Consider the following 144179-nt stretch of genomic DNA (forward strand, 5'->3'; position numbering starts at 1 on the left):
TGGCTCAGAACTTGTTCATCCTTCCTGTTAGCTAATCAATAATCTTTTTAAGTATAATTGCATTGAGTCGATATTTTTTCCTCAGGGGTCACAAACTCTATATAACACACAAAGCTGGTAATACTCTTTTCTTAACACAGTCCCAGAGGAGAGTTAGATATCACATGGTAGGAAATGGTGCTATGCGCTAGACCCCGCCCCTTGTGCCAAGCCCTGCCCCCATCATAGGCCCACCACAAACACACCTACAAAGCCACAATATTCACCTATGGGTCTGCACCCTAATTATTGAAAGAATTACTTCTAAAAATGGTGGTTGAATTAAGTGTCCTGCTGTTAGGGTGTCCACCAGAGAAGATAGCTCGGACATTAAGCCAATAGTAAGGCTTTATTGGCCATCTGGCAACTGCATCCTAGGATAGCCCCAAGCCTTTCTCAGAGGAATTTTTTAAGCATAAACAAACAAACAAAAAACCGAGATACATGTTCTGGGTTGACATATTTCAGTTAACAGGAAGAGTTAGGCAAAAGTCGAACTACAGGAGGTAAAAAGCAAAATTAGTACCTTTTGAGACCTTCCCCAGGACTGTATGGGCTTTGATGGATTAGGCCTTTGTTTTGGTTTTGCCAAGTGTCTATGGGCCAATTTTTACAGCCTGAATGGTACTTCCCACCACACAGTGAGTTATGTTAAGTGTTAGGTACCTACTATAGTCTGGGAGCCTGTTACAAGTACTTCACAACGGAAACTAAATTTGATGATGAATTTTGGAGGTAACAACCTTATGCAGGCCATAGCACCCCAATTACTTTTTTATTGTTTCGTTTCATTTGATTTGCCTTTCCAGGAACCTACATTGGAACGCTGCAGATCCGTGTTCTCTCTCATTTACAGCTAATCCTGACAGTCCCCAATGAAGGGGATCACGGCAGCCTCCCAGGTCCCTGCCCTAATCGAGGAGGGTCCCTCTCGAACACTCTTCCGTACAGGGCCATCACTAAGACAGGCAAAGGGGCTCCGCCTCGGCTCCTCAGACGTCCGTCTCTTGAGACCTGATGAAGCACAGATGAGAAAGGGTTAATGCCACTGCAAAGCTCAGTTCCTAGCAGTCTCTTCCTTTAGAAATATCCTCCAAACAGTAGGGCCGGATGGCACACAGTACACATGGTTTGATGGCAGAAGACTTGGCTTTGTGACTTTGGTCTAATTATAGAGGAATGGGGTAAAAAATGGAGCAAGCAATCTCTTTTGAGGGTAGTTAAATACTGTGCAAAAGGTATTCTTTAAAGACATGGACCACTGCACAGCTATGGCCAGCGTTATAGCAGCCTCTTGGCATTCCCACTGAGTAAGTTGACTGTGTAAGCGGTGTTTTCCACTGTACTGAGCACCTAACTCAAGGTCTAGTACCTGCTAGACAAAGTCTCTCCCATGATCTATACTCCGAACTCTTTAAAATGTATATTTACTTTTTAGATTTATTTATTGGTCTTATGCATATAAATATTTGACCAGCATGTATGTATGTCTGTTTAACACACACATGCCTGTTGCCTGTGGTGGTCAGAAGAGGATGTTGAACACGAACCCACTAGAACTGGACTTGCAGATCTGCGTGAGCCACCGTGTAGGCATTAAGAATCAAACGCGGGTTCTCGACAAAAGCAACAAGTGCTTTAAACCATTATTTCAGATTAATTTTTATTTTATGTATACGAATGTTTGCCTGCATATTTGCATCTGCATCATGTACACACCGCGTCTGAGGAACCCACAAGAGGGCATCAGAGTCCCTAGAACAGGAGATACAGGCACTGTTGCAATGTCTGTCATGTACATGCATGTATGTCCATGCTGGGACCCACACCTGGGTCCTTTGCAAGACTAGAAAGTGCTCTTGACTGCTGAACCATTTCTTAAGCATTTGTATTGTGTGTGTGTGTGTGTGTGTATTTTATTTGTTTGTTTGTTTGTTTTTTTTGAGATCAAGTCTGTGCCTAGTCCTGACTCTCCAGGAACTTGCTTTGTAGACCAGACTGGTCACAAACTCACAGAGATCCACCTACCACTGCTTTCAGTGTGCTGGGATTAAATTTGTATATTTTTATTTTAAGACTAAGTCTCACCAACTTGTCAGTTTTGACTGGCCTCAGACTCACTGTGTACCCTGTGCAGGCCTTGAGCTTCTGACCTTCTGACCTCAGTCGTCCATGTAGCTTAGATTACAGGTCGCTCTCCCAGGCCCAGAGAGCTACACTGGGTGATGGACTGTTTAACCTGAGATTCTCCATTATACAAAAGGTTATCAGTAATCCATGTTCTAATTTATAACTCCCCAAGACTTCACAGTTTTGTAGAACAAGGCACTCAAATTTGTCTATCACAGGATAAATCTGCATTTACAGCTTGTTCTATCTCAGGGCTAATGTGGCCTGTAAACTATCTACCATAGACTAGGCAATAACTGCCTCCCCCTCCTTCTCCCCCTCCTTCTCCCCCTCCACCCCCTCCTCCTCCTCCTTCTCCCTCTCTTCCTCCTCCTCCTTTCTTCCTCCTCCCCCTCTTCCTCCTCTTCCTCCTCCTCCTCCTTCTCCCTCTCTTCCTCCTCCTCCTTTCTTCCTCCTCCCCCTCTTCCTCCTCTTCCTCCTCCTCCTTTTCTTCTGTTTGTTTTTTGGGTTTTTTGGTTGGTTGGTTTGGTTTGGGGGTGGGTTTTTGTGTTATTTTTATTTGTTTAAGACAGGGTTTTCCCATGTAGAGCTGGCTGTCCTAGTACTCTCTAGACCAGGCTGGCCTTGAACTCATAGAGTTCTGTCTGCCTCTGACTCCCAAATGCGGGAATAAAGGCATAAGCTACCACCGCCCAGCCCTTTATTTCAAAGATGAGATCCTTATTACAGCTGGTCTACTTCATGTATTCAAAAGAAATGTATCCTCTTGAAGGCCTCTTACTTCATAATATCTTTCCAGGGCAAGTTGACTCCCACTTAGGACGAGCTGTGGGAAAACATATTTCGTCCCAAAGGTGCCACTGAGAGAGAATTCTTCAAACTTTGTAAAAGCTGACCCCACGGGTTCCCCACAAGTTCTCAAGTTGGTGGTTTGACACTTCAGCAATGTACATATCTAGGTAAAAGGAGGGAAAAAAGTAGTCATAATTCAGTTTCAAAGAATAGTTTTCATTTAAGCAGTCTCAACTTGTTAAATATTAAGTCAGATTTAATGGGGCAAGATTATCACACTTTTTCGGTTGTTTGCTTGTTCGTTTGTTTTTGAGACAGGGTTTCTTTGTCCTGAAACTCACTCTGTAGACCTGGTTGGCCTCGGTCTCAGAGACCTACCTGCTTTTGCCTCCCAAGAGATTAAAGGTGTGAGCCACTGACGCCTGGCAATTATTACACTTTTAATGAAGGAAAAAAATCAATAGAATTTTAAAGGTCAGTGTTCTGCATACTTCTAATTTAGATTGTTTTGTAAGGCATTTGCTTTAATTAAATTTCTTGAAATTCAGTCATGCATCCATGTGGTATACTAGGTCACAAATTAATTTAGCCCCTAGCTGAAAAGCCCTCAAAACACATCTGTAAAGTAACAAGAGGATGCGTAGAAGTTGCTGTGATTTAAACTGGAACTTGCCTGCAGAGAGCTCAACAATTTACTTCCTGCTTTTCACTTTGTAGCCAAGAAAAAGAATTTGTTCTGGCTAAAATGAAACAAGTAAAATGCCCTGGGGCTGCAAATAAACCCAGGATAGATGCAACCTTAGACCAATTAGCTGAGTTTAATTCAATATTTAAGGAAAAGCTATGATACCTGTGCAGATTATTTTATATTTTATTTGTCAACTTGATGCAGCTAGGGTCATCTGGAGGAGGAACCTCTATTGAGGAATTCCATCAGATTGTAGGCAAATTTTCTTGATTAATAATTATTTATGTGGGAGGACCCAGCCCACTGTGGGTGGTGCCACCCTTGGGCAGGTGGTCTTGAGATGTATAAAAGAAACAGACTAACCAAGCAATAGCAAACAAGATAGTAAGCAACATTCCTCCATAAGCTCTCTTAGTGCTCGCCTTGACTTCCTGCCGGGACTTACCTCAGTGATGGATGGTAAACCCTTCCCTCCCTAAGTTACTTTTACTCTTGGTCTTTCTTTACAGCAATAAAGAGCAGTGACTTAGAAGAAAACGTAGCAATAAGGTATCCAAGCATTCTACCTGTAAGTAATACCGGCCTTCCACTGTATGGAGTCCGTCAAAGGCCCCCAGGACATACACCTCATCCTTTCGACTCTCAGACATCTTGTAAGTCAGGTGACAGCACAGGTCCTTTTGGCAAACTGTATAATTGCCAGCGCTTCCTGTAAGCTTGGTGAAGCTGAATTCATCAAAATAAATCATTCCCGGGAAGCCTGCCTGCTCCGATGAGGACGGCTTCACAGTCCTGGCATAAGCGCTCCAGTCAACCTCTGCAGGGGCAGCACGCTGGCGCGGCCGAGACCTCAGCTCTGAAAGCAGCAGCTGACCGCTCTCCGTCTCCATGTCGTAGTGGTACACTCTGACGGCTTCCGGGCTGTAGATCCCGCTCCCTGGGGCCAACGCAAAGAATCGCAAATGTTGCTTCCAAACGTTTTACGGTGACAAAAGAGAACATTCTCGTGGGAAATTAAACATAATTAGGCATAATGTTATTAAAGCACAATGACTTTTTAAAAGATGTTAATTCAATGTGACTCTGCTTTCTGCATAAGGTACTGAAATGATCATTCGAGGGTTTTGATTTTTTAATTTTTTTTTAAATTTCCCCCCTTTAAGCCAATTGAACAAGAAAACCAAAAATTACCCCAAACATGAAGAATAATTTATTGGGAGGGGGGGAGGGCTGGAGAGATGGCTCAGTGGTTAAGAGCACTGACTGCTCTTCCAAAGGTCCTGGGTTCAAATCCCAGCAGCCACATGGTGGCTCACAACCATCCGTAATGAGATCTGATGCCCTCTTCTGGGGTGTCTGAAGACAACTACAATGTACTTAGATATAATAAATAAATACATCTTTTTTTAAAAAAGAATAATTTCTGCTCTACAATGGCCTAGTTAATCTATTCAGGTTTAAAATTCATTTGCCATATTGAAAACCACTCATTAGAGAAGCATTACCCTTAATGTGGATACTACCAAGAGTAAACTCTAAAACCAATTAGGCTTAGTAATTTTGTCATCACATTAAAAAATTTAATTTCAATACTACTAATAGATGATGGCTGGGACATCCTTAGTGCTGTCTTTTTTTTTTAATGGCTGAGCCACCTCTCCAGTCACCGCCGCCATCCCTTTTTTCCCCATTACCTGACCCCTGACCTCTTTATAACTTCAGTTTTCCTCATGACACATATAGATAATATCTGCTTCTTTTCCTTACCATCATAAAGCTCTTTAGGCAGAAGCCTGTGCTACTTTCCAGGCATGGCAGGAAATGTCTGTGACCCCAGTACTTGGGAGGCTGGGGCAGAAGGATCATAAATTTGAGGCCTGTCTGGGCTGTATGCCAAGATCCAGTCTCAGAAACAAAGCAATCGATTGCCTGTCCTGAGAAAATAAACACGTAAATAAATAAATTAAATCAACGCAGAAACCCATAGCATTGCTAATTTTATGGGAGTGGAGTTAGTCATCGAACCATTAAGGAAAAGTTTGAAAATCGATGGGGAGCTCTTTCCCAAGACAGCCCTTGCCAGCTGAGAGATGAGAATTTACCTGTCATGTGCATTCTGGTGTTGTGGGTGTTGGCAGCAAGCAGATTGACGCCCATGGCTCTGGCCCATGCTGAATGGAATGGAACTGCTGAGAGCAGGGGCAGGGTGTTGTACCACGCCGTGGGTAAGAGAATGCTGTCAACCTGAGAGTCCTTCACAACCATCACAGCTGGGTCATAGGAAAAAATGTCAAAACAAGTGAAGACGCCAAACTTCCCAAAGGGGGTGTCAAAGGTCACCAGCTCCGAATCTTTGGGGAAATCAAACTGAATCTCTGGTTCAAAAAGATTGTACTGCCAAAGACAAGCAGAAAAACAGGAAATTAGGATGGAACAAATTTACCAGTAGATATGGTCGGTACCCTAAATCTTTTCTTCCATGTATTTATGTTGATATGCATACGGTTCCATGAAGATTTGCAAACGTCATGCCTGTTATATAAACTATCTATGAGTTTTCCACGCTATGACATTAATCAAACATGTTATGCTTAAGGATCAATAAACAAATGAACTCAAGTGACATCTAAGATGTGATTATTTCTATCTTTAAAAGTGCAGAATGAAAAATTCTTTATATTACTTTTAATTATATCAAAGTGTCTATGTGTAAGTGTGGGTTCCAATGGACCAGAAAAGCATTTCAGATCCTCTGGATTTACAGGTACAAGCAGTTGTGGGTGTCCAATATGGTGCTTGGAATTGAACTAACATCCACTGTAAAAACAGTATATTCTCTCGAGCCATCTCTCAAGACCACAGACAGGATGAACTCTTGAGTCTTATAATTTTAAAACTGTTTCCACAGTGTTCTCCAAGTATCAACAGCACACCCTGTGTAAGGTCTAGCATGTGTTAATAAACTTTATCATGTCTACTGTGGCTTTTATATAAATTAAGTGAAGTTGACTTAAAATTAATTTCTACTATGGAATTGTTGAGTCTTGCTAATTACTAAGATATTGGTTATCTTATTTTTTTCATTCTTCATTTTTTTCATTCCAGAATGCTCCTGCAATGGGACCTACTTTCTGTGGGATGAGTAAACTTTTCAGCTACACACACGTAGATATTTCCCTTTTTTTTAAAGAACCAGTTTCTGTTGGGATTTTTGTCTCATAGCAATCAAAGCATCACATTGAGGTAAATAGTAACACAGTATTAAATAATAATATATTGTGTACCCCCAGATCCTCTGATGTTAACTCAAAGACGGAATAGTGTTTCTCCTTTCCCAAAAGATATTTTAATCTTTGTAAGGCTATTTTCACATCTTCTTTAACATCTTGCTACATTCTACTTTATGGTCAACTTACACAGAGGATCCTTAACTGGTATACAAATAAACAAAATTGCCTTTTCAACTAGAAACGGTAATAGTTATGAAATTATATGTAATGGTTATACCTTCAGTGTTTAACAAACAAATATTTATTTACATCATAAACAACAGGGAAAAAACAAGTTTAACGAAAGCACAGGTAATTCTTACCTTATGGTAGCGGCCTGTTAGCCTACCCTCAGAATCGAAGACCACATTGGTATTATATTGGTAACGGCCATCCCGGGGACACTGAGGGTCAGTAGTATTGCATGGCTTCTTGTCCCCAATATTTGCCACAATATAGATAGAGTTCTCCTTGGCCAGGCAGCTGAGTCTCTCCTGTACTGGCGTGTAGCCAAACCTAACCCAACAGATGTTGTCTCAAGTTGATGTCATAACAGCGACCTCCAAAATAGCACAGTAATGCTATATATTTCCTAATGCAACAACTCTAGTTCAAGAGTCGGCAGAAAAGACTTTAGAGCTCGCAAGCAGACTCAGGAGATGACTCAGGGATGGGCTTGCCTTGTAGGTGTGAGGACCTGAGTTCAGATCCCAGAACCCATGTAAGTGCCAGGCACAGCACCATGCACCTATAATCTCAGCAGTGAGGAGATGGGAATCAGAAACAGAACCCGGCTTGGAGTCTGCTCAGCTGCCTTATGGTACAGGGTTCCAGGACAATGAGAGACTGACTCAAATATGAGTACAACCTAGTACTTGTCTTTATGATTGTTAGTATCTTCTATTGTGCCAGAGAGTCCAGGACGAAAGCCTAGGGAAGACTGAAGAGAAAATAATACCCTCTCTTAAAATGGGGGGAGAAGCTATGCAAGGATTTGAAACTTAGCAAACTCCTCTATGAGACAGGCCTCGCCTACAATGGCAGCTAGACCACTACAGATTTGCGGCTATAAACTGTGGTCAAAAACAAAGTAGAAAGTGGCAGAAAACAGTTGGTCCTCTGCAGGTCATTGTCTATGGGTAGCACGTGCAGTGGGAATATAGAAGAATGCATATCCAAAAAAATGCGATAGGCAGCTTCCTCCTTTCTATCTTAGAGGGCCGAGCAGAGAAAGCACACATCATGAAATTGTCTTTATATTTATTGCAGACTAAGAAAGGAATGTAGTGAGGCAACGTGTGGCTTCAAATATTTGAACATCTCTCCTGTGAGAGCTTCGTGTTGTGAATAAACACGTACTCAACGAGACAGATCAAAGGCCAAGGTTATAAGGAGGAAGATATTGCAGAAAATCAGGTAACAGATGTTAGAAAGCAGACTACTCTTCATGAATAAATGTGCTTGTTACTTATAATTTTCAGTCTAGCAGGGTATAGTGACAACAAGTCTATTCAGTTACCATGCATGGCTTAATGCAAATGGCTGTGTGATGTGTACGTATGAGTATGATCATGGGTGTGATGCACTTGTCCAATGTGTGTGTAGGTGTATGTGTGTGAATTCAGATGACAACCCTGAATGTCATTTCTCAGTTCCTTCTCCCGCCCCTGCCGCCTCTCACACAGTGTCTCTCATTGGCTCTGGACTTCGCCAAGTAAAGCTAGATTGAGTGGCAGCAAGCACTCGGGATTTGGATGTCTCTGTGTCCCAACTTGCCACTGCCAGAATTTCATGTGTGCTTCTGTCCCAGTCATTTACCTGGGTTCTGGGGATCAAACTCAGGACTCCACACTTTCAAGGCAAGCCTTTTATGAACTGAGACCTCTCCCCAGCCTTCAACTGGCTTTAATTCCACTTACACTAATTACTAATTACACAGCCTTTCTCCCTTTTTCCCATAGGTAATGTGCAAATATTAACCCTTGCTGTTCTGAGTAAACAATTGGGTTATGCCCAGCACACCAGATACAGCTCCTGGAATTCAACAAAATCACAACGAATAACTAACACATCTCCAGTTTCTGTTATCATGAGAAGACAAGCAGGACAGAGGTGGCGCATCTGTGTGTGTGCATATGTGTTCACATGTGTGTAAGTGCACACACGTGAGCAGGTGCATGTGGGTATCCAGGTGGAGGCTGGAAATTGATGTGCCTTGTCTACTTATTCTCCGTTGGTTTATCAAGACAGGATCTGTCACTAAACAATTTGCCAATTCCTGCTAGTGCGACTAGCTAAGCTTCCCTGAGAATCCCCCATCTCTCCCTCCTAAGTACTAGACTACAGATGGTCTCTATGCTTGCTTGGCTTTGTGTGGGTTGTGGGGATCTGAACTCCAGATACAACATTTAATTGGCAAGCGCCTTATCCATTGAGCCACCTCCCCCAACAGTTCCATGTTGGTGTTTTGCTTTGTTTTAAGTAGAGTCTCGTTGTGTAGCCCAGGCTACCTTTGAGTTCAGGAAGCAATTCCTCCCACATTTTTCCTGAGTGATGGAATTACAGTCTTAAGCCTCCTGATATCCAGTTGATTTCCTCCTTTGTTCTGCAGAGCTGAGTATTCATCACTGAAACAATTGTGTTAGAGTTTCGTGAGCCACTTGGCTTCCCAGTCTGACAGAATTCAAGTAAGCATAGCTATCAGATTTACAGGCACCTCATCAGCTCAAGTGACCTCATCGAGTGAGGTATATGTTAATCCAAGCACTAGAATGACAGCAAGTAATGACTGCCTTCCCTGCTGGGAAAAGCTCTCAGGAAGAAGACACTGAGTCACCCTCCTACACTTCCTGTACACACAGATCAGTGACATTTGGAAACTGTTTTCCCAAAGGTAGAAGAAGTCTCAAGGTGAGGCTTGACTCAAATAGCAGCGCTCAAGTATGGGAGCATGGGTCTTGGTTTCCATCTGCCTTCAGGTGGTCGGAATTATTTCCAAACGCTCTTCCTTAGAGAAGTGGTCCTCAGCCTTCCTAACGCTATGGTCCTTCAATACAGTTCCTCATGTCCTGGTGCCCCACAACCATAAAACTATTTTCGTTGCTACTTCATAACTGTCACTTTGCTACTGTTACAAATCATAATGTAAATACATGTGTTTTCTAATGGTCTTAGTTAACCCCTGTTAAATGGTTCAACCCAAAGGGGTCAAAACCCACAGGTGGATAACCACTGCCTTGAAGGCAATAGATATGAGTCTGAGAGGGTACATGCATGTTTTATAATTTCCATACTTTAAAAAAAATCACCTGTGAACTATGTGAAAAGCTAAGTAATTATACCAAAAAATAAGCTAGCTCATCTTTTTTTAAAATTATAGATATAGAGCCGGGCGTGGTGGTGCACGCCTGTAATCCCAGCACTTGGGAGGCAGAGGCAGGCAGATTTCTGAGTTCGAGGCCACCCTGGCCTACAGAGTGAGTCCCAGAACAGCCAAAGCTACACAGAGAAACCCTGTCTCGAAAAACAAATATATATAAATATAAATAATAAATATATATAATTCATAATTAAATATATATTTTAAGAAAGTTATGCCCAAACCACAGTTATTAATAATTTCTAAAATCTCTATAAGGAAAAGAGTTCAGAGTAGTTTACACTTGCTTTCTTCTATCAAAAAGAAGTTGTTGTGCCCTGGGATGTTAAAGAGAACACTGCAGCATAGGGGGTCTCACACACCATCTCATTTGCCATTCCTGTCTATTCTATAAGGGAAATAGAGATGGGATTTCATTGCACTCATATTATAGATAGAGAAACATTTGTGCCCCAATCACTCAGCCGGGAGGCAGTAATATGTAGACTCAGAAAAAAAAAGCTTCCTGTTCCTTAATTTGTTTTAATGAGATAAAGCATTTCTTTGCACTAATTATATATGTAAACATATGCATTTCTTCACTTTTGGTATTGTCTTGGCAACATGTTGCATTTTATAGCTGTGCATGCATTTTGGCTTGGTCTTTGTTTCTTTATAAACTTAAAAATATAAATTGCTTATATGAAAAAATATACATAGTAGTTAAGCTATATAATTACAAGGACTTATATGTGGTTCTATCACCAGTAACTGGAATATTCTTGACCTATAACAGATATTCCATTCTACTTTTGGTATATATACATAAAAGCCCAGGGGAAAGTATATTTTAATGTCCTAAGTCCCTTAAATACTTGTTTATGAATAAATTATTTCCAGTTGCCACCAAAAAAAAAAAAAAAGCTTCCTGTTTCAAACCCCCTTGCAACTTCTGTGCACCTTATTGACTACTGTGGAACCATGGTGACAGCACGGAGTTAGGAACACAGGCTCTGGAAGGGTTAGCTTGGGAACCGTTTGCAGTTTTCCCCGGGCTGCCTGTGGACTCTGCCCTATGGATCCACTCACAAGCCTAACCAGTGACTTCCTGTAGACTGCTCAGGTGGCATATTTTATCTAAAAGCTGTCCTTAGATTTTCAACAGCCTCCGATAGGACTTCCTTCAGCAGTGATGCTCACTTCTCTCTCTCTCTCTCTCTCTCTCTCTCTCTCTCTCTCTCTCTCTCTCTCTCTCTCTCTCTCTCTCTCTTTCTTCCCTTTCTCCCCACTGCCTGCCTATCTTTTTCTCTGATTCTCTGTCTCTCTGTCTCTGTCTCATCTCTGTGTCTCTCTTCTGTCTGTCTGTCTGTCTGTCTGTCTTCCTGTCCTTTACAGCCAGTTGTAAGTAGTTGTTTTAGTGTGTCTCTTGACCTTAGCAACAGTAACTTAGAAAAAGAAAAAGAAACACAGGCTCATTAATCATTTCATTGCTCTTATGAAGGCTCCTGGCTGAACCGGCTGACTTGTTCTTGAGAGCACACGTTCCAGAAATAACATTCTCACTTGGTTGAAACTTAGTTAAACATACTTGTTGGAAACAGTTCACATGCTAGCTTTTAAAAAGAACTGTGGTCATAATGAATCAAGTATTCTTATCCAAAGATATGTGCCACGTGAAGGCACATTGAGTAGCAGACACTACGAAACATTAGGCCAATGCCACCGACTATCTAATCATCAGAAAAAATAACAAGTCAAGCCAGGTGATGTTACTGCCCTATCTCGTCATTAACTCTTTGTTGACAGAGTCATTCACTCGTTAGCATGATGTTACCTCTTAGGGTCTCTACAGGGAATCCAGTTCACTTCAGGGGCTGGTATATCCTCTAGGTAGGGGTAAATGGTCTCCCTGGTGAAAATCCAACCATAGATTCCGTCTTCTGGGGTCACAATGATATGCGCGCCCTGCTCAAAACAGGCATGGAAAAGACTAAGTTCCTCATCACTTTTAAATACCTACCTTCTTGTCTAGTTGCAAATCTATACCCCGTCTCAGACATGAACAAAAGGGAGTTACCTGTCCGGCTGCCAGCTTGATTGCGTTCTCCAAAATGTCTAAGTTCTTGTTCATCAGAAGCAAAGCCTCTTCAGTGGAAACAGGGCTTTCTGTTTTGTTTGGCAATATAACAGCATGTTCGTATACAGCAGCAATAAAAGTGTCCATTGTACCCACAGCCTGGGCAAAGAAGACAAAACTCGCTACCCATTGAAGAAAATAGAATGAAGCCATAATTAAAATAGAGTGATCTCTGAACACCAGAAGGTTCTGCTACTGTGTATCGGTGGAAAAATCTTCAGACGCAAGCCCCGACGACAGCCAGCTGCCTCTGTCGCCCTGTGAATGTGGAACATGGCGTTGAGCAAGACTGGCAGGCAGAAGTACAAAATTGTGTGAACGTGCTTTGCAGCAACTGTTGACCTTGCCGCAACTCATCTCCAAAAGGGAAATTACTGAACCAACCAGTTGAGTCCATGCAAAACACACTGGTCAAGTTCTTATCTGGCATGTTTTTAAATGAAAGGTATTTTACCAGCACACCGATATTCCCATTGGTAGGGTCAATACTGGAGTGTTCTAGAAGACAGACATCACATCAACCATTTGTTGAGGTTTTTTATTCATGGCTGTAACAGGAACAAGACAGTCTAAGAAAAGCCCAAGGGTTTTTGATTTCCTTAGATTGGTTTTATTTTATTTCTATGGGTGTTTGCCTCTATGTGTGCATCTGTAGCAAGTTTGTGCCTCATCAGATCAATCCAGGAAGGCCATAAGAAGGTGTAGGATCTGTCCTGGAATTGGAGTTGCAGGGGTTATGAGCCACCACACAGATATTGAGAAAAAACCCAAGTCCTCTGAAAGAACAAGTGTTCCTAACTACTAAGACATTTCTCCAGCCCCGCCCCCTTTTATAATTTGAGAATTTCATACAGGTCTATACTGAGTTTTAGTCAAACTCACAAATCCAACCCCATTCTTACACCTCTTCTCTCTCTCTCTCTCTCTCTCTCTCTCTCTCTCTCTCTCTCTCTCTCTCTCTCTCATATGCAACAATAAATTTTTAAAATTATAAACAAAAATGAAAGAAACTTCAATCTTGTTTCCACATGACATTATTAGATAATTCAAAGGGTCTTACTCTTTTGTTTGGAACAGGCTCTCAGACAGTTTGGTTATTTGTAGTTATACACACACACACACACACACACACACACACACACACACGGGTTTTGATGATGCTGGGAATGAATCCAAATGTAGACTCTCTGCATATTAAGCAGGTTCTCCGCCACTGAGCTACGTTTTCAGCTTTACACCATCTTTCTCCATCTTTGTCTATCTTCTATGTCATCTTTGCCTACCACCTTCGTAAGTTTCCCAAGGGCAGAGGCCAGATTTCAGTTCAGCAGCTCATATGGAATCACACACGACACAAAGCCCTGATTCCTTCTTTGCTAACTGCGTACTTTGGCCTGGTTTCAAACTGAATCTCTTTGTTTGCATATAAGTTGATTTCGGGTAGAAAGACTCTCTTTTAAATCTTTTAATTTTAATTTAAACCCGATCACAAAATTATTGGTACTCACTTACTTAAAGGTTCTTTGAGATGTTCATTCGGATTAGGGAAATGTGCGGATTTTGGAAATGTGTGTCTCATTTGCCTCTCGCTTGATTCTATTTTTCAAATCTCCTTGAATTTGATAAACCACTGGGTCTGTCTTCTCTCAGGGCCTCCATACCTTTATGCCTGAAATGGCATAAAGGCGTTCGAATTCCCTCCAGGAAGAATACTTAAGGATTGCTTATTGAACAAGAGAACTAAACTTACTAGCTTGCCTTGGCTTACCTAACGTTCCGAACAAAAGCAGAGGAAAGGATATGGGAATTCCCCAGCCTCTTCCCCAGTTCTAAGTCCAGGAAATGTTTTGCTTTCTTGCATGTTGAAATCAATAGCAACTCAACATAAATATATTCTCACCTAAAGAATTTAATCAGCCCTTTACTTCCTGTGTTAGGTGCCAGGGTTGTACACAGACAGAGGTCACTTAAAATGATATTTTACACATAATCCCAGCAACGGTTTGGAGTATTATAATGTTGGGAAATTTAAAGTTTGGAGTTTGGACTCTTATACCAAAATAAATGTAGCTTCTTTTAAATATGCAAATGAAGAGTTGAAGATGTAGTTCAGTGGCAGAGAACCTGCTTAATATGCAGGGGCCTCCAGCAGCATCAAAACGTGTGTGTGTGTGTGTGTGTGTGTGTGTGTGTGTGTAAGATGACTATCCTTCTGTGTATGTGTGTGAGTGTAAGATAACTGTCTCTCTGTGTGAGCGTGTGCATGTATAAGATGAATGTCTCTACGTGAGTGTGTGTATGTGTGAGTGTAAGGTGACTGACTGTCTCTGTGTGTGAGTGTGTGAATGTGTGAGTGAGGAAAAGAAACCTTGGAATACAATCGTAGCTGGCCCTCTGCCAGCCTTCCCTTCTCAGTCCTGAGATCTCTCTCCATTCCCATCATTCCATTTGCTTTTACCTTTTGTATAATTTTGGCTTTTATTGGCGCACATGAATTACACAAAGTGACTTTCATTGTGACATGTCGCACACACTTTCATGTACGTGATCATTTACAATTAGTGAGCTTCATTGTACATGTCACACATGTGTGTGTGATCATTTACACATAGTGAGCCTGCTTGTGATATGTCTCACTCACACACACACACACACACACACACACACGAGTGTATGTGATCATTGAGCTTCGTTGTACATGTCACACACATGTGTGTGATTATTTACACATAGTGAGCCTGATTGTGATATGTCACACACACACACACACACACACACACACACACACACGAGTGTATGTGATCATTGAGCTTCGTTGTACATGTCACACATGTGTGTGTGATCATTTACACATAGTGATCCTGATTGTGATATGTCTCTCTCTCTCTCTCTCTCTCTCTCTCTCTCTCTCTCACACACACACACACACACACACACACACACACACACACGAGTGTATGTGATCATTGAGCTTCGTTGTACATGTCACACATGTGTGTGTGATCATTTACACATAGTGATCCTGATTGTGATATGATATGTCTGTCTCTCTCTCTCTCTCTCTCTCTCTCTCTCTCTCTCTCACACACACACACACACACACACATGCGCACGCGTGTGATCATCTGATCTCCCCCACCTCCCTCTCTCCCCCACACCTTTACTCCCCCCTTCATTTTCTCACTAACTTACTTCCCTCTCACATTTACTGTCACGTCTTCCACTTTAATTACTTCTGGATTACTTTCCTAAGTGTGCAGGAGCATGGCACAGTGAAGGCCAGTGGACAACTTTGGGGAGTCTGTTCTGTCCTTCCACCATGGCTGTCTGGGAATCAAACTCAGGGTGCTGAGTTTAGTACAAGCTCTTCTGCCCGCTGAGCCATCTTACCGGCCTCTGTTTTTATACCACCTGGTGAATTTCATTGGTTTTTTGTTCTTTGTTTGTTTTTTCTTTTGCAGGAGCACGCACACATTACCAGTGGCTACACCGCTGAGAAAATAAATGTCTCTTCCTCCTCACTAACATTAGCTGGTTATGGACGCTGGAGAGGAAGGGATCTCATGAGTCTCAGATTCTCCCATGACAGGCTTGAGGGGTCTGATCTCATGCAGGTTTTGTGCAGGTAATCACATCCTCTGTTCACACATCTTATCCCAGCCCTCAGGAGGGAGAAGCAGGCCTGTGAGGTTGAGGCCACTTGCTCTGCAGAGTGAGTCCCAGAACAGCCAGGGCTACCTAGAGAGACATTGCCTCGAAACAAAGAGTGCACAGTCCTTTACATCCTCTTCACGTTCTCTGAGCTGTGGACCGTGAAATGGAGATGCCCTGCTTCCGGCTAAAACTTCGACAGTCACTTGTTCTCAGCATTCTGATCAATTATGAGTCGCTGCTATTACTGATGCCCACTGTAGAGAGACGATTCTCTGACCAAAGTGGACAGTGGCACCATTGCGTGGGGATAAACAGTTATTTCAAGACAATTTGGTCAGCTGGTCACTTCCAGTTAGCAAAGCAACAGCTGTAAGGGTCTCACTAGCACCTAGTAAGTACTTCTCCAGTAGTGGGCTTTTGACAGGATTTACAGTACCAGGCAGGAATTCTCCCCCTGTGCAGCAGGCCTCAATTCAGAGAGAAAACACTGATAGACCCCCGATAAGAGCCTTGCCCCTACCTCACCAGTGCACTCCCATTATTCTTACAGAGTCCACACTATAGCCCAGGCTGGCCTTGAACTCCTGATTCACTTGCCTTCCAAATGTGTACGTCATTGGTATACTACTGGCATGATCAAGAAAGTTAAAGCCAGAAGTTTTGGAAGTGAAAAAGGTAGGAATTATGTAAACTAGTTTAGATACAAAATTGAATATCAAAGGCTAGGGTTGGCTTCAGCTCAGAGGACAGTCCACAGCATAGAACCATGCAAGGCAAGGGTGTTGTCTAGGGATTTTCATTTGGACTGCTGAAGTCTTAAGGAGCGTTCCAGAAAAATGCTGTCAGCAAAACTTGCTCACATTTATGAGGGGTACAAGGACAGTATGAGAGGGAACTCCTCTGGGCCTGGAGAACTGACTTAACTCAGACACATGCGAGGTCTCCTCGGCCCTCTCATAACCTCCCCATTCCAATTTTGTGTGGGTGTTATGGGTCCGGGCTATTCAGATATTCACCAGCCTGGCCATGTGGATATTTAAAAAAGAAGAGGCTTTTATTCAGGTACTGGCATCTGTACCCAGGGCCAGAGCGGTGTCCTAAGATCTGAGATATTCAAGATGTAGTATTTAGCCATATTATCCCAAGGCTTATAAAGACAAATACCACAGAATTGCATGTATCCCGCCTCCATGCAAGCAGGTGCTTATTTATACACAAATATCTTGAAGAGTTGTCCTTTTTGAGTAAGCAAGCTAGATTACAGAAGCAGAAATACCAGCTAGCCGTATGAGCTGTTACGTTTCAATAATAGCAGCTAAATTTCATAAGATTAATCAATTTCAAAAGTAGTCTTCAGTGTCTTGGAGGAATGAGCTGATAGGGTACAGTGTGCACAAGCTAGGAGCTTACATGCTAGAGACGTTTTTTTTTAGTTTTGATCTCTTGCTTGAGTATGTTTAAACTTTAAACATAATGTTAGCCATCGTGTGGGTAGAGCAGTAACAGTTTCATACCGTATCACCAGGTTTACAAATCCACAACAATCATTCTTTTTCTCTTGATTTACTTTCAAGTGGCCTAGAAATGTTGTTCTTAATTTTTTATTAGATATTTGCTTTATTTACATTTCAAATGTTATCCTCTTTCCTCATTACCCCTCCGAAAACCCTCTATCCCATTCCCCCTCTCCCTGCTTACCAACCCCCACACCCAGTTATCCTGACCTAACATTCCCTTACACTGGGGCATCGAGCCTTCATAGGACCAATGGCCTCTCCTCTCACTGATGTCTGAAAAGGCCATCCTCTGCTACCTATGTAGCTGGAGCCGTGGGTCCCTCCATGTGTACTTTTTGGTTGGTGGTTTAGTCCCTGGGAGCTCTGGGGGTACTGGCTGGTACATATTATTGTTCCTCCTGCAGGGCTGCAAACCTCTTCAGCTCCTTGGGTCCTTTCTGTAGCTCTTCCATTGGGCACCCTGTGCTCAGTCCATTGGTTGACTGGGAGCCATGGGTATTTTGATCCCCCTTCTAAGAAGGACCAAAGTATCCACACTTTGGTCTTCCTTCTTCTTGAGCTTCATGTGGTCTGTGAAGTGTATCTTAGGTACTCCATTCTAGGACCACATTGAAAAGACTTTTTTTCTCAATTCTGAGTACTTCCTGCCTCAGGAAATTCTCTTTACCATCATTACAGTGTCTAAAACCGAATAATGTTTCCATTACCTTTATTAGAAGTAGCTGTGGGAGGCAGAAGATGTAGCTTGGTGGCTGAATGCTTGCCTAACATACAAGACCATTGGTTTGATCTTCAACATACATGCATATACACAAGAAGAAGAAATAAGAGGAAGGAGGAGGAGGGAGAAAAGAAGGAAGAGGAGGAGGGAGAGGAGGAGGGAGAGGAGGAGGAGGAGGAACAGGAGGAGGAGGAGGAAATCTGAGACAGGTCCCATTTTGTGAAGAGGCATTATTTAGATGACCATGTACTTTGGACTACACTCACCGACACACATACTCCCTGCAGCTTTACCATTGCCACAGTTGATGTCTCAGTGTTTCCCTTTATTTATTTTTGCATTTATTTTGTTTGCATGCATGTGTATCTGGTAGGGTGGGGCGCACACATTCCAGTTCACGTTTGTGGAGTTTAGTGGACAATTACTGTGACTCGGTTCTTTCCTTCCTCTGTGTAGGACTTGGGGATTCGACTCGGGCTGTCGGGGCTTCACAGTAGGGGTTTAACCTGCTGAGCCATCTCACCGTGTCCTGATGTCCTGATGATGAACACAAAGATTGCATGAACTTGTCACTAATTTAAAACTAAACAGAAAATAGGATTCAACCTTAATATCTTTTCTCTTATTAGTGAGCACCAGATTATAAAGTAGTCAATTTTCCAGTGTATTTTAGCAGCATTTTTAAATTGGATCAATGTAAGTCCAGACAGAACAAGACATAAATGCTTTAAAAGTAACTGAGGAGGGTGGACTTGGAGGATGGAGATATGCTGCTTTTCCCAGGACTATAATTCAGTCCCTAGCACCAACATAGTGCCTCACAGCCACCTGCAACTCCAGTCCCAGGAGATCTGATGCCCTCTTCCATAAACACTAGGGATGTGCATGGTGTACAAAATTAATGCAGGTAAAATATTCATATATATGTATGAATCTTTTTTTAAAAAGTCATTTAGAAGCTATAAAATCAAGCTCACAAAAATTTAGTCATGTTTTTAACTTTGGGAATATTTTAATTGGTTGATCAATTAGCAAATAAATTAGGGTATCTCACACAGCATTGAACACGTGACTTGAAAAAAGTCATGCACCCTTGAAACTCTGTTAACCACTGTTATATAGAATCATTGTTTTATAGAATCTGTGCCTAAGAATAGGCCTTAGTCTTTGGATGGGACAATTTGGTGCTATAGTTGCCCTAGGTCAGATTGTCTTTGATATGAACTTAGAATAGCTAGAATTCTTTCTGGCACATTTCAAACAGCATTCACTGCCAAGGTAAGTGTAAGCCCAATATGGTACCAATCACCTGTAACTCGAGCACTCAGACATGCGGTGTAGGGAACTTACCAGTTTGAGCCTAGCTTAAGCATGTAAAGTGTGATCCTATCGTGGGAAGGAGATGCAGGGGGATGAGAGACAGGGGTAAATGTAATCATTATCATTCTTGATCCTAGCCAAATCTGTAAGGAAAGGCCTTGCTTCAGAGGCCGAGAGACCTTCCAAAAGTCACATCACGAGTTTCTGGATGTCATCTGCTAATGATTTTGTTGAGTGAGATTGTTTAACATCTGTGACCACATTTGGTGACACACTGTCCTCTCATCCTAAATCCAGTGAGCAAGAGAGATGATACACACAGTGCACAGTAAATGTTCTGGAATTTCTGTCCCCATATACCTCTAAGGTGACTGGTAAATACTTGCAGGCGGAGTGGTTGTCATTTGCTGGAACTGGGGACATTCTTAAGTCATTGGAAGCAGGACTGAAATAAAATATGTCACATAAAATATTATAATCTGCCACTTCAGAAATGATATGCTCCCAAAAGGACTGGGGGTCTATAGGCCGCTGGAGAAAGAACTAAATTAATACGTGAATGTATAAATAGATAAATACAACTATAAAGGATTGCTGTTTGGTTCTCAGAGAAAGTGAAGTCTGACCCTACATGGTGTACATCACCAGGCCTAAGAGAAGCACACTGCCTCAGGCTGCCTTGTCCCTTTCCACACAAATGCCTAAATCCTTCTGTTTTCATGATCTGGGTTCATAGTTTATCCAGGGATAGCTCTATTAAAGATGACAATTCTTTATTCTCTAGATAACTAATCTATGTTCAAAAGTTTCCCAAAACCTTGATGATTCTCTCTCTCTCTCTCTCTCTCTCTCTCTCTCTCTCTCTCTCTCTCTCTCTCTCTCTCTCTGTCTCTGTCTCTCTGGGGGAAGGGGTTGTTTGTGTTGGGTGTGTTTGTATCTCTCTGTCTTTCTCTATCTCTTCGTATGTGTATGTCTCTGTCTCTCTGTGTGTCTGTACCTCTAGGTCTTTGTGTGTCTCTCTCTACCGATAATTTTCTCTTTCTGAAAATGAACTAGTGTAGGCAAGGCAAGATCCCAACGCCAACCATGCAGAAGTGCTATTCGTTCTCTCCCCACTGCCAGTCAAGGACAGGGAGCCAGAGATGGGAGATTCACTGACCTGCGGTGACCCACTGGGTCCCCGTCCAGATCTATATGGACTTTGAGTTAAGCCTTACTCGGTTAACCATTCTCTAACTGTTCCCCAGCTAAGATTAGATGTTAAAAAACAAAAACAAAAACCAGTGGGCAACTGTGTGGACTGCTTTCTACTCTTCGCAGTTTCCTCCCCAGCAATCTCCACCCAGGTTCTTCAAACGCTACTGTGATAAGACAGTGAAATAGCCTTTGGCTCTGAACCTTTAATTTGATCTGGAAAACTCCATGTTTTAGTCCTTCTCCCTTGGGTCAAGTGGTTTCATGAAGTTAATATTTAGCCCTGCTCCAAGAAAATGCCTCAGAGATTTCTGCGAATGCACGGCTTCAACACAGCACTGTTGGCTTGGGGCTGAGAGGATGCAGTTCTCTGAGCTTGCCTGTGAGACGTTGTTCCGCTCACTTCCTTGAAGAGACCTCGGAGATTTTCGGTTCATTTATTTTTCTGCTACCCTGGCTACCTCTGAACTACTTAGTGAAATTTAACTCTAGATTCCTGACTTGAAATCTAACCATAACCATCTGGACCCAGCAGTTAAGTTTCCCTTCTAGCCTTGATGTCCTCAAGAGCTCCTACCTAAGGCATGCTCCGTGGATACCAAGGACTCCAGCCCTTCCTTCACAGGTTCAAGGCTGCATTATAGGTTAAACCTTTGACTTTGTGGGACTGGAGAGTTAGAAGTGGTTAAGTTCTTCTAGAGGTTCTCCTAGTGGTTCTGTTTTTCTAGAGGACTTGGGTTCAATTTTCGGTACCTACATAGTAGCCTCCAACTATCTGTAACTCCAATTCCAGGAGATCCAACACCCTCTTTGGCCTCTGTATGTATGTGATACACAGATACATGTAGATATCATACATGTAGATAAAAAGCCCATACACATAAAATAAAGATAAACAAAGCTAACAAATAAATAAAAACAACAACAAAAAGCTTTGGGCTTTGCAGAATGTTTCCCCCCAAAATCATTTTGTTTATTTATTTCTCATTTTTCTGTTATGAGCATTTCGCCCACATATATGTAGATATGGTATATCTACAGAAATCAGAAAGAGGGTATCAGGTAGCTTAGAAGTGGAGTTATACGTAGTTATGAGCTGACTTGTGGGTGCTAGAAGACCAGAGTCCTCTGCAAGGGCAGTAAGCACTATTACTTGCTGAACCAGTCCTTCAGCCCTAAAATAATTTTAATATTGTGGTGGTTTCATTATAATTGACCCAGGGAGTGGTACTATTAGAAGGTGAGACCTTGTTGGAGGAAGTGTGTCACTGTGGGGGTGGGCTTTAAGACCCTCCTTCTAGCTCCCTGGAAGACAGCAATCTTCTGTTTGCCTTCAGAACAAGATGTAGAACTCTCAGCTCCTCCAGTCCCATGGCTGCCTGGATGCTGCCATGCTTCTTGCCTTGATGATAATGGACTGAGCCTCAGAATCAGTAAGTCAATCCCATTTAAATGTCCTTTAGAAGAGTTGCCTTGGTCATGGTGTCTCTTCCCAGCAACAGGGAACCCTAAGACAAATATTATAGTTGTCTGATGATACACATACATAGACACAGTAATCTCAAGTTTAAAACATTCTCTTGTTGGATCACATGTGTGAATTGATTTAGATTCTAATTCCCTTTTCTGGAACATGCATTAGTATCTTTCTGGTAAGAGCAATCCTGCTGTTTTCTCTTTTTTCTTTTCTTTATTTTCCATATGGTCTGAATGACCCGGAGACCGTGAATGCCCTAGGGTAGCCATGCTCAGGGTTTTGAATGGATTCATTTAAGTATAGCAAGCAAAGATAAAAGAATAAGTATCAGGTGAATAGAGAGAAACCAGTCGGTGAAACATCATCAAATCATGTGCTTACAAATATTCAGCAGAAGCTGACTGCATCAGCCAGCTGGAGTTCTGGATTGAGAGAGAGAGAGACAGACAGACAGACAGACAGACAGACAGAGACAGAGATAGACAGAGACAGACAGAGACAGAGACAGACAGAGACAGAGAGAGAGAGACAGAGAGACCCAGGCATAGTAGGGTGTCCCCATGGGTGAGGCTCCCAAGTAAAAGAACAGATAGAAGTAACATCATCAACTCAACTGCTCACGACTTGGAACTCTGAAGCAGTCAGGGGAGCTCCCAAGCAACCATCATTCTCTCCAAGGATGAGTACCCCACAGCTAAACTTCTGGCTTCTCCTTCCCACCACAGATATTCTGATGTCGGGGAATGAACCAAAGTAATCTCCGTCAGAGTCTAACTTTCTAACTGTTCCTATGGACTTTAGGGATAATTTTGCTATTCATTTCCTTTCCTACCATAAGGTTAGTGGGGCCCAGCCCCTTCTTAAACAGAGATTTAGAGGATACTTTGAGTCAAACATATTTGGGTCTGTAATTGGGGTGGGGTCATTCTACTTTTACAGCCAGCTTCTGAGTAAGATTAAACAATCCATATAATTTACCAATAAAATGAGCATTACACTCGGCCCCTACATTGTTCCTTTGTTGTTATAGCTCACTAAGAAGTTGGTTCTGGAAACCCATCCACACTAGAATTTCTGAAATAATTATCTGACTCTCAGTTTTTCCTCCATGAGTGACAAGAAAAAAAAAGTTTGTAAGCAAATGTGTTCAAAGGGTTTGACTCACAGCTTCTGGGCTTGTTGTTATAAAATACCACTGACAGACCATCACTTCAGAGTTAGCTGCTATAAATTACTGTCTTAATTAGGGTTTTCTGCTGTGAACAGACACCATGACCAAGGCAACTCTTATAGAGAACATTTACTTGGCGCTGGCTTACAGGTTAGGAGTGGGAACATGGCAGCATCCAGGCAGGTATAGGCAGGAGGAGCTGAGGGCTCTACATCTTCATCTGAAAGCTGCTAGAATACTCATTCCCAGACAGCTAGGACTAGAGCATTAAAGTCCACACCCACAGTGACACACCTACTCCAGCAAGGCCACACCTTCTAATGGTGCCATTCTGTGGGCCTACCATACATGAACCATAACAATTACCAAGACAGCCACAAAGTGCCACCCTCTGTTGTCCATTGTTCTGTGTAGAAAGTCTTTTCCTGTGCCAACAGGTTCAAGACTCTTTCACAGTTTCTGTTCTACCAGGTTCAGTGTGTCTCGCCTTATGTTAAGGTCCTTGATCCACTTGGACTTGAGTTTTGTGCTGGGTGAAAGTGTGCATCTATTTGCCTTCTTCTACATCCGCATGCAGAACACAGCACAGGAGCTAAGATTAATGATTAATAAATGGGACCTCCTGAAGCTGAGATGACACTGCACAGCAAAGGACACCATCAATGGGACAAAGCGGCAGCCTACAAAATGTTCTTACAGTGTGGCCCATTAAGCCCCACTTAAAGCATTCAACTGCTTTCCTAATCCAACGTTCTAAAGTCCACACTCACCCGAACAAAAGCATAGTCAGGTCTATCACAATGATACCCGAGTCCTTGGTACCAATTCCTGTCTTAGGGTTTTATTGCTGTGAGGAGATGCCATGACCAGAGCAACTCTTCTGAAGGAAAGCACTTCACTGGGGATGTCTCACAGTTCAGAGATTTGGTACTTTATCGTCATGACAGGAAGCATGGCAGTAAGCCCAGGGCTTGCATGGGTCTGCACCAGATCCTCAGGATATAATATGGCTTCCAGTTTAGGGTTTCTATGGGACTCCTGAGTATACAAATGAGTGGTTCTCTCATTCTCCTGCCTTCTCCTGGGCTCTTTTCCTTCTGTTGGTTTGTCTCGTCCAATTTCATTTTTTTTTTTTGTTTTTCTTTTGGGGGGAGGGGTCAGATTTGGTTTTTTGAGATAGGGTTTCTCTGTATAGCCCTGGTTGCCCTGGAACTCACTCTGTAGACCCGGCTGGCCTCAAACTCAGAAATCTGCCTGCCTCTGCCTCCCAAGTACTGGGGTTAAAGGCATGTGCCAGGGCAGTGGTGGCGCACGCCTTTAATCCCAGCACTTGGGAGGCAGAGGCAGGTGGGTTTCTGAGTTCAAGGCCAGCCTGGTCTACACAGAAAGTTCTAGGACAGCCAGGATGACATAGACAAGACCCTGCTTCAAAAAAAAAAAAAGGCATGTGCCACCACTGCCCAGCTCACTTTCGATTCAATGAAACTGTTGACAGGTTCACTCTCAGGAAAGATGAGGAACTACGGGAAGAGACCTCTCCAATGTTCATCTCTCCCAGGTAAGTCCAACACAGTGCACTTAATCACAACCAAACCAGAGCTACCAAATGCAGGAAGCCAGGCCAACATCAGCTAAGCTCACCACAACTAGACAAACAGCCTTCACATGGCCAGTCCAAACCTCTGAAGCACACTAATCTAGGCTAAAAATGGGAAAAATGTAAAGTGTCTAAGTTATGAAGAAGTTTGCAGCACTTAATGGGCATGCTTGTCAAGGCAACTCCCAGAGCCTGTTTCATCTGGTTCCTGATAACAAAGATAAAAATCTCTCACCTCGAATGTCTTCTGGACAGATGAATTGAGAAAGCCCCACTTATGGGAAAACAAACGTACAGAAAGCTGAAGGAAAGCATTTCAAGACACATAGACATGCTCTCCATGGGTTGCCCACAAGTTGTCTGGCTAGCAAGTTTGCATCCACCATGACACCTCCTCTTGCACACTCATTCCTGCCAGAGTGCTTATTCCAGAAAGGTTCTCACATTTCTGGTGACCCCAGCAAAATCACCTTTACCACCACCTCAGTTGGGCCATCAAGACTTGTCTGTTCAGAGCCTCTCAGACCAATGAAGATCTCTGGAATTTGGAAACATTTGACCCCATGGGAATCTGGGATCCCCTTCTAGTGGCCATGTGAAACCAGGACCAGAGTCTCCAAGGGGAAGAAGAGGAGCTGAAACTGGATTGTCCAGACATGGTAAGGACCGCTCGTAGATACACAGGGAGAGCCCCAGGTAGCTCCCATCACCCCTCAGGATCTCAAAATTGTAAACTATTTTGTCATTTATCTGAAGACTGGAATTTTAAATGAGGAAGAGGTAAAATGATTTGATCTGAGGCACGTGCTAAAAGCAGCATATCGGGAATGAGAGTGAACAAAGCTTGCATGGAAAGCGTGAGCCCTGTGCACTGATGCTGGCCTCTCAGCACTCAGTGGCTGATAACAGGCTGGCTGACAGAGCCATGGCAGTTACCAGTGTCTCAGGAAGATTGTGCCTCGGTAGCATTCCTTGTCGGAGGCAGTAATAAAAAAAAGAAATGCAGGGCCTCAGTGGAGTCTTCGGTCACCTGCCAAAAAGGAGATGGTGGTACCCTCCACCCACCCTTCTCAATAAAAAAGAAGAGAGAAAAACTCTGAGAGAGACCCGGGCCATCAAGGCCTGGCCCTGCTCTGCTCTCTACACTGGCTCAAAGGTCCTGGTCACTCTCTGCAGTCTGGGAAAGGGGATCATTGTATGCAGAAGAATGTACCCTCCTCTTCTTAGTCAATGGCATCTAATAAAAATTGGTGGGTCATGTCAGCACATGCTGGCCCAGGTCATTTCTCCCTCTAAAGCAAAGAGGGGGTGGGGACAAAGAAATGGGCTCATGAGACATAAGGACCACAGCCCCGACAGTGACGTCTGAGCTGGCTGCTTTCTTTCTTTCTTTTCTTTCTTTCTTTCTCTCTCTCTCTTTCTTTCTTTCTTTCTTTCTTCCTTTTTTTCTTTTTTGGATTTGGTTTTTTTTTCGAGACAGGATTTCTCTATATAGCCCTGGCTGTCCTGGAACTCACTCTGTCGTCGAACTCAGAAATCTGCCTGCCTCTGCCTCCCAGAGTGCTGAGATTACAGGCGTGCGCCACCACGGCCCGGTTCAGAGTCCCTTTCACAGAAGGACTCCTCCGTCCTTTGCGCTGCCCTTTGCTGGTGTGAGATAAAAGTGTCTATCACAGTTGTTATTATCATTACTTGTGTTGTTATTGTTTTTGTTTGTTGTTGTTTGAGACAGAGTCTCTCTATTATGTAGCTCTGGCTGGTCCTGGAGGAATTCCGCTTTGTAGACCATGCCGGCCTCGAATTCACAGAGCTCCATCTGCCTCTCCCTCAGGAGAGCTGGATTGAAGGCATGCACCACCACACTTCACTCATCGTGGTTTTAATCTGGCCCCTCAGTAAGCTCTGCTCCGTCCCTTCACCATCTCCCTAGGAGATGTAGCCATCCATCACACCACACGGCCAAACCTAGGAGTCATTCTTGAGTCTGCTCCTCCATGCCCCCCAGAACAGCAAACCTGGCATTTCCATTTCTGGGTAACATCTTTTGTCTTGAGCTCTAAGGCCACCTCCGTGGTCCCCAGACATGATGTCCTCTCAAAGTTTTCCTTCCATCTCCATTCTTGCTTGCCGGCATCCTCACCCAATGTTCACACAGACTCAAAGAACTTGACAAAAGGGACATCCTTTGTTCTAGTGGCCTTCATCGCCAGGCTGGCTGCCTATCTCATCCCGCCTAACTGCTGCACACCAGACTCCAGCCAGTGGGCCACACAGCCATCTTCCAGCTTGCCAATGGACTGCTGCCATGATTGTCTCATACTACAGGTCTCTGAAGCCTCACTTCCATGGCATGGGCTTATGCAAACTAGTCCCCATGCAGGCATAACTGGTACCAGGCAGCCGCTCTATTATACTGTTGGCCACAAGCAAGAGAAACTTATTCTAAGTTTAATCAGAGGGAAAAACTAAATTCAAGGTCCCAGGCCCTAGGGGAGCTGGGGACGTCCCTTTAGCTGAACGACTTTTGTTGTAAACAGTTGTCTAGTTGACCTATCTCAAGGACAATTTCTCCATCTTGTTGGTAGAGTTAAACAAGTTCATGTTTCTATACCTAGGAATGAGCAATTTTCCCATTTCTCCAAATGTTTTCTTAATTGTCTGTAAACAGGTAAAGAATACAGACATTGCTGTTACCTAAACCAAGGTGCATAAGTTATAAAAATATATAACCAATTTAATCGCCTGTTATGCCCTGATTAACTACAAGCAGCTGACCTGCTCCTTTGTCCGCTTATCACTCTGAGCTCTGGAACTAATGTCTAGGAGAATCAATTAAGGACCTTGAAGCCAGCTGCCCTGGTTTTGGCCCAGTTTCCAACAGGTACTCCCTGGCTTAACCCATAATGTAGAAATACAATAGGATAACACTGCAGCTAGCCCCAGCTAGTCCCTCATTTTGTATTTCCATCCTTTAAAAATGTTTAAAAACTGGTTTATGTTCTCTTTCCACTGGTATATGTTGCATAAGAGCATCCATTATGTCCCTGATACCTGTTAGCACTCTAAGCTCCGCCCCACAGTTACCTAGCAGCAGCCAGGTATGCCTGACCCACTATGAGGGGCTGCTTCCTCCATACCTGACTACACCTCCATAGAATATATCCGCCCCTCTTTATCTTTTTATAAACATAATAGTACCTATCTATGCAAGGTTGATCCTGAGAAAGGATTCAGAAGGTATGTCAGGGATTGTGTATATAACCCAGTTGGTAGTGTGCTTATGTAGCACTCACAAGATCCAGGGTTCAATACCCAGCACGTAGGAGGTGACAGGCGTCCATCCTCAGCTACACAGTATCAGGCTTCCCTGAGAAACTTGGGACCCTGTTTCAAAAGAGTTCTGAATGAATACAACAAATAGCTAGACAAAAAAAAAATCACTTATTATTCTATTAGAAAGGAAACGTAGCTACTACAATACGAAGATGAATCAGGAGGTACAAAGTTGACATTCTAACGTCAAGTAGCAGCAAAGGATTTTCTGTGAAGTTGGAGGATTTCTCCAACGCGGAGCTCACGGCTCTCGCTTGGCGGGGCGGAGGCCGGTGTTGCCCTGCCTCGTGAAGGAATACATTTCCCAGGAGTGGTGTGAAGAGTAGTAAACACAATAAGCAAACAAATTATGGGTCTAAAACAAAGACACACTAAGATCAGAAACATACAATGTTATGCAAATAGTGTGTATAAGCCCAGATCATGACGGGAAATGTCTCAGGACCCAAGTGCATGCATCGTTTTCCTAGGACCTGCTGTGAAAACATCTTTAGAAAAACTGAAAGCCAAGAAATGCTCTGGAGTTTTTATATGGCAGGCAGGAATGTTGCCTTTTCAATGAGTGCAAACTTCGGTGCAGAGAAAGGCCATCTTTCAAAACTGACTTCATGAAATTATTCGTTCTATTTTATACGTTCAATGTGAATTAAATAGCTTTTTTTTTTCACTTATCGATTTTAAGAGGTACATCCACAGGACCGTGAACTTGGAGTGAAAAGCGAACACAAAAGACGGTCAATAAGAACACGTGATGGGGCAAGGTCGGTCTTTTAGAAACACCCGCTTCCGGCAAGGTCGGTCTTTTAGAAATGCCCGCTTTGGTTGGTTCGCCCTTTCTCGTAGATGTTCCGAAGGGTTGCCTCAGCCAGCCAGCTTTCCGGATCTACAGGAAGTGCAGCCTCGCTCCGGGCCACGTAAAAGCTGCTTGGCACTTCCAGGAAGCGAGTGCAGGAATCGCTGATCTGATCTCTGCATGACACACAGGCAGTTCCTCCGGGCACTGTGATCACAGTCACCGCACCTGTCTCTGGATCTGGATCAGTCTCGAGCTTGAACAAGGCTAGGTGTCATTGGGCAAGAGAGCAGCTCGCTCCTCCTCTGTGCCAAGGATGTTCTGAGCTTTAGATCTATAGTGCAGAAAAAAAAAAAAAAAAAAAAAAAAAAAAAAAAAAATAAAAAACAGTACTGGTTTTCTTAAGAAAATTAAACCCAGCAGGTGGCGGCGGCTGTGTACCCATCTATAATACGCACTCTCAGAGGCAGAGCCTGGCAGATTCTGCGTTCAAGGCCAGAGTTCAGGGCCAGCTTGGTTTACATAGTGCGTTCCAGGACAGCCAAGGCTACACAGAGAAACCCTGTCTTAACTCCCAGTTCCATCCCAAAAGAAAACTAAACACAAAGTACCTACGTCTCAACTCAGGAGCCTCCTTGGACCTGCCTGTCAAATAATGAGGCTTAGGATGCCCTGAAATCTAATAGTGAGCAGGATGGAAATTAATATTTCTTTTCTACTCTCTTGAGCTGATTTTTTTTTTGAGAAGAAAAAAGTCCAGCAGTTGACCATACCTTCTTCTTGCCGTTGAGTCCTCCCAGAGATAAAATAAGGCCATCGCGACACCCTTTAACACAATGAAACAGTGTCAAAAGGAAGTCCTCCAAGGCAGGTGTCTCCAAAATGTAAGAAAACCCCGCACGACCTGGTTACTCACACTTAGCAGAGTCCACACGCCTTGTAAAGCAGCTGCCCACTCAAAACCGATTTTCTCACACAGAAATCCGCCCAGGATAGGCCCCATGAAAGCACTAACGGGGGAGAAGAACGTGTGAATAGCTAACAGTGCAAAAATGACAAGAACACTTGGGCTAGAGATGCGGCTCAGCGGTTGGGAGCGCTGACTGCTCTTCCAGAGGTTCTGAGTTCAATCACAGCAACCACAGGGTGGCTCACAATCATCTGTAATGAGATCTGCTGTCCTCTTCTGGGGTGTCTGAAGACAGCTACAGTGTACTCATATACATACATAAATACATAGTTCTTTAAAAAAAAAAACCAAGATGCAGGACACCCTAGTCACTGGTCTTCCTTAAACAAACAACAAAGTCTAAACAGACAGGGTGGTTGCTAGGCAAAAAAGAATACTAGACCTGGGTGTGGCTCAGTATTAGAGCACTTGCCCACAGTATATAAGGTCCTCACTTTGATTCTTAGATCCAGTGCTGAGAAGGGAGAGAGAGAGAGAGAGAGAGAGAGAGAGAGAGAGAGAGAGAGGAAGAGGAGGAGGAGGAGGGAGGAGGAAGAGGAGGATGGAGGAGGAGGAAGAGAAGGAGGAGGGAGGAGAAGGAGACAGGAGGAGGAAGAGGAGGAGGAAGAGGAAGAAGAAAAAGAAGAAGAACAAGAAGAAGAGAAGAGAAGAAGAAGAAGAAGAAGAAGAAGAAGACGATAACGACATTTGTAAAAGTGGGATTGCTGCTGTGAAGTTGGTGAGCTATAGACAATAACAACAGCATATGTTTAAAAGAGGCCCCTGCACTGTGGGGGGCGGGGGGGGTGCACTACACGGCACAGCATCCAGCATCCATACACAGGTCAGAGGACAACCTGGTGGAATTGGTTTCCTTCTGCTTTCTGTCTTTATGTGGGTTCTTGGAACTGAGCTCAGGGTATCTCCAGGCGTGTGCTGCAATCGCTTTACCTGCTCAGCCATGTCACCACCCCCCTACTCTTTCTACTCTCAATATCTGAGTTCAGTACATAGGTGTTGACTCTGTATGTGTCCCGTTGCTACCATACAGTGCAGTGTCAGCTCTAGTGGAAACTAAATGAATAAGCAACGAAGCAAGCGCGTGGATCACTAGAGGGATGCATTTCAAAAGTCTGAAATGCGCATCTGCTAAAGGAACTTTTAAGAATCGCCCAAAGCGTGGGTCGTGAGGGTATCTAGGTTTGGTGTGAAGTCTACTGACACATTAGACTCCAAGTCCCACGGTGTGAATTAGAATTCTTGCTCTGCCTGGGTGAGCTTTTCCCTTAGAGAACAGCATACGCTTTCGTGGTGTTTCAGTTTCCCATCTGTCCCCTAAAGTCAGCACTTTCTCAGGTACAAATGGATTCTCTTACCCGACTGACCACATGGCACCAAAAAGACCAGATACGAGTCCCAGGGTGCTTATTCCGTCTTCGAATCCATTTGCACTGTAGAGAGACACATAGACATCATCCATTATGGAAAGGAAAATTGGAGAACTTGTAAGGAAAGACTGTTCAACAAATACATTAAGATAAACCAAGTAGCCGGGAGGTGGTGGCGCACGCCTGTAATCCCAGCACTCTGGGAGGCAGAGGCAGGCAGATTTCTGAGTTCAAGGCCAGCCTGGTCTACATAGTGGGTTCCAGGACAGTCAGGGCTACACAGAGAAACCCTGTCTCAAAAAAACCAAATCCAAATCCGAAAAAACCAAAGAAAAGAAAAGAAAAAAGAAAAAAAAAGATAAACCAAGTAGCATATGAAGAAACTAAAAATAAGAACATTCCATTTCTAAAAGTGAAGCGTCTGGGAGCCGGAGCGGTGGCTCGGTGGTCGTGCAGGAGCCTCCTAGCGCAGTTACCAGCACGAAGAAGCAGACATCAAAGTCACACAAAGACCGCAGGAAGCTGAGGAAAGCAGGTGAGGTGGCTCTCCCCAGGGAAGAACGCACCAATTGTTTGTCCAGTGACAACTGGTCATCTCTGAAAACACACATCCAAGAAACACCATAGATAATGCCTAGGTCTAGGAATATATGTGTATACAAATCCATCCATGCATGCAGTAACAATGAAAGGGGGAACTGGATTGGAGGAGAGTGGGCGGATATGGGAGGACTTAGAGAAAATAAAGGGAAGGGTGAAATATAATGACGTTATAATCACAAAAGTTAGCAAACAAAACATGTGAGTCAAACTTGAAGGTGTCTTCATAAAATAACTTAGTTAGACCTGTCTAATAGTAAGAATCATGACCTGTCTGCATTGAATGCCAATTAGGACCATAATTGAGAAATTCTTGAAATAGGATGAAGAGAATAAAGGCTGCTCTAAGAAAATGCAGAGCCTCCGGGCGGTGGTGGTACATGCCTGTAATCCCAGCACTCTGGGAGGCAGAGGCAGGATTTCTGAGTTCGAGGCCAGCCTGGTCTACAGAGTGAGTTCCAGGATAGCCAGGGCTACACAGAGAAACCCTGTCTCGAAAAAAAACAAATCCAAAAAAACCAAAAAAAAAAAAAAAAAAAAAGAAAGAAAAAAAAAAGAAAAGAAAAGAAAAAAGAAAAAAAGAAAGAAAGAAACTGCAGAGCCAGCACGTTGTCCCCTGAGCGTCAGTGAGCAGTGCCAGCACCACTGCAGACCTCGGTGTTCACGAACATGCACCTTCAGAAGGAACGATGGCCAAAGACAGACGGCTGGCCGCCCAGTGCTCTTGTGGTTCTCCTCCAGGCAACGGGGCAACACTGAAACCTTTGCAGTTGGCTCTAGATTTTTAAAATTATTTACACACATGCACATACACACACATGCACACATACACATACATACAGGTACATGCACGTGTGCACACACACCACCTGAAACATACAGCAAGCCAATCATCTCCCTTTAACCTGCTCTACCTCATAGCACACTGTCACTATGCCATTCCCAGGGTGATCTCATTATTACTTATCTGATTTATATCACGGCATCTACATGCTATGAAACCATGAGGATTTACTATTGGGCAAACATCCTGTAGAACTGAATAGCTGAGGTGAGACGGATGATTCCCGCCTTCTACGCCCATCACCGCGCAGACAACCGAGAGACTTACTACGCGCAACTGAGCATCTCTGGGAAGGTCGGGATGATGCTCATTCCAGCAGAGACCCCATTTACAACCAACACCAGCACGAGAAGCCAGAGCTGACTGCGGAGAAACACAGGGGAAATGAGGCATTAGTGTTTTAAGAGACACAAACTTAAATCCAAGGAGAGCAGGATCCCAGAGAGTCAGCTGCACAGGTAGCTGGGTTTCTTGACCTTGTCCCACAGCATTCGGGGAGAACTCATGCTGGTGCCTCAGACCTCTGCTGCAGATGCAGCTCATGCATCATCTGAGGTCACTTTTGGTCACATATTCCACATACATGTGGTCAGTCATACACACTACACATCTGCAACCACCCGGCTGGCTGACTGTAACAAAATCCTCTCAACGCCAATGCTATTGTTCATCTTACTAAACACAGGAAAGAAAGGAGAGGCAAAGGAAGAGACGAGAAGTGGACTGTTATTCTGTCTGGGCTTTATCTAGGTGCTGGAAAGACATTATGCATTTAATTCTTGTCGTGTCTCTACTAATCAGCTTTAGTTCCTTTAACAATTCTTAATCATATTTCTTTGTTTTGGAAGGGAGGTGTGTCACAGTGTGTGTAGAGGTCAGAGGTCAGCAAGTATGAGTCAGGTCCTCTCCTTCCATCTTGTAACTCCTGGAGATAAATCCTGGAGAATTTACTCAAGTTTCCAGGCTTTGCAGCATAGCAAGTATCCTCATAGGTTGGCCATGTTGCTGGCCCTGCTTTCTTCTGTAGACGAGAAAGCGTAGGCTCTCGGGAATGAAATGATTTGTTCAAGTTCTGCTACCAGCTGACAAGGCTAAAATTCAAATCAAGGTCCAAAGGACTCCAAAATTGCCCTCTTCCTGTGACACTGTGCTCCATCCTAGAAGGATATGAAAAAGCCTAAGAGTCTCATTTTGCTTTGATAAATTTTAATAAATAAATGATAGCAAATAAGGTTTAATCAGCAACTACTACATGCTTAGAATGACCTGGAGACAAGAAAGCTTCAGTCCCCCTCTCAGTGAGTAAGAAAGAATTTTACAAAAAGTATTCTCTTAAGTATCAAGCAGAGGAGGTTAGCAATAAATGCTATTTTTTAAATTATTCCAGACAACTGTGCAATTGAAACCCAGGAAAAGGGAGAGGAGATGGTACAAGCTTATGATCCCAGCATTTGAGAGGGGTCCTGAGGATCCTAAGTTCAAAATCAGGGTCAGCTAACAAAAAGCAAGCAAACAAGCACTTTACAGATAAGAATCAGCATTTTTCTCACTTGATAAAGATTTCTGTGTTAGGATTTGCTTTGAGCATTGCCAACTCCCAGTAAATAAGGCTCTGTCAGTCAAGCAAACTGTCCAGTCCAGTCCTAAGTCGAGGTCATTGCTTAAATAGCAATGCCCCCAGTACCAAGCCATTAAAAAGTTAAATAATTACTATTTCTCCAAAAACATGGGGGACAAGAAATGTTACCTTTTAATGTGCAGTAGGGGTACGGGTCCTAAGAGCATGTAGCACCCAAATGTGATTAAATTTCCAAACACCAGAAACCATTTCCTTAGATTCTGGTAAAGAGAAAGAATTTAAAGTTTAAATCAAAAGACCATCTGTAATCAATTTTTTAAATTACACTAATAATATTCAAAAATCCAAATCCATTAAAACAAACAGTTATACATTTAAGAGAAAGTCGGAAGATGATAAACTTCAGGGCAAGGAGAATATTTTGCAAGATGAACATAGAAGTCTTGTAGGGAGGGAACACGCTCAGATCTGCACATCATGAACTATTACAAACAGGCAAGAACCTGCCTATGTCTTTCTTTTTAAAGCAAGCTCTTGCAATATGGCCCTGGCTGGCATTGAACTAATAATCTCTCAGTCCTCCTGCCTCCCAGGAGCTGGGGTAACTGACCTTTGCCACCGTGATGCCTGGCTTAAGGTTATGACCTCACATTTAGCTCCAAAGATTGTTTGAGATGTGGTTAGAAGTTCTTGCAATACAGTTCCAAATCAAAGTCACTGGTTTTTGTTTTGAAGTTGGGGGGGGGGGTAGGGTGTGATTTTTTTTTTCTTTTTTCTTTCTTTTTTTTTTTTTTTTTTTTTTTGAAGCAGGGTTTTCTTCTTTTTGAAGCAGGGTCTCCCTCTATAGCCCTGGTCATCCTGGAACTCCTCTGTAGACCAGACTGGCCTTTGAACTCACAGAGATCCACCCACCTCTGCCTCCTGAGTGCTGGGATTAAAGGCATACACCACCACCACCCAGCCAAAGTCATCATTGAAATACTAATACATATACTGCTAAAGCTGTGTTAGTCCTCTTCCAGGGGACCCAAGTTTGTTCCCAGCACCTATGTCAGGTGGCTCACAACTGCTAGGAGACCAGATTCGGGAGAGCCAATGCCCGGCTCTGGTCTCTGAGGTCACCCATGTACATGTGGTATACACATGCACAGACACAAACAAAACTGAAGATAAATCTTTTTAAAAAAAAAGAAGATCTGATCCTTTTGAGACTTGGGTTACTAAGTCACTCCCCATAGTATATATGTCCTGATGAATATGTGAAAAGCTAAAGAGATAAAAATCTAAGAGAATCTAAGCAGTCAAGCCTCAGAAGCAGCCATGGAAATGTGAGGTCTGGTTAACGGTGCTGCTTCTGCATCTCAGTCGTGAAGATCGGATGGGCGAGGCCAAACTGAGGGAGAAGACGGCGATTCCTTCCGAGATGGGTACAGAATGGTGATGCACTTTTCCAGGGCTTTCAGTCTTTCAGGCTCACTAAGTCGGGATTCCCCGTAACAGAATCTCAATCTGATCAAGTCCAATAACTTTTAAGACTCTGCCTTTGTTATTAGGATCATTTTTTTGTTTGGTTTGGTTTGGTTTGGTTTGGTTTGGTTTTGCTTGGGTCATTAAGAAAGCTTTAGTGAGCTGGGCAGTGGTGGCACATGCCTTTAATCCCAGCACTTGGGAGGCAGAGGTAGGCGGATTTCTGAGTTTGAGGCCAGCCTGGTCTATAGAGTGAGTTCCAGGACAGCCAGGGCTATACAGAGAAACCCTGTCTCAAAACCTACCTTCCCCACCCCACCCCCCAAAAAAGAAAGAAAGCTTTAGTGCTAGAGAGATAGCTCAGTGGTTAAGAGCACTGGTTGCTCTTCCAGAGGTCCTGAGTTCAATTCCCAGCAACCACACGGTAGCTCACAACCATCTGTAATGGGATCTGATGCCCTCTCCTGATGTGTCTGAAGACAGCTACAATATACTCATATAAATAAAATAAATCTTTAGGGAAAAAAAAGAAAGCTTTATAAAGTATTATATAAGCCAGGCTTGTCTTAACAATGACAGACTGTGATCCCAGCTGTGAAGATTAAAGCAAGAGGACCAAGTTCCAGAACAGTCTGGTCGGTAAGGACCTCTCATAAAAAAACAAGTACTCTCATAGCCCAATTGTCATTCGCAGGAGTTTTAGCATCAGACTCATCTTTACTGAAATACTGAGCTGGTGTCCGCTCAGAGCAGCAACTGTGGCTGGGGGAGCCTGGGTTCTCTCTCTCCGGCCAGCCGAAGTTGTCAGCTGTAAGCAATGGAGCTTTAAAATTCTGGGGAAGTAGCTACAGCTCGAAACATGCAAAGCAACTCAAGCACAATTCAGTATACATACGGGCATCTTATCACTGAGTAGACCAAACAGCGGCGAAGAAATGGTGTAGGACAGAGACAGGCCCAGGAAGACCAGTCCCACGTATCCAGTTGATAAACTGAACTGGAAAAGAAATGCCGTGTTAAAGTTGAACGCTACATCTCTCTTCAAAATAAGCATCCCCCCTTTCCCTCCCCTGCCTGAGTTCTGTTAACTGAAGTCTATCAGCTACAGGAAGGATTCGTAGGGTGGCTGGCTGCCCACGGGCATGCCTACAGAACAGTGTAAAGGGGGAGATTGCAGCTCATTTCAGCTCACGGTTTCAGAGCATCCTGGAGGGGAGGATGCAGGAGAGCACAGAACTTGCATCCTGGCAGCCAGGAGGCAGAGGGTGTGCCTGTGCTTGCTGGATTTCTCCATTCTTCCTGCGTTTCATCCCAGCCCCATCTCTGGGATGATTCTCCAACATTCAGGGCAGCCCAGCTAGGTAGTGCTGTCTGGAAGCAGCCTTGAGACTTACTCAAAGATACACCTTACTAATTTCTTAGGTACTTTTCTATCTAATCAAGTTATCAGTCAAGACAACTGGAGTGGGGTCTATCCCAAAAGCTGTTGTCTGTACACGGAATATGTTCTTCTTGCTGGGCTGCCTTGTCTGGCCTCAGTGGGAGAGGATGGGCCTAGCCTCAAAGAGACTTGAAATGCCAGGATGGGCGGTGAAGGAGGTGGATAGCCAGAGAAGCCACCACTGGCTCAGAGGAGAAGGGGAGGGAGAAAGGATTGTGGGAGTGGTGACAGGGAGGGGGCAGTGAATGGGATGTAAAATGAATAAGTAAAAAAAATAAATAAATAAAAATAAAAAAGGAAGAGGTGGGCGAAAGAACAAGGAGAAAGGGTAAGGTGCTTTACATGGAGGATTATATTACTTTTAGACTATATATTAGTACAATATTCTTATATAAGAAACAAAAATGTTTTTATAATAAACAAAAATGCTTGAGACTTAAAAAAAAAAGAGATTAGCTTTCATCCCTTTAAGTTGTCCTTACTTTGTACATGGGTAAATACTTTTTTCTAAGGAGAAAAAAAAATTCAACCACCTATCAGAAATCCTAGAAAGTTTATTTTTGTAGCATTTGACATTAAACATATTATTTGATTTCCACAAACTTATATTTTCATATATACTGTTTCAAAAATTTTATGTATACAAAAAAAAAGTCACACATAGAACTTATTAAAGAATGTTCTTGAATTCTAGCCCTAGGTCTGGTTTCAGGGGGCAGGGTCCGAGCAGGAAAGGGCGTGTCACTGTGAGAAGCAAACAGCTAATAGGAATTCAGCATTTATGTTTCAGCAATGGAGACTCTTGGTTCTTTCTCCTAGTCTGTAGTACAGACCATAGTCATCTGACAACTAGCTAAGAAGAAAGTGAACCAGGGGACATCTGGGAGAGAAGGAAAACTCATATCAGAAGACCTACTGACCTACTCACCTACTCACCTACTCACCTACTGACCTAGTGACCACTCCTAATGCCTCATTACAACTCAAACAATCAGAGAAAAACTGTCCTCATTGGGTAGCTGAAGGGAAGAAGCCGGCACAGGCCACTGCACAGACCTGGGACAATGTGGGCAAGGTCTTAGGTCGAAGGAGACAGCACACGCTAGACTAGGAGAAGAGTCCTTTCTCTTATCGCATCAGAATCCAGATCACAGAGTCACATGCCACAAAGAACAGCTCTGAGGGAAGCCAGTCTTCCCTGGAGTGCAGCTCCCTGTCTACCTCCTCCTCACAGCTAAAGGGCTGCCCCTAAAGAGCCTGAGGGCGCCTTAATCACAGTCACTGGTACAGAACGGAGTGCTTACCTTCTTCATGACGAAGAGAGACAGGGTTGGGTCGAGGAAGCCAAAGCAGGAGCTGAGAGAGATGATCACGAAGGCTAAGAGGCCGATCTTGGGTAAGGTGACAAGTTTCCAGAACGACTGTTTCCCTGGATCGGACTCTTGGGGTTGAAAAGAAAACCAGAGATACATTGTAGCAATTAACATCTCTTAGCGTTTGTTATCTTTTAACTTACTTTGAGCTGCAAAGCTGGTAAGACTATATATCTAGTAATGAAATACAGCCGGGCAGTGGTGGCTCATGCCTGTAATCCCAGCACTTGGGAGGCAGAGGCAGGCGGATTTGTGAGTTCGAGGCCAGCCTGGTCTACAGAGTGAGTTCCAGGACAGCCAGGACTACACAGAGAAACCCTGTCTTGGAAAAAACAAACAAACAAAACAAACAAACAAAAAATACAATTGTACAGTTGAGTTGCCTGAAATTAAATAGGACCACCTCCATCAGCTTCTAAATTCTTCCTCTTTAGATTCCAGGATGGGTTTTATTTGGAAGCCTGACTCTTATCCAGGCATGGTGGTACACACCCACCTTCTCAGCACTTGGAAGGTAGAAGCAACAGGTTCAGGAATTCATTTCATTCTTGGCTACATAGTGAGTGAAGTCAGCCTGGCTCTGTAAGACTCAAATCAAAAGGCAAACAAAACAAAACTCCAAAATAAATAAAAAGAAAAAGCAATCCTCGGGTTTTCAAATACAAATAGTGTGCAGTGGAGTCAGTGTGTGCAGGGAGGTTTTTAAGTGACAATCTAGAAATAAGGCCTTTTGGATGGGACAGTGGCATGAAGGGCTGCAGAGAAAGTGGCTTCCGAGGTTTCAGCTCCATCAGGGGCATGTGTGTGTGTGTGTGTGTGTGTGTGTGTGTGTGTGTGTGGTTAAGGATAGCTTTTCATTTGATTTGTAAAACAAGACCTGTTTTTTTTTTTTGAGTGCAGAATAAACACTACATTAAAAGACTGGAAGGCAGTGTGTTACTGTGTAAACTGCTTTTATCGTTTAAGATCACTTCTCCCAGTCTCCTAACCCAAGTTCATGCCTATCTGAGTATGAGGCATGGCTATCTGCAATATCTAAATACTCAAAGAGTGTACAAACTTTTGCTATTTTAGGTAATATTCTCAGAGAAATTCTCATAATACAGAGAATGTCGTTATTCAAAAGCTCAACCCTCAAACTAGGTATGTATTTTAATTTTGAGAGTGAATAGTGCCATCTTGTGGCAAAGTCAGGTATTGCCAGCTGGTAATTGCTCTTGGTGGATTTTGGACTTCAATGAATTTGAGTTGAAAATTAACAAAAGATGGCTGGGTCAGCAATTAAGAGCGCTCACTTCTCTTTAAGAGGAGCAGAGTTCTGTTTACAGCACCCACATCAGGTGGCCCTCAATCACCTGTAGCTCCAGTTCCAGAGGATCCAAGGCCTCTGGGCTCTACCGACATCTGCACTCATACACGTAATTTAAAATCGTAGAAAATAACCAGGCATGGGGTACATGCCTTTAATCCCAGCAATTGGGAGAGAGAGGCTGTTGGAATCTAAGTTCAAGGCCATCCTGGTTTATAAGAGAGAATTGCAGGACAGCCAGAGCTCACACACACACACACACACACACACACACACACACACACACGGGGGGGGGGGGGCAGGGGGAGAAAAGCAACAAATAATATAATATTAAAATAAAAATAATTTTAATTATGAAAAAACTTTTGTTTTATTCTGTTAGATTTCTGTGTATACAGAAAGTGTTATCGGTTATAATATAGGGCTCAGTAGTTAAGATCACTAGCTGTTCCTGCAAAAGACACAGGCTCAGTTCCCCTCACCCACACGGCAGCTCACGCCCATCTCTAACTCCAGTTCCAGGGGATCTAATGCCTTCTTTCTGACCCTGTGGGCACCAGACATGCATGTGGTCACAGACATGCACACAGTCAAAAACTCATACGCATAAAATGAAATGAGTAAGGTTTACCAAGAGTTTTAAGTTTAAAATAAAAGAATGTATCAAAACACTTATAAAAAGCAACACTTTACCGGTGTAAGTGAAACCTCTTGGGTAGAACAAAGCAAACTCTATGGAATGTGTCGAGGGTACTTGGGTGTCCTCATGTTTCCTTCAAACCCTGGTTTAAGAGACCATAACTCCCTGGTTACCAACACCCACCCTGAAATGTATCAGAGATGGGGGTTCGGGGAGTCTGTGAAAATAGCCACACACATGGTGCCACTTGACACTGTTACCCTACAAGAGAGAGATCTGAGGAAACTACTTAGAAAAGGAGACAGAGATAGACCGCGCTGGGTCAGTAGAAGCTAGGGAAGAGTTTGGATATTCAACTTCAAGTTCATGTGACAACTCTTTTTATTGACAATCAACGACTGCTCCAATGGCTTTCAGGATAGGGTGTGTGTGTTTCATAAAGATTATATTTTGGGTTTGCCTGCAATCCTATCACGCTGCAGACAGAGAGAGGAGGGCCAGCCTCAGAAAACAAATTAATTTCCAAGTAAAAGTGAGGCTTATCAGGATTGCGTGACAGTGATGTTTGTATACGTGTGTGCACCTGTGTGCAGTAGAATAGGTAAACCCAAGGAGTTGACAGAGGCCACACCTTGCCTCCCATGCTTGCTCTCTCTGAGAACTTTTAAAATCTACTCTCCTGGTAATTCCCAAGGACAATAGCTCTGTGTTCTGAGACCTCATCAAATTGTTTATAACACCAGGTAAAGTAAGAAATAGGACCAGGCTATGGTGGTGCACACCTTTAATCCCAGCACTCCAGAGGCAGAGGCAGAGGCAGGTGAATCACTGAATTCAAGTCCATCCTGGTCGAGGATGGCCAGGGCTACACAGAAAAACCCTGTCTTAAAAAAATGATATGGTGATAATAATAATAATAACTAAAAAAATCCAGAAACAATGAGTTTCTAAATTTTAAATAACTTTAATTATAGTAATTCTATTTGTTTTATACTTTCGTTATTATTTCTAACCTCCTTTGATAAATTATTTATTTATTCTAGGTGTATGTGGTGTTTTGCCTGTATGGATGTCTGTGCCGTGTACCTGCCATGTGTTTCTGGTGCTTTAGAGGTCAGAAGACGCTGCTCTGTCCTGAGACTTGAGTTAGAGATGGTTGTGAACCACCACGTGGGTGCTGACACTTGAACTCTGGTCCTCGCAAGAGCAGCCAGAGCTCTTCACCACTGAGCCACCACACCAGCCACCGATTGTTAATCTCTTAACGGTGCCTCATTTTAGATTAAACGTTATCATAGGTGTGTGTGCATGCATAAAAACATAGTCTAAGAGGGCTTGGTGTGTGCGCTTGTTCGGAGCACAGGCGCCTGTGTGGTAGCATGTGGCCCACAAAGGAGGTGGGACTATTGTGTGACCTTATAGATACTTCTGTCACCATGGTGTAAAGCAGATCTCCTCAGGTTCTCAGGTGGAGGGTTTTAATGAGAGCAGTGACGTGTCATGACTGTCAGAGCATGACATCAGAGAACAAGTGGACAGCAGATATGGGAAGGAGGGTCAAGGGCGCCTAACACACAATGCTAAGATCGCTGGCCGTGGGGATGGAAGGAATGAGCACAGGGAGAAGAACACCTGATTCTGCTGATGTAGCAAGACAAAAGACAAGTTTGTTACTTTCCTGATTCTGCTGATGATCAAGATGAAAGACAAGTTTGTTACTTTCCTGATTCTGCTGATGTATCAAGACGAAAGACAAGTTTGTTACTTTCCTGATTCTGCTGATGTATCAAGACAAAAGACAAGTTTGTTACTTTCCTGATTCTGCTGATGTATCAAGAGGAAAGACAAGTTTGTTACTTTCCTAGTTGCCTGCATTAAAACTTTCCGTAGCTGTAAGAGTACAGTAAATAGGAACACTCTACACTGAATTATAACCTTAATGTAATCGGCCTTAGCGATTTTTTTAAATTCGTTTTAATTTGTCTTATCTATCTTTTCTCATTTCCTAATGTAATAGTTACTGTTTTCTTCTGCTACATGAGAATCTGAGCCCTTTCTTTTTTTTTTTCTTCTTTTCTAAGATTTATATATATGAGTACACTGTCGCTGTCTTCAGCCACACCAGAAGAGGGCATCAGATCCCATTACAGATGGTCGTGAGCCACCATATGGTTGCTGGGAATCGAACTCAGAAGCTCCGGAAAAGCACTCAGTGCTCTTAACCGCTGAGCCATCTCTCCTGCCCTAATTTTGTTTTTAATTAGACTTATTTATTTATATGTGTGAGTGTTTCGCCTGCCTGTTTGTATACAGGCCACATGCATGTCTGATGTTCAAGGAGGTCAGAGGAGGGTATAGACCCCCTGGAACTGCAGTTACAGACGGCTGCGAGCCACTCTGGGGTTGCTGGGAATCAAACCCAAGTCCTCTACAAGAGCATCCAACGCTCGTCACCACTGACCCATCTCTCCAGGTCTGCTGACTGTTTTTCAATTATCAGTCAAATATCCATCATACCTGGACACAGCCCAGGATGCTAAATTAAGAAAAAACAAAGTAAAACAAAACAAAAACTGATTCATTACACTTGCAGAGAAGGTGAGCGCCACCTTGTGGTTAGCTGTGGTATTGCCTCTCTGGCTCTCTTTTCCCCGGTTCCCCAGCTCTAGTGCTGAACTCTCCGGCTCTGTTACTTAGTAGCCTGACAAGTATACTAAGAATCAACGCTTACAATTTACAACCTGGCTAGTAAATTTCATTTGGACCGAAGGGAACTACAAGTGAGCCACAGTAAAGTACCTGATGTTTTGTGCCCCTTGCCCTGGTTAACTCTGTTAAATCTGTTAACCAGTGACCACGGGTCCCTGACAGCATACATGCGCTTGTCACAGAGACCAGTGATTTCTGCGGGGATGGAAGCCTTGAACCCGGAATGATTCCATTACTGCGCCAGGGACCTGTGTCCTTGTAGCTATTACTGCTACAATCAGGCAGAAGGCCCACTGGGAAGGAAGAATTGGCCTTGCCCTGCGACATTGAATATTTTTGTTTGTTTGAGATATATTGCAAAGAAACTAACAAAGTGAAAAACAAACATGTTACTTTGTGTCCAGGATGGCACGGAACCTCACTCGCTGAGTTTACAAAGTTGACCTAGAGATGGGAATGGTAGAAACTGGAAGACCTCTCTGAGTAGAAGAGCAGTCTTTGAGTCCCAGAACAGGCTGGGCTACATAGCCCTTACTAAAAATCAAACCAACAAAAGAACCTAAAAAACATGCTGGCCTAGAACTTCTAGGGATCTCACCTTGCTTTGACTGCTTTGTAGACAAAATGTGTTGCCCATAGCAATTTCTGGTAAAAAAAAAATTTAGTTCAGCCCAATGATAATAGCTTGTGAGCAGAAATTAAGTATTTGATTCTCATAAAACCTAGAAAATTTTGTGATATGCTTTTTTTCTATTTTTAGTTATTTTAAAGATAGGGCCTCATGAAACCTAGGTAGGCTGGCCTTGAACTCACTCTGTAGCTGAGGTGCTGTAAAGGTGAGTGTCACCACGTTCTGCTTGTGCAAGACCTAGGGCTTGATGCACGGTAGGCCAGGACACTGCTAACTGAGCTAGATCCCTAGTCCTTTGTAATCAAAAATTCTCACAAATTCATTAGCCATGTTTTAGGAAAGAGTACCAGTTTTTGAGGGTGTAGCCAAAGAGGTATCATTGATTATATTAACTAAAAGCTAACATACCGTAATGTATCCTTTACAAAGACATAAAAAATAAAATAAAAAGTCTAAAGTGAGTGTTAAGTTTGAACTTACCATAACTAGGCAAGATGCATACGTTGAGTGGTATCATCAGCAGAACTATGCACCCCAGAAAAATAAAGGGCACTTCGTAGCCAAAGGATTGATACAAAAGACCACCCAAAGGGGGGCCTGCCACCAGCCCCAGTCCAGAAAAAACCTCGAGACTTCCCTAAAAATGGAGAGAAGGAGAGAGAGAGAGAGAGAGAGAGAGAGAGAGAGAGAGAGAGAGAGAGAGAATTTAGTTCATGTATTTTAGTTGAAGTATTACTAGTGTCAGGCATGATAACACAGGCCTTTAATTTCAGCACTTGGGAAGCAGAGGCAGGTAGATCTCTATGAGTCCCCGGCTAGAAAAGGTGACAGAGTAAGACACCATCTCAATATGCCTGGTACTGTAAACCTAGCTAGCCTCCCTGTGGCTGGTAAGGTCATGGGCATGGAAATAGACCCTGGTACCTGCCACTTTCCTAAATCAGTATAGATTGTAGCCACCCTTGAAATATTTATCCTTATATCCACAGGGAAGCACAGTTCCCACCTTCACCAAAGAAGCTTCTTTTCCCAGCTGCTGGAACCCATTACAGAAATGTACAACTGGGCACAGGGTGCGCAACGCTAGTTGATGCGTATGCACCACAACCCGTATACCTAAGTCTCGGGAGCACCAAGGAAAAGAGGCAGAAAGATGCTAAGAGCCGGAGGCCCAGGGCATCTGCTGTGACAGAGTGTCCTCTCAGAGACAAGGAAATTGAATCCATGAAATCCCAACAATACAGTTACCTAAGGCAGACCAGCACAATGACTACACTGACTGACACGCCACGTGGATGGGAGAAATCTCACAAAGCGCTATCCAAAGATGAAGCACTACAGGCAACCAATGGCTGCTAAGAACGGGAGAGTCAGTTTTCTCCAGGGTGAGGCCCCTGATTGGTTAACCCAAGTGATTAGTGCTGAGCATATATACATATAAGCAACACTAGATGAACTTGGTGGAAGTTGTATTTACACACACACACACACACACACACACACACGAATAGTAATTAAAGAGAAGGGGTGGAAATCATCTAAGTATTGTAGTCATGTAGGAATTTAAAATCTGTCATTTCACAATTTATACACACATACACACACACAGAGACATGTTTGTTCACACGTTGATTTTGTAGCACTGTTTGCAATGTCATGCAAGGTGCAGTGGCAGACACTCGTGATATCAGCACCCAAGAGAAGAGATTCAGGCAGCAACCCAGGAGTTCAAGGTCAACTTTTGAGACTTCTGGGCAGCCGATCTACATGAGACCCCGTTCTAAACAAAGGAACAAAAAGATGCAAATGATGTGAATACTCACTAGCATTTTAATTAACCAGGAGCTATCTATGCAGCGTAAGTGTACACAGCCAGGAAAGAGAGACTAAAGATGGGTTTATAACTAGATACAGACCTTCAATGTGAATGTGTCACTAAAGTCAGTATTGTCACCTAAATGGTGAGGAGTATGCCATCACGTGGGTAAAGAAGGAAGAGAATCATGCTGCTATTCCATATGCACATGTACACGTGTGCCTATGTATGTATATGCGTATGTGTGTGCAAATGTACATGTGTGGACATGTACTTGTGTGTATGTGCATGCATGTGCATATGTACATGTGTACATGTGCATGCATGTGTATATGTGTGCATATGTGTATATGTGTGTATATATACATAGGTATGTAAATGTACACATGTGCACATGTACTTGTGTGTATGTGCATATGTGTGCATATGTAAATATGTGCATTGTATGTGTGTATGTGCATGTGTGTGCATATGCATGTGTGTGTGCAAATGTATGCATGTGCACGTGTACTTGTGTCTATGTGCATGTGTGTGCACATATGTCCATATGTGCATATGTACATGGAATCCTGGGAGGAAGCCCTCTTGGAGCAGCTAGGGCACTGGGTGCCTGGATGGCAGATGTGTGTTTGAAGTCAGAACAGCAAGGCCGTGTGTCAAACGTGTACTATATTCTATAGTCCATTTCATAAGTTTCTAATTTTATGCTGCATAAAATTAGCTAAAGGTAAAATAAACAAGGCAGGCCTGTGGAAAGGAAGCTTACTGTTGAGGAAATTGGAGCATTTTAAATCAATCTAGTTTTCCAGGGCTTTAAACACACCCATAGCTTGTAAAAGGGAATTACACAGTCTATCTAGCCTATAACGAAGACACGCAATCCAGGCATTTTATTTACAAGCGGAAAGCCCAGATTGGGCAGATTCGAAGCTACTCTAACATATGTGCCAGTCGTATGTCCCACATTACTGCTGTTTTTCCTGGCCATGTGCTCATGGTCCTCTCATGGCGGCCACCTCCAGCCTATGTCCTGTCTTCCCTCTTCTTTCCTCTATGTGCAACCCCCTCACTCGATTCTCAAGTCCTGCCTTCCTCCCTCTCCTGCCCAATCATGGGCTTTAGCTTTTGTTTTTTGGGGGGGTTTTTTGTTTTTTGTTTTTTGGATTTGGGGTTTTTTTGTTTTTTGTTTTTTGTTTTTTGTTTGTTTGTTTGTTTTGTTTTTTTAAGATTTATTCATTTATTGTTATATCTAAGTACATTGTAGCTGTTTTCAGACATACCAGTAGAGGGCATCAGACTCCATTACAGATGGTTGTGAGCCACCATGTGGTTGCTGGGATTTGAACTCAGGATCTTTGGAAGAGCAATCAGTTCTCTTAACCGCTGAGCCATCTCTCCAGCCCCTGGGGTTTTTTTTGTTTGTTTGTTTTGTTTTGTTTTTTGTTGCTGCTGTTGTTGTTTTTTGAGACAGAGTTTCTCTGTGTAGCCCTGGCTGTCCTGGAACTCACTCTGTAGACCAGGCTGGTCTTGAACTCAGAAATCTGCCTGCCTCTGCCTCCCAAGTGCTGGGATTACAGGTGTGCGCCACCACTGCCCAGTTTTTTTTTTTTTTAATGAATTTTTTTTTCTTTTTTTTTAAGATTTATTATTTATTATATGTAAGTACACTGTAGCTGTCTTCAGACACCAGAAGAGGCCACCAGATCTCTTTATGGATGGTTGTGAGCCACCATGTGGGTGCTGGGATTTGAACTCATGATCTTCAGAAGAGCACTCAGTGCTCTTACCCACTGAGCCATCTCTCCAGTCTGTTTTCATCAGTCAGTTAAGTTGGGGAGCAAGGTTTACATAGCCTCCCTTGGTGTAGCCATGAGGATCTGCTTGTCAGGCAGGGGTAACCAGATCTTAAGGGCCAGTGTTTAGCATTAGGATACAAGTGGCATCAGAGCAACCCACAACAATGGCTTACAATTTTACAGTCAAGATCCGCAGGATCTACACATGATTTAAGTAATGCGTGAAATGTGGTGGCCCTGATTGCAACTTTCTATGGAAGATTGGGGTTGGGGGGCAAGTCTACTTTCCCCTGCCGATCTCAAATGACAGTAGATGGCTGCTGCCGTCAGGAACTCCTTGGCAGCACATTCCACAGAGTTCTGCAGGACACCAGCTCTTCAAGAGTCTGATGTGGAAGAAGATGACCCAGGGATAAGCTGACAGGTGCAGGAGTCAGGAAAGTCAAAATCACACGGGTGCTCCTCAGACCAGACAGAAGGGCTCTGAGAATTTCGAGACGACCTGAGACCTCTGACACACATCTGGGGAAAGTAGCGTAAGGACTCTTATGAGCCATGAGAGATAGCTTCTAGAGCAGAGGAAAGCTGTGTGCGCCTCTGCCAGGGCCTGCTCTTAGAATCACAAGGAGACAGCAAAATGATACTCAGATCTGAAAGGGCTGGGCGATGGCAGGGGCCAGGGATTAGAGAGGTGGCTCAGTGGTTAGGATCACGTACTCGTGCAAGGGACCTGGGCTCCATTCCAAACCCACATGGTGTACAACAACCATGATAACTCCAGTTCCAGGGTGTCTGATACCCTCTTTTGACCTCTGTGGTTCCCCCAGCACACATATGGCATATATATATATATATATATATATATATATATACATACATGTAGGCAAAATACTCACACAGACATAAAAGAAAACAAATAAATAGTTAATAATTATTTTTAAGAGTGGTTTAAAAAGAACAATGTTGGTTCCGTGTTTACCCAAGTGCAGAGACCAGGCAGAGCATCTAGGGGACACCAGGGATTGCTGCCTTTGGGGTTTTTTCTTAGGATATCGGGTCTCACTGTGTAGCACTGGCAGGCCTGGCTGTGTGGGCTGGTGGTCTAACCTAAAACTCATGGAGATCCTCCTGCCTCCACCTCCTGAGTGCTGGGATTAAAGGCTCTTCTTTAAGCCCTGGCTTCCTGGGTAGAGCTGTCACAGACAATCTGCATTTCTTTGCTTGTTTTGTGACTCACGGGGTCACCCGTGCTGGCCTCAAACTTTGGGTATTCCAGCCACCCAAGTAGCGGGTTACAGGCATGTGTCACCACAGCAAGCAATGCTGTGCTTTTGAATTGTTTCACTTGTTGTTGGAAACACGTGGAAGAAGAAATCAAACAAATCTCTTGGCCATGTAAGAAGGGAAATTAAGAATGAGTTCAGATTACATACCATGACTGTAGCCACATTATTTGGGAAAGCCTTGGCAAGGATGGAAGATGACGCCGTTATGGCTGCACCAAAGCCTATAGCATCAACTATTCTCACCAGAAAACACATGGCGATAAAGATCGGTCCTTCGGGAAGCTGATCCAAGACACTGGAAAACAATACAGCAATTATCGAAGGTCAACCTGCCTTCAGTTTGTAATCCACCATACACCCTGAAGAGAGCGCACTTTCCAAAGGTGTTAGAGAAAATAATCTTGAGGGATCTTCTGAAGAGCTTCTTTGTCAGCTGGGTGGCGGTGGCACACGCCTTAAATCCCAGACCTCAGGAGGCAGAGGCAGGTGGGTCTGTGTGAGTTCAAGATTAACCCGGTCTACAGAGGGGTTCCACAGGGAAGTTCGCAGGGACTTTACAGAGAAACCCTGGGGTGGGGAGGGGGGTTGGTTGTCACACTTTCGATAGGGAATTGCTGTTTTTAATTTTTGTTATAATTCAAGCCATGACAGCTTAGCTGACCCCCCACACTTTTTTTTTTTTTTTTTGTGGTTGTTGTTGTTGTTATAACTGGTTTCCAAGACAGTAATTCTAAATAGGCTCCTTTGGAATACTGTGGTCCCAAGGATCCATAGAGGACTGTGACGGCAAGACATACCTTAGGTATCAAAGTCAGAGGATGCTGAAGTCTTCAACATCAGCCACATTGTCTGCTATAACTGACGCTCATCTTACCAAATGCATCTCTACTTTTAATTTATTTACTTATTTATCATGCTGCTGTGTTGAGCCCAAGGCCTCACCTACCACTGGCTGATAGTCTATGCTAAAGTTGCTCACAGTAGTTAAGCTACTTCCTGGATACCTTTGACACCTTGCACAGTACAAATGGTTGGTATACTTGTTATAAGCAGATAGTGATGGGAAAGAGTAAACTTGTGCCTTTCGTCTCAGCTTTCCGAGGCAGAGGCAGACAGAGCTCTGTGAGTTCCAAGCCAGACAGGTCTACACAGTTCCAGGCCACTCAGGGCTATTCGGTGATACTCTCAAAAACAACCACAAGTCGGGCAGTGGTGGCACACGCCTTTAATCCCAGCACCTGGGAGGCAGAAGCAGGCAGATTTCTGAGTTTGAGGTCAGCCTGGTCTACAGAGTGAGTTCCAGGACAGCCAGGGCTACACAGAGAAACCCTGTCTTGAAAAACAAAACAAAACAAAACAAAACCACAACCACAAAACAAAATGAGTTGGGGAACTTGTCTAGAACATTACACAAGAGAAGGAAAAAGCAGGAAGCTAAGAAAGGTTTTCAATATCCATAGCCAGGGTTCTTCGAGCTGATTCTGTAAGAAACAGATTCTCTTTTCTGTCTAAGCAAACCGTTTCTCTGACTCAGAAGACTATTAAGTTCCCATCACGAGTGGTTTCAGGAGTTCCGGTGGATGAGTTCAGGAGCCACAGTTCTGTTTTCTCTGTTGTTTTAAGACAGGGTCTTCCTGTACAGCGCAGGCTGGCCTCAAACTTGAGGTCCTTCTCCGTAGAGAGCTGGAATTACAGGTCTTCAGCACCGTGTCTGATTCAGCGGGCGGTTCAGCAGAAGATCTTGGAGGACTCTCCTTCAGGTCAACAATGTTTCTATTCGCTTCCCGCCCACCTCCCTCCCCCATTAATCACACGGTAAGCGTCTGACGAAATAGTACTGATGGGTACTGAAGGCTTTAAAGAGCCCTTAATGGGCCAGTGATAAGGCTTAGGAGGTAGGGTGATTGCAGCAGAAGCCTGGCAAACTGAGTTCAATACCCGGAATCTAGGTAAAGGTGGCGAGAAGGAACCGATGCCACCCTATTGTCCTCTGCCCTCCACATGCACCGCACCCTTCCCCATACACGTATAATAACAATGAAACTTTAAGGAAACTTTTAAGGCCGTTAACATTTTTAGCAGACGGACTGTGAAATCCGTCCTGGTTCCCAAACATTAGAGAGCTACTTACCCAAAGAGAATTGTAACTCCTCCTGAGACAAACATTCCTGCTATAAACATAAATTTGGCTCCGATGTGTACAAGCTACAATAAAAGTCAAAGAAAAGTGATAAATGGATTTGCTTCAATAAGTCTACATTTACATAAACAAGCCTCGTAGAACACATGAAACTGAAATATATTGAATAAAAAGATAAAATAAAATATATAAAAAAAGAATACATGAAACTGCAGGAGAGCATGTGCTTTAATATATCAACATAATTGTTTAAAAGAATTATAATATATAATAATAAGCTGTCCATAGGCTTGGAAGGGAGTAACATCAACCACAAAGATAGAACTGTGGCGTAATTTATAAAGAAATAATGGCATTATTTCCATATCTATAGAAATTCTAGATTAATAAGTTACAATAGCTCGCCCCATGATTTTTTGAAGATCGAGATCTGTATACAGGATTGCCAGCACTTACATATTTTCCAAACACCAAAGACGCCAGCAATTCAAATAACGCATAGCATCCGAAGATCATCCCAATTGTCGTGTTGCTGGCCCCCTTCTTTTCTGCCTTAGAAGGAACAGAAACAGGAATACAACTTAAAAGACGGAGCAGCATTGGTGGAAGGCATGGGGAGGATGAGGCCAGAACATCGCCTTTGTGACTTGCATACATGTGTAGTAATTTCCAAGAGTAGGAGGTGGAGGAGTTAATGCTCACATAATGGGCATTCTTTCCATAAAAAATTAACGTACCAAGTAGCAGGTTCCTTGGAACCTTTTCATGTGTGCTTAGTGTGGTTGGCCCTGCCCTATCTCCTGTTCAAACCTTTCTGTTTCTGATATTTTAAAAAAATATAGCCAAGTGGTGGTGGTGCACTCCTTTGATCCCAGCATTTAGGAGGCAGAGGCAGGTGGGTTTCTGAGTTCGAGATTAGACTGGTCTACAGAGTGAGTTCTAGGATAGCCAGGGCTACACAGAGAAATCCTATCTCAAAACACTATATATATATATATATATATATATATATATATATATATAAAGGGAAGATATGAAAGTAGATGGTAAAAATCTAGACTCTGATTTGAAAGTAATTCATTTAGTTTGCCCATAAAGAATTCCCAGTCAGGCATGGTGGCACACACCTTTAATCCCAGGCCTAGGGAAGCAAAGGCAGGGCTTTGCTTCCCTAGTGCTGTTAGTTCGAAGCCAGCCTGGTCCATAGAGTGAGTTCCAGGACAGCCAGGGATACACAGAGAAAATAAACAAACAAACAAATAAATAAATAATCTCCTTATGGGAGTAAAAGTCAGGATTTCAGAATTAAAAAAAATACTTGGGACAAGGAAATGGAGCCTCTGGGAGCTCCTCAGTCCCAGAGCTGAGGAAACAGCTGATGCAGACAGACTTCCTTTTTGGTATCACTTCTCCTTACAGATTTGCACTCCACCCAAAATAAACACAGAGCGAGCACATGCCAGCTGCCAGTTTTAGAAGAAAATAACCAAAGCCAAAATAACATCAAGGAGAGAAAATGTCATGAACTGGCAAATGGGTCATAGGAAGGGCCAGCCAGTAGGCTCCATGCCTTCTGCCCATGCTTAATTTGGGGAGAATTTTGTCCTGTGAGGAATGCAGATGAAGGATGCTTCCCACAGACCACATGATCAAAGATGCTCTCCACAGTTTACTCTCCATAGTTAGTTGGGATTATTAATCCTTAGAGCCTGCTCCGCCAGGGACATCTAACCTTGCTGTAGATGATGCAGCACCTTGAATCAACTTGTGGGCACTTGCGTATGTGCATGCACCCCACAGGTGTGCAGGAGTGCTTGGAAGCACGGACTCCCTGGGACTAGAGCTACAAGCAGTTGTGAGCCACTGTGGCGCGTGCTGGGAACTGAACTCACATCCTTTGGGAAAACAGTAGGTGTTCTTAACCACTGAGCCACCTCTTAAGTCCCTAAAACCCCTTTTCAAATTGTGCAGGTATGGTTGATTTGTGAGCCAGGGAGGCAGAGGCCAGGGAAACGCCTCATACCACCACTTCTAGGAGAGTTCTTTTCAGAGACCTCTACTCAGCTCAAGCTGAGATTCTTCTTTTATTTTACTATTATTATTATTATTATTATTATTATTATTTTGGTTTTCGAGACAGGATTTCTCTGTGTAGTCCTGGCTGTCCTGGAACTCACTCTGTAGACCAAGCTGGCCTTGAACTCAGAAATTCGCCTGCCTCTGCCTCCCAGAGTGCTGGGATTACAGGCGTGTGCCACCACCGCCCGGCTTACTGATTTTTTTTTGTTTTTTTGTTTTTATTTTTTTTTTATTATTATTTTTAATGGCTTTTTGAGATAGTATGCCATGTAGTCCAGGCTAGCCTAAGACTTACTGTGTAGCTAAGGCTGGCTTTGAACTCCTCCTGATCTTCCTGCCTCTGCCTCCTGAGTGGTGTACAGGCATGTACCACTACACCTAGTCACGTGATGCTACACATCAAACACTGGGCTTTGTGCTAGGCAAACACCACCAACTGAGCTCAACTCCAGCCTCAAGTCAATGGTCTTCATCTCACCACACAGAAAGAAATTCAGGACCAATCAATGTCAGGCAAAACAGAAGCTTAGTATGAGGTACAGATGGGGGTTATTACATTTTAAATAGATTTAAACAGACATCTGTGACTGAGAGGCGGGGCTTAGGAATCGAGAGGGGCACAATACCCATCCCAACGTGGGTGTGTGCTTCTCACAACAGGAGCACGAGCACACCAGTGTCTTTACAATAGTCATGCCAATGATTTTCCCTGTCTGTCTTGCCTCAGATCCTCACATTGGGTGTATATCCGTTTAAGGGTTAAAATATACAGCCCTTGGGGCCAGAGAGATGGCTCAGTGGTTAAGACCACTGACTTCTCTTCAGAAGGTCCTGAGTTCAAATCGCCCAGCAACCACATGGTGGCTCACAACCATCTGTAATGAGATCTGATGCCCTCTTCTGGTGTAACTGAAGACACCTACAGTGTATTCACATATAATAAATAAATAAATCTTTAAAAAAAAATAGAGAGAGAGCCAGGCAGTGGTGGTACATGTCTTTAATCCCAGCTCTTAGGAGGCAGAGGCAGGAGGATCTCTGAGTTCGAGGCCAGCCTGGTCTACAGAGTGACTTCCAGGACAGCCAGGGATACACAGAGAAACCCTGTCTTGAAAAAGAAGACAGACAGACAGACAGACAGACAGACAGACAGATCTTTAATGCCAGCACTTGGGATGCTGAGGGAGCAGGATCTCTATGAGTTTGAGGCCAGCATGGTCTACAAAGCAAGAACTAGACCATCCAGAGCTACACAGTGAGACCCTGTATTTAAAAAAAAAAAAAAAAAAAGGAAAGGAAAAAATAAAACGGAATGACGTTTAAGGATAAACTATGAAACTCCAAGTCGATGTGAAATGGAGTGTGGAGTCTCACACGGCTGTTCTCTGAGAGTCAGCAATTCCCTTTCACGCATCGTTTCTGCGCCTGGCTGTGTGTCCTCCTGAGTATTTACAATCAGCAGAGTGGTTTCAACTCATCCTCTCACCAGAGCATCAAACAGCTTCACCCAGAGATGCGCACACCTGAGAGCCCTTCAGAATGCATCCTCAGACTCCGGGCAGATGGATCAGCAGTTAAGAGCAGGTGCTGCTCCTGCATAGCTCACAACATCAGCAACGTCTGTTCCAGGGGACCTACCTTCTGACCTCCGAGGGCACTGCGTGTATGAGGTACACATACATACATGCCCAAAATGAATAAATCTTTAAAAAATAAAAAACTGGATAGATAGATACATAGATAGATAGATACATACATACATACATACATATTTTAAAACTGTTTTCTCTACAGTAGCCACAATCACATTTCTTTTCCTGTTTTTCTCATGCTACAGTTTGTGTGCATGAGTGTGCACATGTGTGTGTGCACAAGCGTGTGAACGTACAGGTGCATTCAGATAGGTAGGGAGGGCAGAGCAGGACAATGGTGTCTTCTGCTATTTCCGTCAGGGTCTCTCTCACTGATACACATATTTTGGATTTTTTGAAAAAAAAATACTGTTACTACATTTGTGAAGATATGCATGTACCACAGCACACAAGCAGAAGACAGACAGCTTGCAGAGTCAATTCTCTCCTTCTACCATGTGGGTCCAGGGCAGCAAACTTAGTACCTTTACCTACTGAGCCATCTTACCAGCACACACACACACACACACACACACACACACACACACACCTTTCTTTCTTTCTTGTACTCTATACATGTTTTATATATATATATGTTACTATATTATATATTATACACAGCGTGTGCACGTGTGTGTGTGTGTGTGTGTGTGTGTGTCTGTCTGTCTGTCTGTCTGAGTGCCTGCATGTGTGTTATATGTGTATATGTGTCTGTGTATCTGTCTGTATCTATATGTGTATCTATCTGTATCTGTGTGTCTGTCTGTGTGCTTGCAGATGTGTGTGTGCCTGTATGTGTGTTTGTCTGTCTATCTGTGTGCCTGGATGTGTATCTGTCTGGCTGTCTGTGTGTATCTGTCTGTGTGTCTTGTCTGTCTGTGTCTATGTGTGTATCTGTCTGTCTGTCTGTGTGCCTGCATGTGTGTCTGTGTATATGTGTGATTGACAGTTCCTGGCTTGTAACTCTCATCTAGCTTGTCAGATAGGTTATAAGACCCTTCTCCTTCTGGAGGGGCCCTGCCTAATACCTTGGGGGTAGAAATATTACATAGAGAGTAAAGAGAACCTGGGCTGTCAGGCCTAGCTGTGTTTCTATGCCCAGTCTGTAAATTATTGTGCTATACAGTGAGATGTCCACAAACTCCAAAGGCACAAGGTTCATAGGTTTCTACACAGTTGAAACTGTGGGTGTCCTTGATCAGTCACATGTCACTCAATACATTGGCCTATTCATGCTCTATATAATAAATTCATGCCCTTAAGTGGTTCCCTGAGTTCTGTGGCCAATTAATCAAGTTAATCAATCCCAAGGTCGGGTATGTATGAACCCCAACTTGTAGCCAGTTAGTCACAAGCTTCAGGCTAGAGCTTGTGATTCGAGGGACCTGAAACTGGCATTGGAAGGCAGGGGACATCCCTGTAACTGAGATATCTCCAGATGACAGAGGCACAATTGTCCTAGATTAGAGGACCCCACAGTGTCTGTTGCTGAAGAGTTACTTGCTCGCTAGAAAGGAGCAGCCCTGTGCCTTTCCAGGCCATAGAAGTGGCCTGTGCTGTGACTGCATAGGACAGACTGCACTTCGGTTGGCTTTTCCCTTTGTGCTGGCTAACTTTATGTCAACTTGGTACAAACTAGAGTCACCGGAGAAGAGGGAGCCTCAGTTGAGAAGAGGCCTCGGTAGGCTCAGGTTGTACGCAAGCCTTCGGGGCATTTTCTTAATTGATAATTGATGAGGAAGGCCCAGCCCATGGTGGGTAGGGCTCCTTCTGAGCAGGTGCCTCTGAGTTCTATAAGACAGCGGATGAGCGAGCCAGGATGCAGCACCTCTGCACCAGCTCCTGCCTCCAGGTTCCCGCCCTGTTTGAGTTCCTGTCCCGACTTCCTTCAATGATGAGCAGCGATATGGAAGTCGAAGCCAAATCAACCCTTTCCTCCCTAACTTGATTTTTGGTCATGGTGTTTCATTGCACCAACAGAAACCCTAATTAAGACACTTTCTAGACCCTTGGAGCAGGCAGTTCTCAACCTGTGGGTCTCTACACCTCCGTGAAGGTCAAATCACCCTTTCACGTGGATCGCATACAATATTTGCATTATGATTCATAGCAGTAGCAAAATTACAGTTACGAAGTAAGAGAAAGAATTCTATGGTTGGGGGGGGGGTGTGTCACCACAGCATGAGGAACCATATTAAGGGTCTAGAAGCTCTAGGAAGGCTGAGTTAGAGCCTCCTGTAGCTATTTTTTTTTTCACAAAACCCAAATCTGACCAACCACTGATGTTCTCCCGGCCGCCAAGTCCTGGGCGTGCATTCGAGTGTTCTTGTCTTCCAGCTGCAGCGTGCCCGGCCGAGGCCCAGTCGAGTCAAGGATTTGCCCTGCCCTGAGTTTAAGCCACAGTGAGCTGTCTCCTGTTCCCTAAGAATATGATGTCACTCTGCTCTCCCTGACCACATCTGCAAGGACGCTCTCTGTTATTTACCAGAGGAACTACCATTTCTCAAGCCACACCTCACTAAGACTCAACCGAAGAAGTCTCAGGCAGTGGCGCACCGCTCTCCTTAGCGGGAATCTACCAAGCATTAGCCATTCCCGAGGCTAATCTCGCCATCTTTTTCTTAAAGATCTCTTCCTTCCTTCCTTCCTTCCTTCCTTCCTTCCTTCCTTCCTTCCTTCCTTCCTTCCTTCCTCCCTTCCCTCCCTCCCTCCCTCCTTCCTTCCTTCCTTCCTTCCTTCTTTCCTTCCTTCCTTCCTTTTCTCATCTTTTTTATTCCTAGTCACTTCCTGGCTTCTCCGTACCTGAGCATATGTATCTGCGGCTCAGCACAGAACAGACATTTAACCTTCCAGTGAAATTGGGCTGAACTGGGAAAGCCCTTCTCTTCGGAGACTGCTATTTTAAAGTAAAAACAATGGGACCCTTGCCTTTCTCTCTCCTTCTGGGATGGTTGGGGTGTGGTGAAAACCAGAGTGCTCTATGCATACAAAGCTCCGTTGTTCCTTCAGCGGAGAAGCCCTCTCTCGCAGCCCCCTGAGTGAAGGGGTACAGGCTATTGAGGTGGTTTAAGAACTGAGAAGCTGTCAGTGCACCATGGACCTAAAACTTTGGCAAGATGCACAAAATAAACACTTGAACGTATTGTCTAAACTGGCCAGAACGAGTTCCCTTCAATCCATATTGTATCCCTGGACTCCATACTAAACTTTGTGTCACAGCTTCGGTTCCAAACACCACGGAGAGGGCAAAGGTCAGAGGGAGGCCGGCAACGATAATCAGAATCCTACCTTTGTACAAACATTGCTTCTGGAGTTCATAACAAATTCAGTCAGTCTGAATCTCTGGGCCACAAAATCTCTCCCACCCCACCCCACCCCCAACCCCCTTTGAAGACAAAGTCCCGGTTTATGGTCCTGGCTGCCTGGAATTCACTTACAGGATCAGGCTGGCCTCAAAAGTCCTAGAAGCTGCCTGCTTGCCTCGGCCTCCTGAGTGCCCCGAGTGAAGGCAGGAGCCATTATACTCAGCCAAAAACCACCTACGTCATATATGTCCAACACCAGAAGGCAGCACTGGCCTTTTGGTCATTTGTGAGTGATTCGCCCCTTTTTGTAGCTATAGACTTAAAATAAAGATTGATCAAGTTACCTGGTAAAAGAAATGATAGAAAAGAAAAGGAAAGAAAAGAAAGAAAAGAAAGTCTCAAATATATTGTAGGAGCGTTACCCAGCCAAAGGATGCTCTTACTTTATATACATATATATACATACATATATATATGTATATATATGTATATACACATATATACATATATATATACATATATACATATATATATACACATATATACATATATATATACATATATACATATATATATACATATATACATATATATATACATATATACATATATACATATATACATATATACATATATACATATATACATATATACATATATATATAAAACACCAAGAAATAGTCTCTTGCTGTGTGTGGAGTGACTCAGTAGGTATTGTGTAACCAGGACAACCTGAGCTGGCTCCCCAGCACCCACATAAAAAACCAAGCTTATTGAGATCCACATCTGTGATACTAGCACTAGGAGGAAGGCAGGAGGATTCAGTGGCCTGCTGGTTAACTGAACAGGTAAGCTCCAGGTACAGTGAGAGACCATGTCTTGATGAAGAAGCCCGACATTGACCTCTGACCTCTGCGCACACATGGCCTAACAGTCCCTCCCCACCACACAAACACACACACACACATACATACACACACACACACACACACACACACTACAACTATCATACAACACAAACACACACACTATAACTATCATAAACCACACACACACACTCTATACTATAGGTACATTTTTATATCTTATTTATTTTGAAGATTTTTAAGTTTTTAATTATATGTGTGTGCACGTATGCGTGTAGAGATACTTCCACGTGAGCAGTGGGGGTCTGTGGAGGCCAAAAGTACCAAATCCCTCTCAGACTAGAGATAAAGATGGTTTGAGTTGCCTGATATGGGTGCTGGGAACTGAATTCAGGTTATCTGGAAGAGCAGGGCACACTCTTAACTGCTGAGCCACACCTTCCCCCCATAAAAGTCTTATATTTTATAATCTCCAAAATTATATAACTGAAAGGCTTTTTTAAAAAAAATAGAGTGTTTTTTAAATAGAGTTTTATATTGTATTTATATACGGTATAAAAATGTTTTACCTCCTTAGGGAAAAACGGTCCAAGGATGGAATAGGTCATCATGCAGCCCAAGTTCATGGACGCTGCTGACACCAGTACAAAAATCTGTTCTCTTGACAGTCGCCTGGATGTCTGTCTTGTACCTCCTCCAGAGCCGTCACCTTGAATACAAACAGGTTGCTATTACAGGAGTGTAACTGGGATTCTGGGTAAAACACACAAGTGGTCTTTTATATGGAGTTAGTAGACTCTGAGAACACCTGTTGAGATGAAAGCCTATTCTAAATACATTAGTTATGACCAAACAGAAATCAGACCTGAAATATCACTGCAAACTCGAGACAGTTTCATGCAGAGCCCCTTCAGTTAGAATTTCAACGTGGAAAATCTTAAGCCATCTGATCTATCTTTTGACTGCTCTTTTCAAAAATCCCTTCAGTGATGAGCAGCAGGGTGATTTGCCAAAAGAAATGATCAGGCTCTAAAGAAATATCATTTTCTCAAACTACTAGTGTCATTTACCACACAGACTCGGTCAGAGCCTAAGTGTTTAAACAGGTAATGCTAGCTCTTTACCAGAGCAAGCTGGTTGTGCCAACTCTTTATTGGCCATTCAGTTGGTGAGCTTAACAGTCTGGAAAGACAATTCTCACAAATATGTAAATCTGGTCATTTTCTACACTAATTAGTGGTCTTTTAAATCAACTCATTTCACACTCCCTGCCACCCCACCCCCCATCCCCCAACCCCACCCCATTTAAACTGTCAGAGACCCAATCACTGAGTTTCAAATGTCCAAGCAGATTCCTTAGCCGTTTCTAAATTAAATGATTTTTAGGGGGAATGAAGTAGGAGGAGGGGAGGGAGGAAGAGGAGGAGGAGAATAATTTTTATTTAATCTGCTTTTCCAGAGGTAGCCATTAAAGGCCAGGTGGAAAAAATCTATGCAAAATAGGGAAGTCTTAAGAATCCTTTAAAAAAAATGCCAGAGTTTGCATTCGAGGGTTGCCTTAATCTGAGGGGAGGTGCCCAGTCTCCCTGCAATTTGTTATGCTAAATGTTTGGTTGATATCCATGGGACACCTGCCCTTTTCTGTATAGAAACAGAGGAGGAGTGGAAGGGCTGATGGCAGAGAAGATGGGAGGAGAGGCGAGAGAGGAAACTGCTGTTGGGGTACTAAAGTAATTAATTTTATACATACACACACATATATACACATATACACATACATACACCCCACACACATATATACATATGTACATATGTACGTATGTATGTATGTATATGCCCGAGTTGAAGAAGGAAACGAGAGAAAGTTACAAGTGAGAGGAACACCAGCGAATACCAAAGAACATTTTAGGCCTGATGATGTGCTGCTAAAAATTTGAAAGCATTCTGAAACCCCCTACTTAAAAAGCAGAGGTTTGGGAAGTACCCATAAGCAATCTCCAGACCTGAAAAAAAGAAATGCAGTCCAAGACGACACGATCAGGCCAGACACCACCCTGACTGAAGGTCTCAGAAACAACAACAGCAACAACAACTAAACAAGCTAAGCCTTTAAATCCTAAAGACGCAGGCCGAAGCCCACAGCTCGCGGCCCGCGGACCACAGTCACCTCCTGTCCCCGCAGGAGCCGGGGAGCCCGCCTCGTCCATGAGCCGCTCTCCAGGTCTTCCGGCGCTCTGGTCTCAGCGGGCGGGATGCGGTGACAGCGACAGCGGGCGAGCTGCGGGGATCCGACTCCGCATTCCGGTCCAGAGGTGGAGACCGGAGCCGGGCCAAGAAACCTCGTTGATCCCTGGAACCAAGGACCCACGGGAGCTCGGGCGGGCAGGGGCGGAGCTGGGGTCCCCGCCCAGGCCGATCCTGGGCTCCAAATAAAAAGGAGAAAGTCAGCTCTTGTGCCCTTTAAAGACAGTAGGTCCAAAGGGCTAGGCTGGTGCCTAAGGGTGGAAAAGACGTGTGTGTGTGTGTGTGTGTGTGTGTGTGTGTGTGTGTGTGTGTGTGTGTGCTCAAGAGGGATAAGGAACGCTGAGAAGCCCGGCTGTGGAAACCTTCTGTGGATGCAGGTGTCTGCTGCTTTGCAAATTGGCTCACTTGCTCTGTCTTTGAATGATAAGGTCCGTTTCGTTTGTTGTTGTTGTTGTTGTTGTTTTGTTGTCTTATTTTTTCATATCCACCGCTGGGGTTGTAAGGCTTGTATGACCTAGTTAGAGTGATTATGTATGCCTCGGTGATAAGAGGTGGAAGCAAGCGCCCCTTCCTCTCCCCTGGGAGTGCCCCTGCCCCAGCCCACAGCTCACTTTGTCTTCTCCATGTTTATTATTTGGGAAAAGTTTAAGTTCGGAAATGTAGGCCAAGGCGAAGGATTGAGTCACACTCCTGCAGTCGATGTGATTTTAATATGAATGAAACTCTTGTATGGCTGTTAGTAGCATGGTGACCTACCCGTAGATTCGACAGAGACGATTAATATTTTACTATAAAGCGTTGGGCTCTACAGTAGAATGGTTGGGAAAGAACCGTATTCAGCAAACTGAATCTTGCACAGTCCCTGTTACTGCAGAGCCTGAAGATTATATAGAAATTCCAGGCGGGCTAGAAGCAGTTCTGAGACAAAGAACTTGGGAGCCGCTCCAAACACCAGGCTTAGCTAAAGCACGGATTCTTCCAAGCTATTTGCGGACTCTCTGTAGGCTCTAACCGCTTCAGCTTCAATCTCATTAAAAACCTTTACGAATAAATTGAAAACGTATGTGTACGCCAGTGTAGATTCCAAAGGAAGCCTTTGGATCCCTGGAGGTGGAGTTGAAGGTAGTCATGAGCCAACTCCCATGAATGTCAGGAACTGAACCTGGGTCCTCTGGAAGAGCAGTCAGCGCTAACCACTGGCCTACCTCTCCAGTCCCACCACCGCCATTTGCTAATACACCGTGTTCTCATTCTGACCCAACCTCAACCCATGGAAGACTTTCCTCCAGCTCTTTCTTTTACAGTTTTCTTTATTCCTTTCTGTCTTTTTAAAAACTCACTTTCTGGACTGCAGTATTAACTGCAGATGTTGTGTCACCCAAACTCGACCTGCCCTTCTCCCTACACACACACACCACACACACACACACACACACACACACACACACGCGCGCGCGCGCGCACGCGCGTGCCTTTCTTTCTTTCTTGCACGCTATCAGAACTTTTCTTAACTTTGTATTAGCAACCTTTTAACTAATTTTTTTCATTTATATTGACATCTATTTCCCTCTGCAATCAGCAGCTATTCTTACACGTTTAGTATATATATATATATATATATACACTATAATATATATGTTATATATGGTATTATATATTATACACATAAACACATACATATGTGTTATTATATATTATATACATACACACATACATATACACACACATATATATATATGATATATATGTATATATTAAATGTATTCTTGGGCATGCAAGATGGCTGAAAAGCTAAGGGTACTTACTGCCTAGCACTGTGACCCAAGTTAGATTCCTGGGATGTACACGGTGGACGGGGAGAACCCACTCTCCCACACTGTCCTTCAACTTACACATGAGCACTGGGGTGTTCGTGCCCTCCCCCAAAACAAATAAATAAATGTAATTAAACAGTTAAAAATTATATTCCTGTGTTATGTCTATGTATCACTGATTCTTGGGGTCTGGACCGGATGATTCCAAGCTTTTGCTCACTTAATTAAGAATTTAATAAACACATTCATATCTCAGCAACCTGAGGCGTAACTTGGCTTGGGCTTGGCACATGCCTCTCTTTGATTAATACACCTGGCATTGTTTTGTGACCCTGGGACCTCCACGTTCATGAAGCTGCATACACGCTCCTCTCCCGACAACAGCACAAGCTTCTTCTTGCCTTCCTAATCATCAAACTTAGACGGATTCGATTCTGCTCTACTCAGTTTATGGAAAAGCCTGGGCCGGAATGAACTAGTTTAGAATACATGCACAATAAGGCAAACTTGTGCTCTCAAAAGAACTTTAGGGGGAAAATATCCTATTTACCACTTGGTGTCTCTGCTTTTATAGGATGTACCTGACTGAAATACATACACTGCACTGGAGAGATGGTTTAGGGGTTAAGAGCACTGGCTGTTCTTCTAGAGGACCCACAACCAGCTGTGACTCCAGTTCCAGGAGGATCTGACCCCCCTCTTCTAGTCTCTGCATGCACTTGGTACACAGACGCACATAACTGGCAAACAACTCATACATATAAAATAAATGAAATCAGATAAATTATGGGAAGGAACATATGAAGTAGAAAAATTATCTTACAGCTTAACCTAACAATCAAAACAGAGAATCCATCCTCAACTGTAAGTTTGTTTTGCTGCATGTGTGTCTGTGTAAGGGTGTCAGATGGCCTAGAACTCGAGTTACAGACAGCTGTGAGCTGCCATGTGGGTGCTGGGAATTGAACCTGGGTTCTCTCGAAGAGAAGCCACTGTATTTAATCAATGAGCCCTCTCTAGTCCCGTGCATCTCCTTAACTAAGAGGAAAACCAGCTGGGCGGTGGTGGTACTCGCCTGTAATCCCGGTACTTGGGAGGCAGAGGCAGGCAGATTTCTGAGTTCGAGGCCAGCCCGGTCTACAGAGTGAGTTCCAGGACAGCCAGGGCTACACAGAGAAACCCTGTCTCAAAAAAAAAAAAAAAAAAAGAGGAACACTGACTTTTTTTTTTACACATATTCTCATATTTATCATTAGTGAGGCTCTTCACCCTGGAACATCTGAGCTTTCCCTCCCACGCCATTTCTCTTCCACATGAGTTTTTCCCTGGAATATGACATATGAATCATTATAAAGTATCAGCCATCTGGTGGTGAATGCTATTTGTTTTGTTTCTTTCTGGGTGATTTTTAAGGTTATTTTTATTAAGTATAGACATACGTGTAGGAAGTAGTCTCTTGGCCCTTGCAAAATGTGGGCCTAGTGTCGTTTGGCTCCTCATTTCTTCAAAGAAATTAATGGAATTTTGCGTTTGCCTGATTGATCTCTTGTTGTCGCCCTCCCACTGGGTCTGCCTGTCCTTACTTTTTTTTTTTTCTCTTTATCTGTGGTTTTACTTGTGTGCCCAGGGGAACATTTTTCACATTTTCTACAGTGATCACACTTTCTTTTCCTTGGTTTGAAAAGTAGAAAAGCCTGCCATTTGCAAATGCAGAGACCTTCTGCCACCTGGGCACCAGTGACAGCTAATCGAAACCTCTGATAGCAGATAGCAAAGTACAGAGCTGCAACAGAAGGCAACACTAGCCGACCCAAGAGCGCCTGTAAGGGCCGCTCATTTAACTCCTTACTCTTTCACTGTTGAAACATCCGAGGGCCAGGATTTTGTTGTTTGTTTGAGAAAGAGCAGAGCCTACGCTGTTTGTAAACTCGCATTGTGGCCTAGATCCAGCTGATTCTCTTACCTTGGCTTCCCACGCCCTGAATTCCACACCTGGCTCCCGACTGAGTTCAGTCCCAGTCTTAAGAATGGTTAGTGAGGGTAAGACCTACTTTCCCAGGCAGTGGTGGCGCACGCCTTTAATCCTAGCACTTGAGAGACAGAGGCAGGCGGATTTCAGAGTTCGAGGCCAGCCGGGTCTACAGAGTGAGTTCCAGGCCAGCCAGGGAAACACAGAGAAACCCTGTCTGAAAAAACCTAAAGAAGATCTACTTTCCATTGATTTGATAATTCAAATTATCATCACATTTTAGACCATTAAAATCCTTTTGTTGTCTTGGATACACGGTGACCTTCAACTTCTGACGACCAGGCCTGCTCTGCCTTCTCAATGCTGAGAGAACTATGGCTTCCGGTTTCCTGGTTTCCTGTGGTGCTAAGCAATGGAGAGCAGGACCTCCTGCACTCTCCCTGTGCAAACATTCTCCATTGGAGCGGTTTCCCAGCCCTCTCCACACATCTTTGGTCAAGGTAAATAATTCTCTACCAGGTCAAGAAACATTTTAAGGCGCCACTCATTTCATCCTCACAATATTACAGCCCGAGTAGCACCTTCACTGAATGACCGAGAAACCTGCTAAGACTAGCCACAGAGTGGGCGGGGATTCTAACTCCTCTGAGATGGGCTAAAGAGAGAGCTCTGTGCACCTCAGCCGGACTTCGGTATCCAGCTCTGGTTTCTCTTTCAATTTTTTGAAAATAGTTTTTTACCTTTTAGTTTCTGGTGTTTTTGAGACAGGGTTTCTCTCTGTGGCCCTGGAACTCACTGTGTAGACCAGGCTAGCCTCGAACTCGTAGAGATGCTTCCTGACTGTGCTGGTATTAAAGGTGTGCACCATTACTTTATTTATATTTTGTATTATATTTATTATTTACTATTATATTTTATTATATTGTTTATTATATTTTTTACTTTTTTTAACATCAAAAGTTATTTAGTTCTCTCTCTCTCTCCCATCCCCCCTTCTTCCTTCTCCCCCCCCCCCCCCCCGTATGCATGTGTGAATTCAGATATCCACGTACTACAGTAGGAATGTGTAAGCCAGAGAACCACCTCAGGAGGCGGTGCTCATCTTCCATCTTGTGTTAGAGGCATGGTCACTTCCTTGTTTTCCCGCTGCTTTTTGCTGGACCATCTGGCCCTTCAGCTGCTGGGGATTTGCCAACTTTATCACTCATTTCCTACCTGCGCACAAGAAACTGACACATATCTATGCTAAGTGTATAGCTTTTACAAGAGTTCTGAGGATTCAAACTCAGTCTCTCAAGCACAGAGACGTATGTGTATGTGTGTGTGCGCGTGTCAGTGTGTGTGTGTGTGTTTGTGTGTGTGTGTGTTCAGTCCAAATCAAAGATCCTCCTGCTTAATCTATTTTACAGCCCTTCCATTTTTGACACTGACAAAATTTGAACTGTGTATCTTACTCAGAATTTCTATTGCTTTGACAAAAACACCAAGGCCAGAAAGCAAGCTGGGGAGGAAGGGGTTCATTCTGCTTACACTTCCAGATCAAAGTCAGTCATTGGAGGGAGTCAACTGAGGAACTCAGGCAGGGCAAAATGCTGCAGAGACCGACCTTGGAGGGGTGCTGCTTACTGGCTTGCTCCCCATGGCTTGCTCAGTCTGCTTTCTCATAGAGTCCAGGACCACCTGGGACCACCCACAATGTACTGGGCCCACCCCCATTGATCACTAATTGAGAAAATGCCTTTCAGCTGGATCTCATGGAGGCATTTCAACTCAGGCTCCTTTCTCTTAGATAACGCTTGGGTCACGCTGCCGCAAAACCAGTACAGTGGTTCTCTCAAAATTTACCTTGAAAGCCCTAATCCTCCGTACTTCAGACAATCCATTATTTGGAACAGCATTTTTTTTTAAAGATTTATTTATTTTATGTATGTGAGTACACTGTAGCTGCCTTCAACCAGACACATCAGAAGAGGACATCAGATCTCATTATGGATGGTTGTGAGTCACCATGTGGTTTTTGGGATTTGAACTCAGGACCTCTGGAAGAGCAGTCAGTGCTCTTAACCACTGAGCCATCTCTCCAGCCCTTGGAACAGCATTTTATGCTTAGTTAAGATGAGGTCACCTAGCCGGGCGTGGTGGTGCACGCCTGTAATCCCAGCACTTGGGAGGCAGAGGCAGGCAGATTTCTGAGTTCAAGGCCAGCCTGGTCTACAGAGTGAGTTCCAGGGCAGCCAGGGCTACACAGAGAAACCCTGTCTCAAAAAACCAAAAAAAAAAAAAAAAAAAAAAAAAAAAATGAGGTCACCTGAAGCAAGGTGACTCTCCTAATCTGACAGATACTTTCACAAAAAGAAAAACTTTAGACCCCGAGATTCAAGGAAGAATGTCATGTGGGGAGGATTGGGTCTGTGCTAAGTTAATCAAGAAACCAGACTCACAAAGTCCAGGAGCTAGGGACCGGGCGCGAAGCTAACTCGCACAGCTTTAGAAGCTAACTAGAGTATGAGGTAATACGTTTCTGTGTCTTCAGACATTAAATGTATGTTTATTGTTACACCTGCCCTAGCAAACCACACCTATATTTAGATGATTCAGAAATCTTGATTTCTTCTCTCTTTCTCTGCCTAATTGCAATATTTTTCCATCTATGCAAATTTTTAGCACAGTAAGATAGGAGTGGTTATCTTATTGTCAAACTGTAATCAGAAGAGTGATCCTTGAATTCTCAGTGACACCCTTTCCCCCTAGGTGTCAAATGATTGCATTCAAAGCAAAAGCGTTGGAGTCCACTGTCAGGAAAGGCTAGATTCCATCTATTTGGCCCTGATTTTAGGAACAGAGAAACTTTCTGTCTTGATTTCATTAAAATAAAAATTCACCAGGTGGTGGCGCATGCCTTTAATCCCAGCACTTGGGAGGCAGAGACAGGCAGATTTCTGAGTTCAAGGCCAGCCTGGCCTACAGAGTGAGTTCCAGGACAGCCAGGGCTACACAGAGAAACCCTGTCTCGAAAAACCAAAAAAAAAAAAAAAAAAAAAAAAAAAAAAAACAACAACAAAAAAAAATTGATGTCATCATCATCTCATTGTTTTTAGTTTGTGAGACAGGGTCTCATCTGTTAGCCCAGGCTGGCCTCAAATTTCATGTGGCTAAAACTGGCCTTCAACTCATGATTCTCCTGCCTCAACATATGGTATACTAGAATTATACACTCTACTGTGACACATTCACATTACTTAATAAGGGCTAACAGTAGCATTATCACGTAGGGTCCTGCTCAAGTTTCATTTCTGTTGCTGTGACACTCAACCTGACTAAAAGCAACTTAGGGAGAGAGGGCTTTATGTGGTTTATAATTCCAGGTTTCAGTCCATCACGGCAGGGAGCCAACTTGTGCTACCCACAGCGGGCTGGGTCTTCCCACGTCAATTAACAACCAAGAAAATCTCCCAGAAGCCAACCTAATCCAGGCAAGTTTTCAATCCAGGCTTTCTTCTTGGGTGATTCTAAGCTGTGGTACCTTAACATTTAAAACTAAACAGCACAGGTGGTATTGAGGAGACACCACCAATATTCTTATCGTCCTTCATTCCTTTTATAGTATGAGTGTACACACATATGGTGCTAGGGCCTGAACCGGGCCAGGCACACAATCTACCACTGTTAGACTCCAGTCCCAGCCTGATTTTAGAAATTACTTTTAATTTTTTTATTCATTTATTTATCTTTTTTTTTTTTTTTTTTTGAGACAGGGTTTCTCTGTGTAACCTGGTGAATGTCCTGGAACTTGTAGACCAGACTGGCCTTGAACTCACAGATATCTGCTTGCCTCTGCCTCCCAAGTGCTGGGTTAAAAGACGTGAGCTACCATATCTAGCTTTTTTTTTTTTTTTTTTTTTTTTAGAAAACATTTATCCATTGGTACTTTGCGAGAATTTGGCATAGTGTTACTGTATTACAATCGTGTTCCTTCCATCAGTAGTAATGGGCCTACTTTCATGGCTCTATGGTGATATACAGTGTCCTTTTGTACATTCACAACAGCTCTGCTCACCCTGTCCTCTTTCCTATGATTTACACTGATTATCTTTCCAAGATCAGTGCTAACTGGCTTGGTTTTGATTTCTGCCAGATGTGGCTGGCTATGTGAAGCCTATTCCTGGAGTCAGGTGCAGCCTTCTGCATGCACAGGGTCACGCCCCACTGTTTTGCATATATGCTTTCTAGCCCATATTTGTATATATTATGTGACTGCTAGAATGTGCTGGGTATGGGCTACTAACCTCTATATGAAATTTCCTCCACTTTTGCCAATACCTAAAACTGAGAGGCTGTTGCTAAAGAGTGAGTGAAATAAGAGAATCTATATCTAAAACAAAAATCTTCATCACGTGAAAAATAACTTCCCTTTGGGTATTAAAATGATTACACAATCAAGATTTAAGTGTGTGTGTGGGAGGGTGCTCCAGTTGTTAAAAGGGGATGTTTACTGCTGACAGAAAGGTATTTATTGGGGTGGACTATTAGGACAAGGAACTGACTTCAAAGGTGTGGAGAGAAATCAAGTCTGAATTGGTTTAAAACTAAACAGCACAGGTGGTATTGAGGAGACACCACCAACATTCTTTTTTTTTTTTTTTGGTTTTCGAGACAGGGTTTCTCTGTGTAGCCCTGGCTGTCCTGGAACTCACTCTGTAGACCAGGCTGGCCTCGAACTCAGAAATCCACCTGCCTCTCAAGTACTGGGATTAAAGGCGTGTGCCACCACTGCCTGGCTAACACATTAACTTTTAATAGCACTGTACTAAGGAAACTAGTTAAATTCTACTTAACCATGTTCATTTCCAACTGTGTAATGTTTCAAAATCACTTCCAAAACCAGCCAAAAGGCACGGGCTGCGCCCTCTCCTTTGCGCTCTCTTCCTGTCTTAATACTCTTCCTGTATTTACCTGTCTGGAACTCAAGTTCAAACCTCTTTTAAATGCTGCCATAAACTCCAAATCCTCTGTTTCCTCATCATCTCCACTCCCCAACATCGTGGCATTCTGACATTTTAATCTTTGGCTAAAATACTAGCTTTTTCTCTTAAAATGCAGATATTTTAAGTGTCTGCAGTCTTTCATCTTTAAGAAAGCACAATAGACTCTGGCTGAAAATACGCCGGGAGAAACTAACCACCTATCAAATACGTTTTTTGAATTGCAGGGGTAAGGAAGCAAGCGTGAGGCTTTAAAGGCGAAACCCAAACCTTTATTAGAAAACTAAAAAAGGAACTTCATCAACTTTCTGAAACCCTCAGGAAATTCATGAGTCCGACAATGATCAGTGTATCCACCGTGTTGGCTATTAGAAGCTCTGACTGGCTTCGGGGATAGCTTCTGAGAGAGGCGTTGTCTTGTGTATTTGCTTTGGAAGTAGAAGAGTGAGTGGTTCCTTCAAATTTAAAATGCATTTGTCGGCGGAGGCGGGAACCGGCTTTAAGGTTCTGGAATCCCACTCCTGGTGGCCAAGTCCTGGGTGGAATGTGGGAGTTTCAAATGCCAGGATTTCCCCACAGTGAGAGTTTAACGTGTATCTCAGGGATCCCAGTTTCTGAGGAACTGCGACTCGGGAAATAAACTAGGGTCATACCTAAATGTTCATTCAGAACCAATTGCACTCAGAACCAGGATCTGACCTGGCTGGAAGGTCTTAAACACTTTGCAAAGCATTGGGGTTTGCGATCATAGACAAAACACAGCCACTCAGAGCGGTTCAAAACAAAGAGACCAAAATGTATCCTCCGGTCACGCTCAGCATAATGGACCAGTGTTGTCAACAGGAAGCTTCACGAGAAGACATGAAAAAACTACTTAAGACAAGTTAATTTTGTAATGCAGCAAGGAAAACGACAGTAGTTTGGTTCCTCTCGCGTTCCGTAGAAGCAAATAGTGGGACCTCCATGGGCCATGCCCCTGGGTAGAAAGCTGCCCGCTGCAATGCCTGCTGGAAATCCCGCCGCCGTGATCTTAACAAAAACGCTCCTAAAGGCGGAAGTGGAAACTCTTATGGCCCGGCACCACGTAAGCCACCTCTTTGGTGGGAGGAGTTGCACATGCGCACAGGAGTCCAGCGGAGCGCTTAAATACTGTCATGCGGCCACCAGCGGCCTTTTCCCCTGCCGCCGCCAACTTGCGCGGAGGCGGAAGCTCGGGGTGAGTCTGAATTAATCGTGTACGCAGTGGATAGCTTGTTCCGTGCACTTTTATTTTCAAATGTGGAGAAGTGCTTTGGCCCTTACAGGCGTCTTACAGGTGTTTTGTTTTTCAGTGCGTTCAAGATTCGGCGTCACCCGTAATCCACCGCCATGGCCGAGGAAGGGTGAGCGAATGGGCCCTAGTTGGGGCGTGGGCCTCCCGCGGACGGCGCGGGTCTGGGCTTTCTCCATATTAGTTGGCCTGCCGTGAGTTCTAACGATTGTATCTGCATTTCAGCATAGCTGCTGGAGGTGTAATGGACGTCAACACTGCTCTACAAGAGGTGCTGAAGACTGCCCTCATCCACGATGGCCTAGCACGTGGCATACGCGAAGCTGCCAAAGCCTTAGACAAGTACGTGTCTCAGTCTCAATACTGTGGGGTGTTACAGCCGGAACAAAACCGCAGCCGAGGGAAGAAAGCGTGAAGTTCATGCTGTTAGCCCAAAGGTTCTGAGTGTCATCCGTCCAGCAGGAAACATAGGAAAAGGTATCAACTCTAGCCCACTTGAGATGTGTGGGTTGCTGTGTGGATCGGGGATGAGAAACAGTAGCAGCCTTTATAAAGCTACAGTGTTTGCGTGATGACTTGGATTGTCGGATACCCCTTCACCCCGTACCTCGTTCATGGGTGAGAAACCGCTAGTCTGACAAACCTGTAGCTCGTGGGGGATCATCCGTGACTTTTGCTAAAAGGTAGAGAGGGGGAGGAACGCTATAGTTTTCGAATACAATTTTTATGGCAGTATTGCAGTGTCTGTCTATATCCCAGAAACTGGAGAACATTGCCCGATTATTAGCCTTGTATATGTTAGAATACTTGGTAAAGTCAGATGGCTTTGATAATTGTAATTCTTGTAAGCTGACTGGAATCCAGGTGGGCTGCGATCCTGTTGTGAATATTTACAATGCTTGCTGCACAATACTGCTTTGAGTAAGCTTTTAGGTTTGCAACGTCTTGAAGGAAAGTGGTCGTGGTTTCCTGTGGCCATATAGGTTTCTATTTTCCTTTATGAATGTGAGTCCACTGTAGATGTCTTCAGACACATCAGTAGAGGGCAGCAAATCCCACTACAGGTGGTTGTGAGCCACCATGTGGTTGCTGGGAATTGAACTCAGGACCTTTAGACTAGCAGCCAGTGCTCTTAGCCACTGAGCCATCTCTCTAGCCCGCATATATAGGTTTCATCAAGATTTAATGGTATGTGGTAATCCAAAGGGTAAGGTTATACAGGAAAATTGGAAGGCTAATCTCCAGTAGTTGGGTAGGCACTTGTCTTGTATAGTGAGCTTTGGAAACACTTGAAGCTGCAGTTTAGTTTCACCTTTGAGTTTTGCATTTCAGGCGCCAAGCCCATCTCTGTGTGCTCGCATCCAACTGTGATGAGCCCATGTATGTCAAGCTGGTGGAGGCACTGTGTGCCGAGCACCAGATCAACCTGATAAAGGTAAGCTGAGGTGCTTCCTGCCTGAGTGGAATGGGGTTGAGCCGCGGGCACCAGAACTAGGCTGGCTGGCTTTTTTGATTGGCAGTGGTGGGCTGTACATGATGACAACTGGCTCCCTCTACTGAACCCTTGAGGAAAATGCCATGTCACCCTTCTGACACAGCCGCCTTGGAGTTTTTGAGTTTTCATGCTAGTTTGAATTCTTGTTGGTAATTGCTTTTGTCTTTGGTAGGTTGATGACAACAAGAAACTAGGGGAATGGGTAGGCCTCTGTAAGATTGATCGAGAGGGGAAACCACGGAAGGTGGTTGGTTGCAGCTGCGTAGTGGTTAAGGTAAGTGTGGCTTTTACTTTTTAAATGTTGATGGCCCTTTATTTAGTAAAAGAAGTCATAAGATAAGCCATACTTTGAAAGCCAGCCAATCTATCTGCATCTAAAATGTTTTTGCAGAAATTTAGAGAAGGCTGGCAATATTGATGCCATGTTACGAGCCTTGAGGACAGCTAAAGTCTTTAAGGTCCCTGAAAATGGCTACAGAAGTAATGCTGAGAACTTTAGGACTGAATCAAATAGTTAAGACTGAATCAAATAGTTAATAAGTAATTTTGCATTTTTTTAAGGACTATGGCAAAGAATCTCAGGCCAAGGATGTCATCGAGGAATACTTCAAATGCAAGAAATAAATAAAATTTTGGCTCATTTTTCCCCTCTTGTATGTTTTTGTTCACTGTTATAAAATGGGATGTCCTTATTTGGGTGGTTGGTAGCAGATTGGAAGTATTTACTCCTAAGACTTTAGTTGAGTAAATGACTAACCAGGCTGCATAGGAGATAATAAAATTGGGCTAGTTAGTATTTTTGAGGGACAAAGGAACTGCACCAAAACTTTAAAGTGGAGAGAACACAGGCCTTAGAATTTGTCAAACTCTGGGCAGCCAGAACTTAGAGAATTGCTAAAGGCTCTGGCTACATGCCACGACAGGTTGAGAGGTAGATTTCAATGAGTAGACATCCGCGTTGGTATTAATGGAACAAGGTTAAAGTTGGGGTGGGAAGATGGAGGAGGTGATTTGGTATATTTTGGAGCCAGGGTTTCTCTGTATGGCCCTGGCTGGCCCCTGCATCGCAGAGTGCTGGGATTACAAGCATGTGCCACCACAGCCCGGCTTATAGACATTTTTTTAAGCTTAGATTTCTGAACCCTGTTTTCTAGTGTTATACTTAGTGTTATAGTTGCTTGGGAAGTCTTAGAATCAGTAATGAGGGATTCTTTAATCTTAGAAGAAAGAAACTTCAGACCTTCAGAAACCATTTAAAGAGCTAGACCCAGCTTCAGTGTGGGCTGAAGACAGTTTAGCTTTTGGAGTCAACTTGGGAGGGAGGTTCTGGCAGTATTCCAGCATCAGACTTCCAGTCACGACTTGGCAGTAAGCACAGTCACCTAAGCCTGCCCCCTGCCCTTGACCTAGGAATGTTTGACTTGGTGTGAGCAGTCAGCCAGCAGAGGGCATGCATGCTAAGGCTGGCACCAAATGTGAGATGCCAGGGTGTGGGAATGGGATGGACCTGTACTGTATTAACTAGGAAAAAGCCCTGAGCCTCTGTGGAAGGAGAGGACAAGGAAGAACAAGCATTTTAGAAAAATGTCTTGAGAAGCCGGGCGGTGGTGGAGCATGCCTGTAAACCCAGCACTCCCAGGAGGCAGAGGCAGGTGGGTTTCTGAGTTTTGAGGTCAGCCAACTACAGAGTGAGTTCCAGGACAGCCAGGGCTATACAGAGAAACCCTGTCTGGGGGGAAAAAAAGTCTTGAGATACAATAGGGTGTGGGTGGGTGCTAGAGTGCTTGGCAGCTTGGCTCAGAAGTTCTGCAGCATTCTAGTTCCCGCGACGTCTACTTCAGTCAGTTGGGATTTTATAGGTCATTGGCAACTACCAATTAGAACAATTTTTCAGCGTTTACTAGTGTTTAATTGCATTGAGACACAGGTATTGTGAACAGAGGTTTTTAATTTTGGGACTGTCTCATGGTAGAACTGGCCTGGAATTTATGTGCCTGAAACAATTTCTCTAGAGGTGGAAAGCAATTTGGCTTTCCTCTACAAATATTTAATCTCATTTCCCCCTATCCTAATAAAAAAGAATGGCTCTAATCAGGTCCCTCTGACCAGTTATTAAATTCCTTGGTAGTTTTTTTATCCTCTGAAGACCAGTGTTCATACTGGAGACATTGGCAAATATTAGTGGGTACTGTTTTGAATTTTCTTTTAAACTGAAGATGGACTCAAGGGTTAAGAGCACTTTTTGTTGGGTTTGATTGCCAGCACCCCATGGCTTACAACTAGTCATGCCTCTGATTCTAGGGCATCTGATAGCTTCTGACATCAGGCAACAGCATACAGACTTGACATGAAGGGAAAACATACGAGAGTCTAAAGATAATTGTAACAAAGTTTTAAAATGAAAGGTAAATTTATAGGTAGGTAGTACCTGTAACCTTGGTGGGGGTTTTAGTTTTGTCATGTGTAGTCTGTATTTTTTTCTCCTGTTGTGTATGTGGTGTATGTATATGGTGTTGTGCACTAGGAGGCCAAAAGGATGCTCATTCCTTTGAGGCAGGGTTTCTTGCTGAATCTGGAACTAGGCTGCCTCCAGTAATCTCCAGTCCTCCTACTGTGTGACTCACAGGTATGCAGGCATTCCCACTTTTAAGTGGGTACTGAGGATTCAGACTCAAGTTCTGCTTGCATATGGAGTAATCAACCAGACACATCTTTGTCCAAAAGAATCAGGAGTGTTGAGACAGGCTTACTGTCTGGAGCCTTTGTTGCAGAATCCATACTCCAGAGATAACAGGTTCTGTGTAGTAGTGGAAGGTGTTTGGATAGGATCTCACCTGCCCTCTGTATTGTGTCCCTGTTTTGTATTTTACGTAAGTGGTAGATTCCAGAGAGGCCCTGTTAGGGGAATGGGCATGGGATGGGTGTGCTGGGAGACTAGCATCATATTAGCTCTGATCCAGCATCAGCTATTATACAGTCTGCTGTGATGCTTAAGATGAGAGGCATTTCTATTTATAATTGCCAGATGCTGGAAAGAACCCAGGTATCCCTCAACAGAAGAGTGGATGCAAAAAATGTATATCTACACAATGGAGTACTATTCAGCCATTAGAAACAATGAATTCATGAAATTCTTAGGCAAATGGATGGAGCTAGAGAACATCATACTAAGTGAGGTAACCCAGACTCAAAAGGTGAATCATGGTATGCACTCACTAATAAGTGGTTATTAACCTAGAAAACTGGAATACCCAAAACATAATCCATACATCAAATGAGATACAAGAAGAAAGGAGCAGTGGCCCCTGGTTCTGGAAAGACTCAGTGAAACAGTATTCGGCAAAACCAGAACGGGGAAGTGGGAAGGGGTGGGTGGGAGGACAGGGGAAGAGAAGGGGGCTTACTGGACTTTCGGGGAGTGGGGGGCTAGATAAGGGGAAATCATTTGAAATGTAAATAAATTATATTGAATAAAAAAAATTTAAAAAAAAAGATGAGAGGCATTTAATTGGATGAATGGCTTAATTTGTTTATGGCCTTTATTGTAAGGCTGAATTTCTCAGCCTTTTTGGGCCCGTCAGTCTCAGCTTGGGCCTCTTTCAGGCCAGTATGGTGCCAAGCTGTTTCAATTTCTCTTTTTCCAACTCCACTCTAGGGAGCAGGACAAAGAAACAGCCTATTACAGTATGGGGTACGTGGCTCTAGGAGTCTGAAAAAATAATTTTAAAAGCTATTTTAAGACCCAGGAATAGTAAAAAATGTGAATTCAGGTTAACTTACACTGTAACAGTTCTTGAACTGAGTTTATAGAGACACAAGACAACAGCACAGGATTAGGTGAGTGATGTGAAAGCCATGACAAACGTCCTATGTGTCTCTTATTCAGACACCCAGCCACCCCTCCCTAACATTTACAAATGCACAGAAAAGTCCTGCTTGTACCTGGTTGGTCTGTTAGAGGAATAGTTGCATTGCTGTCACCAGGTTAGAGCAAAAGGTGTGTAAAAATAAGTGACTGAGATCCATAGGGGGAAATAAGTGGTTAACATACAAAATGACACAAGTTTTTAAAAATTCTCCTTTTCTGGACTTGATGCTGGGTAAATGTAGGAATTCTGAGACATAGTTTCCTAAATGGCCATAGGCTGCACCTTGCCAGGGTCCTTACCACAGGTTGGGGGGGTAAAGTCTCACAGGAACACACAGCTAATGCCTAGAAGAAACTGAATATTTTAACACCTTTCAAATGGACATAGTTTGAAATAAAACCATTGGTCAAAAATACTCTAAATTTTGTCATGTGGGGACTTAACACTGAGTGTTAAGGTCTGGTGTTTATGTCTGCTTAGATTGGGTGTGGATTAATTTTTTTGCAACATTTTATAGGTGATTGTCAGGTTTATCTTTACTTTTGGGTATTTTGCCTGCATGTTTGTACCATGTGCTTGCCTGGAGTCCATGTGGGCCAGAAGAGGGCGGTGGAGTCCCTGCTACTGGAGTTACATATGGTTGGGCTGCCATGTGGGTAGTAAAAGATCAAACCTGGATCCTCTGGAAAAGCAACACGTGCTGAACTGCTGACCCACCTCCACAGCTCTGCAGGTTTTTTTTATAATAAAATTAAATTTAAAAATTAATACTAAAATAAGAATTAGAAAAAAGGCAAGAAGGGTAAAAATATGTTTGGGCCCTGATAATTAGTTAACATTTCCTCTGTTCCTATGGCTGATTATTCCCCCCCCCCCCCCTTGCTACTGGAACACAGTTGAAAGCAAGTACAAGGAAACCGTATTAGAAGGCAGCTCTGCCTGTAGGCATCACTTTTTCCATTGTAGTGAAGGAGCTCAATAATTTCTAGCCTATATATATGTATTTGTAGTTACTGTGCTAAGAAATGTTTTCAGGGCAGCAAAATATAATTCCCCATCTGTATGGTTGAACTAACTCTCCCCATAAGGTTTGGAGATGTGGAGTCAGGAGCAGAAACGGGAAGGTGGCGCATGCTGATTCAGTTCGCTGAACATTGGCCACACATAACAACCTCTCATTCAGTCTCAGTCGTCCATTATTAATCTTTGTCAATTAAAAATAAAAGTCTAAAAAACCAGCTTGTATGAGAAATGCTAGCACTTATTTAAGGAATAATTATACGTTGATACTTGGAGTACTGTGGTACATTGAATATGCTTAGCCCAGGGAGGGGCACTATTAGGTGTGGCATTGTTGGAGGACTTGTGTCACTGTGCCTGTGGGCTTCGAGGGTCCTGTGCTCAAGCTCCACCCCGCGGGAGGAGGGCCTTCTAGCTACCTGCAAAAGATAGTCTCTTCCTGGCTGCCTCCTCAGCACCATGTCTACCCGGACACTGCCGTGTTTCCCACCAAGAAAATGGACTGAACCTCTGAAACTGTAAGTCAGCCCCAATTTAATGTCCTTTCACTTGGGAGGCAGAGGCAGGCGGATTTCTGAGTTCAAGACCAGCCTGGTCTACAGAGAGTTCCAGGACAGCCAGGGCTATACGGAGAAACCCTGTCTCAAAAAACCAAAAAAAAAAAAAGATGTCCTTTATAAGAGTTACCTTGGTCATGGTATTTCTTCCCAGCAATGAAACACTAATACAAAAGCTTTATTTAAATTGGGGGGGGGGCTGAGAGAGATGGAGATCCTCACTTTATATTAGCATTGGAGACAGTTTATTTTACAACTGCATGCTCAGGCACCAGCCCAGAGAACAGTGTCTGAACACTAAGCACAGAACTCTTCCTCTTTTTCCTCATCACTAAGGGACAATCTTAAATGTAACCGGGAGATCCCCTTCTTCCCCGTGTAAATTTACATTTGTTCCTTTTTCACAGTAGAAACCTTGACTACATTATTTCTTGTTTTACATCCTGTTCATTTATCCTGTTTATTAGACTTAGCAGCTAATGACCTGCAGGTAAGCTTAACTCGTAGTAATTTTTGGCTTTAACCTTCTGGTTTGGGTGGGAGCGGTGTCTTGGCTGAGCTTGGATGTGTCGGCACACATTGGCTGGGGTTCCTTAGAAAATGAGCCACCAGATGGTATTTCAACACCCGCATGGTATGGGCATAAAGTGCTAACAGCTGAGCAGGGGGGCCATTTTCACTTTGCTCTACGATGCTGAAATGAGTTTGTATCTATTGATAACAGCCCCTAGATAGTCAGGTCGGGAAGGAGTTACATCTTTTATCAAACATTTTGCTAAGGAATTGCCACATTGCTCTATGCTTGATTTTAGTTTTTTGAAGAGAGTACAGTAGAAAGGGACTCATGTGGTCCTAGGATTTACCTGAGACCAGCCACGTTTTTTCTGTTGCCTTGCCTCTCCAGGTTAGCCTTATGCAAAATGACACCAGTGTTAAGCAGTCAGAGCTAGCTATTATGGTAATTCTTACAATTACATCGAGGACCTTTAATGCTGTCACCTAAAGTAAGCCTGAAGTAAAGCCAGACAGGAACTGTAAGCAGTTACGTTCTCAAGGATGCCGCCCTGCCTCTTGTTGTTGTGGGCTGGGTTATCTTCTGCCGGTAGGTAACTGTGTGGCCAGACCACACCCTGACATTCCCAGTGTCCCTTGGGAAAGAGCATTCAGCATCTGAACCATCAGCCCACCTTGTCTTCAGTTTTGACAGAGCTCATCTAAGTGTTTGATTGTTTAATTTATGCCAGGAACATCTGAGTAATACAGCTTCTTTGCAATGTCACTGTTAAACACTGCCATAGCCTCTCTTGTAGATGTGCACGGCTCACTATGTCAATTTATTTGATTAGCACAGAAGGCATGTACAAATTTGGAAGAACATCTTGCAGAGATAAACTAGACACAAACCTGCATCTCACTTGTTTGAAATACTGGGTAGTGGGCTGGAGAGATGGCTCAGCAGTTAAGAGCGCTGACTGCTCTTCCGAAGATCCTTAGTTCAAATCCCAGCAACTACGTGGTGGCTCTACCATCTGTAATGAGATTTGACCCCTCTTCTGGAGTGTCTAAAAACAGCTACAATGTACTCACATATAAATAAATCTAAAACAAAATGCTGGGTAGTTGTCCCCTGAGTTTGTACTTAATACATACTGTCCCAGCCAGTAATAGTGGGCCAGAATGGCAAATTTTCAAAATTGAGAACCGTCACAGACAGAACCACAATACAAGACTCAGGACAAAGCCTGATAGCTTCAGGTGGGAGTCACGGGAATCAGAAGTTCAAGGTCAGTCTTGACTGTAACAAGTTTGTGGAAGCGTGGGCTGTGGGAGACCTAGTTTCAAAACAAACTTTAAAGCCCATTCTTAGATTCAAGACAATTTTCGTCTTGTTTTAAGATAGTATGTTACTATCCTGGCCTGCTTGGTACTCCCTGTGTAGACCAGGCTGGCTTCCAGCTCAGAGCTCTGCCTGCCTCTTCCTTCTGAGGGCTGGGATTTAAAGTTGACAGGAGCCCGATACAGCTGTTTCCTGAGAGGCTCTGCTAGAGCCTGACCAATACATACATGGATGCTTGCAGCCAACCATCTTACCGAGCCTGACCAATACATACGTGGATGCTTGCAGCCAACCATCTTACCGAGCATGGGGTCCCCAGTGGAGGAGTTAGGGGAAGGACTAAGGAGCTGAAGAGGTTTGCAGCCCCAGAGGAAGAACTGCAGCATCAGCCAACCCCACAGAGCTCCAAGGACTAACCACCAATCAGAGTACACACGGACGCACCCGTGGCTTCAGCTGCATATGTAGCAGAGGATGGTCTTATCTGGCATCAATGGGAGGGGAGGCCCTTGGTCCTGTGAAGGCTCGATGCCCCAGTGTAGGGGAATGCTAGGGATTGGTGGCAGGAATGGGTGGTTGGGTGTGGGAGCACCCTCATAGAAGCAGGTGGGAGGGGGGTAGGATGGAGGTTTGCTGAGAAGAAACCGGGAAGGGGGATAACAGTTGAAATGTAAATAAATAAAATAACCAATGAAAAGTTTTAAAAGTTGTGTCAGTATGTTCCACTCAAGACAATCTGTAACTGTGAGCCCCAGTAAAATCAAGAGTTACCAGTAGCACATAGAAAACATTCCCATTATAAAACTAAGAAGCAGGAGGATGCCCAGGATAGACCAGGACTACCACTTAGCAAGCAGTCCTCAAATTGTAGCTCCCTGCTGAGCATCCAGGGGCTGTGGTAGCCCATTCCTCCTAACTCCCTGCCCCCATTCCTCCTAACTCCCTGCCCCCCATTCCTCCTAACTCCCTGCCCCCCATTCCTCCTAACTCCCTGCCTCCATTCCTCCTGAAAACATCTCAAACATGTACAAATCTGCCAACATCCCTCACAGCCATGTCCCTACTTTTTGGTATTCCCCCACCATTTTTTTTTTTAAATTCCTTCATTGTGATGAAATAGCTGACAGAAGTAACAAGTAACTTTGACTGAGAGTTTTCAAGGACAGGGTCCATCACAGTGATCAAAGCTTGGTAGCCCAGGTCGGCCTGTGGTGGTGAGGCTGTGGCACTGCTGTTACATCGCAGCATGTTAAGAAGCAGAAATGGTTGAAATATCAATCAGAACATTACTCAGAAGAAAAGACCACAGTGTTGTTTTGGCAGGCATTCAGAAGTTACGGGATCAGTGAGACTTGTATCAAGAAGGTCCCAGAAAAAACAACAAAACAACAACAACAACAACAAACAACCAATGAGACCAGGCAATGTGTCATATTCTTTGTGTGGAGCTCTTGCATGGGCTATAGGCTACGCATGACATTATTAAAGTAGGACCAGAGTTTGATGGATGCCTCAGGACTTATAAAATTCCAGAAATGTGGGATGTCTGCAGAAATGGAATAAAACTGGCTCAGACAAGAAGCCATGCGTGCTGCAGGGAACGGGTGTTTGGGTGGCCTGTTCGGTATCTGAGATGGTACCACCTCAAGCCTGTCTGACCTGCTTGGTTTAGATAAAGATTCTAAAACATCTCTAGAATAACTACATCTTAAAAATATAAAATTTAAAACATTTATGATGGCATTGTCATATTTAATAATCGTTTAAAAAAGTTTCTCATAATCCTTTTGGGAATAACTTTATTACGTTCTACAGAGTGAACAGAAGGTGGCAGCGTTGCTTCAGCAGTTAAAAAAGTTTCCATCCCCTTTGAAAAGGCGTGGGGCAGGGGCAGGGTCCGGGTAGGGGTATGGGGGTGACTGATAGAGTCCCCGCAGCAGGTGTGGAGCAGAGGGCTGCCCCGTCTAGGGTATGTGGAAAGAAAACACAAAAACTCAACGCCTCTAAATGCTGCACATCTCTTTCTGTGTATTTTCTAGGGTAACAGGACCTTCTCTGTAAAAATGAAATAGGTCAGGTGAGATTTAGAAAGGAGTGCATGGATTTATAGTGGTGGGAGTTTTAATCTTTTTATGGACTTGTAATTTTCTAATAATGAAGATGTTTTTCCTTCCTTCTCAGCAGTTTAAGGAGATGTTATGATTAGTAAGGACTTGGATCTCAGGTAGGTACACTTGCAGATACAGTGGGAAGGAGGGATCAGTGCGCATTTGTGTTCATGGTTAGTGACAGGAAACAGCTGTAGGCTAGGAAGTCACTGGCCTTGTTTTAGCAGGCTGTTTGTACCTCTTTGTGTGCAGTTAACGTGTGTATATACATCCATACTCAACATCCCTCTGTATCCGCAGTTCTCAACTTGTGGACTGTAACCCCAATTGCAGACATCCTGCAGTCAGATATTTAATTTACAATTCATAACACTAGCATAATTGCAGGTGTGCAGTGGTAACTAAGTACCTTGAAGCCTGAGGATCACCACAGGAGAAAGGTGATAGACTGAGAAGGGTGCCATTCCGAGTATCCACCGAAACTCTTAAAAGTGCACTTGTAAGTAAGCACATGTGTATTATGTGCAGAGATCGCATAACCTTTCTTAGTTTATGCTATTACATTTGACCAATTGCTGGATGAGTTTCTGGAAAATAAAATTTATTGGCTAAGGAAGAGGAGAAAATGAAGGCCAACACAGATACTTTCTTGATGTCTGTATTAAAAAGGAGGCAGGTATTGGATTGAGTTGGTACCTTTATCTTAAAGCCACCTTTATCTTCATTTTAAAATTTTAATGTTCTTATGTTTGTAAGAGACTCTCATGACCATATCTAAGTCAGAGTTTCTATTCCTGCACAATCATCATGACCAAGAAGCAAGTTGCGGAGAAAAAGGATTTATTGAGCCTACACTTTCCTCTGTTGATCACCAAAGGAAGTCAGGACTGGAACTCAAGCAGGTCAGGAAGCAGGAGCTGATGCAGAGGCCATGGAGGGATGTTTCTTACTGGCTTGCTTCCCCTGGCTTGCTCAGCTTGCTGTCTTATAGAACCAAAATGTACATCATTATAAAGGGCTGCTTTCTCAAAATATTTTAAAAAGCTATGGTGGGTGCCAGCCCAGGGATGGCACCACTCACAATGGGTCCTCCCCTCCTTGATCACTAATTGAGAAAATGCCCCACAGGTGCATCTCATGGAGGCACTTCCTCAAGGGAGGCTCCTTTCTCTGTGATAACTCCAGCCTGTGTCAAGTTGACACTCAAAACCAGCCAGTATAGTTACCATGTTTAAAGACCTAAGTTTGATCCCTGGGGCCCACATAGTGGAAGGAGAAACTCACCTTTGCAAATGCTGTTTCCCCTTAACTATTTAACTAACTAACTAACTAACTAACTAACTAACTAACTAACTAACTACCTAAACAAAGTCTGTTATTAGAAGACCACCTCGGGCTGAAGAGATGGCTCAGCCATTAAGAGGCTGACTGCTCTTTCGAAGGTCCTGAGTTCAAATCCCAGCGACCACATGGTGGCTCACAACCATCAGTAATGAATCTGACGCCCTCTTCTGGAGTGTCTGAAGACAGCTACAGTGTACTTACATATAATAATAAATCTTAAGAAGAAAAAAATAAAGAATACCACCTTGCACATTGTGGTGGTTTGAAAATGCTTGGCTCAGAGAGTGATACTATTAGGAGGTGTAGCCTTGTTAGAGGTGTAGTTTTGTTGGAAGAAGTGTGTCGCTGTGCGGGTAGACTTTGAGACCCTCTTCTACCCACATGGGAGACAGTCTTCTGCTTGCCTTCTGAACAAGATGTAGAACTCTCAGCTCCTCCTGCACCATGCCTGCCTGGATGCTGCCATGCTTCCGACCATGATGATAATAGACTGAACCTCAGAACCTGTAAGCCAGTCCCAATTAAATGTCCTTCACAAAAGTTGTCTTGGTCATGGTATCTCTACATAGCAGTAAGACCCTAAGACATGCGTTCGGCAAGTCCTCTACCATCAAGTTATATCCCAGCTACAAGTCCTGATTCAATGGTATGTTTCCAAATGTTACCTTTAAAAGATAGATTTATTATACTCATTTAAATTAACATTTGAACTTTAATTCTCTCATGTCTACTTGTAATTTGATCTGGGCAATGTTTGCTTTTTAAAATATTTTGAGAAAGTAGCCCTTTATAATGATGGACATTTGACTGTGTACTAGACAGAACATTTTATTAATATTCTACTTCATTTTCCATCAAAAGCAGAAGCTGTCACATACATAAATACAGCATTCATGGGTTGACTACAGTCCTGAGAGTGGGCTTGGAATGTATTACTTGCTGGCTTATATCACTGGCAGGGTTAATATACAAGAAATAATGAGTTGAATGTAAGCTTGAATAAATGAAAACCATGGATGTTTAATAATGTTTATTCTGGGTTCTATAAATAGTATGGGGGCACATATGATCTTAAAACCTATTACTTCACTGTTCCTTTTACATATGCCAGGTCTCCTCAGCAATTAACTGTGACAAAAGCACTGGTAACAGTTTTCGTGGACTTTTAAGTTGGCCTATTGCATAAAAGATTCTTGGTGCATTTGTAGGGTTCATCCCAGGACTTCAGATGAGTTCTCAGGAAGTTCTTACATTGTTTGCATTGATTCATTTGAAACGTGTTACCTTGGAGAGGGGAATAAAATTGTATTAAAAATATCTATGTGTTGTATGTCTCTCTCTCCTTGTGGCTGTCTGTCTAGCTGTTTGTCTAGCTGCTTGTGGCACACATTGGCTTTGCAACCAAAGCTACGAGTCCTGATTTCACCATTTCATCACTGTGAGACAACAGAGTTCAGTTTCTAGGAACCCAATGTTTTTATTTAAGACGGTGATGATAATAGTCGTCTTACAATGTTTTGTGAGACTTATCTGGGATATTAGTATGGAGTACTTGGTTCAGTATCTGGAGCATAAATGGTAGTGGTTATCCTGATGATACAGAATTATTGTAGCGGATGTGTATGTAGGAATATATGATATCTTAAAATAATATCATTGGGTTATATTTTACTTGACAAAACAACCAATATAAAGATAGTTTTCAGATCTGTTAAAACTCAGATAGCCCCAGAGGAGTAAGTTACAACTATTATTTACACAGTGCTTGAGACGATATATTTGTGTAACCTCAGAAAAAGTTTATAAATAGCTTTCATAGGCATGGACTTTATTAGGGTCCCAGTCCTGAGGGGTCCATAGAATCTGCTCTAAAGATTGTTTAGGAAGATTATGGGAAACTGTTCTGCCTCGTGAGAGTTTGCGCCTGTTCAGATCCCCACTCTTGGCCTCAGCTCTGGACTATGGCTTTGTGCCCCTGGAGCTAACATGCTTGTTAAGAGCTGACTGTGACCTCCAAGAGCTCCGGGACTCTGCACAGCGTCGGCACACAGAACACCACACACACCCTGCATAGCATGGTGCTTTACTTACGATTTCTGGAGGATTTTTTTTTTCTTTACAGCTATTTAAAAAACAAAACAAAGGCTGGCAGGATGCCTCGGTGCCACCACTGAGACTGATGGCCTGAGTCCCATGCCTGGGAGAGCACTGCCCCCTACGAGTTGTCCTCTGCCCTCCACATGCTCCTTGGCATGTATACATCCCTGCCCTTGCACAGGTGAATAATTAACAAAAGGACAAAGATGGCACTCACTTCATTAAGACGTTTGTAAGGTATAGGCCCTCTCTAATTCTTTAATGTTCCGTTGATGTTTCTTTCCATCAGGACATTTTTTTGAGCAATGAGGCCTGTCCGGTTCCTCAGTCTCACACGTCCTCTGCCCGTCCGTCCCTCTTCTGACTCATTGGCTCATCCCGTATCCACACAGGTGCATAGCTAATGTGAAACACTCATATCGCTCTTGCCTCGGCCGTGCCCTCCATCTTTGTTCCGGCCCCAGCTGATACAGAAGTTACTTCAGCACAGTGACCCTCTCAGAAGTTCTTTACACCTCCTCCTACGGCCCCTGTGATTTACGTGGTGCAGAACCACATGGTCGATCATTGCTTCTCAACTTTCTTGACTCTTGAGAAACTGCACTGGACAGGCAGTCGACTGCTCCTACTTCGGTAGAGGACTTTCTCATTTGTCTTGTAGGACACTGTAGTCTTCTCGCTGGTTGGTTGGTTTGTTGCTTTGTTTCTTTGATTTTTTTTCTGCTTTGTTGACTTCTTCGATCGCATTACTGATTCCTCCTCTTGCTCTTTTCTCAGTACTGTAGTTCGTGGGCCTTCTTCCCCGAATGTCCTCTCTGCATACTCCCTTCACGATTTCATGCACACACACGTCTATGTATATAGAAATTTGGAAGCCCTTACATGTAAATGATATAGATATAACTGATATCTCTATTCTAGAACTCTGCCTCATTTCCAAGTGTATATATCCATAGATCATTTGACAGTTCTGCTTGAATGCCAACAGTTTCTTTAACCAAATCTCTGGTCTTTATTAGTTTACTCCATTCTTTGCCTTTTTTTAAAAAAAATTAAAAACTATTATTACTATATGTAGATGATTTTTGTATGTGCTTGCTGTGGTTCTTGGGTGGAAGTCAGAGGGCCTGGAATTGAACTCTGATCATGAGCTAGTAAGTGCTTCACCCACTAAGGCATTTTGCCACCCTTCACTCTTTTCTGAATTAAGTTCTAGGCGAACATGCAAAGTAAAGGGCTGCAAGGTGGCATTGTTTGCACTTGAGTTCCTGTAGCCTCACCCTTCCACTCCACTCTCCTTGGTTCATCTTTCTTTCTTTTTTTTCTTTTTCTTTTTTTTTTTTTTTTTTTGGTTTTTCAAGACAGGGTTTCTCTGTGTAGCCCTGGCTGTCCTGGAACTCACTCTGTAGACCAGGCTGGCCTGGAACTCAGAAACCTGCCTGTCTCTGCCTCCCAAGTGCTGGGATTATAGGAGTGCGCCACCACCGCCCGGCTTTTTAAAGATTTATTATTATATATAAGTACACTGTAGCTGTCTTCAGACAGCTCTTCGGACAGAGGGTGTCAGATCTCTTTATGAATGGTTGTGAGCCACCATCCGGTTGCTGGAATTTGAACTCGGGACCTTCGGAAGAGCTGTCAGTGCTCTTAACCACTGAGCCATCTCTCCAGCAATCTCCTTGTTTCTGTTTGTCATCCTCACGGCCTTCACACTTGCTCTACATTTGACTCTGGACACAAACTGTTGTCTTTGTCTTTAAGCCGTAGTAAAAACACAGTGGTTTGTTTTTCTCACTCGTGTGTTTCCATCCTAGTCTGAATTACTATAATTTTTCACTTGGAAACCGTGGTAGGTAGCTCTCTAATCACTGTCTACTTTTCTTAAAAGGATGTATTTATTTGTTATATGTAAGTATACTGTAGCTATCTTCAGACACCAGAAGAGGGCATCAGAGCTCATCACAGATGGTTGTGAGCCACTATGTGGTTGCTGGGATTTGAACTCAGGACTGTCAGAAGAATAGTCAGTGCTCTTAACCGCTGAGCCATCTCTCCAGCCCTCACTGTCTCACTGTCTACTGTTGATCCTGAATATTTACTCTCAGCAGCCACAGCTTGGCGCTGGTCATCTCTGGTATTTTACACCTCTGCTAAAATACCTTGGTGGTCTGCTTTTGCTCCTGTGATGACCTTCCGGGCCTCACACTCTCTGCTCCCTCTTCTTCTCTCCAGCCTCCTTCTTCCACCTACTTTGCTTCAGAGCCCCCCCTCCCCCCATTCCTTAACAGCATTGAACAGCTGTTGTCCTCACTGCATAAACCTCCTCCCCAAGGAGTAGCACTCCATGAGGTAGCACTGTCCTGCTGGGCTATCACCCAGCCCTCCTGCAGGTGAGGCCAGCACTCTCTCACTGGGCTATCACCCAGTTCTTCTCTTATTTATTAATTTGTCCCTGTATTATCTGCATTCTACTCCCTGTACTTAAAGTACTTGATAAGTATGTGCATCTCTTTGCAAAAATGTATTTTTCATTGTAACAACTGAAGATAAGGAAGGTTTTCCTATAGAAATTAAATATTTTTTTTTTAATTTTTTTCTTGATTCTTTGTGGGTTTCACATCATGCACCCAGTCCCAAGAAAGAGAGAAGATTCCTTCACACCAGGAGAAATATGCCTATGCCAACTTCCCCCAGTGAGAGGTGAGATTGTTGTTGAGAACAACAGACTAACAAAGGTCTCCTGTTTTCACACTAGACTGCCCTGTGATATCTTACATCAGGGCTACGGGTGGGGGTGGGGAGGATCCCATGCTACGCTCACCACACTCAAGGCCACACAGTGCTCAATGTTGGTCTTCCCTGTTGCCAGCTCAAACAAACAAAGTGTTGGGTCAAGGACCTACTTGGAGGAGGATAGTAGTGTGCCTGTTTCAGCTTAAGTTAATCCTTAATTAACTTAATTAAGGAGGTAGGGCATATGGCAAGACACCACCTGCCAGCCGGGCGGTGATGGTGCACGCCTTTAATCCCAGCACTTGGGAGGCAGAGGCAGGAGGATTTCTGAGTGCGAGGCCAGCCTGGTCTACAGAGTGAGTTCCAGGACAGCCAGAGCTACACAGAGAAACCCTGTCTCAAAAACAAAAACAAAACAAAACAAAAAAAAACAAAAACAAAAAAAAAAAACAAAACCAAACAAAACCAAAACAAAGCAAATAAACAAACAAAAAAGACACCAGTTGCCACTCAAACGCCATTCCAGAACGGCAGGCCATCTCTGTGGGCAAAGATGAAGACGCTCCTCTCTATCCTGTGAAGAAGAGATATTTTGCAGTCCAGGAATCAATAACTTAGAAAGATAGTTTTCAGGGAAACATGTGATACTATGCTGGAGTTTTTCTTTGGAGTATAGTTATTACCCTGTACAATTTCATGCTAAGTCTGTTGCATAAAAAAGTTATGAGCCTGATACAGCTGTCTCCTGAGAGGCTCTGCCAGTACCTGACAAATTCAGAAGTGGATGCTCTCAGCCAACCATTGGACTGAGCACTGGGTCCCCAATGGAGGAGCTAGAGAAAGGACCCAAGGAGCTGAAGGAGCTTGCAGTCCCCTAGGAGGAACAACAATATGAACCACCCAGAGCTCCCAGAGACTAAACCACTAACCAAAGAGTACACATGGAGGGACCCATGGCTCCAGCAACCTGTGCAGCGGAAGATGGCCTTGTAGGAAGGACATCAAAGTGAGGAGAGGCCCTTGGTCCTGAGAAGGCTTGATGCCCCAGTATAGGGGACAGGGAAGCGGGAGTGGGAGGGTTGGTGAGCAAAGCGAGGGGGGGTGGGGTAGGAGGTAACATTTGTAATGTAAATAAAGAAAACATCTAATAAAACAAAAAGCTATGCTAGGTCTAGAGAGTTGGCTCAGTGGTTAAGACCACTTGCTGCTTTCTCAGAGGACCAGGGTTTATTTCCTAATACCTGCATGGTGCCTTACAACTGTCCTTATGTCTAGTTCCAGGGGATCTGATGCCTCTTCTGGTCTTAATGGACACCATGCATACATGCGGTAAACATCTGTATACATAAAATAAAAACAAACAAATCTTTATTAAAAACTATGTTAATGGATCCTGACACTGTCGATAAGACATATCTTACTGGAGAAGATGCCCTTTGATAGGAAGAAACCACTGCTGGAATTTTTCAGGAATGGTATGGGAAGAAGGAAGGTAAAGGGATAGACTACAGCAAGCACCAGTAAGAGGGCGTGACCATCATTACCTCCAAATGCTCAGAAGCCTAGGCTTGAGTGAGCTTGCAGTTTCGTATTTCCTCCACCAAATCAGCTCTCACTGGCTACCCAAACTTCTCAGGGAACCTGGCATGAAACAAGTGTGTCTGTGATCGTTTCTCATGTGAGACCCATGAGAAGTCCCAGCAGGGTTAGAAGAGGGTGGAGCTAGGGTGCTTAGACCCAGGGTCTCTAGTCCTGTAGTAACATCTTCATGAGCTGCTTGTCCTTGGAATTCAGTAGTTTCTTTTGCTGTTTCTCTTAACCCTGATTATTCTTTTTTCATAGACAATTTTCAGTACAGAGGCACTCCTGTCAGAGCTCAGACTGGTATTAGGACTCATATCATTCTTTTTTTTGTTGTTGTTTTTTGTTTTTGTTTTTGTTTTTATTTTTTCTGAGACAGGGTTTCTCTGTGTAGCTCTGGCTGTCCTGGAACTCACTCTGTAGACCAGGCTGGCCTCAAACTCAGAAATCTGCCTGCTTCTGCCTCCCAGAATGTTGGGATTACATGCACGCATGCGCGCGCGCGCACCACCACCGCCCAGCTGACTCACATCATTCTAACAGTATTGTTTGAGGGAGTCAAAGATAGGAGAGACTGTTGATTGTTTATAGGATTTCCACAGAAGCACAAGGAGAAATCTGAGGAGACCTATGTTTTTTTTTTTTTAAAGATTTATTTATTTATTATATGTAAGTACACCATAGCTGTCTTCAGACACACCAGAAGAGGGGTCAGATCTCATTACGGATGGTTGTGAGCCACCATGTGGTTGCTGGGATTTGAACTCAGGACCTTCGGGAGAGCAGTCAGTGTTCTTAACCGCTGAGCCATCTCACCAGCCCCGAGACCTATGTTTTAATGCAAAATACTTAGCAGACAACATGTGAGCTCATTGAAACTGGACATCTGCAAGCAGTCAGAGAATAAAGCAGACTGGATGTCAAATCATCTACACTCATGGCTAATCCACAGTGATCTTGAAAACAACGATGTGAGTTAGAATACATTTGGGGGAAGCTTACAGACAGACAGATGATGCCCTTTCTGCCATCTTAACCTGAACAGCGGTTCTCAAAGATGGAGAGGCAATGACAGTAATTCACTGTTTCTGTCCCACTGACATCACACCTTCCGCTCTAAGAGCTACCTCAGCATTACATTCACTTCTCAGGTCCTGTGGTTCTTGTCTGGTATTTGTTTGTAAGATAACATCAACAAACCAGCAACTACCAGCTCACCTGTGTTAAAGAATTAACTCTGCAGAGAAAAATGTCTGTAGAGAATAAATGAGAGGATATTTATGCAGCCAGAGGAACCCAAAATAAACAGAAAGAAGAGAAAATAAACCCGAGATGCAACCGGATTGGAGGAATGATTTGTATAACAATCCTACAATGTCTGAAGGGCTGGGAGAAAAGCTGGACTCACCCTGACCACAATGTAGACCAGAGGGCAAACCAGGGTCTCTGTCACCAGAGCAGGAACAACCGTGAGGACACGCCATCATCTCACCAGAGCAGGAACAACCGTGGGGACACACCATCATCACCATCTGCTAAGGAATTAAAGATTTATAAACATTTGTGTTATCTTAAAATTATGTGTTCATATGTGGACCTGTATGGGGGTTTGGTTTGTGCATGTGTAATTGTAGGTATATGTGCAGTCCAGCACAAGGAATTGGACCCTTAGAGCTGGAGTTACTGGTAGTTGTTAAGTCCATCAGTGTGGGTGCTGGGAAACGCCCTCGGGTCCTCTGCAAGCACAGCACATGCTTTTGACTGCTCAGACATCTCTTCAGCCCAAGGGGTTAATTTTTAAATAGAGCAATTAGAATTTTATCAGTGTCTCTGTAATTGCACCATCTGCGGCCATCAGGTTGGAGAGAAGAAGAGAACATTTAGGAAATATGATAGATTTATATGAAAACTCAGGTACAGCCGGGCGGTGGTGGCGCACGCCTGTAATCCCGGCACCCTGGGAGGCAGAGGCAGGTGGATTTCTGAGTTCGAGGCCAGCCTTGTCTACAGAGTGAGTTCCAGAAACCCTGTCTCAGAAAAAAAAAAAAGAAAAAAAAAAGAAAAAAAAAAGAGAAAACTCAGGTACAATTTAGATTTGAGATGAAAAAAGCTAGGCTCTTATAGAATCTACACTCTGTGGGAGACAGGCTTGGTGTCTGACACTTCAAACATCCCCATCAACCTCTGACTTTCTATGCTGTCTGTTTTCTCACTGATGGGTTTGGTGAGGCATTAAGGACCTTTCATTCACAAAGGTTTCATTTGGTTTATAGCGATTGGGACAGTGACATTCCTGCCTAGAGTACTCAACTGTTGATGTAGGGGGGAAAAAAAAGGCATTGGTGGAATTTCCAAAGGAAGATGTGTGTGAGTTCTTTGTAAGCTATCAGATTTATTTCAGTCTTCAAAATGTAACATAAATAATTATATATAATATATAATATAATTATATATAATATAATAGTGTAATGAATGCAGAAGGGCTATAGCCAGAATGAAACATTTGGAAAGACACTTCTGTCACTTGGGATTTTGAAAGGTGAGCATGAACACTCTGGGGTTTTTTAAGTTAATCAGGAAAAACATGACAGACCGCTTCTTACCGTTGTCTAGCAAAACTTTGCAAGCATCATCTCTGTTTTCCTACAAGTCATTCTCACTGGTTTTCCTTTGAATATTTGCTTATACTTAAACTACTACTATGTAAACTTTGGACCTGAGTGCCAATATCTACCCTGGATGTTCCATGTTCTTCCAATATTCTTTATGACCTTCATAAAGATCTTCTTTTAAGCACTTAGTAACAGTGAAGATTAAAAGAAATTCCATAATCAGATACCTGACATCACCAAGACGTCTGACATCACCAAGACATCTGACATCACCCACCAAGACACCTGACATCACCAAGACACCTGACATCACCAAGATATCTGACATCACCAAGACACCTGACATCACCAAGACATTTGATATCACCAAGACACCTGACATTACCAAGACATTTGATATCACCAAGACACCTAACATCACCAAGACATCTGACATCACCAAGACATCTGACAACACCCACCAAGACACATGACATCACCAAGACACCTGACATCATCTACCAAGACACATTACATCACCAAGATACCTGACATCACCAAGACACATGACATCACCAAAACACCTGACATCATCCACCAAGACACCTGACATCACCTTGACACATGACATCTCCAAGACACAGGACATCACCAAGACACATGACAAAACCCAGACAACCAACTCTTTCTGTTCTTATTTTATTTTCACAGTATGATGCATGATTACTGAGTATTTGAAACTTGGCAAACACAAAATAGGAAGTACTGCAAATACACAAAGAACGAAACATGGGGAACACTACATTGATAATGTTTATTTTGACTATTTGTTAAATGATAGTATTTTGAACTTGATTAGAAATGAAGTCCAGTGCCAAGGAATCAGGGCTGGAGAGATGGCTTAGCAGTTTAGAGCACTGGCTACTCTTGCAGGGAGAGAGAGGACCTGGATTCTACTCCCAGTACCCACATGGTAGATCCCAGCCCTCTGTAACTCCAGTTCCAGGGAACCTGACATTTATTTCTGACCTCCATGGGCACCAAACATGCACATTGTGCACACACATAATATGCAGCCAAATGCTTGCATATAAAATAAAAAAAAATAAAATAAAATGAGTGAATCTATATTTAAAAAGATCCATACCAAACTTAAAAAAAAAAAACAAGGCAAAGTTCCTGATTAAGTCACAGTCTCTTTGGGGAATAAACTTGCCTCCTTCCCTCCAAAAAGAAAGAAAAAAGAAAATTAAAATACTATTAAGAAATTTATTCTGCCTGTAGTCCCAGCACTCTGGGAGACAGAGGAAGGCGAATTTCTGAGTTTGAGGCCAGCTTGGTCTACAGAGTGAGCTCCAGGACAGCCAGGGCTATACAGACAACCCTGTCTTGAAAAAAAAAAAAGAAAGAAAAGAAAAAAAAAAGAAAGTTATCCTTTGGGATTTGGTAGGACCTGGGAGATGGGGGAGGGGAAACAAATCAGAATATGTTGTATGGAAACACATTTATTTTCAATAAAAAGTAGAAAAAACAGATTTATTTATTTGTTTGTTTGTTTTTAAAGAATGAGGCTACTTCCAGGCATGGTGGTACTTAGGAGGCAGAGGCAGGCAGATTCTGAGTTTGAGGCCAACCTGGTCTACAGATCAAGTTCCAGGACAGGCAGGGCAAAAAAAAAAAAAAAAAAAAAAAAAAAAAAAAAAAAAAGAAAGAAAAGCAAAGAAAAAGCCAAAACAAACAAAACCAGAAAGGACTGCTGAAAATGTGGCTCACGCTTGGACCTCACGCTGCCTTTGGTCAGGCAGTCCTTCTCAATACCCACCCACTCTCCCAACCTAGTTATCGTTCAGATATATTCAACAACATTTTTTTATCTGCTTCCTAGGTCCTACCCCAGACCTACCAAATCACACTGCTCGATGTGAGTCCAAAATCTAAGCTTTTGTGAAGCTCTGGGAGGACAGTGACGCCACCTATTGCTATCCCACAGCGACCTTTTGCTCCGAGATCCTGATTGATTCTTCTTGTGGCTAAAGATGGTAGTAGGCAAAGCACAGAAAGCAAGGGTTCTCTGGCAGATAAAGCAAGATCTTGCTTTTCTCTAGTTACATGAATTTTTATATGCCTGCTTCCTGCCCTTTCTGCTATTGAGATATTCTACCCACTGGCCTAGTGATATTTGTCAAAATAAAAAACAAAAAAACAAAGAAAAAAAAACCACTTTCACACTCCTAGTTTTTTTTTTTATTGCTTATTTTAGCAAATTTTAGATTACATATGCCTTAATATAAGTATACATTACAGAATGGCTAGGAAAAGCTAATTCATATATGTAGTCTCTCATATACTTATTTTTTTTTCTGTGCAAGAACACATAGTAAAAGCAAATTGGTATATTGCTTCATATGCCTTTTTTGTTGGAGTTGTTGTGAGAACACCTAAAATGAACTCTCAGAAATTTTGTAGTGTAGAGTATATTATTTGCTTTCATTGTCGTGTACAATAGAACTCTTGAGTTTATTTTCCCTAACTAAAAATGTATCCCTTGACCAACATTCTCTTCTTTAAGTATAGAATCATTCCAAGGATGGGGTATAATGGCTTATGGGGACTGCTGTTATCAACAAGACTGTTGTCTGACTCAGATGGTCCACTTGAAGGCCGGAGTGGAAATACACGAGCATCTGTGAAGTATCTTTCAACTTCCAAATGAGTACAGAGAGCCCATGATTGAGCTGTGGATATGAGGCCAGGGTTTCTGCTGGTGAAGTCTATAGCATCTTGTTTTCATAAACAATGTCTAAGACACACCCTTCACGTTTTCTACTCAAAATGTCTTTGAAACAGAACAAGATTAAAGTGCCTGAGAGGCAATCTAAGCATAGTAATTCTTAGAGAGGTGTGATTTCCCCCTACCTTGTCAGAAACTACCTTTGTGATGTCTTCTTCTTCTTTTTCTTCTTCTTCTCCTTCTCCTTCTCCTTCTCCTTCTCCTCCTCCTCCTCCTCCTCCTCCTCCTCCTCCTCCTCCTCCTCCTCCTCCTCCTCCTCCTCCTCCTCCTTCTTCTTTTTGAGACAGGGTTTCTCTGTGTAGCCCTGGCTGTCCTGGAACTCACTCTGTAGACTAGGCTGGCCTCGAACTCAGAAATCTGCCTGCCTCTGCCTCCCAAGTGCTGGGATTACAGGCGTGTGCCACCACGCCCGGCTTTGTGATCTCTTCTTAAAGCATTTAATTCAGGCTTCACAGAGGTTATTTTGACCTCTGCCATCATTTTTTAAAAGTGTATATTATTTATTAAATTATTATTAAATTTCAACTTAAATCACTAAAGTTTGATGGTAATTACAGTGACCACAAATAAGTTAGTGAATAAAGTTATTAGTTAAGCATAAAACTCAAGAGACGACTTTAATCTCCGCATTCAGACACCAGAGACAGGCAGATCTCTATGTGTTCAAAGCCAGTCTGATCTACATGTGAGACTGCTTCAAAGGCAAAACAACATCTCCCACACCAAAAAAGCCTCAACAAGTCTTCTAAAATTCAGTCTTTTGAGATCATTTAGAACAGTGATTTCTCAACCTTTCTAACGCCGTTACCCTTTAATACAGTTCCTCATGTTATGGTGACCTCCAACCATAAAATTATTTTGTTGGCACTTCATAACTCTAATTTTCTTACTGTTATGAATCTTGATGTAAATATCTGATATGCAGGATATCTGATATGTGATCCCCATAGGGGTTGAGATTCATAGATTGAGAACCCCAAATTTAGAAGACTCTAGATGTCAGTCCGAATATTTAACACAACGAATGGGTAGAAATCAGTCAAATTAATTTGACAAGTCTCTTTGGAATGGTTGATTACAAAAAAAAAAAGATGAAAGACAGTAATCATAACTCTCTTCTCTGGAACAGTTACTATATGGCATGTGCGGCTACGTAATATAGTGTCTCACGTTCACCTCACAAATATCCTTTGAGGAATAGTTTATAATTCGCTTCATTTTACATGTGAGGAAAGTGAGGTTTCCAGAAGTGAAGTCACTGAAGGTCACATGACTTTATCTTTGGAGATGAAATTCAAAGGCAAATCAGTCTGATTCTAGAATCCAGGACCAGCCATTAGCTTCTACACCTGACCTCAAGCAATAAAGAGTTAACCTCACCCCTTCCTGGTGATCTCCCGGTCTGACATGATCAATGGGACTGGGTCAAGGGCGTAAGCTCTGCGAGGCAAGAGTCCTCATAGCGGATAACGTGTGTATCCTGGGTTCATGCACAACTCTATCAGTCTTCTTAGACTAGGATGCGGCACCGTGTAATTAATAGAGTTAATGTCGTAAACAATGGATCGATGGGGTGTTTGGGGGAAAGGCTTGCTAAGCTATATCCCAGGCTTCTGAGAGATAAAGTCTTACTGTTGTTTCTGAACACTCTACCCCAGGTTCTGAAGAAGATATTTGTCATGCTGTCTCCTTTGTGGTCTTTTCCTTGGTGTGATGAATGTGATTTCCTGGCACGGCTGGTTTACGCCAGCCTCAAGGCAGAATACTTCTACCTCAAAGAAAAATAAATTGGCTTCAAGTGAAGAAAAAAAAGTGTTGTCAGCCTTTTAATCTTTCCTTTCCATCTTCTGCATGCCTCCTCCGACCCAACTATGACTATTTTGGTCTTCAAGAATCCACTGCTCATTTCCAGAAGGGCATCGGGTAACTCAGATGTGCACTCTGGGGCCTTCCATATGCCTTGTCACACCCACATGTGCTATGTTATAAATAATCACCATGGACTAATTGCCTAGAATATCGCTGCAGGCTATCTGTAGCTACACGGTTTTCCTCCCACAGGAAAAACTGGTGGGTAGCTTTGCCTGGGTGTCATTTGGCAATAAAATATTTTTCTTACAAGTTCCCCCACTGAACTACAAAGCACTCCCAGCATTTTGCACCCATTTTCTTGTCTTTTGCCTGTGAATAATAGCATTTAACTTTCTTTGAAGTGTAATTATTCATCAAGAAGTCATTTTGTTTATTTGATGGTTATAGGTTTTCAGAGAATGTACTTTTAAAATACATCAGATTTGAAACATTTTTTTCTAATAATAATTTTGATCTGAGCATTAGAAGCAAGCTGAATCTACCTAGCACTGGCAAGAGCCCTCAAAATTACCCCGTGAACTTTTTGTTGTATAAAGATTTGCTTTCAGGGGAGTGAACAACTTTGTTGGAACCTTAAGTTCTCTTAGACTTAGGCTGGCTGTACCCAATCATGCGCAGTTGAGGCTCTCTGCCTGCTGGTGATGTGAGGCCGAAGGAAACAGGAAGACTGGCGTTCTCATCTCTGATGCTCTTTCCTCAGTGCAAGCAAACATTAAGCATTTCATTGGAAAGAAGATTAGCCTTACGGTTGTGCGCATCGTGTCAGCACAACTGTGAGCGTCACATTAGGAAATGCTTCTTTTGTCTCTCAGCAGGTTGATTTGAAGTTCAGGGAATGCCAAGGTGGATGGGAGCATCAACGTGGTCTTTACAGATGGGGAAATTCAAAGGATGCACAGAGGGGCATTAAAATTTGAGTAATGGCTCACACTTACTGTGTGAAATGAGCATTGTTTGTGGAGGAGACCTGGTCATCCCAAAGGGTAGTCTCAAGAGCAGAAACCACACTGCCCAGATACTTGATTAAACATCATTCTGGCTGTATCCATGAGGGCACTACTGGATGAAATTAACATTGAAACGGACTGGCTGCAGCAGATTACCTCTCAATGCAGGTCTCTTCCAACATACTAGAAGACTAGACGATGAGCTGAAGCTCTTCTTGCTGCGTGATGGATTTGATTTGGGTCATTGGTCTTTTCAAGCCTTTAGTCTTGTATAAGAACTTGTACTGTCTGTGGAAGTTTGAATGACAAGTGTCCTCATAGCCTCGGCTACTGGAACACTTGGTCCCCAGTAGGTGGCGCTGTTTGGGGAGGTTTAGGAGGTGTGACCTTGCTGGAAGAAGTATGTCACTGGGGGAGGATGTGAGATCTTGTCATGTCACCCTGCTTCCAGTTTGCTCTCTCTGGGCCTCATGTGTCCTTTGAAAATTCAGTCTCTCAGCTCCTGTTGCATCATAGCCTGCTGTTTGCTGTTATGCCTCCACGTTGTGATGTTGTGATGGACTCCTTCCTCTGGAACCATAAGCCAAAGGAGCCTTTTCCCTAAGTTGCTTTTGTTCCGGTGTTTATCAAAGAACAGAAGAGTCATTAACATAGGTCATCTCTCCTCTTAGGCCCTTAGTCTTTCTTATTTTTTAGTGTTTGTTAATTTGCCTGCATGTATGTTTGTGTCCATGTGCATGCCTATTGTCTGCACAGGTCAGAAGAGAATGTTGGATTCTAGGGCTGCAGTTATTGATCAGTGTGAGGTATGATGTGAGTGTTGGGGATTGTTGGTCCTCTGCGAGAAGATACAGTGCTCCTAATTGCTGAGATGTCTATAGCATTTCATGTGTGGTGTGTGTGTGTTAGTTTGTTTTGGGTTTTGGTTTTTGGTTTTTGGTTTTTGGAGACAGGGTTTCTCTGTGTAGCCCTGGCTGTCCTGGAACTCACTCTGTAGGTCAGACTGGCCTTGAACTCAGAGATCCATCTGTTCTGCCCGCCAAGTGCTGGGATTAAAGGTGTGCCCACCACTGCCTGTCTGAAACCTCATACTCATGATGGCTGACCCAGATTGTCCGCCATTAAACACTGTGTTATTTTACTCTTATATCAAAAAATATGTCAGCCAGATCATTGTAATAATCTAGCAGTATTCTTGCCAACATAGAATAATAAGGTTTTGGAAGTTCGGAGTCTTGCTGTCATTTTGCAATCATGTGATGTATGTGATATTTTTATTCTTCTGTAAAGCTGATTTTTTTCTTTACAAGTTCTGGGCATCTATTTGAGCTTTTCTGGACTTTAATGTTTCACATTTTGTTTTTACATCTTATACAAGTAAAATGTGTGAGCCAGTCTGTTTACTAGCCACTGGCAGGATGATGCAAAGGCCGTGTTAAGAATAATGTGAGATACCTGGTCTAACTCTCACATGAATTCAAAATATAACAGTAGAAATTCCATGGTTTTAAATTCTGAAGTGTGCAGTGTCACCTCCCTTGATATCAATATTGCTATTCTTTGCTTCCCGCATTAATCAGGTTAAAAACATATCAATGGAGATTTATGTTTAAGAGTTAACAAATGGGGCTGGAGACATGGCTCAGCAGTTAAGAGCACTGACTGCTCTTTCAGAGGTCCTGAGTTCAGATCCCAGTACCTACATGATGGCTCACAACCATCTGTAACGAGATCTGATGCTCTTTTCTGGAGAGTCTGAAGACAGCTACAGTGTACTTACATACAATAAATAAATAAATAAATCTTTAAAAATATGTTAACAAATAATGTCTTCAAGTTTTTCAAGGAAGGAGAAGGCCATCTTGGACTTCCGTTGTAGGGCTGACCATAAAGATGCTGCACTGGTTTATTTCTTCTCCTGAAATGGCTGTTGTTGGGACGGGCTACAGGGTTGATTACAGATCTTCATTGCAGACCTTCCTCTTACTTGGTCAGGAGGGTGATTTATAACGTTGACCAGAGGTCAGACTGTCTGTGACTAGGCTGTGCTTTCAGCACCCCAGGATTAAAGGGAAAGAATCCACAGGAAAATCATTATATCATAAGCAACGCTTCCTCCAGCTGGCATCCTCTCTCCTTCCCCAACATCCTGGTAAGTAAACCAGCACGAAGCACGGCTGGGGACTGGATTGGCTGTCTCTGCTTATGTCAGCTTTCTTCTCTACAACAACCTGGATATTTTACTTTCCTGGTCTTAGTGCGGCATTGCTACATTGTTTTATTTAAGTGCCCATTGCTACATTGCTTTAAGCACCCCATTGCTACATTGTTTTATTTAGCTCTACATTGCTACACTGTTTTATGAAGTTGGTCAGTCAGTAGGTTTGTCTCTTGACCTCATTCCTGGGTAGACAAACTCTTATGAAATATCAACGTAGGCAAGAATCCAAGACAGTTATGCTAAAATTCCCAGAGGGAGTTAATGGTTTTATGCTAGTAAGCAAACTTTTAAGTGTGTTACATGTTCACTTTTTTTTTCATTTTTTTATTCGATATATTTTTTATTTACATTTCAAATGGTTTCCCCTTTCCTAGCCCCCCCCCACTCCCCGAAAGTCCCGTAAGCCCCCCTCTCTCCCCCTGTCCTCCCACCCACCCCTTCCCACTTCCCAGTTCTGGTTTTGCTGAATACTGCTTCACTGAGTCTTTCCAGAACAAGGGGCCACTCTTCCTTTCTTCTTGTACCTCATTTGATGTGTAGATTATGTTTTGGGTATTCCAGGTTTCTAGGTTAGTATCCACTTATTAGTGAGTGTATACATGTTCACTTTTAAATGTTGCACTTGCCATCTGACTATAAAGAGTAAAGTAGCCAAAAACATAAGTGCAGAGAATAATGTTTCAGAGGATTTGCTGCCTATGAATCATCACTAGCTGTGACAATAAGTTATACTGAATTGTCCATAACCAACATTTATTTTATATTTCATAAGCTCTGACTTTTATTTCAGCCTCACCTCTCCATCTTGTATTTTGATATTGACAACATTGTTTAACTACATCTATCTTTAATATGGATAAGTCAGAAATTGCAATTCATCTGAGATTTTGATAATAGAGCCAAATTACCAACAGAAATGTATGATACTATTTTCTGTAAAGATTAATCTCTCAGGAAAACCCATTGACAATGATAAACTGCCCAGATTTCACACTTACAGTAAGAAATATAATTGAAAAGATGTTGGGAAATCAAGATTTTTTAATAAATATGAACTTTTTGTTTGAAAGAATCTAATTATTTACAGATTACAAGAGTCTTGGAGTGTGTCCCCGCACATGCAGACTGCAGTGCCCTGACCTTGCCTAATGACCTTGTAAATGAAAAGAGCGAGGGCTGAGTGCTTTGTCAATGTCAGCACCCCTCCCCCCAGCTCAGTGAAATTTGAGTTGCAGATGCTTTAAGTGTATATATGCTTTTCATTATAATAATTTGCTTTTTAAAAAGTCATTTATGTAATGAATGTATCTATGAAATAGAATTGTCTTCTGGTACGAGGTAACCAAATGGCAAAGGTTAGGAGTACATTTAGATGCCTACTCTGGAAGCCACAAGTAGGAGAGGGTAATCCTGAGAGAGCAGAAGTGGCCTTTGTGAGCCTCCCTCCCTTTAGGGAGCAGGAGGTTAAAACAGGGTCTCACTCTGTCCCCCTGCCTCTGCCTCTCAGGTGCTGAGATTATAGTGGTGAACCATCATGCCTGGCTTGTATGTGATTCTGTTGACTGTCCTAATTTAAAAATTTGGTTACCGTCTAACTGAATGAATTTTAAAAAATTCAGATCAGGAGTAGAAATTTTTGTGGGAATTCAAATGGTTCAATTTTAGTTAAATTTTATTTTATTTATGAAAAAATTATTGATTAAAATAGTGAAGGGGGGGGCTGGTGAGATGGCTCAGCGGTTAAGAGCACTAGTCTTCCAAAGGTCCTGAGTTCAAATCCCAGCAACCACATGGTGGCTCACAACCATCCATATCAAGATCTGACACCCTTTTCTGGAGTGTCTGAAGACAGCGACAGTGTCCTTACATATTATAATAAAATAAATAAATCTTTAAAAAAATAGTGAATTAGAGAGTGATGAAAATGCATTTAGAATCAGACTGAAAAACTTGTAGCCATTACAGTGAACCTTTCCTTATTGCTATTATATATTTACGTGGCTTTTTCTGTTTTTTTTCATCTGATTAGATGATGATGATGATGATGATGCTTGGCATGTGTATTGTGTATTTTGTGTGATGTACATATTTGTTAGTGTAGTTGTGTGTGCGCGTGTGCATGGGGAGCCTGAGACTGACATTTGTAGATTTTCTCTATTGTTCCTATCTCTAATTTTTGAGGCTCTTTCAATGAGCCAGAAGCTTGTTAAATTGAGTTAGGCTCCACAGGCGTGTGTCACCAGCAGGCTTCCTATATGGGCTGTGAGGATCCAAACTTAGGTTCTTGCCCTTCCCAGTAGGCGCATTGCTGACTGAGCCACCCCCGTCCTCATCCTATTGAGACATTGTGTTGTTTATTTGAGGTTTGTCTCCAAGGCAATCCATCTTTATATTTGCTTATCTGATGACAAATATAATAAACGAATGAAATGTACTCGTTTCATTTATTCATACTTTCAGGTTTCCACTAAAATCACTGGGTCCCGTTTCTAGTACAGATGCACCAAAGTGTGGTCAGAGCAGACGGTGAGGCCTGGAAGTGGGTCAGCCAGGAGTCAGGAGGCCCCGAGTCACACAGATTGCGAAAGTGAATCCTAACTTTTATTTCCCCGAGTCCCCTGCCCCTCTGTGCTTCTTCACTCTGGAAGACAGGCAATTACAGAGGAGATACAATAAATGTAGGATCAAGATGACGTAGACCCGGAGGGCAATAGAAATGAATAGAACAGCAGCTGTCTAGGTGTAGGTTTGTCGGGCATAGCCAGGCTCAGGATTAAAGTGGGATCCTTCAAATATTTTCTTTAGGAAATCAGCAAAACTTATGATGGGGTGTGGCCACAGTGCTTTACAACTCAGAAGCATCCGTTGTTGGACCTTGGATGGGATGGGGAAGAATGTGGCTTCCTGGGGTGGGCGGAAGAAAGCACATCAAAAGCAGTTGATTCTGGTCTGCAGGGAGCATGTCGCAGCCCCAGAACCTCAGAGACTGACCATCGCATCAGTCTGTGTGCTAGGGTGAAAGGCCTATGCCCCGATGATGCTAGGCTGTGACCTAAGTATTCATTTAGCTAAAACACTTCAAAAGCTTTAGATTCCAGAAGCGAACTCTGACTTGCCTTAAAAGGCTCTTTAGGAGCTCAGTATGGGGCCTGCCCCTCCTGTCCATTCCTCCCTGCACTTGGGAAGAAGCTGCAGGTGGATCTATGTGAACTCGAGGCCAGCCTGCTCTATATAGTGAGTTCCAGGACAGCCAGGGTTATGTAGAGAGGCCCTGTATCCCAAAGCACAGCAAGCCATCTGCTTTTCCATGAATCATCTCAGGTATTGTGGTTACTTTGTTTTCATCACTTCTCTTAGTCTTGTCTAATCAGACAGGATTCTGCTCTTCACTGGGTCCCTTTTCTCGAGGGCTCCCACATCCACAGAAGACTACTTAAGCTTTCCTTGGGTTAACTCCATGTTGATCTACCTTCTACTAGCTTGACTCTGAGACATCAAGAGACTGAGACTGTTTATATGCAAGAGATTTACATTAGCCCAGACTAGCAAAACTAGCGAAGATGTGTGTGTGTGTGTGTGTGTGTGTGTGTGTGTGGTGACCAAGAAGAGAGGACAGATAAGCAGGGAAGTGCTGTTTCAGCTGGCATGAAAGGTTGAAGCCTACAATTACGGATGGCCATGGCTACTGTAAGAGACAATCCCAGTGCTCTATCCTGAGAGTAGAAACAACTCCATATCGTGGTGAAAGAGGTTGAGTGTCTTCTTTTTTTTTTTTTTAATAAATTTTTATTCAATATATTCTTTTTGTTTGTTTGTTTTTTTGTTTTTGTTTTTGCTTTTGTTTTTGTTTTTGTTTTGAGACAGGGTTTCTCTGTGTAGTCTTGGCTGTCCTGGAGCTCACTCTGTAGACCAGGCTGGCTTCGAACTCAGAAATCCGCCTGCCTCTGCCTCCCAGAGAGTTGGGATTACAGGCGTGCACCACCACTGCCCAGCTTCAATATATTCTTTATTTACATTTCAAATGATATCCCCTTTCTTGGATCCCCACCCGAAAGTTCCATAAGCTCTCTCTGTTGCTATATTTTTCCAACCCAATTACCTGGTAAAACAAATCTCAACTCAATCAGTAACAATACAAGCTATAAGCCTAGATTGGGCAAAGCTCCCACTACACTATTCTATTCTCATCTATGTTATTTTATAGAACTTGCAGTTTCTCCAGGTCAGGAGCAGACTCGCTCTGTAGCCTCTCAGTCAAACATCTGTAGCTCCTCCCCTTCCCTGGGGATCCTCTTCTCCTCCCCCAAACTCTCAGATCCTCCCCCTTCCTCCTGCCCAATCATTGACTCAAGCCTTTATTTGTAAAGTTAAGGTGGGGAGAAGGTTCACCAGGCAACTCCTCATCTGCCATCCCTCTGAGGAAGAGAGGAATTAGCATCAAAATACAAGCCCAGAGCTCTCCACAACAGTGGTCTGTGCTGCACAATTCATTTCCCTACTGAGGCTCTGGACTATAACCCACTTCACTAACTGGCATTCTGGAAATATTTTTCTAAGAAATTAATTCCATGGGATATGGAGCCCGTTACCACTGTTGCTTCTAACCTTTCTGGCCTGATTTTACTGGCCAAGAGCACACATGCCAGCTTCATTTTCATCACCGTGGATAAAAATACTTGGAACAGAAAGGCAAATTCTATAATGGGTGCTCTTTAGGTGTATACAGTACAGTGACCTACACCTCAGTCCTTATAACATCACAAGCTCTGTGAAGTTAAAGTTCCTTAGAAGATAGCTTCACATCCCTAGGACAGTGAAAGTGATCAGTCTCCAACTCATCTTCTTGGTCCTAAACCGAGTTAGTGTGACTTCTTTCATTCTCCAAGTGTTGATTAACACCACAGGGATCACAGTGAAGAGGGAAAACCTGACAGCTAGGCTGTTATCTGGCACCTCAGGCATACTATGCTAGATAACTTGGGCTCTAAACTCTGTGTACACACTGTTATTTGATCTGAACAAATGATTTAATAGCTGTGTTACTTTTGTTTGTTCATTTGATTGTTTTTTTGTTTTTGTTTTTATTTTTTTTTGGTTTTTTGAGACAGGGTTTCTCTTTCTCTGTGTAGTCCTGGCTGTCCTGGAACTCACTCTGTAGAACAGGCTGGCCTCGAACTCAGAAATCTGCCTGCCTCTGCCTCCCAAGTGCTGGGATTAAAGGCATGCACCACCACTGCCTGGCTGTTTTTGTTTTTTGATAAAGGGGTTCTCTGTGTAGCCCTGGCTATCCTGGAACTTACTCTGCAGACCAGGCTGGCTTTGAAGTCAGAGATAAGCCTGCCTCTGTCTCCGGGGGAATGCTAGGTTTAAAGGTGTGTGCTACCACCATCCATACTTTTTCTTTCTATCTATAAAATGAGAATAATGCTACCAAATAGGATTATCTTGTGAGCTAATTGGGTGATGTAAGAAAAGTATTTAGAGCACTACTTACCACAAAAAAAGTACTCAATAAACTTAGATACAGGATCATAGCCCAGAGGAAGTACAGGGCAGAGGTGCAGCACAGCGCAGGGCAGCTGACTGTTGCTACAGCACACCTGAGTCTGACAGCCAGGATTCATTGGGCATGGCCTCTGGTCTAATCAGATTGATTGATCACTGTGTCCACTTTGATGGGTTAATGATTGTGTTATATGGTCTATCAAATATTGTTTATATTATCACAGAGTCTGAATCAGCCCTAAAATATTTGTTTGCCCCAGAATATATGGAATGCCTGCTAAAAATGTGGTTTCTTGGGCACCTAGTTCCGGAGACTATGGTTCAATTAATATAGAGCGGCCCAAGAATGATTTCAAAGAACACCTTGTCTACCTTCAGACAAGTTGATTTAGGGGGTCCTGGAGATATTCTTGAAGAAGTAACTTTTAAGCCAAGAGATCAAATTCTAGCACCTTTAAGCAGGAAGCAGAATGGAACAAGAGAATATCTATATGTATCCATATCTACATCTATATCTACATCTATATGTCTGTCTATTTATCTGTCTGTCTATCCATCTACCTACCTACCTACCTATCTCTTTATACAACATCCTGGATAAAGCCATGGAAGTGTTAGGGGAAAAAAATCAGAGTGACGAGCTAGTGTGCCAGGTAACCTGAGGTCGGGAATGGCCCCAGTTCTAAAGGAACTGTAAGCTGTGCCTTTTCAATCTACCATTGAGATAATGAGGGAATGGCCACTTTAAGCACTGTAGGAACAGCACAATAGGATTGTATTCATACAGTAGAAGATCTCTGGTTCTTTAAGGGACTAGGACAACTAAGCCTGAGGCAGGAGGCTGCCGCTGAACCCTCTTGAGAAAACAGTTCTTCAGTTCGTTGACTACTGTTGGTCTTGCCTTTGGTTCCTGACTCTTCCCCACTGTTCACCCTTCCTTGACATGCACATGGCTAAGCCACCCAATCAGGCTCCAGCTCCGCCTTCTTCCATGGCTGGAGTGGCTTCCCTGATGCAGCCTAGGACCTCGCAGGTGTGCTCACAGCCAGGTTTCCAAGAAATAGGAAGACGCAAGCGGTGTGGCTAAACGGCGTGATGGACAAAGGTTGTCTTTACCTGTCTTGTTTATTTCTCCATGGCTACAGGATTGGCTGGAGTGTGGCCATAGCATTGTCTGCAAGAGCAGTAAGGACCTTGCTCAGAACATACTTGCCTGGGAATGAGTGATTTCTTTCCAGCAAGAAACCTGTCGGTGTTGTTGTTTGATGGCTTCTTCCAAGGCTGTGGAAGAGGCTGTGATGCCCTACCCAGTATTGTTGGTCAGGGGACATTTTTATTGATCCAAAGGATCTTACCATCCCTTTTTGTTTCCGTTTTCCTTTTGGCATAATTTCAAACAAGGAAAGGACATGGGGCACAGTTATTTTTCCACCAGTTGTTCATCCTCAGATATATAGTAGCCAGACAAGCTATCTTACTGACTTTGGTTTATTTGGTATGGAACACATACTTCTTGTTACAAAACTCACACCATAAAGCCATCCATAGCCACATTCCTCAGTGAGACTGGGGGGTGGGGCGGGAGGAAGGAGGCACAAGCGTGGCTAGGGCGGGCCTGCTTCGCTCTCCTGCCCTCGCCTGTGGCTTCTGAGAGGGCACGAAACAGAGAAAGAACACAAAGTCTCTAAAATTGCCATCATTTTTCAAGGTCACATTTTAAAATCAGAGGATTAGTTCCCAGAACATTGTTTCGTCAGTTATTAAAAGAAAACTCTGAAGAAGGCTCTTTCTCTCACCAGCTGACTATCTGTAGAGACTCAGCTGTACCCACTGATAATCAGGATTAGGAAGTGTTGGCTACTAAGTGGGAATTATATATTTAATTGTTACTGCAAGAAAAAAATACAAATTACTGGTAAATGCTGAAGAGATTGAAACAAAGTACCCCTTTTTTTCTTATAAGAATGTGGATGCTAACCAAACGTGTTCACATGGTTTCAATTAAGCGGAGGAATGTTAAATGTAAAGCTAAATTGATGAAAATAACCAAACTTTCTGACAAACCAATAAATTGGAGTCTAGAACTCGCTGCCCGCACTGTATGGCAGCCAGAGAAACACTGCTATATCATCAATTTCTAGTTTAAATTTTTTCAGTGAGTTTATACTTAAAAAGAAGAAGGAATGCCAAGGAAGTAATTTCAGTTCTTCCAGGCTATAAACAGAGCGCACACTGCACGTTGTGCGTAGGCCTTGCTCTTCACTGTATGCAGCTGAACCTATTGTTTATTCTTTTTGTCATTTCCTCATGGAAATCTTTGGAAACGTAAGACAGTTTTCAGGGAACGCTCATGTCAACATTTTGGCAAATGGACTGGTAAAGTGCTGTCAGGGAACTGTTTTTCTAAGCTTCCTGGCATCATTCCGCGTCGGGCGATCCTTACTCCTTTATAATGATGTTTTAATTTCCTCCCTCCGAAATTTTTTATTCCTTCAAGTGACTGTCACGTCCAGACAACCAGATACCACAAAAATTACGAGTTTGGAGAAGAAAATTCTTATTTTCTTGCCGAAATCAGGGTAAAATTACAGACTCAAGAAACTTAACTGCAGATTTCTGCTTATGTCAGAAATTTCCATCTCTAATACAAAAACTTATGTCTGAGTAAGTCTTTTTACTTTGTGGGAATTGTCAGAATTTGAAGGTTTTAATCCAAGAGAGGGAAGCAAAAGCCATCTGCCCCGCGTAGACCTTCCCGTGACATGAAAGGAGCATCTTCTGCTGAAAGGTCGATAAGGAACGGTTTCTTCCCATCCTGGCCGCATTGTCGTGTAGATTTAGAGGTTTCCTCTGGCTAGGAATGTAGGACTGCAGCCACATATCCAGTGAAGTTTCCCAGAATGTACCAAGGGCCCTATGTACCAAGCTGTGTCAATGGCTTCAGCCAAAACTCATTTCAAAACTGATCGATACTGTATATGGTTCCTTAAAGATACTGGAGAATAATCACATTTAAAAATCAACTCTCTTCCAATAGCTATGGCTGTTTTCAAAAGTGGCTTTGGGGTACTGATATGAAATTGTCTCCCCCTCTTTCTTCCCCTCCTCACCCATGTCCTCCCCTTCCTCCTCCCCCCTCTTCCTTGTCGTCTTCCTCCCCCACCTCCCTTCCTCCTTGTCCTTCTCCTCCTCCTCCCCTTCCTCCCCTTCCTTCTCTTCCTCCTTCTCCCCCTCCTCCCTTCCTCCTTGTCCTCCTCCTCCTCCTCCTCCCCTCCTCCTTGTCTTCCTCCTCCCCCTCCTCCCTTCCTCCTTGTCCTCCTCCTCCTCCCCTCCTCCTCTTCCTCCTCCCCACCTCCCTTCCTCCTTGTCCTCCTCCTCATCCCCTTCCTTCTCTTCCTCCTCCTCCCCCTCCTCCCTTCTTCTTCCTCCTCCTCTTTACCTTCTTCTTGAGTCTGGATCTCTCTATGTAGCCCTAACTACCGTAGAACTCACCATGTAGACCACGTTTTTCCAAGCCCTGGAATTAAGGGCATGTGCTTCTACCCCCATCCCCTTTGTGCTTCTTAATATAAGTTTTAACCTGTTTCTCAGTGGCATTTGAACTCAACCAAAATTCCAAATAAAAGTTGATTAATTCACTTAGACAACATTCCACTAATTAAGAAAATTCCCTACAGATTTGCCTATAGCTCAGGCTTATGGAGACTTTTTCTCAACTGAAGTTTGCTCCTCTTCAATAACTCTAACTTGCACCAACTTGACATAAAACTAACCAGGACTTGCTTGCTCTCAATTTATTTATTGCCAACTGTATGATAGATACTGGATAGGGTTTAGAGAAGTATTTTGTTCTGTGGTCATTATTTCCATCTAAAAATTCATTCCAAAAGACTTTATCAGGAGCTTTGAGGTAATCAAGGCTGACTATGATTGTTAATTTGGTATTTTTGGCTTTATATAAACAGGAATAGATTGTAGAGAGCCAATCTAACTATTGAGATCAGGTTGACAACTGATGATTTTTGACACATACCATAGTCAGACATCCCACTAACTTTACCTCCCTTTCTTCTGGTTTGTTTCAGTTTTCTGATTTCTACTTTGTATTTGCATTTCTCACCCATACCTTGGCGGCTCGTCAATTCCTGTCCTTCATTTCTCTGTAGTACTGTTTTCTTTTCAACTAAACGTTCAGGATTTAGTTAGCTCTTTGTCTACTCCAACACTAACATTTTTGGAAGTGCTAGGTATAGCTGATCATTATGGTGGACATGAAACTTAGAAGTCATTATACATTACCACTCTCATTACATTCCCTTTCTCTGGACATTTCTAAGATGGCTTTTGACTGTATCAAAAAGAAACTGCCACATGTACAGTAAAGTAAGCGAATCACTCCTTACACTTTATGGTGGTCACCCGAGTTGGGTGAATACCCGTGCCTTGCGTATTCAGAGCTTCTGGGCTAGTCAATATCCACTTATCAGTGACTGCGTTCCATGTATATTCTTTTGTGATTGGGTTACCTCACTTAGGATGATATTTTCCAGTTCCAACCATTTGCCTACAAATTTCATGAATTAATTGTTTTTAATTGCTGAGTAGTATTCCATTTCATTACAATTCTGGGTGGCTGTTTTGGCAAAAGACTAATAACCTTCAGATTTAGCAATTATTTGTTATAAAGAGCCAATTATGTATAGACATAGACTCTTTAATAAAAAAATTTATCAAAAATGCCTTGAAGAATGCACAGTATTAATAAAATACATAGAAGATGACATTTTGTGTAATATGTTAGCATAGTCCATTGAATGGAAAATGTTTCAGAAAATTCTTTGTTTTATTTTACCAAAATATGTTGCAGGATATTTGCATACTGTGAACACTGAGCTTGTGTTGTTTCCTGGAAAAGTCTGTTTTATTTGTGGTGTGGCTCAGTCCCAGCACACACCTTTAATCCCTCGGACACATTCTTAGTACACACCTTTAATCCCAAACAATAAAGGTAAAGTTACTTTCACTGAAGAAAAGTACCTGTGTTTGAAAGTGATGTGTAATTGAGAGCTAGATAAAGTGATCAGTCAGAGAGAAGTTTGACATGCCGATCTCTCAGGAGACCAGAGAGGCGACTTAAGAGAGAGCAGTGCAAAGGGGGAGGGGGCAGATTTACTGGGACGGTTGTACAGAGACAAGCTGAAGAGAGAACAAGCTAGACGCAGGTGAAGACAGAACCGGCCAGAAGATGAGGGAGAGCCAGAGGACTGGAAGATATTGTCAGAGTTAGTGTGAGGCCAAGCAGAGCAAGCAGTCAGAGGCTGAGAGAGAAGCCAGATCGAGTCAGTCAGCTCGGAGAGGAGTTTGACCAGAACAGCCCAGTTGACCAGGAAGCCAGAGTTCAAAAAGAAATAGGAAGGGGTGAGCTCATTCTACAGTAAGGCTCAGAGGCTGAAAACACTCTAGGCCTAGGTAAAATTGTACAGAGGGCTAGAAGCCTCTAGACCTAGGCCTAAGTTAGCAGACTGAGGCAGTAAGCCCCTGAGAAGACGATTACATCAGTCAAATAAAAGTCACTTTTTTTTTTTTTTTTTTTTTGGTTTTTTGGATTTGGTTTTTTCGAGACAGGATTTCTCTGTATAGCCCTGACTGTCCTGGAACTTACTCTGTAGACCAGGCTGGCCTCGAACTCAGAAATCCACCTGCCTCTGCCTCCCAGAATGCTGGGATTACAGGTGTGCGCCACCACTGTCCGGCTAAAAGTCACTTTTACAAAAATAATTGTAGGAAAAATTTCCACAACACAGAATCTATAGTTAATTAACAATAAAACCCAGTGAGAAATTTTATGATAAGAATGTTGTTGGTGGGTTAGTGAGCAGGGGGAGGGGGATGGAATAGGGGGTTTTCTGAGAGGAAACCAGGAAAGGGCATTACATTTGAAATGTAAATAAAGAAAATATCCAATAAAAAAAGGAAAAAAAAAAGAATGTTGTTGATACTCCCATTTGATTTTCTATACATTGTAGAACAAATCAAAAATTGGTTATGAGGAAAAACATACATTTTATTTTTTTGTCTTTGTCTTTTTCCTGCTTATGAGTCATAACAGTATACAACAAATGCAATTTCCTAACCTGCATAATAATAACCATAATAATATAGGTTAGGAAATTATATTTGGGTGGCTGCTCTCTTTCCAGTTTTGACTACTTTCTAGGAAGAGACCAGAAAGCAACTAAAGGCCAAACAAATAAAACTTCTTAGCTCTAATTCATGCTAGGCCCTCACCTAGACGCCATCTTCACACTTAACATTTGAAATGTAAATAAATGTAAATGTTTCAAATTTAGCCGTAATTATAGCGGTGCGCTTTTAGCACGACCACCCCGTATATTCGCGTGTGTGAACACTTAGTCCTATCTGGTGGTGCTGTTTGGGAGATTGTGGAGCCTTTAGGAAGTGGGGTCTCGCTGGAGAAGTCAGTTGCTAGAGGTGGGCTTTGAGGCTGTGTAGACTGGTCCCAATTGCCATCCTCTCTGCTTTCTGAGTGAGGCCACAGTGTGTCCAACCACTCCCTGCTCCAGCCGCCATGCCTGCTGCTCCAGCCGCAGTGCCTTCTGCTCCACAATGAGACTGGAACCTGTTTTACATGGGGAGCCCACACATCCCTTCCTTCCTTGTCAGGTATTTGATCCCAGCGAGGAGGAAGGTAACTACTACCACTGATAACAGAGACAGCACAGCAGCTCCAGCACACAGCTATTGTCATCAAGAAACAAGTGTTTTAATACACGTGTCTGTGCTTTATGTTCTACTAGCATTGTGTATCTTTGTTTTATAGCCCAAGAAATTGAAGTTTCAAGAGACGCAGCATCTGTTATAGATCTAACATGGTTTTAATAATTCTTTTTTCATTTTATTTTTTTAATATTTTTATTTTCTATATTCTTTGTTTACATTCTAAATGATTTCCCTTTTTCCAGATTCCCCCCTCCCCATATGTCCCATAAACCTTCTTCTCTCCACCCATTCTCCAATCACCTCTGTCCTTTTTCTCTGTCCTGATACTTCCCTTCAACGCTAGATCGATCCTTTCCAGGATCAGGGCCCTCTCCATACTTCTTCATGGGAGTCATTTATTATGCTATTTGTGCCTTGGGTATTCAGAGCTTCTGGGCTAATTAATATCCACTTATCAGAGATTGCATTCCATGTGTATCCTTTTGTGATTGGGTTACCTCACTTAGGATGATATTTTCCAGATCAAACCATTTGCCTAAAAATTTTGTGAATTCATTGTTTCTAATTGCTGAGTAGTATTCCATTGTGTAAATATGCCACATTTTCTGTATTCATTCCTCTGTTGAGGGACATCTGGGTTCTTTCCAGCTTCTGGCTATTATAAATTTGTATGAAGGACATAATGATATGTGGAATGGACATAAATCTAAAGCCAGTGACACCGTTACTGTTTGAGCTCCAGAAAACCAAGGCTTTTGCTTCTAGGTAATACTTCTCCCATCTTTTTAAAGTCCAAAGTATTTTTTTATGTGTGTGGGATTCAATAACTACATGAATATTGAATACACGCTAGGGATATTTAGAACTTCAGTGTCACAGCTGTGGAGGTACATGTCACTGAGCAGAGCTCGAGGCTTTCATTTCCTGCTACGGGGAATAGAATCTGGCTGAGATGGGGAACGCTCTTTAGAGAGGGATGTTTGGGGGTCACATCAAAGTTGTTTGCGTTTACCCAGGGCTCCTTGAGGAACGTTGGTGAGCACCAACGTTCTGGTTTCCTTTCTAGTTCAGAAATGTGAATTTCTCTTCTTCGCTGACCCCACCTTCCTGTTTTTCTGGTACCATTGCTGATTCAAAATGTCTCCCTCAGGATGTGTTACACAGGCCAGAGATGTGATGCCAAACAGCCAGCACAACTGAGAGTAATTAAGGCCCCTGGGTGTATTTCTGTACTTTACCAGCAGTTTGATAACTGAGGACTATAAACCTGGAAAAGTGAGTATAACTCCCTGTAGACTTTTTGGTTCACAACTCAACTTCTACACAATTTTATAGAAAACAACACTGGCTTTGCATCGTATGCAAAATGAGTTTCAGTTCTTTAGATATTATCCTAATACTGTATTTTCAAATGAAGAGAAGCCCAAGGTGATAGTGTTCCTATTTCTACATTTACTTTTAGACTTGCCTTTCTCCATATATTGCTTATGGTAGCACAAAACAAGCACAAACTAATGCTTTGGACATAGATATCCACCCTACAAAGCCAAGCTGGATCCAAAACCTGTTGATTTTATCCACCCATGTGATATGAGTTCTATAAGTACAGAGTAAAACGGCACACATGTATCAAATCGCGTGTGGGTAGCAAATGCTGTAGTAGAATCCAACAATTTGTATGTTAGCCTAAAAACAAAAGGGTCAGCAAACCTTTTGTTCATTTGTGTGAGCAGACTAGGTATCTTGCCTTGTGCTGTGTAAAGCACACAGGTTCTGTAGTGAAGGAGCTCTAAGGCAGAGAAGTGTTCTTGCACACGTACATGCTAAACCACTCTCTGCTGTGTTTGTTAAGATTATATTAGATATTGTATAAAAAGATTATGATTTTCAAAATATAATCTTAGATCTACTATGGAACGTGTAGCAGATCAATAAGCAGCAATGCAAGATAGCGCACCCTGCAGTCAAGTAAGTTTATTCAGCAAAGGTAAGCAGGATTTCCTCTGTGACTCTGCAGGAGAAGGGTATATTCAATATCTGTCAACCTCACATGACCTCAGAACTCTCCTCTTAAATATCTCCAGACTCAGACTACCATGGAATACAATTTTATTTTAAAGATATACTAACCATTTAAAAACGTTATTTAATTTAATTTATTTATTATTAATACATATATATGGTACATATATATGTATATATATGGAGTGTGTGCATGTGTGTGTATACATATGTGTGTGTGCATGTGTGGGCTGCAGTGAGCATGTGGAGGACAGAAGGTAACTTCTTGGGCTTCTCTTCTACCTTTAGTCTTATGGTCCTGTGGGTACAACTTGGGTCTTCAGGTTTATATATAACTCTGAACCTACAAAGTTATCTTGATGGCTTTTAAACATTTTTTAAGTTTTATTTTATTGTAATCGCATGTGTATGTACAAACAGCATTTGAAAAGTGATATACATCTTGAGAAGTTTGAAGATGCTTCATTTAAAGGAGGCCTGCTGGGTTAGGAAGTGCCCAGGCGGCCATTCTCACTAAGCCTAGAGATCTGCTATAGGACACTGCTGTTGGGAAGTAGTTAGCCTATAACCCTTTCTCCTGGCAATTAAACCCGAAGACACCAAAAAACCGTCCCATCCTTCTGTGTATTCATGCCCCATTGTGTCAACAACAAGAGAACCACAGAGTGCGGACAGGCACAGGTGCATCACGGAGTGCGGACAGGCGCAGGAGCACCACCGAGTGTGAGCAGGCACAGGAGGGCCACGGAGTGCAGACAGGTGCAGGTGCATCACGGAGTGCGGACAGGCGCAGGAGGACCACGGAGTGCGGACAGACACAGTGCATCACGGAGTGCGGACAGGCGCAGGAGCACCACCGAATGTGAGCAGGCACAGGAGGGCCACGGAGTGCAGACAGGTGCAGGTGCATCACGGAGTGCGGACAGGCGCAGGAGCACCACCGAGTGAGGACAGGCGCAGGAGCACCACCGAGTGAGGACAGGCAATTCGCACCACAACTTTAATGGATGCTAGCCTTCCAATCTCCTAGGACAACCCACATCCGTATCACTTTAATAAACTCAGTCATTCGTGTCATCAAAGGAGATGTTTCTCTAAGCTGTCCTCACAGAGGCAACAGTGAGGGCAGTGGCTCGTCGCTCTGCTGGCGCAGGCTTGTGCTCCTGAATCTTCGCTGGATGCAGACACCCATTTTAGGGGCCATGCCTAGTAATGGTTTCAGGAGACTTCCACAGAAATCGTTTTATTTGATCTCACTATTGAATATATAAATGATTCAAAGTAGTTTCTCTGGGCATTAGAGCAATTTAGGCTTAGTGATTAAAACATTTGCCTGAAGTTACATGATTAAAGAACTAACCAAATAATCATGAACATAGGCATAACCTTTATCAAATATCACCTGGGACTATTCTGTAAATACATGGTAAAACCAGAAATTTGGTATTTATTATGCTCTACCAGCTAATGTGGATACTATTTTTCTTGGTAGACCATGCTGTGAGATGAAGGATTATAGACCACATTTTCTTCTGTAAATAAATTTAATTGAAAATGTGTGGACAAATTACCCTTCAAAAGGAATATAGCAAGTGTTTTTTTTTCTTTATAACTTCATTTTTGTTTTTATTAAACTCATACAATTTATTTTAAAATATATGGCTCAGCATTGACATTTTTTAAAAAAGATTTATGTATTATATGTAAGTACACTGTAGCTGTCTTCAGACACTTTTTCTTCTCTCTGGCCCCACTCGCTCCCACTCAAAGATTTATTTATTTATTATATTTAAGTGCACTGTAGCTGACTTCAGACACCCCAGAAGGATGGTTGTGAGCCACCATGTGGTTTCTAGGATTTGAACTCAGGACCTTCAGAAGAACAGTCAGTGCTCTTAACCACTGAGCCATCTCTCCAGCCCAGTATTGACATGTTTTAAGTCATCAAAATAATTTATAATAGTTAAACACCTCTTAAATATACATGATATCTTCTGAAGCTAAAAGTAATATGCACTCTATCAGTTTTTAAAAATCTATTTGGAATATTAAATATGATAGAAGTAGAAGAAAATCTCATATGAAGTCCTCTATGAAAGGAAATAGTGACAAGTTCCTGATTAGACAGAAACCATTCCATCTCCAAGGGAGAATATTCAAGGTAACTGTAGCTTCATAGAATGAATTGGGTAGTGTTCCTTCTGTTTCTATTTTGTGGGATAGTTTGAAGACTATTGGTATTGGGTCTTCTTTGAAGGTGTGATAGAATTCTGCACTAAACCTATCTGGTCCCGGGCTTTTTTGGGGGAGACTTTTAATAACAGCTTCTATTTCTTTAGGGGTTATGGTATTGTTTAGATGGCTTATCTGATCCTGATTTAATTTTGGTACCTGGTATCTGTCTAGAAAATTGTCCATTTCACCCAGATTTTCAAGTTTTGTTGAATACAGACTTTTGTAATAGGACCTGATGATTTTTTTGAATTTCCTTGGTTTCTGATGTTATGTTTCCCTTTTCATTTCTGATTTTGTTAATTTGAACACTGTCTCTGTGTCCTCTGGTTAGTCTGGTTAAGGGTCTCTCTCTTGTTGACTTTCTCAAAGAACTAATTCCTGGTTTTGTTGATACTTTGTTTAGTTCTTTTTGGAATATCAGCCTCTTCCTCATAGCTGGTGTCTTCTTACTGAGTCCTCATGAGGCAGAAGGGACAAATAAGATCTGTTATAAGAGCACGTATCATGTGAATGAAGGTAGGACCTTCATATCTTTTTTTTTTGGATTTGGTTTTTTTCAAGACAGTGTTTCTCTGTATAGTCCTGGCTGTCCTGGAACTCACTCTGTAGACCAGGCTGGCCTCGAACTCAGAAATCTGCCTGCCTCTGCCTCCCAGAGTGCTGGGATTACAGGCGTGTGTCACCACTGCTTGGCTGGACCTCATATCTTGATCAACTCTCTTGTCATATTGGGGATTTAGTTCCCACATAAGAGTCTCGAGTGAATGATGGGCGCCTTTCTTGAGCTGTCGACCTGACCCTTCCTATCCTCTGTCTTCAGCTCCTTTTTATTATTTGTTTGCTATCATATGACTAGACCTTTTATGAATGCCTTTAAAGTGTAGTTTTTCCTTCTTACTGTATCTCAGTGCCTAGAGCTGTTTTTGGTTTATAATTTTCTATATACGAAGAGTTGTGATGTAAAATAAAATTGTAGCATCATCCTGGTTAGAACATCTGGGAAGTTGTTTATATTGACCACAGAGTATCCTAGATTCAACTCCAGTGATAAGTCAATGGCAATTTCAAGTGTTGTTTACGTGTTTTAGGAAACATTGGTTTCAATGGAAACATTACTTGTGGGAAGTAGCCTACCTACATGTGCAGTAAATGAATCAAGGAGCTAATACACGGAAGGAGGTCCTGACATGGATTACCAGTGATTATCAACTTCTCAACAATGTTCTTCTGGCTGTAAATATGTTCCATTCCTCATAGTCAACCATTTAATGACAGGCAGAATAGTCAAATGGAAAGATCCAGAAATATTAATCCAGAGAGCTCATAGGTCATTAATTAGCCTTAGGCAACTTATTCTCAAGAGTATTTTCCTCCTTTGAGAAATTGCTGTTACAGTGAGTTGATTGTGACAATGAGAGGAAATCTATGAAACTTAGTTCTCTGCTACAGTCTTAGTAAGTATCAAGTGTGAATACTGAGTGTCACATCATATGCTAAGTAAAACAAATGTTTAATGAAAGAAAAAAATGAATTGTGTGTATGAAGCATGCAGACCAGTGTAGACACTCAACATGTGCTAGATGTTGTGTTAGTTATTAATAAATTACCTGCGTTGCTTTAGTTATACAGAGCACACAGAGAGCCGAGAACACCCTGTGGATTGCAGCCGACGCGGGTTTATTCGTCTGTGGATAAAATTGCAGGTGTGTGTTTTAACACTAGAATTAGAAAGTGCTTTCATTGGCTTTGCATTTGATGAAAAGAGCCATTCAACTCCCGAAACTATAGCTGTAGCTAAAATAGAATTTGCAATAAATTTCAGTTCATAGTTAATGTCAAAACAAGGTTTCTTGGGCTTTTCTGCAAATCTGTGGTAGAATTACACATAAGTGCTCTTAATGCTTTCAGCTGGACTGCTTACCTTGCACACTGGATTAGGTGAGACCCAGTGGTGGCAGTCACACAGACCTCTGTGGATGGGGGCCTTGTCTACAATAACAGTGTTGCCCATATTTGCCCCTGAGCACAGAAGATTCAACAGGAGAGAATCTGGAATTCTAGAACCAGTGATTCAGGAGAGTTATTTGACTAAGTTCCTGATCTAGTATTAGGGAGTTTTAAAATATATGCCTTGGACTGGCAAGGTAACTTAGCAGGCAAAGATACTTGCTGCCAGGCCTTTGGTCTAGTTTGATCCCCAGGACCCACATGGTATGAGGAGAAAACCAATGCCTACAAATTTTCTTCGGACCACATGCATATTGCAGCACCATAGACATGCATGTGCCCTTAGGGGCATGCACACATACACGCACACACACATACATGCATGCATATATACACACATAATACAATGGCACACAGAGACAAATATACAAATGTAAAAGAACCTTTAAAGTGCAGTTTCCTACTTACAAATGTAATCTAGGAAGGAAACATATTCATGCTGTCCAGAGATATTTGTAAATTTTGAATATTTGTTTCTCAAATTTATATTTTGAAATGCCTATTTCTAACAGGGTGGCATTAGGAGATGAAAAATTTAGATTATTACACCTTTAAGTCAGAGTTGTTTTAAATAGAATCATTACCTTTATTAAAGGAGGGTGGAGTACTTCTCCATTGTCCTCTTCTACAACATAAACATTCAGACACAAGATCCTTGTCTCTGAAACAGGAAATAAGTTCTCGTCAAATTTCGAGTCTACCTTCATCTTGTACTTTCTAGCCTCTATAACTGTAGGGAATAAATATTTATTTATTTACAAGTACTCAGCTATAGTAGTCCAAAGAGATGGAAACAGATACTTTGGTTGTAAGCAAAGGGGGTTTAAGAAGACAGCGGGTATATGCATACAAACAACGGTTGTGTGTGTGTGTGTGTGTGTGTGTGTTGGTCTGAGTGTGCTGCTGGAACAGAACTAGAAAGCCCTCAGAACCGTAGGGGCCACTCCTGCCCTGTGTGTCCTCCCCAAGATAGTGATATGCTTTCCCTTACTTTTGTTGGCTTTCTCCTGTAGCAGTTTTGTGGGTTCATTGGCCTACCAGGTCTTCAGTTAGTAGTCTTAGCCAACGGTCTAGTAACATCACGGGGGAAGGGTTCTTGGAAATGAAGGGAGATGAGGTTTCTTTTTTTTTTTTATTCGATATATTTTTTATTTACATTTCAAATGATTTCCCCTTTCCTAGCCCCCCCCACTCCCAGAAAGTCTCGTAAGCCCCCTTCTCTCCCCCTGTCCTCCCACCCACCCCTTCCCACTTCCCCGTTCTGGTTTTGCTGAATACTGCTTCATTGAGTCTTTCCAGAACAAGGGGCCACTCTTCCTTTCTTCTTGTACCTCATTTGATGTGTAGATTATGTTTTAGGTATTCCAGGTTTCTAGGTTAATATCCACTTATTAGTGAGTGCATACCATGATTCACCTTTTGAGTCAGGGTTACCTCACTTAGTATGATGGAAGCTGAAAATTCCTAAGAGTTTTCAGTCTAGTTTCCTTCCATGTGGTCAGCCGTGGTTCAGATGTGAGTTCCCAGCTTTGTGGTTCATTCAGTCGGTCCTTTGAGAAGTTTATCTCTGAGAGAGCGGGAGGGCCTGAGTCTTTAAGGGGAAGTGATAGAGCAGTGAAAGAACTAACTTATGGTTCAGGTCCTTAGTTTTACAATTTTATTGTTTGAGAATTCTTACATGAATATAATGTGTTTTGATTAAATCCATCCCCGACTCCCTCTCCTATAATAAGGGGACTTCTACAAGCCCCGCTACTTACCTCTCTCTATTCCATATCCATATTCTCCTTTAAGACACTGTACTGTACTGACTGCTTTTGTGTGTCAACTTGACACAAGGTGGAGTTATCACAGAGAAAGGAGCTTCAGTTGGGGAAGTGCCTCCATGAGATCCAGCTGTGGGGCATTTTCTTAATTAGTGACCAAGGTGGGAGGGCCCCTTGTGGGTGGTGCCATCTCTGGTCTGGTAGTCCTGGGTTCTATAAGAAGCAAGCTGAGCAAGCCAGGGGAAGCAAGCCAGCAAGGAACATCCCTTCATGGCCTCTGCATCAGCTCCTGCTTCCTGACCTGCTTGAGTTCTGGTTCTGACTTCCTTTGGTGATGAACAGCAGTGTGGAAGTGTAAGCTGAATAAACCCTTTCCTCCCCAACTTGCTTCTTGGTCACAATGTTTGTGCAGGAATAGAACCCCTGACCGAGACACCCACAGAGTGTTCTTATGCTGCCAGCATGTGCATGGGTTCAGGACCATGCACTGGAGCGTGGATGGTCAGCCTATCAGGGATTGCATCTGCAGAGATCTGACTCCCACTGCTAGCAGCCAGAACACCTTCACAGAGTCTAGCTCAGACCCTTCCATCATAGGAAATTAAGAATTATCCTGTGAGGATGGAATCCAAACATCTGTGTGCTTCCTTTTGATTTTATGTGAATAGATGACAATGTGTATAATTATCCATGACTTTTTAAGGATAATTGGACCCACTATGGTATGTAATTTAAAGTATGGCTTTGTTCAGCACTCCAAGAGTTTCACTTGTTTACAGGCCCATGGCACCTACTATATCCCATTTCCTTAACTCTCAACTCTTTTATCTGAAACTAACAAGGCACAACACTTAGTTCCCCTTCCCAACCACCTCCCCAAACCAAGGAACTATCTAGACCTCAGAAAAACAGAAAAGGGGAGCTTGTTCATAAAATTTCAAAATGTTCATTTGGTTACTGAGCTCTATGTTCTATCTCAAAATGTTTTCTATTAAAATTCTGTGTGTATATTTTGTGTATCAGTATCAAAAAGAAAGACATTTGTGCTGGACAGAGAGCTAAGTGATTAAGAGTGCATACTGTTCTCCCAGTGGACCTGAGTTTGGTTTCTAGCACCATGTCAGGTGGCCCATGACCACTTGAAACTCTAGGTTCAGAGAAATCCAGCATTTCTGGCCCCTGTGGATCCTCTTCCCAGATAGGTATATACCTCCCACACATATATACCCCCACATATGCATATAATCCCACATATGCAAACACTCCTAGATGTATATACTCCACATATGCATATATCCCCACAATACACATACCCCCATATATATGTATATCCCTATATACGCATATACCCTCATTCATATACCCCCATATATGCATATACCCCCGCATATGCATATACCTTCCAGTACACATATATGCTCATATATTCATATTTCCCATGTATGTATATTGCCCCCACATAGGCATATATCCCACATATGCATATATCTTCCACATATGCATATATACCCATATATCCACACTCCCCATGTATGTGTATAGCCCCCACATATGCATATACCCCACATATGCATATACCCCCACCTCTTACACATAACTAAAAATAAGAAAAATAATTTCCACTCATCATTATACATTTTTTTAATAAAAAAATTTCCTCTATTTTTATTTTATTGAAAGTAGATATTTTTCATACAATATATTCTGATTATGATTCTCCCAAGTCCTCCAACATCCTTCCCATCTACCCCCATTTGAATCTATACTCTGTCTCTCCTCAGAAAACAAACAGGAATTTAAATAAGATAAATTTAAAAAAATCATTATTTTGATCTGGTCAGCTTTGGATGAATTCCAGTGTGTGTTGATTACCTGAGTCCTTTAAAGTCCCCCTTGTCTTTTATTAATGTTATTCAAGGTACCCCCTTCTTTCTTACCCTTCCCTCCCTCCTTCCCTCCCTCCTTGCTTCCCTCCTTTCCTCCTTCCTTCCATCTCTCCATTCCTCCCTCTATCCTCCCTCTCTTCCTCCCTTTTTCTTCCTTCCTTTCTTCCTTCCTTCTTTCCTTCCCCTTTTTCACTTTCTGATTTTTCATTTATGAATTAACTATATCCTGATGGTCTTTCCCTCTCTCCTCTCCTCCCAGTCCTCCTTCATCCCCCTCCTCCCTCTCACTCCTCCTCTCCTTCTTTTTAGAAAAGGGAAAGCCTTCCATGGTATCAACCAGCCTTGGCATATCAAGCAGTAAGACTATGTGCGTCTTCTTCTATTGAGATTAGACAAGGCAGCCCAGTTAGGGGAAAGAAAACCAAAGGCCACGTAGCCAGAGACAGCCCCTGCTCCTGCTTTAGGAGTATCACATGCACAACTGTCACACATGTGCAGAAGGCGTAGATGCCTCCCATGAATGCTCTCTGGTTGGCAGTTCAGTCTCTGTGGGCCCCTATGAGCCCAGGTTAGTTGATTCTGTAGGTTTTCTTGTTATATTCTTGATACTTCTGGCTCCTCCAATCCTTTTCCCTCTTCCACAGGATTTCCCAGTCTCTGCCTAATGTTTGTCTGTGGGTCTCTGCATCTGTTTCCCTCAGTTGCTGGGTGAAGCCTCTCTGAAGACAGTTATGCTAGGCTCCTGTCTGTAAGTATAGCAGAATATTATGAATAGTGTCAGGCATGGGTCGTAAGCTGGACCAGACGTTGATTCCTTCAAAGTCTGCTCCTTACCCTTGACATCTTGTAGGCAGGGCACATTGTGGCTCTAAGCTTTTGAGTCTGGGTTGTTGTTCCTCCATTGGAAGTTTTGACTGGTTACAGGTTCCATAGTCGCTACTTCTAGGAGTCTTAGTAGCTAGGGTCACCCTCATAGATTCCTGGGATTTTTTGAAGTGGGGTTTTTGTGAACTCAGAGTTGGTAGCAGGGAGCTTCTCAGAATGGATCATCTTGCCCCCACCTTCCCAGTGCATATGCCATGATGTCCAGTTCATGCTGTGCTGGGACTTGAGCTGTCGTCCAAGCTGGGCGTTCTGTCAGATGAGACACACCCACCTACATGTTGCTCTTAATTAACTCATTCTCACTAACATCCAACTTTTATTCCTAAGTAGAATTCGTTTGAATTTTTGCTTCTGAAATTAGCTGATTGTTTTTATTCCTAGTTCATTTTGTTCCACAAACCAAATACTTTAAAAACTTTTATTTATATATTATATATTACTAACCGTTTATTAAGAGCTTTTATATCAACCAGGATTGGTTTCAAGATTTATCCCTCAGAGTGTGTATAATTCCATTTAAACTTAATCATTGTGGATTTGGAATGGATATTAATATGAAATGATAATATTCATTATACCCACTTATTATTATAAGGGGGGATGTTATTATCCCCACTTATTATCTTCACATCCATTGCTTCTTTTTTCCCTACACAAATATGACAATCTTTTCTTCCTCTTTCTATTGCACAAACAATATGATATTGATGTTTTCATTTGGAAATTTCCTAAAAGTATATTTTGTTGCATGTATTTCTCTTACTAGATAACTCTTAGTGTTTAGAAGGAATTTTTTAAAATTGGTTTTTGAGTCAGGATTTCTCTGTATAGTCCTGGCTGTCCTGGAACTCACTTTATAGACCATGCTGGCCTCGAACTCAAAAATCCTCCTGCCTTTGCTTCCCAAGTGCTGGGATGACAGGCGTGCGCCACCACCGCCCGGCTGTTTAGAAGAAATTTTAATGTCTGTATTAATGTCCCCTAACAGTTTCCTAAAGCTGAGGTGAATAAGTGCAGAATACTGGTGGAAATACATTTTGTCACTCATTCACAGATATTGTAAATTCTGTTCAAAGGTGAAGACACAGAGAGCTCCGAGTTGAAGGATGATTTTTTCTCCTCTCCCCAAGTTCCCTCCCATTGCTTTTATGCAATTGGGCCTTGACATAAGGACATTAGTTTTATGTTTATTAAAGATATCACTATTAAAGTTGCTGCTATCTGTCTACATTAAGGATGCTTGACACATTATAGGTTGGAGACTGAGGCAATATCACTTTAATAGCTTTACTATAGGGAATGCTTTTCCCAAATGGTTGAGTTTCAACCCTATGAATACTGTAATACGTTTTTTGAACTTATAAGTCTGTAAATCAGAGGGCCAAATTTGTGACTTGTAGGCAACAGACACATAGAATACCAGTCATTTCTGTGTTCTTCTGGGTCTCCAAATTAGCATTAACAAGATACAAATAATCCCAAATTCTCCTATTTTGTTCCATAATGTTCTACTTGTAACAGCATGGTACTTGTGCTGTCTATTTAAATTGTTGCTTTAGCTGGCTTATTTGAGATTTCTCTTTGTAAATATTGCAAACTCACCTATAAAGCAAAGGCATGATTTCAGGGAGCCGTAAAGGATGGAGGGAATGCCCACTCTGGTAATAATGAGCTGGAGTCTCAGGTTTTAAAGGGACTGTGAGTTCGGGTTTGCTGTCACTGGAGCAGGAGTGTTGTAAACACTTGGAAATCACCACATCCAGGCCTAGGCTCCCTTCGCTCCATTTCATTCTATAAACTTTCACTCCTGCCCTTCAGAATACGAGAGAGTTGACCTCATTACTATTTATAGAGACTTCACTTCCACAAAAGCTCAGAGTTCTTCGGGGACTCTTAATATTCCAGCACCTATGGCAAGACCTTAAGTCAGCGTGTTATTACATATTCTAGAATATCTTGTAAAGAGGACATGAAGCACAACCCTTCTCTACCAGTGCAATGAGAGCTATGGACCGAAACAGCTGCATGTAAGAGAAGAACATTCTGAATAGACTGGGCAAAGTCTGCTGACACACAGACGACTATTTTGTTCGCAAAGTACACCTACCTAGAATACAAGACAGGCCCTGTTTTGTTTTGGTGTATAGTTTTCATTAAAAGTTAGCCTTTTCATTGTTATCCTTGTTTCTATAAAATCCAGGTGTGTGAATGTAAACTTATATAATTGTCCTTTCTCTTGGTATTCTGTAGTAGGCTGAGTCAGATTTTCATTTTCATTTTTTTTTTTTTTGCATGTGGGTAGGAGCACATGTGTATGAAGGTTCATGACATAGATGCCTCTGTGTGCATCTGTATGTGGAAGTCTGAGGTTGACGTTAAGATTCTTTTGTTTTGGGTATCCCAAGCTTCTAGGCTAATATCAGTTTATCAGTGAGTGCATACCATGAGTGTTCTTTTGAGACTGGGTTACCTCACTTAGGATGATGTTCTCCAGTTCCATCCATTTGTCTAAGAATTTCATGAATTCATTGTTTCTAATGGCTGAATAGTACTCCATTGTGTATATATACCACATTTTCTGTATCCATTCCTCCGTTGAGGGACATCTGGGTTCTTTCCAGCTTCTGGCTATTATAAATAGGGCTTCTATTAACATAGTGGAACATGTATCCTTATTACATGCTGAGGAATCCTCTGGGTATATGCCCAGGAGTGGTATAGCGGGGTCCTCCAGAAGTATCATTCCCAGTTTTCTGAGGAACTGCCAGACTGATTTCCAGAGTGGTAGTACCAATTTGCAACCCCATCAGCAGTGGAGGAGTGTTCCTCTTTCTCCACATCTTCGCCAGCACCTGTCTTCTCCTGAGATTTTTATCTTAGCCATTCATATCAAATGATGCCCAAGAAGAATGAATAAGAGGCCCCTAGTCCTGGAAAGGCTCAGTGCAGCAGTGTAGGGGAATACCAGGACAGGGAAGTGGGAAGGGGTAGATTGGGGACCAGGGGTAGAAAAGAGGGCTTATGGGACTTTCGGGGAGGGGGGATGCAGGAAAGGGAAAATCACTTGAAATATAAATAAAGAATATATTGAATAAAAAAGAAAAGAAAAGAAAATATTCAGTTTTATCAGAAAATGTCTCCAATTCTTTATTCAATTTTATTCTAATTGTATGTGTAAGCCTACCATTGTATCTGTGAACATTACCATAAAAATATTCAAAGTTCACATTTTCCTGTGAATTTCCTTAATTTTATCAGAAATATGTTATACGAAAACCTTCAGTTCATTCAGTAAATGTCTCTGCTTCCTTTTTCAATAAAAAAGATTCTTTTGTCTTTTAAGATATATTATTTTTTGAATGTGGTATATGCATCAGTGTGGCTATATGTGTGTAAGTACAGGTGCCCCTGAAGCCGCAGGGAGAGCAGATGGCCCGGAGCTGCAGTTTCAGGTGACCGTGCAGCCGCCCAGGGTGGGTGCTGGGGAGTGGGCTCAGCTCCTCTGGAAGCGCAGCAAGCACTCTCAGTAGTGGAGCCGTTTCCCCAGCTTTGAGGTCATTTCTTCATGACTCTTCTACTCTCATGATTTCTACTCCATTCTTTGAGGCTAGGTCTCTCAGTCAATCCCAGAGCTGGCTGATATGACTCATGCCACCAGCTGGCTTCCTCGTGGGATCCCCTGCTTCTGCTTTCCAAGGATGAGGCTCCAGGCAAGCTGCCACACCTATCTACTATTTACCTGGGTCCAGGAGATCCAAATTCTGGTTCCCTTGCGTCAACTTTGAGTCATCTTCCAAGGCCCTGAGAATCATATTTATCATGGCATTATAAGACAAAAATCATAGAAAGACCCAGCAAAGAAAGAGAACTTTAGACCAATTTCCCTTATGAATATTGATGCAAAAATACTCAATAAAATTCTCGCAAACCGAATCCAAGAACACATCAAAATGACCATCCAACATGATCAAATAAGCTTTATCTCAGGAATGCAGGGATAGCTCAATATACGGAAATCCATCAATGTAAACCACTATATAAATAAACTCAAAGGAAAAAAATCACATGATCATCATCTCATTAGATGCTGAGAAAGCATTTGACAAAATTCAACACCCCTTCATGATAAAGGTCTTGGAAAGAACAGGAATTCAAGGCCCATACCTAAACATAGTAAAAACAATATATGGCAAACCAGTAGCCAACATCAAACTAAATGGAGAGAAACTTTAAGTAATCCCACTAAAATCAGGGACTAGACAAGGCTGCCCACTCTTTCCCTACCCATTCAATATAGTACTCAAAGTCCTAGCCAGAGCAATTAGACAACAAAAGAAAGTAAAAGGATACAAATTAGAAAGGAAGACATCAAAAAACCATTACTGGCAGATGATATGATAGTATATTTAAGTGACCCCAAAAATTTCACCAGACAACTACTTAACTTGATAAACAACTTCAGCAAAGTGGCTAGATATAAAATTAACTCAAACAAATCAGTAGTCTTCCTCTACTTAAAGGATAAACAGACTGAGAAAGAAATTAGGGAAACAATACCCTTCACAATAGTCACAGATAATATAAAATATCTTGGTATGACTCTAACCAAGCAAATGACAGGTCTCAATAACAAGAACTTCAAGTATCTGAAGAAAGAAATCAAAGAAGATCTCAGAAGATGGAAAAATCTCTCATGCTCATGGATTGGCAGGATTGATATAGTAAAAATGGACATCTTGCTGAAAGCAATCTAAGGTTTCCATGCAATTCCCATCAAAATTCCAATTGAATTCTTCACTGAGTTAGAAAGGGCAATTTGCAAATTCATTTGGAAAAACAAAAAAACCAGGATAGAGAAAACTATTCTCAACAATAAAAGAACTTCTGAGGAAATCACCATCCATGACCTCAAGCTGTACTACAGAGCAATAGTGATAAAAACTGTATGATATTGGTACAGAGACAGGCAGAAAGATCAATAGAAGTGAAGACCCAGAAACGAACCCACACACCTATGGTCACTTGATCTTTGGCAAAGGAGCTAAAACCATTCAGTGGAAAAAGGACAGAATTTTTTTTATTTGATATATTCTTTATTTACATTTCAAGTGTTTCCCCTTTCCTGGATTCCCCCTCCCCGAAAGTCCCATAAGCCCCCTTTCCTCCCCCTGTTCCCCCATCCACCCCTTCCTACTTCCCTGTCCTGGTATTCCCCTACACTGCTGCACTGAGCCTTTCCAGAACCAGGGGCCACTCCTTCCTTCCTTCTTGGACATCATTTGATATGTGGATCATGTCTTGGGTATTCCACGCTTCTAGGCTTAATATCTGCTTATCAGTGAGTGCATACCATGAGTGTTCTTTTGAGACTGGATTACCTCACTTAGGATGATGTTCTCCAGCTCCATCTATTTGTCTAAGAATTTCATGAATTCATTGTTTCTAATGGCTGAATAGTACTCCATTGTGTATATATACCACATTTTTTTGTATCCATTCCTCCATTGAGGGATACTGTCAAAAGGTCAAAAGACAGCATTTTTAACAACTGGTTCTGGTTCAACTGGTGATCAACTTGCAGAAGAATACAAATCAATCCATTCTTATCTCTTTGTACTAAGCTGAAGTCCAAGTGGACCAAGGACCTCCACATAAAACCAGATACACTGAAACTAATAGAAAAGAAAGTGGGGAAGAGCCTTGAACACATGGGCACAGGGGAAAATTTCCTGAACAGAAAACCAATGGCTTATGCTCTAAGATCAAGAATTGACAAATGAGACCTCATAAAATTGCAAAGCTTCTGTAGGCAAAGGACACTGTCAATAGGACAAAATGGCAACAAACAGATTGAGAAAAGATCTTTACCAATCTTACATCTGATAGAGGGCTAATATCCAATATATACAAAGAACTCAAGAAATTAGACTCCAGACCATCAAATAACCCAATTAGAAATGGGGTACAGAGCTAAAGAAAGAATTTTCAACTGAGGAAACTGGACTTGTCAAGAAGCACCTAAAGAAATGCTCAACATCCTTAGTCATCAGGAAATGCAAATCAAAACAACCCTGATATTTCACTTCACACCAGGTAGAATGGCTAAGATCAAAAACTCATGTGACAGCAGATGCTGGCAAGGAGGTAGAGAAAGATGAACACTCCTCCATTGTTGGTGGGATTGCAAGCTGTTACAATCACTCTGGAAATCAGTCTGGCAGTTTTTCAGAAAATTGGACATAGTATTACCTGAGGACCCAGCTATACCACTCCTGGGCATATACCCAAAAGATGCTTCAACATATAACAAGGACACATGCTCCACTATGTTCATAGCTGCCTTATTTATAATAGCAAGAAGCTGGAAAGAACCCAGATGTCCTTCAACGGAGGACATGTTAATGGATATAGAAAATGTGGTACATTTACACAATGAAGTACTACTCAGCTACTAAAAATAATGACTCCATGAAATCCTTAGGCAAATAAGTAGATGGAACTAGAAAATATCATCCTGAGTGAGGTACCCAATCACAAAAGAACACACATGGTATGCATTCACTTAAGTGGATATTAGCCCCCAAACTTGGAATACCCAAGATACAATTCAGAGACTACATGAAGTTCAAGAAGAAGGAAGACCAGTGTGGGGGTGCTTTAGTTCTTCATAGAAGGGATAAAAAAATACAGGAGCAATTACAGAGACAAAGTGTGGAACAGAGACTGAAGGAAAGGCCACCCAGAGACTGCCCCACCTGGGGATCCATCCCATATACAGTTACCAAACTCATACACTACTGTGTATGCCAAAAAGTGCATGCTGACAGGAGCCTGATGTAGCTGTCTCCTGAGAGGTTCTGCCAGAGCCTGACATATGCAAGGCGGATGCTCTCAGCCAACCATTGGACTGAACACAGGGTCCCCAATGGAGGAATTAGAGAAAGGACTGACAGAGCTGAAGGGGTTTGCAACCCCATAGGAAGAACAACAATATCAACAAACCAGAGCTTCCAGGATCTAAACCACCAACCAAGGAATACACATGGAGGGACCCATGGCTCCAGCCTGACATGTAGCAGAGGATGGCCTTGTCCGACATCAATGGAAATGGAGGCCCTTGGTCCTGTGAAGGCTCAATGCCCCAGTGTAGAAGAATGTGAGGGCAGGGTGGCAGGAGTGGGTGGGTAGGTGGGGCCACACCCTCATAGAAGCAGAAGGGGGTGATGGGATAGGAGGTTTCTGGGGGAAGGAGGGAATCGGGAAAGGGGATAACATTTGAAATGTAAATAAATAAAATATCCATTAAAAAATAAAGAAAAAAATCCTGTCTTGAAAAATAATAACAATTAAAAAATAAAGAATGAGAGAAAAGAAAATTACTTTGGATAAAAAATAGGTGACGAGGCTAAGAACATTTTTGATAAGCATCTGGTTATCCACATGTCAATTTAACATCTTCTGACTTTTAAATAAGAGAAGCATTCAAGGATGGGGCATAGCTTATAGCTTAGAGCAGCCCATTAGCTCAGCATAAACATGGCCCGGGGTTCATTCTTCAGTAGCGTAATTTAAAATCTATAGAAATACAAGAGAGTGGGTACTTTCTGGAAGACCAGTCTTAAAAATAGTATTTAAAAGTTTTAAAATAAACTTTGAGCCTTCTATCTGTGTCTTGCTTTAGGTTTACCAGGCATCTGTACTTCATCACTGTAACACGATTCCGTATAGCATTTAGGGACTGACTCCTCTGGACCCCTCTAAAGTAACACAACTGCGACAGAATCAGGGTAGATTTTACACTATCAAACCATGTGATCTCTTATGCTTACCTGAGGGGTCATATTGACAAACTGTACCAAATCTAAAGCGCTTCTTATACTTTCAAAGAGAGACACATTTGGTATTTAGTGAATGTCGTTTTAGCTTATCTTTTTGTAAATACCAGCAAAAATAATGCATGCATTACTGATAGTCTTCCTAAAGGCCGATGCTTGATTATGCATTGTATCTTTCTGGGTAGGTGCGTGTTGTCATTTTTGAACTCGTATACACATGTGTCCAGCCTTTGAAAGGTGAACAGAATCTGACCTCATGCTTTAAGGAGCCACAGGACAATCATGATATGATTTGTTATGTGTGAAGCAGATTTCCGGGCTGCTCTTAATAGCAAAATACAGAAGCTGGAAAGTAGTTTTAGAAAGAGCCAGCCCATGCGATTTTTGAACATAATCTTTTTATAACATTTTACAAAAATCCTGCCCCCCAAGTTTTACATTCCAGTTGAGCCTAATCACCGTGGCTTTCAAAGATCTAGAAGACACGAAGCAATATGCCCTAAGTGCTGACAAAGGAAGCTCACCAGCAGGGGTTTCATTAACTGGGGATTAAGCTAAACCCCTTTCCCCAAATTGACTATAAATGAGACTCTTATCTAAAATTTCACATTAAGTTCAGTACAACTGAAATGTGTGTTCACACATATGTGTGTGCTTGCTGAATGAGTGTGTGTGTGTCCATGAGGGCTAGCACCAGAATGAGTTTCTGGAAAAAAAATAACCCAAAACCTCTTATTTCATTATCAGGAGAAAAAAGTACAAATATGTGTGTGTGCGTGCATCTCTGTGTGTGTGTGTGTGTGTGTGTTTATTACCCCTAATTATACATATGCAATACACATATAAATGTGTGGTGGATTTAGGCTTGATTTGAGAGAATATCTTTGATATTTATATAATGGAGAATGTTAAAGGTTTGTGTGTGTGTGTGTGTGTGTCTGTCTGTCTGTCTGTCTGTCTGTTTGCCTGTCTGTGGGCATGTGCATGTATGAGAGAGAGGGGGAGAGAGAGAGAGAGAGAGAGAGAGAGAGAGAGAGAGAGAGAGAGGAGAGGGAGGAGGAGAGGGAGGGGGAGAGGGAGAGAGAGAGAGAGAGGAGAGGGAGGGGGAGAGGGAGAGAGAGAGAGGAGAGGGAGGGGGAGAGGGAAGGGAGGAGGACGGGGAAGGACGAAAGGGGAAGGGGAGGAGGAGGGGGAAGGGAGGAAGGGGAAGGGGAAGGAAGAAAGGGGAGGGGGAGGAGGAGGGGGAAGGGAGGAGGGGGAAGGGGAGAAGGAGGGGGAAGGAAGAAAGGGGAGGGGGAGGGGGAAAGAAGGGGGAGGGAGAGGGAGAGGGAGAGGGAGAGATGGATGTGTCTGTGACTGTGTGTGGGTGGCGTGGGCCAGATGAGCACAGCCTGCAGTGGGCATCAGTGTCTTCCTCTGCCTGTTTGCTTGCTCCTCTGAGGCAGAGTCTCACCTTCAACTCTCGGTGCACATTTCAGTGAGGCTAAAAGCAAATGAGCACTCTTTGTTAATTTTTAATTTTCATTTTTATTATGTGGACATGTGTGTCTGTGTATGGGTATATGCACGTATGAATGTAGTGGCTAGCAGGGTCTAGACAGTATCAGCTCTGGAGCTGGAGTTACAGGTGGTCGTGAGCCGCCTGATATGGGTCCTAGGAATCAAATCCAGGTTCTCTGGAAAAGCCAGCAAGTACTCTTAACTCTTGAACCTTTTCTTTAGTCCCTGGAGCAAGCACCCTAATTAACCTCCGAACCCCCCCTTACAGTCCCATCATGGAAACTTTCAAAAATCTATTTGCAAAATTGATCCTGAAAGAGCCACTCTCAATTATATTTTGCAGTTTTCTTTGTAGTCACTATTCTACTGGAATTTATTTATGATTATTACACTATAATAATTATTTATTATTTATTATTATTATTACATAATTATTTGGGGCCAGAGAGGCAGCTCAGTGGGTAAGGATGCCTGCCAATAGGGATGACAATGGAACTTGAATTTAATCCTGGGCCCCACACGGTGGAAGGAGAGATTGTCTCCTGTTGGTTGTTCTCCGAGTTCCACAGACTTACTCACTCACCTCTGTGCACGTAAGAGTATAATGGTTTAAAGGGGAAGGCTAGAAAGTTTAAACCAGGAATGGGAAGGGAGGACAGAAGAGGGATTGTCTGTGTGTGTGTGTGGGGGGGGGGGACAGCTAACGCAAAAGACATTTTGAAAGTATAATATGGAAATCTGCTACTTTATAAAACTCCATACACACACACACACACACACACACACACACACACACACACACACACACACACACAAATAAAAGAGTTTAAAATGGATCCCCCTATGAAATAGAAATGACGCCCTTACTAGATGTCACAGGCTAACAAATAAAAAAATAAACTGCCCCGTGCCAGAAATGGGCTAAGTCTTCTGGAGCTGTTGACCGATGGGTCCCCTACAAAGAGTACAGGCTCTTGTCAGTTCTACTGACTCTTCATGATAAGGCCCTATTGCTGAAGACAATGATACTTGAGTCGCAGAATGTGGAGACATCAAGCTGGTGTTCACCTGGAAACTTCATTTCTACCACTGGCTTTCATAGCACTGGGAGGCACTATGCATGCTACCAGAGGAGAAAGGTAAGTACTAGTCTCATCCAGATGTGAACCCTGCAGGCTACAGTGACCAAGCACCAGTCTTATCCAGATGTGAAACCTGCAGGCTACAGTGACTAAGCACCAGTCCTATCCAGATGTGAACCCTGCAGGCTACAGTGACCAAGCACCACTCTTATCCAGATGTGAACCCTGCAGGCTACAGTGACCAAGCACCAGTCTCATCCAGATGTGAACCCTGCAGGCTACAGTGACCAAGCACCACTCTTATCCAGATGTGAACCCTGCAGGCTACAGTGACCAAGCACCACTCTTATCCAGATGTGAACCCTGCAGGCTACAGTGACCAAGCACCAGTCTCATCCAGATGTGAACCCTGCAGGCTACAGTGACCAAGCAACAGTCTCATCCAGATGTGAACCCTGCAGGCTACAGTGACCAAGCACCAGTCTCATCCAGATGTGAACCCTGCAGGTTACGGTGACCAAGCACCACTCTTATCCAGATGTGAACCCTGCAGGCTACAGTGACCAAGCACCAGTCTCATCCAGATGTGAACCCTGCAGGCTACAGTGACCAAGCACCAGTCTCATCCAGATGTGAACCCTGCAGGCTACAGTGACCAAGCACCAGTCTTATCCAGATGTGAACCCTGCAGACTACAATGACCAAGCACTACTCTTATCCAGATGTGAACCCTGCAGGCTACAGTGACTACTGATAACTGGCCTGGCACAAATGCTGACTGGTGCACCTGTGACGCGAACATCTTAGGAGTACCTAACTACTTTTGGATTGAATTTAAGGCCTGTTCCCCACGTTAAAACCCATACTTGACACCAATACTGGGGTCAAGAGCTTGTGGCTAAATATACCACAATCCCTAGGAGAGAGCATCCCACCATTTTGCTAAATGGAAGTAATATTAAGACAACTCCTAATGACTTATGATTATACCAGTAGATTAATGCTCCTGCCAGCCTTCATTAGAGAAGTATCCTTTTGCAGTAGATGGCAATTATCACAGAGACCCATAGTTGGGCAAGATACAAGACTAAGAGTCTGTAGCGTACTTATTCCTAAATGGGACATCTATATCATACCCCTATCCAGAATCATTATAGAAGGGGGAGCAGAAAGATTGTAAGAGCCAGAGGTGGTGGGTGACTACAAGGAAATGATGTCTTCTGGACAGAGCAGGGCACCAGCATGTGTGAACTCACAGCACTGTAAGGAATCTAAAGCCACCATGGAGCGAAGAGTCAGGCATGAGCTCCTACTCCAAGCTAAGTAGGTGTTGGCAGTTGACACCCACTGGGAGGGGGAGAGACACTAAGAGTATAATTCTGCGTAAGTCAACCATGCTACAAGGGAGGTCTATATGTGGACATTATCAACTGCACTAGATGGGTTTAAAATAAAAGAAAACAGGACAAAGTCAGGCTGGAAGGGAAGGATAGTGGATATGGGGGGAGCAGGGTTAGAAAGTCAACAGAGTAAAAATGCAGTTTTGTATAATCCTCAAAGAACTAAGAAAAACAAGAAAATGAAAAAAATTGTTTAGCTTGTATTGTTTTTATGTATTTACATATATAAACCCCCAGGGAGGCAAAATTTATTTAAACATATCTACAAAAACCTACCTTTATGATTAAGTGATATTGTTATTTATTAATTACAGCTTTACTTTTGAGTGTAAATATTAATTCATTTTTTAAAATAATTTTAAAACTATTTTTAATTAATAAAGTTTTTATTTCCCACAGGGGCTGGAGAGATGGCTCCGCGGTTAAGAATACTGGCTTCTCTTGTAGAGGTCCTGCAACAACATGGTGGCTTACAAGCGTCTGTAATGGCAGATGTAATGGCATCTGCATGGTGTCCATGCAGAAAGAGTACCATATTCATTAAAGAAATAAATCTTAAAAAACTTTACCCTCTTATTGAAAATAGATTTTTTTTCACATAATATATTCTGGTTATGTTTTCTCCTCACTCTACTATTCCAAGTTTCTCTCTACCTCCCCTCTCATCTGGATCCATTCCCTTTCAGTCTCTAACTAGAAAATAAACATTGGACAGAGGTCTGGGATTCTTATGGGAGAGTTGGGGGAAGGATCGAAGGCCCTCAAGGGGACAGGAACTCCACAGGAAGACCAACAAAGTCAACTAACCTGGGAGCCCTCAAAGACTGAACCACCAACAAAGAACATAATAGCACTGGACTGAGGCCCCCAGCACATAGTCTTGTCTGGCCACAGTGGGAGAGGATGTGCCTAACCCTACAGAATCTTGATGAGCCAGGGTGGGGAGATACCTGGGGGCCCCACCCTCTCAGAAGAGAAGGGGAGGGAGGATGGAGGTAGGGATTCTGGGAAGGGGGACTGGGTGGGGCGGGGAGGGAAATGCTTTGGTTGTAAATTAATTAATTTAAAAAGAAAACAACCAAGTTTCTAAGGGATGATAATATAATAATATAAAACCCAAACTAACACACTAGGATTGGACAAGGAACACCAACAGAAGGAAAAGAGCCCAAGGCACAAGAATCAGAGACCCACTCATTCACATACTCATGAATCCCATATAAATACTAATCTGGAAGCCACAGCATATGGTGTGCAGATGACCTGGTGCAGATGGGTACAGGTTCTATACATGCCTCCTTAGTCTCTGTGAGCTCACATGACCTTCGACCATGTTGACTTGGAAGGTCTTTTTTTTTTTTTAAATCTTTATTTATTTATTATATGTAAGCACACTGTAGCTGTCTTCAGACATCAGAAGAGGGCATCAGATCTCTTTACGGATGGTTGTGAGCCACCATGTGGGTGCTGGGATTCGAACTCATGACCTCTGAAAGAGCAGTCGGTGCTCTTACCTGCTGAGCCATCTCTCGAGCCCAACTTGGAAGGTCTTATGTTCTTGGTGTCCTTCACCCCCTCTGGCTCTTACACTCTGCCTCCTTTTTTGCTGGGTTCCCTGATCTCTGAGGGAAAAGATTTGATGGAGATATCCCATTTAGGGCTGAGTGCTCTAGGGTCTCTCACTTTTAGGTCTCTGTATTGTTTCCTTATGCTCCGAGGAAACGCTCCTCATGATGGCTGAACAAGGTACTGACCTATGACTCTAGCAGGATGTCATAAGAAGTAATTTTATTGCTACTAATTTTATTTTATTTCATTTACTTTTCTTAGGACAGCAGTACTTTGTTTTACCCCAGGTCCCTAGGTCCTAGGTCCCTAGTTTATGGTTCTTGGTCATGCAAGCTGTGTCGGGCTTGGGTTCCTGACTCATGGAGTGGGCCTTAAGTCAAATCAGACAGTGCCTGGTTGCTTCCTCAAGCTGTGCCACCATTGCCTTAGCATCTGTTGTAGGCAGGACAGAATGGTAGGTCAAAGGGGCTATTGCTGGGTTGGTATTTGTGTGACTCTTTTGGTAGCGTTCAGAGCACCTTCCTATACCAAAGGCCATAGAATGTAGGGTGAAAGCTCTGTATGGCACCAGATCAACTTCCTGATATCAGTGAGCCGTGTAGGTTTGTCTTCAGCAATGGGGCCTTGATGTCAGTTTGTGGGAAACATCCTATACTCTTGACAACAACCTGGGTTGTTTATAACAGTCCTTTAGAACTCAATTTGATAAAACCCAATCCTGGTCCTGGAAATTTCATTTGATGACAAGAGATAGGCAGTGGGTGAGGGGGCTTAAAAAGGAGAGGATTGGGGCTTAAGGGAGTGTGGCACGGCTGTGTGGGGGAAGGGGATGCCCAGGCAGGCCCCTGTCCAGGCACCTCTTCTCCCTGAGGGACCTCACACACACAGGCATGGTATAGAATAGAGTTTATTCAGGGTAGAGCATGGGAGTTAGTGGTAGAGAAAAGCAGAGAAAGAGAGAGAGAGAGAGAGAGAGAGAGAGAGAGAGAGAGAGAGAGAGAGAGAGAGAGAGAGAGAGAGTAGAGAAGTGGAGTGGAGGCCGGCCATGACCACATGGAGAGAGGGGGGAGGAGAGCCCAAGGGGCAGAGAGGTGAGAGTATGTGGGAAAGCGGAGAGCAAAGAGGGAGAGGAGGGGCAAATAGCCCCTCTTATAGTGGGCCAGATCTCTGGGGCGGGGCATACCTGGCTATTGCCAGGTAGGTGTGGGGTGGAGTTTAGACAGAATATCAATAGTGGTGACTCTGGCTTCCTCATTACTTGACAAGTTCATTTAGATGACCTTCACATATGTATATGTGTATATGTATGTGTATGTGTGTGTATGTGTATATGATGTATATGTATATGCATATGCATATGATGTATATGTATATGATGTATATGTATATGATGTATATATATTTTAGGAAGCTTTTACTGTATTTGCTTCCATATTACCCCTCAAATGGGTCTTAACTTTGACTGTCTCTCTCTATATTCCTCCCTTCTAAACCTCTTCTCTTTCCTCCCTCTTTAATCCTCCTATTCTAGCCCTCTGTCCACCAAAAACTATCTGTTCTATTTCTCTTTCCTTATAAGATCTAAAATTGATGATAAGTGAAGATGTCTACAGAAACATCCTCATGATTAAATCATATTTGTAATTTATTAACTATATTTTTATTTGGGTATACAAGTGATGTTAACTTTTAAAAATATTTGTTAGAGCCACCTTATTTATTTTTCACAATTTTATTTATTTTTTCATGTATGGGTGGTTTTCCTTTTGTGTGTCTGTGTACTATAGTACATGTCAGAAAAGGCCACAGGATCATCTGGAACTGGAGAAACTGATGGTTGTGAGCCACCATCTAGGTGCTGGGATTTGATTCCAGGTCCTCTAGTAGGGCAGCCAGTGCTCTTAACTGCCAACCTATCTCTCTAGCTCCTTTAGCAATTTTTCATTTAAATAACTGGGGATAATGGTTAATTTAAAGACTAGTGTTTATGGTGCTGGTAGGTATTCAGTGTGCTGCCAGAGGAGAAAGCTAAACACTAACCTAGATATAATTCCTGGGTTCTATGATGGTGACCTGTATGTACCACAGTGACACAAAGCTCATGGGTGTAACCAACCACTAACTGCTTAGATTTAGGGTCCAGCCCATGAGACAGAACCCATGCCCAGTACTGCTCAGGTAACCAAGACCCTGAGACTAGAGAGGTCAAGGGACTCAGGTGAAACCTCAAAACTACTGTTCTGCCAAAGAAACGTAACAATCAGATGACTTCTAATGATGCTGTGCCCTGGTCAGATATCATTAGTGAAGTTTCTTCCTGCAGAAGATGGGATTAAATATAGAGACTCACAACCGAACAACGTGCAGCGAGTCGCGGACCGTGAACTTCAGTCCTGAATGGGACAACTTCAGACCCGAATGGGACATCTCCATCAAATCCCTCCCCACGCGTGCGGGACGCAGGGAACTCTGTGGAAGAGGAGGCAGAAAGATTATAAGAGCCAGAGCAGATGAAGGAGACAAGGAAACAGTGAGCTGCAGATACAATGGGGCCTGTGTACCGGTAAACACTAGCAGTATGACAAAGGCTGAACAGGTCCAAACTGGATGGCACCCCATCACTGAGAAGGAAGTGGACACAGTCCCATCCCTAGCCCAGAAGCTATCTCCAGCTGATAACCACTCAAAAGGGAAACATTTTCTTTAGTGGAATTCTTAAATGTGGTTATATAAACCCCATGCCCAGCAGTAGATGGCCAACACAAAACAGACTCGGTGTTATTTTTGGAGATGTTTTGTCTCATAATGATTTGTTTTATTTTTCTTGGTTTTGTTTCTTTGCTTTTAAACCTTGTCTTTTGCTTTTCTGTTTTGGTTTTCTGATTTTGTAGTCTTACAGGTTTTTTTTTTGTGTGTGTGTGTGTGAGTGTGTTTCTCCACATATGTATGTGTTTCTTGTGTCCCCCCTCCCCTGTTTTCTTTATTTTATTCTTTTAAAGAATTGCGTTGTTGATTTTCTGGAGAAGGGTGGGGCACAGAGTTGGATAGATTGGAAGGCGTGTGTTGGGGAGCTGGGGGAAACGAAGCAGGAGAAATCATGATGAGTTTACAGTGTGTAAAATTTTATTTTCAACTTAAAATACTCTGAGAGATGGCTCAGTGGTTAGAAACATATATTATTGTCTTAGTCAATGTTATATTGCTTATAAAGCAAGGCATATAATTCAAGCTTGTTTACCGTTTCAGAAGCTCAGTCCATTATCAACATAGCAGGGAGCATGGTGCTCATGGTGCTGCAACAGTACTGAGAATGACATTGGGATCCCCAAGCCGATGTGTATGTATATATATGTATGTATATGTATATATATATATATATGTATATATATATGTCTATGTATGTATGCATGTATGTATATATGTCTATATATGTCTATATATGTATGCATGTATGTATATATGTATGTATGTATGTATGTATATATGTATGTATGCATGTTTGCATGCATGTATATGTGTATATGTGTATATGTATATATGTATATATGTATGTATATATGTATACAGGTATATATGTATATATGTATATTTTTCAAGATAGGGTTTCTCTGTGTAGAACTTGTTCTATAGACCAGGCTGCTCTCAAACTCACACAAATCTTCCTCCAGAGTGCTGGGATTAAAGGTGTGCACCACCACCAGCAGTCCAGTATAAATAATTTTAAATGAATGTATTTTCATATGCTAGCATGCTTATTCAAATTGCTTATGATCGCTCAGTAAAATAATATTAAATAAAGTCACAGAAAATGGAAGCCAGGTCTGTTTCCCATCTCTGACTGTATTTGAATGACCGTCCCATGTGGCATCCAGAATGAGGCTTTATAGACCGTTTCAAGGCTCCCGTCAAAGCATTTTGGTTATTAGCTATGCTGAGGGTGCTAGCATTGAGCTGCAATAGTTAACGTGAGAGCTTGAAAGGTTTGATCTGGAGAATGGAAGTAAAAGGTCTTTGCTTCCATCAGATTGATTTTATTATAAATGCCTTTATTTCAATACTTTAATTTAATATTTCTTTTTATTTAGTATATCGTATTTGGTTGTTTAAGCTAAAGAGAACACTCCGAGACAGACTGCTACCTGGAAACTAAACTGTGACACTTGAAGTCTGGGTACAGGATGCGTTTGTTGGTAGGAAGGTTGCTGCTCATGTGGGTTCAGTGTCAGGACTGAGACAACAGGGAACGAAAGGACACTTGCCTTGTACCAAGTGGTTGAGAGAAAATAATGATTGACGCCATAAAGGATTTAAAAATATATGAGACGCAATTTAAATGTGGGTTAGAGCTGAATAAACACTGTACGAATGTCCCGGATTTTTGTTTTTAATTCTAGAATTAAATTCCTTATCAACAAGTAATTGGGAAACGACAGCTCCGACAATGGTAAAAATCCAAGTCTACAGAAGTGGTGCTTAGGTTCCCTAGCACGCCAGTTCACGTTAAGTTTCAGATCCAGCAAGGACGATCCAAGTGTGTTTTTTATTAAAGTTTAAACAACCAGCTTGTGTCATGTTCCTGAGCTTCCATCCATCATGCTACCGACTTCTTCTTGCCAGAGAAACAGTATATTCTCTTGTTATGTTTCAAAGACAAGAAACACATTCACAAGATTTCGCGATGACAAATGAGTGCTTGAGGGAGTGAGAAGCACAGGGAGGCAGTGCTGGCTGCAGGGTGCCTGGGAGGAGGGAGGGGGAGGAGGGACTGCTGGGGAGGAGGGTGGGGAGGAGGGGCTGCTGGGGAGGGAGGGGGTGAGGAGGGGCTGCTGGGGAGGAGGGTGGGGGAGGAGGGCTGCTGGGGAGGAGGGAGGGATAGGAGGGGCTGCTGGGGAGGGAGGGAGGGTGAGGAGGGGCTGCTGGGGAGGGAGGGGGTGAGGAGGGGCTGCTGGGGAGGGAGGGAGGGTGAGGAGGGGCTGCTGGGGAGGGAGGGGGTGAGGAGGGGCTGCTGGGGAGGGAGGGAGGGTGAGGAGGGGCTGCTGGGGAGGGAGGGGGTGAGGAGGGGCTGCTGGGGAGGGAGGGAGGGTGAGGAGGGGCTGCTGGGGAGGAGGGAGGGTGAGGAGGGGCTTCTGGGGAGGGAGGGAGGGTGAGGAGGGGCTGCTGGGGAGGGAGGGGGTGAGGAGGGGCTGCTGGGGAGGGAGGGGGTGAGGAGGAGCTGCTGGGGAGGAGGGAGGGTGAGGAGGGGCTGCTGGGGAGGAGGGAGGGTGAGGAGGGGCTTCTGGGGAGGGAGGGAGGGTGAGGAGGGGCTGCTGGGGAGGAAGGGAGGGTGAGGAGGGGCTGCTGGGGAGGAAGGGAGGGTGAGGAGGGACTGCTGGGGGAGGGAGGGAGGGAGGGTACGGAGGTCTTCAGCACAGTTTGCTATCATTGGTCCTGGCTTGATCCCAAATCTATGAGTTTACTTTGGGATTCCTCATCTCAGCACGTGCACAGAACTAAATTATCAGCTATCAGGAAACCTGTGGCAGGGATTACTGCGTATTTAGAGACCGGAAGGAAGACTTTTTGGAGAGCATGTGACATCGTTACAGGCAATCAGGACCAAATTTATGATAAAAATTACAGCACGAAGAACCAATGAGAGCTCATCACTGTCGCATTCCTAGCAAGTTGAAACCGTTGAGTGCTCCTCGGGGCAAGGGACTCCTAAAAAGGGTAGCAACAGCTCAGGAGAGAATTTCAAGAATTAAGAAAATGAGATTGCTTAAAACTAAAGAGCTTCTACCCAGGAGACAATCAGCAGGATAAAGAAACAGCAGCAGAATGAGATGAATCTACTCCAGGTACACAGATGATAGGGGATAAGTGCCTAGAACCTATTTAAAGAACACACAAATTGGGTCAGTTATAAAACTAATTAAATTATATCATTTGCAGAAAAAATTGTAAAACTGAATATCATCATGCTAGGACAAAATAGTGAAGATCAGAAAATATTTATTTCATTTTTTTCCATTCTGTCTCTTCTCTCTCTCTCTGAACATGAAAACAGGAAGAACACTATGTAGAGAATGTTTAAAGGGAGAAAGAGCAGGGGCAGTAGATGGTAGTGGTAGGGAAGACACAGGGTGCCTGTTTTTCCCTAATATGTGGAACCTGGATTTATATGCAACATGGAAGGGAGGATGTAGACCACAGCAGGATGGTGGGGTTGAGTCTGAGCAAATCACTAGGATATGCCTACACAGAAATGCCATGAAGTCTAGCCCTCGATTCTTTGAAGTTTATAAGTACATTTTAGAAAGTATTTGGGCATTAAACAGTGAGAATGTCTCCAATAGTTAGAAATCATCCACGTTTACACCAGCAGAAGCTGATTGATGTACCTCTTGTTCCCAAAGAGCTATGTTTGGGAAAAGCTTAGAATGTGTCTCCCATCTACAGTGGGCCTGCTCCAGCAGCCAAAGGGTCTAATCTCAGTATCTTTGGACTGGTCTACTCTGCCACTTAGACTCATAAAAACAAGTGGTCTTAGAAAATAATTGATATATAATAAACTAAGAATGTGATTAAGATTCTGTACTCTGCTCAATACCAAAGAAGGAAGGTCAACATCAACTCAGCTACTAGCCCTGTGATTTTCAATTGTGACTTGTCTGCAAGATACTCTGGTTCAATGTTTGCACTAAGTTTGTAGGAGTAACCAACCAATACCTGATTTGGCTTAAGACTCACTCTATAAGATGGAATCCATACACAACACTACTTGGGTGGTCAAAGACGTTAGGCTAGATTGGTAAGGACCAAGGGAAAAACCAAATACTACTGTTCTGCTAAAGAAATATAGCAATAAAACAACGCTTTAAAACATTCTGTTATAATCAGATTAGTGCCTTGCTCAGCCACTGTAAGAGAAGCTTCCTCCTCCAGAAGACAGGAACAGGCACCCACATCCGGACATTATGCAGACAGTGACACACCTTGGAACACTCAGCCTTAAAAAAAGATGTCTTCTCTAAATTTCCCCTTCCTGCCACTGGGCTCAGGGAACTTGGCTCAAGAGGAGGCAGAAAGAGTGTAAGAGGGAATGGACGAAGCCAATCAAAGCCTACTAGACCCAGCAGGGCTGACACACATAGGAACTCACACAGACCATTTGCAGCATGCACAGGGTCTGCACAGGTCTGCACCAGATGGGCTCTTAGAGTGGGAAGGAGAAGTAGACACATCCCTAATCCAGAAGCTATCAGATAGCCACTAGCAAATGAAAAATTAGTGTTTTTCCCCCAGGGGAGATTCACTGAGGAAACAAGGTATTGTTTAAGGGTAAGCCCCATGTCCTGAAGTAGACGGCCAACATGAACATGATCA

At 42.9% G+C, this 144179-nt stretch overlaps 3 protein-coding genes and 3 non-coding genes across 7 annotated transcripts; 4 read left to right on the forward strand and 2 right to left on the reverse strand.

Moving 5' to 3' along the window:
- Nucleotides 1-401: 401 nt before the first annotated feature.
- On the reverse strand, nt 402-12590 carry LOC127673651 (vascular non-inflammatory molecule 3). The gene is made up of 7 exons (XM_052169425.1): nt 12354-12590; nt 12111-12241; nt 7242-7434; nt 5752-6043; nt 4216-4586; nt 2951-3124; nt 402-1053 (listed from the first exon to the last, which is right to left on the reverse strand). Exons 1-7 carry the CDS (start codon nt 12564-12566, stop codon nt 925-927), a joined length of 1503 nt encoding a protein of 500 aa, XP_052025385.1. The 5' UTR covers nt 12567-12590; the 3' UTR covers nt 402-924.
- A 15896-nt stretch (nt 12591-28486) lies between these two features.
- On the reverse strand, nt 28487-61545 carry Slc18b1 (solute carrier family 18 member B1). Of its 2 annotated transcripts, XM_052169769.1 has the most exons (14): nt 61207-61545; nt 59609-59748; nt 51615-51710; nt 51150-51223; nt 49166-49313; nt 44601-44757; nt 38763-38899; nt 36913-37014; nt 34719-34810; nt 33239-33334; nt 31516-31590; nt 30107-30200; nt 29964-30016; nt 28487-29524 (listed from the first exon to the last, which is right to left on the reverse strand). In XM_052169769.1, exons 1-14 carry the CDS (start codon nt 61244-61246, stop codon nt 29458-29460), a joined length of 1371 nt encoding a protein of 456 aa, XP_052025729.1. In that variant the 5' UTR covers nt 61247-61545; the 3' UTR covers nt 28487-29457. The 2 variants fall into 2 exon arrangements, with proteins under 2 accessions (XP_052025729.1, XP_052025731.1); XM_052169771.1 differs by lacking the exon at nt 61207-61545 and having other exon boundaries at nt 51615-51706; nt 59609-59691.
- A 9613-nt stretch (nt 61546-71158) lies between these two features.
- Rps12 (ribosomal protein S12) lies at nt 71159-73458 on the forward strand. Its single transcript, XM_052169755.1, has 6 exons — nt 71159-71264; nt 71380-71430; nt 71544-71660; nt 72651-72753; nt 72986-73087; nt 73375-73458. Exons 2-6 carry the CDS (start codon nt 71417-71419, stop codon nt 73435-73437), a joined length of 399 nt encoding a protein of 132 aa, XP_052025715.1. The 5' UTR covers nt 71159-71264; nt 71380-71416; the 3' UTR covers nt 73438-73458.
- On the forward strand, nt 71881-71961 carry LOC127674294 (small nucleolar RNA SNORD101). Its single transcript, XR_007975342.1, has one exon. It is a non-coding gene; the product is annotated as a small nucleolar RNA SNORD101 (small nucleolar RNA).
- On the forward strand, nt 72845-72917 carry LOC127674255 (small nucleolar RNA SNORD100). The gene has a single exon (XR_007975312.1). It is a non-coding gene; the product is annotated as a small nucleolar RNA SNORD100 (small nucleolar RNA).
- LOC127674302 (small nucleolar RNA SNORA33) lies at nt 73166-73293 on the forward strand. Its single transcript, XR_007975348.1, has one exon. It is a non-coding gene; the product is annotated as a small nucleolar RNA SNORA33 (small nucleolar RNA).
- Nucleotides 73459-144179: the final 70721 nt, after the last annotated feature.

This window comes from Apodemus sylvaticus, chromosome 23, assembly GCF_947179515.1.
Source record: "Apodemus sylvaticus chromosome 23, mApoSyl1.1, whole genome shotgun sequence".
NCBI lineage: Eukaryota > Metazoa > Chordata > Mammalia > Rodentia > Muridae > Apodemus > Apodemus sylvaticus.

What these genes read in the sequence shown, in the direction of transcription:
- Rps12 (XM_052169755.1), top strand. An exon ending in ACCAGATCAACCTGATAAAG is followed by an intron (nt 72,754 to 72,985) that starts GTAAGCTGAGGT and finishes TGTCTTTGGTAG; the next exon opens with GTTGATGACAACAAGAAACT. An exon ending in GCAGCTGCGTAGTGGTTAAG is followed by an intron (nt 73,088 to 73,374) that starts GTAAGTGTGGCT and finishes CATTTTTTTAAG; the next exon opens with GACTATGGCAAAGAATCTCA.
- LOC127673651 (XM_052169425.1), bottom strand. Translation starts at nt 12,566, where the DNA reads ATGGCTTCATTCTATTTTCTTCAATGGGTAGCGAGTTTTGTCTTCTTT. An exon ending in TCAAGCTGGCAGCCGGACAG is followed by an intron (nt 12,242 to 12,353) that starts GTAACTCCCTTT and finishes TGTTTTGAGCAG; the next exon opens with GGCGCGCATATCATTGTGAC. An exon ending in AAGGCCGGTATTACTTACAG is followed by an intron (nt 3,125 to 4,215) that starts GTAGAATGCTTG and finishes CCTTTTACCTAG; the next exon opens with ATATGTACATTGCTGAAGTG.
- Slc18b1 (XM_052169769.1), bottom strand. Translation starts at nt 61,246, where the DNA reads ATGGACGAGGCGGGCTCCCCGGCTCCTGCGGGGACAGGAG. An exon ending in GAGATGCTCAGTTGCGCGTA is followed by an intron (nt 31,591 to 33,238) that starts GTAAGTCTCTCG and finishes GTCTCTCTACAG; the next exon opens with TGCAAATGGATTCGAAGACG. An exon ending in GCGTGTGGACTCTGCTAAGT is followed by an intron (nt 30,017 to 30,106) that starts GTGAGTAACCAG and finishes ATTGTGTTAAAG; the next exon opens with GGTGTCGCGATGGCCTTATT.